This window comes from Xenopus laevis, chromosome 2S, assembly GCF_017654675.1.
Source record: "Xenopus laevis strain J_2021 chromosome 2S, Xenopus_laevis_v10.1, whole genome shotgun sequence".
Lineage (NCBI taxonomy): Eukaryota > Metazoa > Chordata > Amphibia > Anura > Pipidae > Xenopus > Xenopus laevis.
In genome coordinates, this window is record NC_054374.1 from 69007644 (window position 1) to 69151822 (window position 144179).

The 144179-nt window shown below is 38.9% G+C and overlaps 3 protein-coding genes across 5 annotated transcripts in view; all 3 read right to left on the reverse strand.

Annotated features, from left to right (window-relative positions):
• Window positions 1-7769: 7769 nt before the first annotated feature.
• Window positions 7770-21787, reverse strand: edn2.S (endothelin 2 S homeolog). The gene is made up of 5 exons (XM_018249465.2): window positions 21592-21787; window positions 18738-18885; window positions 13771-13890; window positions 10693-10794; window positions 7770-10046 (listed from the first exon to the last, which is right to left on the reverse strand). Exons 1-5 carry the CDS (start codon window positions 21632-21634, stop codon window positions 9950-9952), a joined length of 510 nt encoding a protein of 169 aa, XP_018104954.1. The 5' UTR covers window positions 21635-21787; the 3' UTR covers window positions 7770-9949.
• Window positions 21788-39662: 17875 nt separating this feature from the next.
• On the reverse strand, window positions 39663-118552 carry hivep3.S (HIVEP zinc finger 3 S homeolog). 2 transcript variants are annotated; one of them, XM_018249466.2, is made up of 8 exons: window positions 118283-118552; window positions 68465-68510; window positions 59141-64307; window positions 53899-54032; window positions 46045-46220; window positions 45499-45597; window positions 44496-45313; window positions 39663-43934 (listed from the first exon to the last, which is right to left on the reverse strand). In XM_018249466.2, exons 3-8 carry the CDS (start codon window positions 63875-63877, stop codon window positions 43473-43475), a joined length of 6426 nt encoding a protein of 2141 aa, XP_018104955.1. In that variant the 5' UTR covers window positions 63878-64307; window positions 68465-68510; window positions 118283-118552; the 3' UTR covers window positions 39663-43472. The 2 variants fall into 2 exon arrangements, with proteins under 2 accessions (XP_018104955.1, XP_041439862.1); XM_041583928.1 differs by lacking the exon at window positions 118283-118552 and adding an exon at window positions 104532-104721.
• Window positions 118553-129196: 10644 nt separating this feature from the next.
• Window positions 129197-144179, reverse strand: part of serinc2.S (serine incorporator 2 S homeolog) — a 24341-nt gene continuing 9358 nt past the window's right edge. Inside the window, exons 1-10 of one of the 2 annotated variants that reach the window (XM_018249469.2) lie at window positions 142700-142860; window positions 141368-141529; window positions 139466-139644; window positions 137326-137405; window positions 135536-135673; window positions 135067-135236; window positions 133529-133619; window positions 132069-132207; window positions 131333-131542; window positions 129197-130247 (exon numbers count right to left, since the gene is read on the reverse strand). In XM_018249469.2, the coding sequence (XP_018104958.1) occupies window positions 130109-130247; window positions 131333-131542; window positions 132069-132207; window positions 133529-133619; window positions 135067-135236; window positions 135536-135673; window positions 137326-137405; window positions 139466-139644; window positions 141368-141529; window positions 142700-142702 (1311 nt within the window). In that variant the 5' untranslated portion in view covers window positions 142703-142860 and the 3' untranslated portion in view covers window positions 129197-130108. Of the gene's footprint in view, window positions 130248-131332; window positions 131543-132068; window positions 132208-133528; window positions 133620-135066; window positions 135237-135535; window positions 135674-137325; window positions 137406-139465; window positions 139645-141367; window positions 141530-142699; window positions 142861-144179 lie in introns of those variants that run through there. The other variant, XM_018249470.2, reaches the window with a different exon arrangement.

Here is a 144179-nt window from a genome sequence, read left to right on the forward strand (position 1 = left end):
AGGGGCACCAGACAGGGTTGCCCCTTATCCCCACTGTTGTTTAACATAGCCATTGAACCTCTAGCAGAGACAATCAGGACTAACCCAGATGTTAGAGGCCTCAAAATTAACGATAGACAACACAAAATTTGCCTTTTTGCGGATGACGTGACCCTCTTTCTGACACAGTTTATGACGTCCCTGCCTAATCTTTATAGCATATTGACCAAATTTGGTAATCTCTCAGGATTGACTATTAATCCAGAAAAGACTGAGGCTCTTAATATAGGACTTCCTCATGATGTAACCAAATTGCTCACCCTTAACTTCTCATTTCAATGGCAGAAAACATCAGTCTCCTTTCAAGGCATCCATTTGACCAATTCCTATGATACATTATATAAAATAAACTATTCCAACATATATCGCAAACTAGGCAAGTGCCTAGAAGATTGGAGCAAATACCACATTTCATGGATAGGTCGCATTTGGGCTGTTAAGATGACACTATTCCCTAAATTATTGTATTCCTTTAGAGTGCTCCCCCTATCGCTTAACCTCCATGATTTAAAAAAATTTGAATCTAAGATTCTCAAATTTATATGGAACAATAAATTTCCCAGGGTAAATAGGAATATACTCTATAGATCCTTATCTAATGGTTGCTTAGGCCTACCCAACCTCAGATACTACCACAGTTATGTCAACTCCCGACTTTACACTGCACCTCGGACCCCCCACAGTGGGTTGCTATTGAGAATGCCTTTGCTGCCCCATATGATGCCTCATCATTCCTTTGGCTACCCAAGAAATTTCGACCTAAAACTGAGTCCTTGCTTAGCTTGTTCCCTACACTTATGGGATATAGTTTCCCGTAAACACCCATTCACTACCCCTCACACACCTGCTGCAACCCTATTGGGTAACCCAACTTTCCCAGCCGGATTGCAAAAAAACCTCTTTCACAGGTGGATACTAAATGGGCTGGTATCCGTAAAATCCCTAATAACCACCAGAGGTCCCTACTACTATCCAATATCTCTTAGATCATTAACTTCCAGATTCAGAGAGATTCAGAGCTTATCAGGTTTTGCATTTTATACATAAATGTTGGAATACCACCAAATCTCACAATATGTCCAGCTCGTTCTATGAACGTTGGGAACGTTGGTGTACTAAAGGTGTAGCCCCTGAAGGAGCCATTTCAATTCTATACTTACAATTTAACACACCAGCCAGCTTACTAGATTTACCGTATATTGCTAAATGGGAAATGGATATAGGGAAATCATTACCTGAACAGGATTGGTTACAGCTTTGGGACAATACAGGCAAAAGCTCTATCAACACAGTGATGTTGGAAGCGGGTTATAAGGTGTTATTTCGTTGTTATTTAACCATAGTAAGATTAGCTACATTTTATCCCGATTGTAACAATACGTGTTACAGGGGTTGTCCTGCGACAGGATCCATGTTCCATATTTGGTGGACGTGTCCCATAGCTGTGAGATTCAGGATACGGATTTATACCCTTATTTTCTCCGTGTTACATCTCAACTTAAAAAGAGACCCATACGTTGCCTTATTGGGAGCTGTGCCCCGTGACGTCCCCCGGAAACAGGTCCGCTTACTTAATCATAGTTTCTTGGCCGCCAGACAGGTTATTGCTAAGGCATGGAAGTCACCTTCTCTGCAATATAACATGGTAAAAATGAAACTAGATTGGATTCTCGTTAATGAAAAACTAACCAGTATCCACCTAAACAAGTACCAGACCTTTGTAGATATCTGGCAACCTTGGATAGATTACAGATTTCACGGTACCCTACCGGTCTCTACACTTTCCTTGCAAGAGCCTTAACTGACAACCCTTTTGACACGGGACCAATCATAATATCATAATATTTAACACCACAATCTGCTCATAATTGATATGGTTCATCTATATGGAAATTACCTAAAGTTGCTATGCTAGTATCTGATACTGTTCAAAGTCTCCATGTATATGCTGTAACCCGCATTTGATACACCTGACCATTCGACACGTGTCTATTTATTGGTCTAACTTACTTTATTTTCCTTTTTTTTTCTTTTCATTTCATTCTTATTTCTTTTTCGTTAACAACTGTCTTCGATTTATTTGTCTCTTGTTATATAATATATGCAATATAGTTTTGCTCTGTTTCAATACATAATGCTAGACAGACAACTGATCTATACAAATCTTTTCTTTTTTCTTTTTCTTTTTTAATTTGTATCATCTTCTCACTGAAATATACTTCCTGTATCTCCTTATATATGCATAGTGATGATGTCATTCATTTTGATATGTATGCCACACCATTTTTTCTTTCCTATGTCAATAAAAATATTGAAACAGAGAGTGATATGCTGAGACAATTTTCAATTGGTTTTCATTTTTTTATCATTTAAGGTTTTAACTTTAGTTATTTAGCTTTTTATTCAGTAGCTCTTCAATTTGCATTTTAAGCAATCTGATAGCTAGGGTTCAAATTACCCTAGTAACCATGCACTGATTTGAATAAGAGACTGGAATATGAATATGTGACTACCTTGAATTTTTACTCCATTTTCAATGGATTGCAAAATTTGAAAAAATAACGCTTTACATTTTCCATAGACAGCTCCCATTGTCTTTCACATAAACCCAGTAGGTTTAAAATGCTGGAGTTTCACATTTGAGCTTTTCTGTGCGTCATAAATATCATTTATACAAGCTTTTGAAAGCATGAATTCAGTTCTTTTAAAGCAAAAAGATTTTGATTTGCGGCAAAAATACATATTTGAGCATAGATAAATCACCACCCACCCCCCATTATTCCTACATTTTATTATAGACTTTTTGAATATGTATTGTATGTTTGGCACCTGCAACTGAGGCTAACTTAAAAAAAGTGCTGGTATTTATACACCCATGTCTGACCCACTTCTCTCTGATGTCACAAAAGGGGAGGCCATCACTGGAGGCTGAAACAGGGTATAGTTAGGTCACGGGTGAATGGGTGCATGGTGAAATTCAGTCCAACCCACTAGTAAACCCATGGATCCCACAAGCTTTGGACTCACGCGCACATCACTGTTGTGTGTAGTGATGGGCGAATTTGCGACGGCGGAAAATTCGTGAAACGGCGCCGGCATCTCGTTTTTTACGCCAGCGACGTTTTTCTTTGCCAGCAAATTTTCGCAGGCATTTTGCGAATTTATTCACTGGCGGCAAATCGCGCAAATTCGCCGCAAATTTTTTTCCTGCCGAATAAATTCGCCCATCACTAGTTGTGTGGTCTTGCAGTTTGCTTTAGTGGGCAACTAGTCATATACTGTACTAAGCTGGCCTCAATTATAATAATATAATAAGAATATATGATAAATATATGTATCACACATGAAATTGTATTCTTGTCACTAATCAGAACACATAAAAGCTACATACCCTTCATCCAGAATGTTCGGGACCTAGGGATTTCCCGAATAAGGGGTCTTTTCACATCTCCGACATTTAGCCTACTAAAAAATTTAAACATTAAATAACCCCTATAGGATTGTTTTGCCACCAATATGGATTAATGCATCAACTATAAGATACTGGTTTATTATTACAAAGATAAACAAAATCATTTTTTTAAAACTTTAATTATTTTCTTAAATGGAGTCTATGGCCTTCCTGTAATTCTGCACTTTCTGGATAACTGGTTTCTGTATAACAGACCCATACCTGCAGGACCCTTATCAGAAATTACGGAGGGTTTGGGGTGGAAATACAACATTTTCTGGGCCCCTTGGTCCCCACCGACCACAGTAAAAAGGCCACACAGACATCACCACTATAACAGTAAAAACACCCCCTCAAAAGTTATAAAAAGATGTTGGTCACCAGGGCCACCTCCTCAAGTTATAAAAAGTCATTGGGGGTCACGGGCCCCTACAAGTCAGAGCCCACTGGTGTTGAGTGGAAGGTCTTCTTCATTCTTCTCTTCTTCTGCTCCATTCCGCTACTTTGGTTTCTTTTAACTGGGTTTCCTCTTCTGTGGTTCTATTCAGAGGCTTTAGTGGATCCATTCGGCAGCTTTCGGTGCTTCTTCAGTGACTCAAGGGGGGCCTGGCTAATCTGGGAAGTGCAGGACAGATGGGCCCCCTTAAAGCTTAAAAGCCCCCAGTGCCCCACTGATGGCAACCCTGCTGTAAGGAATTTGCTTCCTCTTTTGGCAGATGCTGTTACTATCAAGCAGGTAGATTAACAAGGATAACAGGTGACTGGCAGGGGGATCCTGGGGCTGCTAACGCTTAGGTAGCAGCCCAGATGCCCCCCCTCCTGCTCCACGCTTAAAAGTCAGTGTCGGAGCGGGTCAAAGGGGGGCAGCATCCCTAATCCAATGAGCTGAATAGTGCTCTCTGCACTAGCAGCAGGGTCGGACGCCAGGAAAAAACTCGGTGGGCCCTGCCGACCTAGACCCGCTCCCTGCAACTCCCTAGAGCTGAATTTCCAAAATAAACCCAAGAATTTCAGCTCTTAAAGTTACAAGAGGCGACTTTTTGCTGCCCCTTTAACTGGCCACTCAATGTTGCCTGAGACCAGGTTCTCATGGCAGGAGCAGCCCTGGCGACTGGAGTTATCGGAATGTTAACTGCTGATTGGTTGTTCTGGGTTACAGCACTAATGAAACGTTGATGCTGTGTTAGTAAATGGAGCTTGGTTAGATTTACTTCGATCCTTTGATATAAACAGAGCACAAACGGTCTGTGCCATTGTCTAGTTGAGCAGTGCGCATGGTGAGATAATTTCAACATTTTGCAGGATGACTTTTCACATAATTGGAACTTACCTCATGTATCCCAAGAATGATGGATGAATTGCAGGGAGAGGTTATATGCAAAGATATATTATTATAGGGACTGAATGGTCCAACCCTCTACACTTTGCATATTTTTCTTATACTGCTGGCAGTTTGAGCCTGTTACCAGTTTCAAGGACACTCACATTCCCTTGATGTCTAGTACTGAGGTATGTCTGCTGCCTTAACCCTAAACATGCCAGAGGCTGTTTAGTATGTGATACAGTATGCATTTTAATGGCATGATATACTGTAATTACCTAGTTTCTATATTAGGCACCAAATAACAACAAAATTAAAAATAAAGTTGCTTCAAGGGCATGTAAAGGCAAAAAAATAAAATCCTATTTTTACTTGAATGAAAAAGAAATCTATCTCCAATATGCTTCAATTTGAAAAATGTGTACCATTTTTATTATAAACCTGATTGTATGCAGTGAATTTCCCCCTTTATTTTACTTGCTCTGACAGCTGCAGGTAGGAAACAGACAGTCCCTAACTGCTCTGCAGGGAAACAATCAAACAGCAGGTGGAGCCCTCCACCTTATGTCCCTGACCTTGAGCAGCTTTGTTTGTTTCCTTTCAGAGCAGCCGGCGGCCGTGTAGAGATTTGTATCCACAGAACCAGTGCAATGGGGGGGGGCGCATAAAACTGAGGTTTTACTGTTGAATTGGTGTAAACCATGTTAAAATGACAAACTCTGGGTTAAAGAGGTTTAAAGAACAGTAACACGCGTAACACGGATGGGGACAAACAGGCATTTTTAAGGAAATTTTAGAAAAATGACGGCATAAATTGCAGAGAAACGTCAGATCTAGAAAATGCACCGGTTTAAATGCATTAGAATAGGAAGAGGATGCAAAAAAAAGTGTAAGATGTAGGAACATGAAATTAAGCTTTGACTATAGCTAAAGTATAAAAAAAAAACCTAATCTAATAGGCCCCTGACTTTCATACAATAACATATACTGTAATTAGTAGTATAGTATTGTTGCTTTGCTTCCTCTACCAATGCCTCTACTTCTTATTGCTACTTATTTTAGTGATAGTCTATTAGGCACAATATCAAAATCTTTTTTTACTTACAGTCTTGTAAAAATCAAGAGGTTAGGGCCATGCTTACAAGTAAGTATAGTTTTGTGTACTGAGAATTTTGTTTTTTTTTTACAAAACATTAATGATATAGATGGGTAAGTTAAAAAAAAACTATATATACAATATTCAGTTATATCAAAGCAATTGGATTGAAGTAGCACACAATACAAAAGTAATAGTCCACATCTACAACATCTACAGTAATTACCACCAAAGGTCTGTATGATAGTAAAGAGAAAGTGAGATCTTATATAGACTGCTAATACTGCTCATGGTACTGTATACATATGTCAATATGTGGCCATACACGGGCAAACTTTTATCGTTCTGCGATGAACGATCGTATCGTTAAACGATCGTCTGACGATCGTTTTACCATACGATATGCCATCCACGGAGAACGATTATATGAACAGATATAATCGTATCGTTTGCCAAAAGAAAAGAACGATTATACATCAACGTACGATGCGATATAAACTTGTGGCGGAAGCAGGATGTACAGCATACAGGAAGTGATGTAAAACATTAGTCATCGGTGGATGTTTGAGAACATAGGCAAAAAAGTTTCCAATGCTGGTGAATAATTTGCTGAAAAAAATCTTGTGCATTTTTTTTTTTCCAAGTATGTTTATCACATAATGTTTTGCATGTGTTTCAAATGCAACCAAACTTTTATTCTTTTATTCTTTTAATAGTGTTGAATGCTATAAAAAAAATTGCTGCATAGTGTATGAACATAATATACTATAGCACGTTAAATAAATATTTTTTTTTTTTTAAAAAAAGTATTGGTCTTGCTTTTATTTCTATTACCTGTTGCATATGTTGCATACATATGGCTTTTAATACATAGAGATTTTTATGTGGTTTATAATGTTTATAATGTTTTTATGTCTGTGCTGTACAAGTGGCAGCCCCTCTTGTCTTGCCCACCATCTGTCTGGCTGCTGTGACTGCTTTGTGTAGTTGTGTATTGGTTGATATTGTTGTCCAGCACCTGTCTGGTTTTTGTGTATCTGATAAAATCAGTATCTATGAAGAGATTACCTGAGATTAAAGTTGCAAATGCATTTTTAACAATCAGACAGACTGTATACCCTGCACTTTCACACTTGTAGCAGTGTTTTCACCTCATCAGACAGTAGGAGTGGTGCCAGCATTGTGTCATTGTCTGTAGTATATAGCCAGTTTCTCCTTCCATGCCCCATGCAGACATATGGATTTATAAATAAACTTTCTTTCACATATGAGGTTATAGGATGATATTTCTGCAGTGAGCACCAATTTATTTTCTTTACATAGTTTCATATGGTTAATGAAGCTTTAAGCAAAGAACGTTCTGGTCCTTCTGTATATTTTCATTGGCTTGTGCTACAATCCTGACATGCGCAAAGAACGATCGTTCTACGACAAATGTCTGTATTTCACACTCACTGGCCGATTTTTTTCCTGAACGACTAAAATTTTTCAACTCATCCGATCAATTTTGCGAACAATAATGTTGAGACGATCATTCGTACACCATCAACTATCCAATAACTATCCAATATTATCGGAACTTTCTGAAATTGGTCGTTTGGAAGTAAAAAATCTGCCCGTGTATGGCCACCTTAAGGCAAAGTAACTATGTTTGCAATTGCCTAAACCTTTTGCCTACCAGTATATTTAAACATCAATGCTCAGTGTTTCATCCCACGCTACAATGTTTTACATAGAACAAGAATGTTCAGGGATAAAAGATACATAAATTTGCAGAAAAAGTGGAACAATATAACTGTAGAGTAAGTCCGGCCATAAAGGCCAATCAATTGTGAAATGAAAGAAAGCAAAAGGGTTTTGGCACTAAATGACATTTTATTGTATTATTTGGAGGCAATACACTGTTGTAAAGTTACACACTGGAAGCAAAAAAAATTTTCCCACAGTCAGGATACACAGTACGTATACAAACAAAATATCCTATTTGAAGATGACAATATATTATATTATGAATGTACAGAATACAAATGATAATATGCTTGATGAGAAAAAACAAAATCACAAATTATTTTATAAGCCCACATAAAGGCCTCATCTAATTCATCCATTATGAATATTATCCTTATATAATTATAACAGAAATATAAAATAATTATGTATCCAATGATTTAAAGGAGAATTCAATATTAGCATTAGTGAAAGAGGCTCATGGGTATATTCAAGTCATTTTTTAAACCTCTGTCACATGTTCATGTAAGGTATCTTACACATGTGCTTAATATGTATTCATTTAAACCAGCTCCCATGGTGAGAAACCACTAAGGTCACTTACTGTTGGGTAATGTGTGTAAGAGCTTCGTGGTACACAGCCTTATGTGTTTCTAGATCTCCATTTCAAAATTCAATCAAACTTATATAAACAAAAATTGAAACGACAAAAAAAAAATCAGATATTTAAATGTATGTCATGTCAGCATTCATGGCCATTGGACTTATTAGAGCCACATGGAGACATCTGTTCTAAACCATTGACTTGATATCTTATCAGAAACTCTACAGTTGATAGAGTGTTGCACTTAGCGAGTGATCTCTGCCCCCAGCAGCTGATGGTGATGCCACCCATGTCCAAAAAAATATATATTCCAAAACATTCTTTCAAAGTTAAAAAATTGACTCTTTATTCAGCGTAAATATTAAAAAGTAGGCATACAGACCAATTTATGCTCCGCCTTACGCGTTTTGTGCCCACCAGCACTTATTCATAGGCATTGCATCATGCCTACTTTTTAATATTTATGCTGAATAAAGAGTACATTTTTTAACTTTGAAAGAATGTTTTGGAATATATTTTTTTGGACTTGATGTATGTTCCCTTTTGAGCTGGGGGGCTATGTTTCAGTGTTTTTGGCCCTTTTTGACATACCTCTATAGATTGCAGCAGTTGGCTAGTAATTTTGGATGCCACCCATGTGTCAAAAACATTTATCTCCTCCAACAGTTTTTCTAACAATCACACTGCAATACCTATGATATTATTCCTCTTTTAGCAAATGATTATTGGGCACCTGATTGTAGACCTGATTCATAATGAAGTGGGAAAACCTTTGTTTCTGCATACTGTAGGTTAGTATTTTAGGAAGGCAATCATTTTAATGGCATCTCCTTTACTTCTACGCAGTATGGTGTCCCACCTGAGCATCACTAGTATTATCACATTTATAAAGCCTCAGCATATTCCATATGCTTTACAACAGAAGGGTGTGTGCATCTATCATACAAAGCAGACACAAACACTGCTCAATACAGGCATTGCTTCTCATTCTTTGCCAGCAATCTTCTCCATTTTTTACAAAGATATTTTGATCTTGCTTTAGTAACCAATCTATGATAGTAAATGTTCTAACAAAGAAATCTTGCCTTTGCAGACTTTAATCATCTACCTACTAGAACTAGATGATGCCATTGTTCCACTATTGGTGACCATTAGGCAAATGGCCGGGACTGCCGGCACAACTGAGCTGTTGTCGCTGTTTTCTGTAGCAGCACATCACATTTCCTTGAAAGAATTTTGCATCTTCACGGTTCCATACTAAAAAATATGTCTTTTTCCATTTTTGGGCAGACATTGTGATGTTTGACTTTTCAATATTATATTTGTATTTGTCTGTTTGCAGGAATCACATGCTTCCCCTTTATCCACTTCCTTTAATATGTCTCTCTTATTTTGTAAAAAATCCAATCACTTATCGACTCTTTTAATCCGAATGAAAAAGCTCAATATTCCTTATTTCATCAACTTTAGTAAAATGCACAAGTACCTGTAAACACTTGTGTCCTCCATGTCAAAGTCTTCAGGGTTGTGGAAACAAGTTGCTTCACCCTTGACAAGTATGGCTGAACAGCCGCTGGTTATGGAGTATAGCTCCATCTGGCAAACCAAAAAAACGGAAGAACCCTCCTTCCGAATATTTGGAACTCTTTAAGCCTCAATTATTTTAAGGCATTTTACTTCTCTACCTCTCACTGTCTCTGCTTTCATACTTTATCTCTTCTTCTTCCAACTCGTGGAGTCCGGAGACACTGAGAACCAAGGGATAGAGCCATGGCTGGTTTTCAGGTTGCTCAATGCTGAGATGTGTCTGTAAATGAAAAGAGTCAGTGAGTTCTTTCCAAATGTTAGCTTGCTTTGGATAAACCATGACTGCACATTCTCCCGCTATAATCCTAAAGTCCTTGAGATTCATGCCAAGGTAATTGAGTCTTGCAATTGTTTATATCTCTTATCTCAGTAATCTTTATAGAGCAATCTATGGCTTTCCGCCCTCCCTGTCCCTGTAAATAAGAGAGGTGTGGGAGGTAAAAGTTAAATCTAAGGGCAGGCCATGAGCATAAACAGAAGCAGACTGCCACTTACTCCATTTTAAAGGAATGATTTGCAAGTCTCCGCCCATAATGCCTTATGTATATGGCACGAGACAAGTAAATACCTTCTGTTTTCAGAAGGCTTTATGCTCCATTTGAACTGAAATTTTTTGGCCCTAAATACTGCTGAGAGATGGGAAAACAAGGACAGAACTAATGGGTCTGTGTCTCCTTTTGTCAATGGAATAGAATGGTGTTCAGAATATTTCAATATTACCCATCATATGCCTCCTGTATTGGAAGCAATTGTCTATTACAGCGTCTCTAGGAAGCAAGTTTATTCATTCTAAATTGAAAAAAAAAAAAACTTAATTGCTCTGTTGCCTGCTGTAAAAGGGATAAAGAAATCATTTAGAATCTTACCGCAAAGCATGTAAGAGGTTGACTTGCGATTTCTTCACTTTTCGGAAGGGTTTTTGTGGCAGATCCGTATTGACTGCTCTTGCTTTATTGTCAACAATGTCCCTAAAGTAAGATAAGGAAATTTAATGACATTTGTTCCAAGTGCAGAGTGGATAAGGACAAGGAGCAGACAGTGTGCAAAGCAAAGGTTTGAGCTCTGACTTTAATCAATCACTAATTTGTTCTATCCTTTAGGGTAAGGCCACACTAAGCGATAGCGCGGCGATTTGACTCGCGGCGACTTTTCGCCACGACTTTTAATCCGCAATCGCTGGCGAAACTTTGGCGCTGGCGTCTATGGGGAATCGCGCAAAATCGCCAGCGTAAAAACACACGCGGCGATCTTTTTTCTATTGTCGCTTGAAATCGCCTAGCGAGGCGATTTCGAGCGACAATAGAAAAAAGATCGCCGCGTGTGTTTTTACGCAGCGATTCCCCATAGACGCCAGCGCCAAAGTTTCGCCAGCGATTGCCGTTTAAAAGTCGCGGCGAAAAGTCGCCGCGAGTCAAATCGCCGCGCTATCGCTTAGTGTGGCCTTACCCTTAGAGTGCCAGGGGTGATAGCTTCCTTTAAGGAATGTGCCCCAGAGCATTGCAGGGGAACAGAAACAATCTCTCAAAGTTATGCAAAGGGTTAAGGTTATGGAATGTATATTTTTCATGTTTAATTGTTTTATTATGTCTGTTTTACTGGTGCAATACAAGATAGCAGGATGTATGTCCTTTCTTCCCTGACACCACCCAGCCATTAGAAGCCTGCAAGCCACAGTTCTTAATCGGGTGAAGAAGAAAGTCATGCGCCATATGCAGGCATCAAGATCAAGAATTGCTTGATCTGTTAACTGTTAATTCTGGCTCTGTTTTATTGCAATAAGTGTGACGTAAATAGCCAAGATATTGATTGCTTATTCATAGCCAGGGAGGTAAGGGTCAAACCTTCCAACCCGCAGTGGAATCTGCTGTAACGGATGGACTTCTACCTTAAGGCACAAAGAGAAACAACTATGGCACATGTTGTCTATGTGTAGCTGTGCGACCCAAAGGCAGTTTGCTTTGCTTTAATACCTGCACTCTACCTGCTAATTACTAAAACAGAAAAAAAAAAAAACTTGCCCATTGTGTTTAACATCCAGCCGAAAAAGCTACTTTATTGGATCATCTTTATTGGATATTTCACTTAAAAGGGCAATAAAAACAAACAGTGAAACTATTTACTTTTAAAGATTGCATCTGTTTATCCTACACCTGCAAATAAAAATGATTTTGGCAGCAAAAATTCTATTTTATGTGAAATCCTTTGAGCCTATAGGCGTGTATAGAACAAGAATGCCATCTGACCCCTGTTTATCTCCAATCAAGCAATAAAACAATTGCATTCTTAATAGCCTGTGGGCTTTATACCACTATTTGTACTATACCACCTCTTTAAAATCTCAAATGGAAAATGCTTAATTTGCCTTTTTTTTGATATTTAGCATTAATAAAAAATCTTGTGTTTCCATTACAGTTTGTTGTCTATTAGCTACTGGGGGTAATTTAATTTTGTTGAATTACTGGTCATTTAAATGGAACAATTTCTAAACACTAAGGGGCAAATTCACTAAGATTCGTAGTTGCGCCAGGCGTAACTTCGCCGCACTTCGCCGCACTTCGCCAGGCGTAGTTTCGCCAGCGCTTCGCAAATTCACTAAAATCCGAAGTTGCGCTCAGGGGTAGCGTAAGGTTGCGAAGTTGCGCTAGCGTTGCTTCGCTAAGTCAAGCAAAGTTACGCTAGCGAAGGCTAATTTGCATACGGCGCCAAATTCAAATTTCAATGGAGGAATACGTATCAGCACTACAAATGGCTAGAAAACCTTCAAATCATCAAATAAAAAAATTTATTTTGCCCTACACATGTGCCCACTGTCTAGGTAAGTTGCCATGAGTCAGGAAATGTAGGGGGGAAGGAGGGGAGCCCCAAAAAAATTTTCGATCTTTTTCAGCCTATCACCCATAATGTAGAAAATACGCCAGCGTTTTTTGGGACTTAGAAAAAATTTTGACTTTTTTTGAAGCAATCCCTATCTACTCTATTGCGCTTCGCCTGGTCTGAGGAGGCGAAGGAAGTCTAGCGTAAAAGGTAGCGTTCAGTACACTGCGCGCGTTAGTGAATTTGCGTAGTTACGTCGCTAGCGAAACTTCGCCAGGCGTAAGGGTGCGAAGTAACACTAGCGAAACTACGCCAGCGTTCGTTAGTGAATTTGCGCAGTAACGAAAATACCAAACGCTAGTGAAGTAGCGCTAGCGTTCGGCGCTTCGGCGCTTAGTGAATTTGCCCCTAAGGGGCACCTCTATCAATGTTCCAATATTGTTGACAGTGATTCCTGCCTTTTTGCACTAAAAGTCACCCACTTGAATTAGATTTTCTAAAACTTGAAGTGCAAAAGACTCAAATGTAAAAAAAAAAAAAAAAAATGCAGAATGGAATTTCACTGTGGTTGAATTTTTTCATATTTTTAGTTTTCGAGCTTTGAGTTTTTTTTCAGAAATAAGCTCACATTTGAGTTCAGTGCATTTCTGACTTTTTTTCGGTCACTTCATAATAAGCCTTTAAGTTAAACTGAAAGCTGAGAACATCTGATCCTCATAAGCTGAATTGCACCAGTGCACTTGCCCATGGCAATTGGAAAGCAGCACATCATTTCCACCAACTTAAACTTTTGATATCTCCCCCCCCCTTAAATTCTTGCAGATGACTATATAGGAAAGCTTCTGTACTATGACCTTTGTCACTATTTCTGATTAGCATTGATGAGTTACTTGTTACTTGTTCTAGTCGTGGGAATGGTATGTTAGCACAAGGAATGAATATTGAGAGAGCCTGATGTTATTATTAGCTAAGCTCATCAGTGAATACAGAAAGCTGCATAAATTCAATTCTTAGTAGAGTTGATCAGATAGATTCAACTGCCCCTATTTTCCTGTCTAGCCAAATACTAGTTTGTAAAAGAAATCTAGCCGAGATTATACATGTGGAAATGTAATAATGTGGACATTTACCTTGTTGTCTGGTGGCAAAAGGTCTTGCATACTCCATCTCCTTTATCCTCACATTGACAGCGGGGTGTTGTTCTCTTACGACGCCTTGGTGGGTTCCCTAGCCCATAAGGAAGGGTTTGTCTATGGAAACAGGTGAGCAAATGATCCAAATAAGATTACAGTTCACAACTATCCATCCAACTATCCAGTTTAAATCCATTAAATATCTTAAAGCATCGTCAGTAGTTCTGCTGGAAAGATTTGGTCCTATCTCACCTAGAGAAATCAAACAATAGTTGTAGTTTAAAGGGGTGGTTCACCTTTGTTTTAAGCAACTTTTGAATTGGTCTTCATTAATTATTTTTTATTGTTCTATATTATTTGCATTCTTCATAAAATTCTTTCCAGCTTTCAAATAGGGGTCACTGATCCTATCTAAAAAAACAAATGCTCTGTAAGGCTACAAATGTATTGTTATTGCTACTTTTTATTTCTTGTCTTTCTATTCAGGCCTCTCCCATTTATATAAGAAAATAAGTTGGTGGAGGGCACTCCCAATATTCACAATAGAAAAAAAACTTTTTTTAAGGTATATGAGGTGCAAATAACCCCAGGTAATCCCACAGTCAGTTACCCAAAACAGTATATAGAAATGGAGAGGGGTTGCACACTCAATAAGAGAAATAACACTTAGTAGACAAAGGTGGTATTAAACATTTTTATTTTATAGTAAATAGCAAAATAATTTTTTTTTTTTTACATCAGACAAGCTGGTATATCAAAAACAACAGTATTAGCAGAAATATATACATACCACCAAGTAACAAGATCAAGGCAAAAATAGGAGCAGATACACTTGCCAAAAATAAGACCACCACACCGCTTCGGCACTATAGCCTTTGTCAAGGGGAACTGTGATGTTTCACCAGGCTAATTAGACTCAAAAAATCTCAGTTTTCACATGCTGCCCGCACTTCCGCATTCGTGACGTCACGTACGAAGATGGATTTATAGACTTAACACCCTCTCCCCCAATGGGAATGAGGACAGAGAGCTGTCCCTTTTCTTTTGAGTAATCTGCAATACTTTGACTTCAGCTTGTGTTATTAATGGGTTTTTAATTAATTCTGATGTTTTTAAATAATACATTTAAGTGAATGTGAATGTAGTTGAATATTATATGTTGCAGATATTACAGATCACATAGGATCCTGATGGTGATCTCACAAAACAATTAATGTGGATACTAATTCTGTACGGCACTGGCACCTTTAATGAATTTCTCCAATGATAATGGTTGGCTTTACTAATTTACTATGGTAGAGATGGTTAATGATATCGGCATTTTTTGACACAGCCTCACTATATTGCACGGACACTTCACAGAAGGGAGACATGGGCATACGTTGCTACGGTGTTTCCTTGACACTATTTACAAGGCTGATGTTTCATTAACTTATTAGTAAATGTGTGATGACCATTGTATAAATGATTAGATGTATCTGGCCACTTATGATGCACTGAATTTTAGTACTGTCACTTTAAATGCATGTAATTGAATCTTTGCACTGATGGACTTTTCTGGGGTAACATATTCACTTTATGTCATTCCAATGAATGGGGATTTTTAGTAGAACACACTGTTACTTTAAAGATGATAATATATTAGTATGTCTCTTAATGAGTTTTAGTATTTTTATGCCGTGATTGTTTTTATATTGAGCACTACTAAGAGTAAAGACACAGGACTCCCGAGCCTATAGGTCTATGTGATTGATCCTTATGTACTGTATCATTATGTTTGCACATATATGTTCATATAAATACCCATAATTGTTTATAGATGTTGTTTATCTGTTGACAGAATCAGGTGACCAAATCTCCATATTGTGTTAAAAAGCGCTGCTCCCGGTAGTTAAAGACATGATATTATCCAGCACCCACTATTAGGACAGAGATGTTATAACTGAATGCCTTTGGGTACAGAGATTTGATGACCCTTATTTCACTGTATAATGTGCTGCTTGTGGTTGCTATGGTACAACGTACAATGATACTGGTTTCATCGCCTGCATAGGTAGGGAGCTGCGTAATTACGCTGGGCATTTACCCAGCGTAAAAACGCCAGCGTAATAATGCTGGCATACGTGATGTCACGAATGCGGAAGTGCAGGAAGCGCACGAAAACAGAGATTTTTTGAGTCTAATTGAATAAGGTATTTATACTTCAGATAGTTGGTCAGACATCAGAATTCCCTTTGACAAAGGCTTTAGTGCCGAAACGTTGGGGTGTTCTCATTTTTGGCAAGTGTATCTGCCCTCTGTGGTTTGTCTCTTTTTGCCTTGATCTTGTTACTTGGTGGTATGTATATATTTCTGTATTTGATACAGGTATAGGATCTGTTATCCAGAATGCTCGGGACCTGGGGCTTTCCAGATAAGGGGTCTTTCCGTAATTTGGATCTTCAAGTCTTAAGTCTACTAAAAAATAATGTAAACATTAAATAAGCCCAATACACTGGTTATGCTTCCATTAAGGATTAATTATATCTTAGTTTGGATCAAGTACAAGCTACTGTTTTATTATTACAGAGAAAAAGGAAATCTTTTTTTAAAAATTTGGATTATTTCATTATAATGGAGTCTATGGGAGACTATCTTTCTGTAATTTGGAGCTTTCTGGATAAGGGATCCCATACCTGAACCAGCTTGTCTGATGTAAGAAAAAAATGTATTATATATTTACTATATAAGAATTTTTTTTTAATACCACCTTTGTCTACTAAGTGTTATTTCTCTTATTGAGTGTGCAACCCCTCTCCATTTCTCTCCCAAATATATTCCAGTCTCTTATTCAAATCAATGCATGATTGCTAGGGTAATTAGGACCCTAGCAACCAGATGGCTGAAATTGCGAACTGGAGAGCTGCTGCATAAAAAGCTAAATAATCCACAAATAATGAAAAATGAAATCCAATTGCAAATTGTCTCAGACTATCACTCTCTACATCATACTAACAGTTCATTTAAAGGTGATATGTAAAGAACCGTGATATGGTTGACCTGCGGCTTTCAAAGTTAGAGTGGTAACAATTTACATTAGCCGGGAATTCTCTCAAGTAACAAGAGCTCATCTCTTGAAAGCTCGTCTTTAAAAACTGCCTATAATAAAATTGTTAGTTCATAATTTAAACATTAAACTACAACCACAACATATTACAACACTCAGCTTTTCCCCTAGAGAGGAGCATACATGCCCCTAAAGATATCCCTTGGGTGCTCTGCCTGGCTGCATAATCTGTAATGAAATTGAATCTGCCTGGTCTAGAGACTGAAAGCTCCAGAGACAGACACTCCTGGAAACAGCTGTTGAAACAGGTGCTCATTATCTGGCTATTGGCTGTGTCCTCAGTCTATTCAATAAATCTTCTATCAAATAGCTTGGTGATATAATGTTCCCTCGTCCAGGGTGCCGTGTGTAAAGGGCATATCCAATCAGAATCCATTTTTGCAAGAAAATGTAATTCCAAGCAATAAATATTCTTTATACATTTTCAATGTTGTTAAAGTTATTTGTATAGTAAATTGCTTGTAACTGAAAGCAGTGTTTTTCTTAGTATTTGTATCAATGTAGCAGAATCTCCCTTATTATCAGACCTGGAGGAGAACTGACTTCTGCTCCATTGTTTTAGAAAGAAATGCTTCGTTTTAACATAAATTACATTTTCCAGGGACAGTAAAAACTACTGAAAACTACTGAAAACTACTGAAAACTACTGAAAACTACTGAAAACTACTGAAAACTGTCATAAATGTACATATCTGATTATATGGAATATTATATTCTTTCCTTCGGTAAAAAAATGTTTTTTTTAGATGTCTATTAGGCTAATACAACATAGCCTGCTAAAAACCGCATTCCAAGCATGGACCTCTACTCTGGAATCAGCCCCTTATCTTACATGCATGTGGATCCATTGTGTTGGCCCAGTTGCAGGCACATGCAATTTTTTGAGTTTGAATGACGGCACCAAAATCCACTGTGCGTGCCTGAACCCAGCTTGAAGCAATGGATACAGGTGCAGGCAAGGTAAGGGGTTGATTCCAGAGTAGGGGATGAGCCTGTATTTTTCAGCCTTAAACTGGCAAATTCTAGTAATATAATTACCGGTATTTTTCCACCTTTTTATACAAGTTGCTGGGTACCAGGAAGGGCTTAAGATTGTATCGTATTCTTTAAAGGCAATATGTATTATTTAATATGTCTACATACCAAAGTAGGCGCCCAACCCTATTGTACACAATACATTTGTAGCAGCTAAAAGGTGCTTACATTTCTCTGACCTACTGTACATAGAGCAGGAATCATACTACTCAGCAACTGAAGGATCACTCAAATGTAAGTGGACTGTTGGATGGCACATAATTGCATCCCAGTCAGGACTTGCCTGTAATCAGACACATGGAATGAGTATAGAAGTAGATATTTCATTTTAGCTAAGGTGCTCTTGATAAGGAAAGTATGTGGGTCTATAGAGAACAGGAAGCGGCATTACACTGTTTTACAAGTGTCCTTTTAGATGTCAGATATGGGGAATCCTTATCAAAGGGTAAATAGACGTGTTGCAGTTGCCAGAGGGAAAGCTCCCCTTTGTATCCTTATGGCTATGGGCAGTCTTCCAAAACCTATGTATGCATATCCTTAACTATTTCATAGAGCATTTCTTTATAGATAGGACCTGCTGTGTGTCATTAACTCTGTAAAGGCAATGGCACAGAAGAAGATTTGTTGCTTTGTTTCCGCTCTACAAATCTCCTTACAATGCCTTTTGCCTTTATGCCGTTTAAAAACCTTGTTGGCTTAATCAAGGAAAAATGCCCATTGTTTCAGGATTAATGAATGTTAAGGCATTTTTAGGAGATTTGTTGCCCATGGGTACTGCAAATCTCATCATGTCTAGAGAGCACTTAAGTTCTAAGATACTCACCCTCCGGTGTTTACCCATATTATATCCAGGTGACAGAAGTACACACACTCCTTATCCATCCATGTATTGCAGGAACATCTCTTTGTCCTTGTGTGCAAGTTGAATTGTGGGAGAGATGGAGGTGCTGGGAAGGAAAGCACCCCTGTTACTGAACAAGGAAAAATACATTAATTAATATGGCTGGTAACTATTATTTATGAGGCATCACCATTGTGTATTAGGGTATTAGAGAGTGTTTAATAAAGCTGGCCATAGACGCAAACAAAGTCGCACGAAAAATCGTTTAGTACCATTTTCAGATCGTCCCAACATTTTTCTTACCATGGCAATTGGTTGTTTAGTCGATCAGACAGGTTAGAGGATTTCTCACTGCTAACAATAATATCTCTGCATGTATTGTCTATCTGATAATATCAGTGGGCGACTGTCACTACTATTTGTCAGACATAACCTTTGTACAATTGCTATCACTGCCAGAACATCATCTGATTTGTTCTTTTACTACTTTATTTAATCTGAATGGTTAGTAGCAGGTCGTGAGATAGGGCCGTATAATCATTCGTATGATAAGAGGCTAAAATCTGCACTTCTATTGCCAGCTTAAGGTAGGTATTGGATCCATTATCCAGAATTCTGTTGTGCAGAATTCTCAAACATTTTTAAAATGTAACTTCCCATCTAACAAACAATTCTTCACTTTTGATTGATGTGTTTCTTTCTCTGTTAGGGTAAGGGCACACCTGGCGATTTGGGGAGATTTAGTCGCCTGGCGACCAATTGCCTCTTCTTTGGGGCGACTAAGCTTCCCCTTGTCTTCCACCGGCTAAAATGAAAAATCGCCTGCGGCATGGCACACGCGGCACTTAGTTTTCCGAAGTCGTCCGAAGTTGCCTCACAAGGGGAAGCCGTTCGGGGAGATTAGTCGACCCAAAGAAGAGGCGATTAGTCGCCAGGCGACTGAATCTCCCCGAATTGCCAGGTGTGCCCTTACCCTTATAATGAAAAAGTACTTTGTACTTGATGGTAACTGTTGATAAGTAAATGTTGACAGCAAAACCATGCAGTCTGTTTGTTTTCATTACTAATTATTTTGTCATAGCCACAGGGAAGCTGTTTGTGTTATCCAAAGATCCCTTATCCAGAAGACCCCAAATTCTAAGAATTCTGAATAACAGATCCAATACCTTTGCAGAGCAGTTCAGGTGTCTGGGGATAAAATTCGCACTGCCTTAGTAGAATATTGCCATATAAGAACAACTACAAGTCATTCAATAATCTTCCTAATCTGTATTGAATTGGCATCATTATGCAGAGTATCCTATTTTGCCAATATTTTTGCATTTCTTACAATATATTCATTGCTAGTGTACACATAAGCACATATCTACAGAGCCACATATCTCCTTCCTTTCTCGAATGCTGAAGAAGCTGACAGGGCACATTAATTTATGGGCCTCAATTAATCACTAGTTCACCTTTAAAGCACACCTTCGCTCCAACAGGAATTACACAACAGCCGCCCTGACGCAAGCCAAGGAAAGCTTTATGTAAACAAATCATTTAGAGCACTGGGGTCCAATGCTTAAGATAGTCACATTATCCCGTATAGTAATTGCATCGCAATGGAAAGCTTTGACAGTGCCGGCACTGTCAGATAAACAAAAGAGAGTCAATAGCAACAGACTTTTAGAATCTAGAATCTCCTTCCTACACAATCAAACTGATAATTATCTCAAGATACAGTTTATCTGGGAACTAAAAGGATACGCAACTCCATGAGTGCCCAATCATGTACGTAAGGGACTATCTCTTAGGTTACCATTTAAGATGACTACGCTTGGTACTTCTTTTTGTCTGGAATCCCTCACCATTGAATGCTTTTAATGTTATTATATTATGACGTGATTCCCATATTGTATATTGCATCACTATTGAGTGCCTTCAATGTCATTATACCACAATGTGATCATATAACACAATCTTGTGATGCTGACACACACACACGCCAAATCAGCAATGCAATCATTTAGATCTCCAAAAACATTATTTTTGTTATTCCTCTGTTTATTAGACTTCACTTATGCAACACGATATGGCTGAAATTCAGAATATTTATAGAAAATGGTTCCCCAGCAGAACCGGTACATTATGCTAGGGAAGGTCCATGTTTATTTTATAGTCACTTCAATTGAGATCAGATGTTATAAAGATAATACACTCTGCATCATTCCAGTGTAACTTCAGGTTTATGGCACACATTGCATCCACCTCATTCTTTACACACTCCCATTTAGATATATTCAAAGGATTTTAGTAGGCTGTAAAGTGTATGCGATTTTTACCATTTTCAGTTTATAATTAGTTATAACCGCTGCTGAAAATGCTTAAAAGTATTTTAACAACAATATTGTATACCTGGTGCACATTGTCTCCATGAGTAACTTAAAGCAGCTAATTGAATAGTTCTTCTCAATACCCTAACTACACCAAGCCACAGACTCTAAAATCTCATTGGTTGGTGAGACTTACGGCTCTGGAGCATAAGATCCCTCTGTTGTAGCGAAGAATAGCACAGATATATTCATAGTGAATTTCATCATCATGACATCAGAGATGTATAGATAGACCTTTTCATTTACATTATTAGCCCCCCAATACAATACAGAGAGACCCTTTAATTCACATTAAGAGCTTCCCCTTCCCAAGCTGTGAAATATATGCAATTACTTTACCCACTTTTACACTTAGTAGTTTACTCTCTTCATTCCAGGCATCTGTGAAGCGTAAAAAGCAAGCCCTCAGTTACACATAAACCTGCATACTCATCAAAGAATATAATCATGGGAGAACGTACCTGCTATAGCAATGTAAGGCAGTATTAAAGCTGTTCCCTGCATCTTGTATGTTGAACAGGTGCTCAAGTGGCCTGAAACTTCCCTCGTCCTACTGTTTAAATAACAGCCCCCTCCCTCTCCTGTACCACACCCTTGTCTTCCAGGTAAGAGATATAGGTGCTGATTGGCTCCCTCCCAGCGACTACCTCTTGTTGGATAAGCCTGCAGACAAAAAGGATTGGGTGATGAGGATTATTTAACCCTCACACTGTAGGAAAGGGGGGAGGAGAATGTGTCTGGGAAAACAAGGTTGTCAAAGGAATCGGATTTTGTAAGGATTGAACAGAGGAGAAAAATGATTTAGCACAGTACACTGGTGAAGAATTGGTTTGCTACAATTCACTACAAATCACCCTGCATATTTCACTGTTGATTAAACATAATGTTATTTTCTAATGATTTGGAAATATATACCTTTTCAGTAGAACATCAAAGGAATTTATGGCTCACTCAATAATCTGAATAATCTGATACTAGATTTTATGGCAGAGGATGGACACAGAATATTAGGGATTGTTTACTAGTATTAGTAGGCACATCCGTAGATGTAAAAAATAGTACCCCAGTAACCTCAGACTTTGCATGTGACAGGGACAGCATGTGCATTTGAATAGGGCCATTTAGAAATTATTTTGCTCTAAAAGATAGAAGCGATTGCCGAAGCGATCTGAGTGCCATCGGGATGGCAATTGGAGGAGATTAGTCGCCCAAAGAAGAAACGATTTGTTGATGGGCGACTAATCTCCCGAAATAGCAGCGTGTGTCTCTTAATGGGGAACTAAAGCTTAACTAAAGAAGAAGGGTAAAAATGTTGTACATTATGTTTTGGGCTTCTGTACCAGCCCAAGGCAACCACAGCCCTTTAGCAGTAAAGATCTGTGTCTCCAAAGATGCCCAAGTAGCTCCCCATTTTCTTTTCTGCTGATTCACTGCACATGCTCTGTGCTGCTGTCATTGAGCTTAGGGACCAACTCACAATATAAAGTACCCATATTATTTAAATGTCACAATATTAGGCTAATTAGTAATGAATACAGTTAATTACTACATGGCAGCACAGAAACCAGTGAAACAAGCATCAAAATTCAATAATCAGCCCTGTAGCATCAGCTTATATTACAGACAAACCTCATTTTCTGCTGGATAATTTGTGACGATCCTTAAACTTAGCTTTTCAACAGCTGCTCAGAGCCCACTGAGCATGTGAGTGTCACAGATACTTTCCAAGATGGTGAATCCTTGTGACAATTTTGAGGTCCTGGATCATTGCTGCTATTGAGAAGCTGAAACTCTAGGCTGGTGCAATAAGTTCAGTATATAAAAAATGGCATTTTTAGCCATATTAATTTTTAGGGTTTACTTCCTTTAAAGGGGCCCTACAATAGTCATTTTTAATACACATAATTGTGTTTAGTAGTAGTATAGTAAGCCACACAGTGAGTTCTATGTTCATCTGAACATATTGGGCCCAGCTTGAGTTTTTTTTTTTATAGAAAACTAAATGTTATGTAGAGCAGATTTTAAAACCATTTTAGTGTTTTTAGGTGATAGACTGAGAGTCAGGTCTTTTTTGTGAACCTCCACAACATGCCCTGTAAAGCTACATACTAATGCAGATATCTGTAGTGATGTGCCATGTTGTGGTATCAATTATAAACAGTACATACAAGCAAAAAAACGAGGATAAACAGCCTTGTGGGGTTATTTCAGGGCCGCCATTAGAAATTACGGGGCCTGAACAGTAAAATTTTCTGGGCCCCCTGACCCCATCCTCCCCAGCCTGGCCCCCAAGCCCCACCCCAGATCCCGCCCACACCACAGTAAAAAGTCCATACATACATCAGCGGTGGTCAGGCCCCCCTACAGGTTAAAAAGAAACATTGGCACCAGGATCCCCCATAAGTTTTTAAACCCTTACAAGTTAAAAAAACATTGGTGGTCAGTGGCCCCATATAAAATTTAAAAAACATTGGTGCCAGGGGTTTAATTAGAAAAAACCATTGGGGGTTCAGTGGAACTTACTTTAGGTTCTTCTTCCTTGTCTTCCGTTGATGGCAGATTCTTCGTCTTTGTTCGACTCCTTTCCGCCTCTTGGGGTCTTTCTGCCGCTCCTAGTTTTTCCGCCACATCTTCCTTCATCACACCAGGCTTTTCGGAGAATGCAGCACGGCCAGGCTCCCCCTTTCACCTCATACTTTGCTGGGCCAGGGACAACTGTCCCCTCTGTGCCCCCCATGACGGCGGCCCTAGGTGATATAATAGAAGTTGCAAAGTTTCCACCAAGTCTAGTCACCTATAGCAAGCATTTACAGGTATTTCACAGGTCTGTAGTCACTCATAGCAACCAAACACAATCATTTACAGGTCTGTAAATGTAACACAGCTAATTGGTTGCCATACATTATTAGACCTGGTGTAAGTTTCTGCTTGCTATTTGTTTTGTTAATAGAGGATATTTAATAGCAACAAACGACTTTCCAATGTTTTTTCTTACTGGACTCATATAAGTCTGGGAATAAGCAGTGACATAATTAATAAGTGTGCTCTGGGCCCCCTTGCAAAAATGCACAACAATGTCAATCGCACCCCAACCCACCCACACCATTCCTCGTTCCAGTCTCCCACACTCCTGCATCCCCCTTCCCCGCATGCAAGGTAACAAGGTAAGAGATAGGCTGGGGAGAGGAGTATTCTTCACAGTCTGGGCTGTTCTCCGAGCCTGCTTCTTCTATTGCTTGTATGGGAATAAGCTTTGCGATCTAAGAATTGATTTAAATTCTTATACTCTTCCAAATCAATCTCTATTTTAGGAAGTAGAAAAGGGATAGTGAAAAACAACCATATAACCCATAGTAATAATTTATTTTCTAACTGGTCAGTTAATTCATTGCAATCTATAGGACCAAACAGAGCAATCCACTGAGCATGAACACCCCCATATATCTTTTAGCTTCCACTTTCCCTACTTAAGCTCTGTGTATATTTGTGGCACAAATACAGACATAAGAAAGGCTAAAGTTGGCCATAGATGCAAAGATCCGATCGTTCGAATCCTCGAACGATCGGACTTTCCCATCTCCAGACCTACCACTAACCTTTCAGATCAAATAAAGTAGTGAAAGAACAGATCAGCCTCTGACAGCAATCGTACGAAAGTAATGTCCGACAAAAGCTAGTGACAGTCTCCCTCTGAAAATCGTACAATCGGCAATACACGCAGAGATATTATCGGCAGCCGACAGAAATCTTTTAACCTGTCCGATTGACCAAACGACAGATCTGCATGGGGCGAAAAATGTTGGGACTCTCCGCAATCGAGGATTCGTACGATTGGATCTTTGCGTCTATCTCCAGCTGTAGAGTGTAGTCTATTTAATATCTACAAGCCCATCTACACAAGATAACACAAGCCTGTATGCTCCTCCCTGTTAACTGCCAGTAGGGGGAATTATGATAGAAGGCTCTGCACATGTGATCAGCCTGCCTGTCTTGAAATACCATAAAGATAAGATTAAAAATAAGATACAAATGTTGACTGATTCAGGGCATTCCTATGTAGGAAAGGTAGAAATGTACATTAGTGAGATTTCTCCACATAGGCTTTATCACAGGTTAGTATTCAGTGTCAGACTGGCCCACAGGGATACCAGGAAAACTCCCGGTGAGCCCAGGTGTCAGTGGGCCCTTCTACTTACCCAACTATTTGCCTTGTATTCCTATAAAACAGCAGTTGTCCCAAGAACAAAGAGAAGAAATTGAGGTAGAGACTGATGATAATATTTGAGAAAAAGTGATTAAAAGAATAAAGAAAGTGAATGACAAAAAAAGGAAAAATATTGTGGAGTGGGCCAGTAGCCAAAGGTTATCTGGTGGGCCCCAGGCATCCCAGTCCGACACTTTTAGTATTATTATTTACTGCCTTTGACATGGAAAAGAAACATATTACAGTATTGATTTTTTTATTTCTGCAAGCATCTAACCTTTCCAACGAAACAGAAATTATTGTTTCCTAGACAAGTTAGGAAACCATGAACCCCCTATCACCTGCCATGGGATAACGTAAGGTCAAATGATTCACAATGTAACCTACCCAGTAGCACGGGGGCTTAACAGCTTTACAGCACCCACTCAACCAAGCAATGTTTTACTCTGGGAATGTCAAAATATTGTTCTATTTCATTGCTGGTTATCAGTGGTCAGAAAGATGAACATTGTTTAGTCTAATGACGTTGATGTCCTGAAGAAGAAACTGAATGTAGTGCAGATCACCTGGTACAATATGCTAAAAGCAGAGCTGCAAAGTACAAGATAAAGTCACAGTTATCACTTTATTTAATATTTTCTACTTTACAAAATTAATGGAATTGCTGTTGTATATTCACCCATTGTCTTGTTCAGTTTTGTAGTTGGCATATTACATGTATACATTTGTAAAGGATTAAGTATCATTCTGTAATGTAAGCATCGTATTTAATTTATAAGTGTATTTATTATATCAATTTAAGGTGAATGCTTGCTTGTGTTTCTTATTTAGCTACATACCATTAACAGCAATATAACATGCACACACAAATCACCATCTATTTTTTTTAGCTCTCAGTGTATGAAAGGGATGCTACAGCATATAAAATCAACCATATTTTTTTGATTCTAAATGCTCTTTAAGCTAACACCTATCCACTGGGTTTTAACCATGCGACTGCCATTTACAGTCAGCAAATTAAAGGTTCTGTCTGTCACAGAGCTTACATTTTACAATCAAACATATGTCTGGGTGCTAGTGCTGGTAACTTGCTGGCATCAGAGCCTAGTGGTAGTACCATTGTGTGTGTGTGCTCCAGAAGTAATAGACCTGGGATAGGCGGTGATCCCTAATCCCTAATATGTATTAAAAAGTCCCCAATTTCTCTTTCATCTCCTGAACTGAAGCCAGAAAAAGATACAGTACAAAGTTTCTGAAACTTAATTAAATAAGTGGCTTTTTGGCAGAGAGCCCACAATACTAAGTATATACTCTGCACTTAGATACATTTGTAATCATTTAAGATAAACAAAGATACAATTGTAACTGACAAGAGTTTCTGAAACATAATTAAAAAAGAGGCAGCGAGCCAAGAATACTTAACACCTGCTCTTAAATACATTTATAACAATTTAAGATAGACAAAGAAACAATTGTAACACTTTAAGATAAACAGGTCTCTTGGGGAAACTGTGACACAACTTAAAGAGCAATTTCGCCTTTATTAGCCAAACTGTTATAACACATAAAACATGGCCCTAAAACTCTCAGAAATATGTTCAAACTATCATAAACTGACACATTTTGTAAAATGGACATAGTAATTAGGAGGTGTGGTCATAATATGGGAATAGCCAAAAAATTTCACTGCACTATGAGCCGCAAATGTTTTTGTCCCTCTTTACATTTTTCTAATATTGTATGAAAAAAGGGTTTAAGTTTAGACGAATAGTAATATTACCCAAAGTGCTGTTGTAAGACTTGAAACTTGAAACTTTGTGTTTCAAGCTGTGCTTTAGGAATGATCGTTATACTACTCATATTATTGAACATTATGGTGTTCTAAACAGATTAGTGCTCTCTGGATTGGTGGGTGGAGTAGGCCTTTGCATATTTGTGGTTAATTTTACCCCCAATGGTCACCTGTGTTGCTACTTGTCTGCGCCAGACATATAGTAAATCAGCCACCAAAAAACATACTGCGTGCATATGGAGAAATGTATCCATGCAGACCTTTCTTCAGATGCCGCAAAGTGGTTATGGCCCGCTAACTACTCTTCCCAAAATGCAGTAGGGCAGAGTAACAGTTGATGTGGTGCCTTGTTTCCACTAGTCATTAAAAAGCACACATATACAATCACACCCTGACCCCATTATTACTACTGTATAAAAAAATAAAGATGCACCAAAATCCACAGTTGTTTGAATACAAACCAGGAGGATTTGGCCAAACCCTAAGTGCTTGACCGAAGCGACTCCAAACCATAAAAAAATCATGTAACTTTAGACCACTGAAACTGACAATTTCATATGCTGAAAATTCATAATCAAATTAGGGTTTGACTTCGGTTCAGGAAAATCTTTTTTTGTGGACGCAGTACTAAGCCTTGAATTGTTGGTATACAGAGGAAGACCAGCTTTACTGAGAACCAATTGCTTTACAGTTTACATTTAATTAATTGATACAATTCTCAGCAGCATCAGAAGCCTGTCACCAATGAATGCAATAGAAATTCAGGTGCAGAATTGCTAGGAGCTAATATTAGGGCTGTTTATCAACTGATTATTATTAAACTTTAACAGGTTAAGAGAGTCATTTACCTGCTCCAGGGAAAATGAGGGGGGGGGCAATAAAAACGTTGATATTTAAAAAAAAAAGGGGGGGTAAAAAACTGAAAGGAATTGCAAAATATTAATTCAGACAAATTGTACCACTGTTTGATGACCTTAATTTTATTACTATATTACTTGATTAATTATTTCTTACTATTTGGTTGCATTCAGCTCCCTACAGCTCTTTTAATTTAAATGTAAAAAAGGAATCTTGTTGTTTAAGTAATACTCTAACCTTATTGTGGTCAGTCTTGGGAAGGTATGAGGTGCCGGTGAGCATGCAACAACATGCATAGTAGCTGTGGTGTTTATACAAATGGCCTGTAGATGTCACTGTGCCCAGACTTATACTGGGCATACTTTTTGACAGCTTAAAAGTGTAATTTAAAGTTACTGTTGTGTAATGGCTGCATGAAAGCCTTCTAATAAAGCATTGTTATACTCTACTCATCCTCGGCTACCCAAAACATAACAGTAGCCTGCCCTAAAAGTGGGCTTTACTGCCAAATGCCTAAGTAAGTCTTACATTTTTAGCACTGTTAAGCAGACAAGGTATGCTAGCCAACTAACTAGCCCAAGAGCTGAATGGGTGGATAACATACAAGGAGCAAGCACAGTTTGGCCATTTTTCTATTGTTTGCCAAGACAGTCCAAAAGAGCAGAACAGCAAGAATATTTCTTTCTTCTGATTCACCGTCACAGATACATTGCATCAGCAACTATAATTTTCAAACAGGCCTGATTTGACCAATATACATAAAACATGGATATGGGTCAGGGTCAGCAGGCAGCCCTACACTTACAGAAAATCATTCTAAATGAAGTCTTGTGCTGGAGACTGTGCCAGTGTAGGTGCTAGGTGCCCAATGGGGTGCAGCGTTGCACAGTTGCTAAAACTAGCTGTGTTTTCCATACAGTGTTAACAACTCACCAGCCCTCACCAGGCTACTAAATAGTGACTGTCTATGGCAACTTATAGCAGCCCCACTGGCTCAGATTGGCAGTCCGTGCTTATTGGCATAGTATAATTCATTACTGATTGCTCCACAGGGAACTTCTGCTCGGAGGAAAGGCTATGCTTTTCAGCTTGTGCCTGATAAAAATTAAAGTGTGAGGGGCAGACAAGCCCTGTTGTTGTTACAAGCTGCCATAGGGCACGCATCTTCTGCCATAGTCTAACACCACTTAAATTGCTGCACATCTTTAAAAAAAACTAGAGTAACAGCAGCGTGCTGAGTATACTAAAGGACAAAAAAAACATTGAAGTGAAATATTATCCTTAACTAAGGAGATACAATATATTCACATGTGAATTATTTACTTCAAAACAGCAGAATAATTTGCCCTATGTGAATCATTTACTGCAAAAGCAAAACACGAGAATGAATTCACTTGGATTCAACTTTGATTAAAACATTAATTAAGTCATTGATTAAGTCATAATGCAGTTTCATCTGTACAGAGTTGGCCTGGGTCTCCAAGGGCCCCCCAGAGAACCGGTCATCGAGGGTCCACACTTGCATCAATTCGATTTAGACAGGATTATATGTCTATTATAGAGATAAAGTGTAGCGAATAAAGGCCTGACGGGAAGTGTTCTTGGCTGAAGCCGACCAAGAGATTCTCTAGTACTTTGGCAGGAGAGATCAACCTCTTCTATTCAATAAGCTATTGTTTGTTATTTTATACATTCTCAATCCATGAGTAACATTATGCTCAGAAGCAAACTGTGCAGCCAGCAGAGGGCAGTCACTATACACAATCTAACTGGATGCTGGCTAATGAAAAAACAGCAGGAATCATAAAGCTGCCATTGTTAAGTTAGGCATGCATAAAAAAGATCTGCTTGTTTGGTAGATAATGGCCTATGTATACAAAAAAAAAACATTAACATCCTGATGCTGCCATTTGCACGACGGGATATTGGTTCCTGGCCAACTCCGCTCCTTTCAGAGCAATCGCTCGGTTGTACCCCCCACTACTACCCTGTTTCCCCCCCTGAATTCCTCTGGAGTGAATCCTCCCTCAGTATCTGAGGCACTATTCTGGCACTTGTAATGCAGTCTCAACCACTGTCACCTGCAGTACTCAACACTCCTCTGATGTGTCTGTACGTTACTCTAATTCTCACCACCGCACACCTGTTAGTTTACTCCTCTGCTTCCAGTGGTGCTGGTTCTCCGTGGACCAGGCAAGGTCCCTTATGCAAAGATACAGAAAAATACGGATCCGCACACACTTTATCATCAAGCAGATGGGGATTACCCCAAATTTATTGTACCACCAACAAGATCAACGTTTCGGGGGGGTTACCCACCCTTCATCAGGATCAAGGGTGGGTAACCCCCCCGAAACGTTGATCTTGTTGGTGGTACAATAAATTTGGGGTAATCCCCATCTGCTTGATGATAAAGTGTGTGCGGATCCGTATTTTTCTGTATCTGTACGTTACTCTCCCATTTTGGGGCAGATTTACTAAAGGGTGAAGTGACTAATGCTGGCGACAGTTCGCCAGCGTTACCAGTTTTATGCACTTCTCCGATTTACTAACGGGCGCAGGTGTAACTTCGCTAGTGCTCATTCGCACTCTATCGCCAGACAAATTTTCTCTCTGGCGAATGGGTGTTACTAAGCAAATTCACTAAGATGCGGATTTTACTGAACCTCTTTCACCAGACTTGCCTTCGCCAGCTCAGACCAGGACAAAAGTCCAAAAAACGCATTTTAGTAAAATAGCGCTGTCTGAGCGAATTTTCGCCTGAAGAATGGGTCGCGATGGCTGCGAAGCCGTTGATGGCAAATTTTCGCTGCTTAGTAATTTTACCCCTACTGTAAGCTCTACAGGGCAGGGACCTCCATCCTCTTGACTCTTAATCTTTATTGTAACTGTACTTTGTATTTATTACGGTAATGACCCCGTTTGTTCTATTAATTTATTGTTCTGCAGTACATTGCTACATACATACCGTATGTAGTGCGCTATATACATAAAATAGACATACATACATACAAAACTTGCCCAATCAATATCTGACGTGCGTCCTCATTTGCGCAAGGCATTGCCTGGCACTGTATGGGCTCATGGAACAGAGGGACTTTATTTTTTAAAAGTAAGTACAAATACATTGCTTTCATTGCCTTGACTGAATGATCCCCCTGATCCCCTTTCTCTTCTCCTTACCATAAAGTCTTTTGTCGTTTATGATCAACAGAGATATTTTCTGTTTTATGGGGACTGATCAGGATAGATCAGAATTATCAATGCAGTGATGTTCTAAAATCAAGATCTGCTGTTCTGTGGGTCTGAGCTACTCCTTGGGCAATTTTCAGTTATAGTCAATGTGAAACCACCCTGTGACCTCTGTAGTTTGATTTCAGCTATCAATAAAGGCTGTAGGTACTTCAACATGTATAAAACCTGCTAATCTCCTCCCTCACAGCAGAACAATATCTGTTTGTCTCACAATAACATCAGTCAAACATAAATATATAAGGAGGTCCTCAGAATTGTGAGATCTGGGTTTCATGAAAAGAAGGGAAGCAAGCTGTGTAAATACCATAAATGCATGACCCAGAAATGCCTCTATAATAAAACGGCAACATTGCAAAACTCAAGAAACACGGTTGCTTAGAGTCAAATCATAAAATAAATAGCAAGGATAAGTAACTATATGAACAGTAGATAAGCATAGATACAGTTTGTAGGGCAGATTGTATAAATTAACCCTATAAATGCAGCTAACATACATGGCAAGCATTTCTGGGTTTGAGTGAATAGTGCAGCAGTGTAAATCTTACTTTGCCCTTAATATACAGCCAGAAATCTAAATTCTATGACCAGTTACCATATACAGTAAGGTTAAAATTAAACACGCAGCTTTTAATGTTTTCCAAGGGCAGATAGTTTAGAAAGGACTGTTATAGACTGAGTCCCACTTTAATCACCAACTATAAGCGGTAAATGCAGCATTTTTTTACTTTTCTCTCAGGAACTATGGATTGTGGATTATTGTCAGCAGAGTCTGCCACCTACTGGCCAAGCATGAACAATTTTATTAGTGGTAGGACATGTGAAAAAAGGTTGTCCTTAGGATTTAACCCATAAGTGCCCACAAGGTATGCTGTAAAGGTGTAACGCTGATGACAGACACATCACAAAAGAGTACCCATTGCACTTAATGTATTGAGCAGGTGCTCAGTATAAGGCACCCCTTTAGTAATGGCATATATGCAGCCTTTTTAAGGTCTGTGAGACCATGCTGCAATGCCCCAACTGTGTGATTAAATTAGTTCCATAAAGACAAAGGGGAAGCTATTAACTCTCACCTTGCCTCATTTCAAGAACACTCCTGAATTTGTAATTAACCAATGAATATAGATACACAAATTTAGCAAGGTTAACATGTTGCACCTTATAAAGTAGCAAATGTTACCTCTAAAGCTGGCCATAGACGCAAAGATTCAATCTTACGAATCTTCGTTTTGTGCGATTTTTCGGTCTGTTTGGAGTGTCCTGACATTTTTTGTATCATGATGATCGGTTTGTTTAGTCGGTTAGAAGAATTCTGACGGCTACTGATAATTTCTCTGCATGTATTACCTATCTAACAATATCAATGAAAGACTGTCACCAGCTTTTGTCGGACATAACTTTCGTATGATTGCTGTCAGGGGCAGAACATTGTCTGATTTGTTGTTTTACTACTTTATTTAATTTGAATGGCTAGTGGCAGGTCAGAAGACTGCACCCCACGATTGTTCGTCCAATATTGAAGGTATATCTACATGTCTATGGCCAGCTTTAGGCTAGGGCCAGGCAATTGCTGATCCACAGGCCAAGAATCTGCTTTCCCGCTGCTCCTCCCTCCTGCTCTACCTGTACCCAGAAGCATTGTCTCCGCATGGGTGCAGGCTGATGCTGCAGATTCTGGCACAGAAACATGTATTTTGCATCAAAATCCATCTTGCTTGAACAAAAGAAGGGGAGCATCAGGGCAGCGAATTCTCTATCTGCGGAGAATCCTCAATTTTCTGGCCCTAACCTTAGATCGTTAGCTGTATGCAATTCATTCTTGGTACCTATGAGCCTGTGCCTGTGAATAGATGCACATATTAAACTCTATTTTGTGTGCAGGACAGGGACCTTCTTGCTCATTTTATTATTGTTCCAAATCTGTATTATAAATATATTGTAAGAAAACCGCAGAGCTTTCTTACAATATATAAATTGAAATCTATATAGATAGATTTGCATGTACAGTATGAAAATCAGTAGTGGAACTACCAGGGGTTGGGTGTGTGTGTGATAACACTTGTCAGGAATCCAGAGCAAAAATTATGTCCAGATGGGGGTGGCAGGGCCCTGGTGCACTAGTTATGTTACTGGTATGAATGTGTGAAGTTGGAAAATGCAGTGTGTGTTTGTATGTGAAGTATGATATAAGAAAGTGCAGAACACAAATGTATGTATGGTGTATGTATTTAAATGCGTTGGATATTAGTTATGTTTGAATGCAGATTTTTACAGCGTTTTCTTAAAAAGGATTTTACACATATCTGTCTCATTTTGTCGCCATGGCAACCAACTGCTAAATTAAGAAGGGTTTGCTGAAAGTGCACATTGGAAAGGAAGTGTTGTGACTACAAAGCTACACGTGCAATGTATCATATCCCACAGTGTGATATCTCTCCTACCTTCATTCTTTGATGCTATTAACTTGGGTTATCACTAGCTTCCATATTCTGACAACAGTAGGTTTCAATAAAGCAAAATGTACAGCCTATATACTGTATATCCTTTTTTGTCTCCTCCTATACTTCTGTTTCCTGTTTGGCCTCCAATGATCAAGTTATCTCTCTAATGAAAAGAAAAAAGAAAAACAATTTAGTAACATCATTTAAAACTTTTTACACAAAGGATGCTTTGTGGTTGAATCTGGGAAAAGCCACTCATGTTTTACTGCTTCTTTTCCAGCATGTTTTCTGTTCTCCACAAGGAGGCACTGCCTTATCACACATCATATAATATGATACATATTCAGGCTCAGCACACATTGTCATATTGCCATGGGACAAATTAGGAAATGATCAACTATTAAATGAAAATCTGAAGCTTTAGCAATTAGGGTCAAACAGTATCATTTATTTTGACAAATATAAACCCACATTCAGTGTATCAATCCGTAGATTCTGTCCTAAGCTTTAAATAAGTAAGAGTCAGTCTATTATTTTCACAATAGCAACCACCAGGGTAACACATGCAAAGGTATAACATCCTTGCAGCTAGTGGGTTTTATTGTGACAATCACACAACATCGAGGATGACCCCCCTCTCTCAGTGTGTGAATGTGTATCTAGGTATTAAAGGGGTGATTTACCTTTAAAAGAGAACCAATCCCCCTCTCCGAGGTACAAAAGCCTCCATCAACTGCCCTCCATTGGCTCCCTCAGGAGCCGGCAGGAACATGCTCAGTTGAAGCCAATTTCTCTGCACTTGCTCTGCCTTTTGAGCTCAGGTTTCCAAATAGGGTCACCTTTCTATTTAATACAATGTGCGGGGAGGAAGAGGTGATGGGGCCAATGGAGGGCAGTTAAGGGGGCTTTTGTACCAAGGCGGGTTTAGTTATCCTCTAAGTTACCTTTTAGTATGTTTTAGCATGTCCTTTTCATAGTAACTTTGTCATTGCTCTTCATTTTTTTTTTATATAATTTTTCTTCTGACCCTTTCCAGCTTTCAAATTGGGGGTCACTGATCCCAGCAGCCAAAAAAACAATTGCTCTGTGAGGCTACGATTATATTGTTACATTGTTGCAAAATAATCCTCCTGAGTATTCCATCTGATCTGTAAATTTGGCTGCATGTTCTTTGTCCCCTCGGAAACATAAAATTAAGTTTCTACTGTATTACAGCTCAAATTAAAATTTTGCATTGATTTCTAAACCAATAAAGCCCATACCGCAACATCGAAGCAGTGAATATAAAGGTGATGGCAGTGTGGCACACAGGGAGATTTGTCACCCACTAGAAATTTGTGGTTACCTACAAGCTACAACTCATCTGAACATACCTTAGCACTGGTGTCAATGTAAATTGCCGGAAGAACTGCCTGAAAATGCAGAGTCCAGTGGTTACACTATTCATGAGACTTGCCTCCGATACGTAGTGAAGTTTTCTCACGGGATACAAATCTCCTCATCTGCCATTACCTGACAAGACCACTTTGCACAAGAGGATCTACTAAGATAAGAATTATGTGGATTTAGATGTAAATTGCATCTTCTTTACCCACTGGTACACTAAACTACATGTAATAATAAAACAGTACCTTGTACTTGATCCAGTAGTGTCACTAGAGGGGGGGGCGGCCCTGGTGCATGACGCGCAGCCGGGCCCCGCCCCTTCCTACGGCCGCATTTGTCAGTGGCGCGGGCTGCCGGGGGGCCCTGAGGGGGTGCGGGCCCTGGCCCGCTCGCACCCCCTGCTCCCCCGGTAGTTCCGCCACTGACTTGATCCAAACTTAGATATAACTATTTTTTATTGAATGTATAACAAACTTATTGGGTTTAAGTAAAAGTTTTAATGATTTCTTACTAGATTTAAGGTAAGGAGATCCAAATTACAGAAAGACCCCTTATCCGGAAAACCCCAGGTCCTGAACATTCTGGATAACAGGTTCCATACATGTATAGTAATACAAATAGTAGGCAGCAGCACACATGAAACACACATTCTGGATACATTTACAATCATACTACAACAGACATTACACATGAAATTGAAATAAAGCAGAAGCAGCCATAGCAGCTGCTGGGGAGGGAGGCAGGAAGAAAATGTTAACACCTTAAAATAGAGAATTTATAGTACTGCTTTCCATCCTCTGCCCCCACTCTATTTTTCTATTCTTCTATTTATGTTAACCAAAATGATGCAACAAATAAAATCTTTCAAGAAAAAAAACTTGTAAAATGTAAATTTGCATTAAAAAATATACATATCTAAAAACAAATTAACATCAGCTTCCCTTTAAGTATTTTTGGAGTCAAAGGTATTCTGTTATGGGAAAATGTTTTTTCAAAATGCATCAGTTAATAGTGCTGCTTCAGCATAATAATTCTACACTATTATCCATTTTTCAAAAGAGCAAACATATTTTTTTATATTTAATTTTAAAATCTGACGTGTTCTTATTTTCCCAGGGCCCTTAGCCATGTGACCTGTGCTCTGATAAACTTGTCACTCTTTACTGTTATTTGTAGGTCGGGAGTCCATATGGCTATACATACACCTAGTGCCGGAGGGTACGAAACGCGTAAGGTGGGCCATGTGGGGTCAGTATGTACTAAAAACGTTTTAATGTGATTACCAATAAATGACTTGTTTTTACTTTAAAGAAGCCTTGGGACATTTCTTTTTGATATAATTTTTGCACTCTTTACTGCTACACTGCAAGTAGGAGTGACATCACCCCTCCCTCCCCCCAATAGTCCATGAGAAGAACAATGGTAAGGTAACCAGAAAACAGCTTCCTGACACCTGTATTGCTATAAATGCTCCCATGCTCACCTAGTGGTAGATATGGGAATAGCACACAATAGTAAAATACCCAATCTGACATGACTCCTCCAATTAAATTGAGTAGGAGAAACAACAGCTTATCTGAAAGCAGTTCCATCATGAAGTGGTGGCTCTTTCTAAACAACACAGTATTAGGCACAATCACCTGAGATGTCTGCCTACATACCAATATTACTGCTAAAAAAATACATTTGGTTGTTCAGGAATAACAATTTATATGGTAAAATGAATTACTTGTAATGTAAACAGTGTAATTTATAAATAAAAAGTACACCATAAAAATCGATAATCGCTTTAAGTATGTACCACTTATGCATAATATGATGACTATTTTCCAGGCATATTTGCTCCATGTTGATCGGGTTTGTTGCATAACACTTGTTCATCTAAGATTTCAAATAGTGCCACGGATTCTCAGTTGGATTGCGATCAAAGCTCTGAGCGTGCCATTGTCAAACATTCACATTCATTTTTTGTTCTTCATTGACTCTAGTGTTACCTATTTAAGATTGTTATGGGTTCACAATCCTTAAATGCTAACCTGTAACTGTGTCTAATTATGATGTTAAATTAGAATTTCCATTCTTGATGGTGCCCTGGCATAATAACACTATGGGGCAAATTTGTTGAAGTGTCAAATTAAAGCTCACTACTGAAAAAATCACCCACTTTCTATTCATGGCTAGCATATTTTTACAAGCGTATTTATCACGCAGTGAATTCTAACTTTCAGTAGAATTTTGAATGAAACTGCACACATGCACTTATTCAACCACCAAAGTATCAACATTGGTGGTATTCCCTCCCTTTATCAGGGCCCCCCTCCCCCGTAACGTTGATACTTTGGTGGTTGAATAAATGGAATAAGCTACAATCTCTGTGGATTCTAAATGGAATAAGCTCCCTAACTGCATATACTGTATGTACGTGTGTGATATATCTGCCACTTGTATGTTAGACTATATCATCTGTGTATTTATATAACAACCTACCTGTAGTACTCCAGAAGTTAAAAACAAGCGCGGATAAAGGATTTTCAAAAGAGATTAAATAAATATATATAAATTCATACCAACGTTTTGGCCTGCTTGTGGCCATGCAACCTTTGCCCAACAAGATTATTAGAAATAACCACATATATCACATGCAGCATAAGTAAAATAAACACATCACGATGTATTGGGAATGTAAAAATTTATTCCACATGCTCATTATTTTTCTTACTTTTTATTATTAAAAATTCTTCCAAAGCCATTGTCTTGGCTGGGGCAGATACAAAGAGAAATATTGTACAGGGAGCAAGATCGATACTCACTTAAAGGGTCATTTACAATAAATGAGGGGCGCTCATATCAAATACTGACACAAACACAACCTTCTACTTAAACCTCTCCAATGTATTCCTCTTTTTATTTTACATGACATTCTGTGCTTTACACTCCTTTTGCTAATTAACTAATAACACCCCAGACCCCACAATTATGCCCAACCCCCAGCTTGTATTTACAAGTTTACAGCACCGTATCCCGTGCACATAGGAATGTATTGCCATTTGACTTTAGGAATCAGGTTTAAAAAGGACAGGTAAGCTTTCCTATACGCTAACCCTTTCTGTGCAAAAGAAGTGTACAGACTGCGGCCACATACGGTAAGTGCAGATAGTAGAAAGGGCAGGTAAGGAAAGCGGTTAATGTTACGTGGGGAATGAAGTGTAGGAGATGAACATACAGTTTGAAAGCAATACACGATACATATAAAAAGTTGGTTTAAATAGTTATAGATGCAGTAAAATATGCAAAAGATGGAATAAGACATAATCTTTCATCAACACCAGATTATCTCCCTATAACTGGGCCCTGTTAAGCTTGAAAAAAACAGTTGCTCCTTTAGTGTAACAATTGCACCTCAACATCTGAACCCAGTATTAATGAAATGTATTCAGAGATAGGAATTTTCAAGAGCCCTTAATCTAGAAACAAGTAAGTAAGGGGTAACAACATATGATCGTGGAATGTAATTTAAAGTGCAATCTACATCCAAATGAAGAAAAGACACATCTTCCACATGCTAACTAATCACAGGAAGAGATTGTCTCCCAAGGGTTCCATATTAGCATGTATTAGACAGACGCTTTGCTGATAATATGTAAACAATCCATAAACATCACCGCAAGGCCAGGACATTTACAGACGGTTCATTTGTTTTTGCTGTTCCTCATCTAGATACAGCTGTAATTCTGGCCCACATCAGGTACCCTTGGACCCTCATTTCAGCCAGTAAATGACGTGGTAATAACAGGCTATTTCTGTAACTCACTGAGTTAATAAGAGTCTCAGCCAAAAAAAAAAAATTAAATACACATGCTGAAAGTGTACTGTTACAGTTGTAGAACCTTGGAAACCATTAACCCTGAATTTCCCAATGGTTGTGTTAATACGGCCCTTCTTGCTAGCAAACCTCTGTGCAGGGCCAAGACATTAAGTGGTGTCTGACAAAATGGGGGCTGCTACCCTTAACACTCCCCCACCCAGCAGTTATTCATTCTTTAATTGCTCTACAAAAGAAGTCTTAAACTTTGTATAAAATCTAGCTGCCCTTTTGCAAGTGATCCCAACATATATACTAGACTAGCAGTCAAAGCCTTATACAATTTCTTTATTCGCAAATGCTTTAGTGCTAAAGGAACAGCGGAGTTTACAGAAAATTTGACTAAAGTGAAAGTTGTGAACAATGGTGTTGGAAATAAGTGAAACAAAGCATATATACAATAGTGTGCGTCAATGGGACCTGGAGGCATTTGGCATGCTGTCTGCAAATATACAGTTATATGTTGATGAAGACTAGAATGGGATTCTGGCTATAACTTTAGTAGTCCCCAATCAGTAGCTTGTGAGCAACATGTGTCTCACCAACCGCTTGGATGTTGCTCCCAATGGCCTCAAAGCAGGTGCGAATTTTTGAATTCCAGGCTTGGAGGCAAGTTTTAGTTGCATAAAAAACAGTTGTACTGCCAAACAGAGTCTCCTGTAGGCTACCAGTCCATATAGGGGCTACCAATAGCCAATCACAGCCATTATTTTGACATCCCCGTGGACTTTTTCATGCTTGTGTTGCTCTCCAACTATTTTTTTACATTTAAATGTGGCTCACGTGTAGGTTGGGGACCCCTGCTTTAGAAGGAAAGAATAAGAATATATATGTACATGTCAATTGGTGTATGTATGTTTGTTTACTCTGTATTATAACATGTTTTTTATAAAACATAGGCACACAGATGAATGCCCATTAATGTTAGATAAAGATTTTCGATCCAAGAAATCCCACGGATTCAAACAAATTAAACAATATATGATCATAATTATAATCGCCAGTTACTCATCTTTAACAGGCTTAAAAAAACACACAGGTCAAGGGGGGAATTCACAAAGCCATGGCAACCAATCAGCCATTAGCACAAAACGGTCAACTCTACTTGGTTGTTATGGGTTACAACTCGGGAGAAATTTTACTTAAGTTCTGTGATCCCGACCCCCATGTCTCGCTAGTATTTAGAGAAAGATACATTTTAATATTTTTTCTCTTGTCAGTTTCCTTACAAATAATGCTACGAATGCCTCCATATTGTTTCATATAAACCAACATATGGGGGCATGAGGGTCTCAACTTTTAGAAGGATAAAAGACAATAAAAGTCTAAGACAATCTGAAATAGGTCTTAATATTTTCCCATAAAAACTGCTAAATAGTCTCCAACATATTTTTCTCAGCATGCTCGGAAAAATCAGACAATAAAGAAAAGATTATCCTGATAGCGTAAGGAAACCAAGCTGGTGAGATGAAATGTATATATAAATTGTAATAGTTTCACATTCTCAAAAACCAACTAAAAAGTCAGGAAGCATTTAAAAGCTCCTCAAACTTCATTTTAAACACAGCTAGAAAGGTTAAGTGCTTATATTGTCTAGTCACATTCAACATATAGTTTTCTTACAAAATAATACTATAGAACAAGTAATAATGGAGGCTGGAGATAAATGTGTGTCCCCCACACAAGGTGCAAATGCCCTTTTAGGAAGGGGCAATTCATGGCTTGGAGCTTTGTACTTTACAAGAACAAACTAGAGTGAAGCTGGAGATGACTGGTGAACTACATCAAATATTGGATTTTGGAATATTTAAATAGCCTGCCAATTTAATTAAACTTGAGCTGCTGTTTACCCTGCACACAGCCCATGCAGTAATATGGGTCTGTGATGTACTTTTCCTGCACATATATAAATATATAACAATCACCCAATATGCCACCATTAGTTGCTGTATATACTGTGCCTATTCTCATGTAATAAGTGAAGCATACCATTGCATAAACAGTTTGATTATACACCATGCCAGTGCAAAATATTATAAAGAAAGATCCACCAACCTCATATCTGGAGAAATACAAGCCTCACAATACTAAGTACTCAGTACACAGCTCCAGTGGGGCATTACAAAGTCCACTTTGTCACCACAAGTAAATAACCATCAAAAATTAAAGATTCATTATAAATAGAGTGCATTCCCCTATATATGATGGTTAAGTGCCTTTTAAAACTACCCACCTCATTGTTTTGGAATAAGGAAGCAAAACATGTAGACTTGTAATTAATGAACCCTGGGGGAAGGGAATATTTCCATGGCAAGGCCTAAATAAAATAAAAACAAAATGTAGCTTGTAGTTTATTCTGTTTGTTGGTTCAAAGCATCATGGCCAAATGGTTAAAAAGAAAACAAATTCTTACTTGTCAAAGAGAAGGAAATGACTAACTATGTCGATAGTACTAACTGAAATAAACGGTGCAATGAAATTTGGCAAGTACAAGTCTTAGCCCACAAGGACAAAAATCTCTTTATATTATATCGAGGAAAAATAGTGACTTAATTTCCTTTTTGTTTTATATTTGGCTTCACAAATTAAAGTTCAGAAATTAATTTTCCTGTTTATGTGAAAATGATGTGGCAGGAATCTTGAAAGGAATCTTCAGGATCTTGTAATTTTTCCCAATCCAAAATGGAAACATTTAATTAGTGCAAAGAAAACCATTTATGTATTCTGGATGTTGATTTCTGGTTGAATGCAACTGTTGATAGGATAATATTCATATTCATTAAACATGAGGGTTATGGAAATTATACAAGAGGGAGAGATGTTAAGCAAAAAGTTCAGTTAGTAGGAAGGATATGGAAATAGAGTGTAGATAAATAGGAAAAAGAGGAAATAAGGTGCAATGTGAAATTACATCTATCTATCTATATAAGTGCCATGACAAGAGATCATGCTCTACGTAGAACTAGGAAGGAGAATTATATTGTAAAAAGGGCAGTGAGCGCAAAGACAGCAGTTCATTAAATCTGAGAAAGATAACTAACAATAGCAGGCCAAAGCAGCTCACTCACATGTAATGACACCAGACCGGAATGTACCAAAACCCCGTTATTAACCACGACTGAGAGGTCTGAGGGTTAAAGCTACACTGATGTGCTCCCTGCTGCATAGCAATGCTGAATACGTACTTCATAGGTAATAATACTTGTGCCTGCTGTGTAATAAGAGGTGTTCATTTTGAAAGCCTCCTCATTATACAGCACAGAAAGTTCATTAATATACAGATACTCAACATCATTATACAATACAAAGTGTTATTACTGAAATAGACACAACGCAGCACAGAGTGCATATTTTCAGTAAGTAGATACTTAGTAACACTAAAAGCACAGCAGTGTCACTTTGAACCACATCAGAAGTGCTGGGTGTTTTAAAAATATTAACAATTCAAAATAAAGCCTTCTCCCCCCAAACCTTTTAAAGCAGGAAAAAAGACGTTACAGCATTACTTAAATAAATTCATAATATAAATATATTTCTGTACACCACGGCTGACGCCAATCCCAGCTCAATATATATAGATATATTTTTTTCTGATATATACGTTAGAAATAAAAATAATTAAAATAAAACACCTTACATTTTTCAGTGCACATCCTACCCAGATCTCAATATCACATTAAAGTAACAATGGGTGGGGCTTCCAAAGCTGGGTAGTCACACAATGTATTCCCACCTAATTGTTTTTTTTAAGAATGGGCGCATGATAAAAATATTTTACATTACTTCACAGCATTGAAAGTTTAGTTTTCCTTGTAGGATTATTGTGTTTTGCATTTTAAAAGCAAACTGGTTATAAAAGGCACAGATAAACTGCATATGAAAGAGGGAGTAGTGGACTAAGGGGAAAGAGACAGATAAATGGAATGGAATGAAGGTAGTCACTTTCTCCAAGCCAAGAATTTTGAAGACACAGAATTTCTCTGTGTTCCTAAAATAAATCATGTTGTAGATTAATAAAAATCCAGGATGCCTATTATACATCCTAAAATCAGTATCTTAAAAAGACTGGTAATCTGTACCATAAGTACCCTTACTTATCCTAAATTGATTCCTTTTTTGTACCTTGGATATGTATCCCATATCCTATAAGAAAGTCTCTCTTGTATCCTAGGCTGATCTTTTATCCACAAATCACCTTTATTCCAAACCTAGGAAATTTCCTTTATACTGAAAGGACTGCTAACCCATACCATAGGATTCTCAATTTATAATCCAAACACTGTGCAACCACAACCGCCTGCATATACTGGGATTCTTACCATGTATCCTAAACAGATCCTTTACCCACTTCACAAGCCTGTTATCCTATATCCTAGGATTCTTACTACCTATCCTTTACAGGATCCATACTCCATATCCTAGGATAATCGTGTTTCCTATAGGGTTTCGTTCTTGTATCCTGAAACAACCACCCTGTATCCTGAACATTCAAGATATTATATGGAGAGCTTTGAAGGAGTGTGTTCCCTATAGAAGGCGTCCAGTCATCCTTCTCCCACATGCTCCCCATGGCATGGGTCAGTGTCAAATAGGGACATATCAGGCTGAGGAGGGGTGGAATCTGATTGGCAGTAAGTGCTTGATGGAGAAATTGGCGGGGCTGTGCTGATGAGGTGTGTTGCCCTGTCTTTTTCCTTCTCTTTCCTGCTAGTCCTGATTTGTTCATCACTTTCTTCTTGGTGCTGCTGTTCAAATGGCACTGCTTCAAGGTCTGCAGGTTGTGGTTCAAAGAATGAGTGCCCCAACAGAGCTGGGTGAGGGCTAGGCCGTGCCTGCACCATTTGGATGCCTCCTATTGGTATCATTGTGTAAGGGGTTCTTTGCAGATGCTGAGAGTGCAGCGGTAGGTGGGTGAACCAGTTTTCTGAACTTCTTGGCGGGTAGTGAGGTGTAAGCTGTGAGTAGAGGGGTCTTGACATGACTGGGAAATTAGATGGTCCCAACTTCTGAAATAAAAAGTTTGAAAAACAGGCATAAATCACCATGACTTCTTAATCAATGTACATGAGGGAATGTTTATCAGTAACAGAAGAATTTGAAGACAAGGGGACCTGTTGGCTTGTTGACGCCTGCATTTTTAAAGGAAACAAGATTCAGAGGTGACATTTCCTTTCTGGATGTTCATGCTATAACCTTCTAGCTGTAGATGACAAATCCCAGCAGACCCTTGATATTTTTTGACTGGACTGATGCTGCTGCAATTCTGCTAGAAGCTAGGAGACTGTAGACTGGACAATCCTCTCTAATATCCTTATAAAGTTTAGATAGGGCACAATAGAACTAGCTGTTCCATCTATATTACAACTGTATAACTGACAAATATTTTATGTATTACATACTGTGAAGTGAGATGTTTGTTATCTACATAGACACTCTTTATGATTACATCTACAAGTATGAGTATGTACTTACCGTGTGATAATCATAGTATAGAATGCATTAGCTATAAAGAAAATGTTCTCCTTGTATGGAGAATGCCCCTTCAATCAACACAAGCCAAGTCTTACCTGTTTGTTGCATGCAGTCTCAGAAGTTCGATGAGGTAGAGCCATGGATGAAAAAAACCCTTGCTGAACTTTTATGTGTGTCTGAGTCTCTGACCTGCTTAGTTGCTGCTCATCCCTTCCAGGGGATGCATAACGAGGTGGTGAAGCCAGTCCAGGTCTTAGAGCTGAACACTGAAGACCTGTCAACTCTCTACTTGGGGAAATATGTCTCACTGGTGGAGAGGCCCCACGCTCAGGTGACATGTAGGTCCTTGGTGATAGATCTCGATGTGGAGATAGATGCCTAGGGGAAATACACTGCAGAGGAGAAACTTCTTTTGTTGATGCCAATCTCTGGCATGGTGACATGCCCCTGCGGGGTGAGGGACAACCAGTTGTTGAAAAGCATTTTGGTGAGGTTTCTCTCTTCTGCAAAAGGTGCCTCCTTGATGGACCTGGCCAACTGCACCCTGATGCTTCCTTGCCAGGAGACCATCGTCTACTAGACAAAGTATCTCGGGAAGCAGGCAAGTCAAAACTCCTTGCCAGAGTGTCCTTCTCAGGTGGCTCTACAGTGGGAAATAGATTAGGGGAGAACTGGTATGATGGTGAACTCCCAGCAGTCTCAGGATCTTGCGTAGGTTCATTAGGAGTGCCTCTTACTGTTGGTGAGGGATCAGGTTGTTTTTCTTCCTGGCTTTCCTCTTCATCTTCTTCCTCATCATCCTCTTCATCAGAATCTTCATCATCGTCATCATCATCATCATCAGAGTCCTCAAAGTCTGAGAACTGGTGCTCTTCAACCACATCACTATCCTGCCATCTCTCATCACTGGTCCCTGTGACATTAAAAAATACAATCTATATGATAAACAAACATACTACAGAAACCACTAACAATCTAAATGCTAAATGCTAACATGTACATTTGGTATAAAAGCTTTATAGCTATCATGCTTCTTATATCTCTGATACCTTGTAAACCTTTATTTTGTGAAACAATATTAAACACACAATATATTACCTTCCTCTGCATCCAGCTCTGCTAGTGATGGTGGCAGTAGTCCCAGTTCCTGGCACTTTTTACTATGTGCTTTGGATTTCATGTGTTTAGTCAGGTTGCCTGAAGAAGAATAACAATTATCAAAAAAAGTCGGACTTTTTGGTAAGAAATCACAACTTTATGAAGTGCGTGTGGAATTACTATGGAATCCTTTGGTTTGCGATGGCGTATTTCTCCTTTTGGAGATTTGTCAGAAACTCCCTATGCTGCCTTCCATTTACGGAAACTGCCTGTTACCACCCACAGAGGCAGATGTTGACAGCAAAACACATATGTGGTCGAAAATACACATGCCGCAATCATTAAAATAGGGTTGCCATGAGAAATTTATGCCGGTTGCTGCAGGCGGTTTCGGGAATTTCGCTGCCAAAGGAGGTGTGCCATTAGTGCTCAGAGATTGCAATATTGATAGAAATGTCCACCTCAACCCTTTGACACATGTAGCTCCCTGTCACTAAGTCTGTAATACTGTGTATTGCAAGTATTCAATAAAAGTATAGTTGTTACCTTTGGTTTTAAAAGCAAAGTTACAATGTTTGCAAACATAAGGTCGGAGGTCAGTGTGGGTACGAATATGTTTTTTTAGCATGCTTGGTTTCTTGCACCGAATCCCACACTCCTCACACACATATTTCCCTCGTCCGCGACCTCTTACATAGACATACTCCTCATTGGATTTGTACCTGGGACAGAAAATACATATATGAGAAATTAATGCACACATATTCTATACCAAATAATACCTCTGAATAACAAATTGTAAAAATGAATGTAACATTTAATGGTACACTGGCATACTGAACATTTTTTTAAGATACAGTGTGTACTAAAAAGGTCCAAAAGTTTTTGTTAAAGGAATTGTTCAGTATAAAAATAAAAACTGGATGAAGAAATGTGCAAAATAAAACAATTTCCAATATAGTTAGTTAGCCAAAGATGTAATGTATAAAGGCTGGAGTGACTGGGTGTGTAACATAACAGAACAGAACACTACTTCCTGCTTTGCAGCTTTTTTGGCTTCCACTGATCAGTGACTTGAGGGGGCACCACATGGGTCATAACTGTTTGCTTTTGAATCTGACCTGCATGCTAATGATCAATTGCAACCTCACTGAACAGTTATGTCCCATGTGGCCTCCCTTAAAGTCGCTGACTAACTCAGAGTTAGAGAGCTGCAAAGCAGGAAGTAGTGTTCTTGCTATTATGTTAGACATCCAGTCACTCCAGCCTTTATACATTACATTTTTGGCTAACTAACTATATTAGAAACCATTTTTTTTATTTTGTATAACCTATATACAATATAATCTATTTACCCAGTTTTTATTTTTAAACTGAACTGTTCCTTTAAAGGAGTTCTGCCAAAGGATATTACATGAATGGAATACAAGGAACTCCTCACAAAAATTGTTACATATAAATATTAGAAAACATTTTGTGTTGGAAATTGGACCTTCATGGACCTAAATTATAAAAATGGTTGCTTTTCGTTTCTCTTATCACTTAGTCTCTATTTTTAAACTCAACAGAAATGTAATGACCACTCTTATCATAGAGAACAAGTATAGAATGAGGGAGGGAATGAGAATGTGCAAAAAATACAAGTAAATATGTGTGGATCCATAAATTCATAACTTAACTGTACAATGAATAGGACTTTGGGCAGTGGAAAGGTGAAATGGCCTCCATAGAGAAAGCAGAGAAATCCATGTGATGGTAACACAAAAGTGGTTACAGAGGTAGATCAAGGACAGAGGCAGAGCAAATACCACACATTTTGTTCCTCATACTTTGAATTAGTTTAGGATGTTAAAAACAGCATTTTCTGTTCATGGTTAAGATAATGAATTTTACATGGCATAAGATACATGCATCTGCAGCAAGCTTTAGATTGACTATTATAGTGATATTCAGTAAGGGCAGTGCACATGTACGTGTGAAAAAGGGTAGCATAGCAACCAATCATTTACTTTGATTATTCTACCTGTACTAGTTACTATAGGTTACTACCCTTTTTCACATGTACATGTGCACTGCCCTTAATGCTGACTTTCCTTATACTATAGTACTCTATCCAAATTGTTAAATGGGTGGTGAGAAACAAACAAGTATGCTCCCAAAACAGGTACAAATCTAGCAAAAAAAGACACATGAACTAAGCAACTACAAAGGCAGGGGGGGCAGGAAGCAGGAGTGTAGATGGCACTATAAGGCCCCAATTAATAAGCAATTTGAATATATCTAGATAGAAAAGGTAATTTTACCAATATTTTGTGGCCTTATATTAAATTTGCTGTAGGCCCAGTGACATCTAGTTATACCACTGACTGAGCTCAAGGCATTGATCATGATCTGAATGAATGAATGAATGAAGTAATGCCTATACTTTATTAATGTAATTACTGATTGATTGACTCATGTTGTAACCATTTATATATTGATTGTTCAGGCATGGCTCATGACTGTTATAGGGCTGCTGAACCTCCGGGATGGCTTTAGATTATTTACCCAGTTTAAAAAAAAAAATACATAGAACATTTCGTATGGGATAGTTTACCCAATGAATTACATTTTAACCAAATATTTGTGAAAATAGAAGCAGATAGGATGAAGTAACATACAAAGGCTGCAAAGAAGCCACCCTCCAGTGAACAATTTAGCATGAAAATACCAGTATACTTGGTTTACTTTACAAAGCAACTTCTTTCAAACCAAGCATCATTTGGACATCGTACTATAAGACTACTCAGCATTATCGCCCTCAAAATCAGCCTGTATTCTACTGGCACAGTTTTCCAGATTTTAATGTTCTTATTTCCAGGTGCATGGTATATATATACAGTATACACAGGCTGCATCTGGAGGTTGTAGTAGATGGAAAGGCATTGGAACACACAGCAGGTACTCTCTGTCAATGACAGGCATCATGTGTGCATTATAAATCAGAATGAGGACAGAAAGGTAACCAGGAACACTGAAATATAGGAGACTGAAAAGCAATGCAGTGCAGTAGGTCTGCATAAATCAATATGAATAATTTACATCAGCACTGGCATGGAGACTGCTGGAGAACTAATTTGTAAGGCACCATCTGATTTGGTATTGTTATACAACTGGTAACAAAATAAATATAACGGCATTCCGACTAGTGAAAAATAAACCTGTCAACAGTTTACTTTTCAGAAGATGCAGCATTGGTAACAGGTCTAGTTCCATTTAACCATCTGGAAAATAACTTGGTTAAGGGTTAAAAGGTCTGCATGCCGGCGGTACACACAACATTAACATTTGTTAATAAGGAGAGGAACAATCAAGGTTACAATACCTATTTGCAGTACTAAAAAGAAGCAGCAGAGCTATACAAGAGAAATCCTGAAGGAAAATGGTGGTTGAACAGGGGAGCTGTAATCTTATAAGCTGTTGGCCATGAGAAGAGGCACAGCAGCCATATTTGCCAGAATATGAATAATTTGCCCTTGCTTACTTATTCAATTTGGCACCGAATCGTTATCTAACAGTGACTGGGCCACAGTGAAACTATATCTGCTACAGCACTGAAAGCTCTGACCCTGTGACTTAGTATGCATTGGGAAGCAAGTTATATATGAAAAAGTTTGGGAACCCCTCTCAGCCTGCATAATACTTTACTCTACTTTCAACAAAAAAGATAACAGTGGTATGTCTTTCATTTCCCATCTGAGTACTGGGGTGTTTTCTGAACAAAGATTTTTAGTGAAGCAGTATTCAGTTGTACGAAATAAATCAAATGTGAAAAACTGGCTGTGCAAAATTTGGGTACCCTAGTAATTTTGCTAATTTGAATGCATGTAACTGCTCAATACTGATTACTGGCAACACCAAATTGGTTGGATTAGCTCGGCAGGTGTGTACAATCATGAGAAAAGGTATTTAAGGTGGCCAATTGAAAGTTGTGCTTCTGTTTGAGTCTCCTCTGAAAAGCAACTCTCAAAATATCTGAAAACAAAGATTGCTCAGTATCATGGTTTAGAAAAAGGCTACAAAAAGCTATCTCAGAGGTTTAAACTGTCAGTTTCAACTGTAAGGAATATAATAAGGAAATGGAAGGCCACAGGCACAGTTGCTGTAAAACCCAGGTCTGGTAGGCCAAGAAAAATACAGGAGCAGCATATGTGGAGGATTATGAGAATAGTTACAGACAACCCAAAGATCACCTCCAAAGACCTGCAAGAACATCTTGCAGCAGATGGTCTATCTGTACATCGTTCTACAATTCAAAGCAATTTGCACAGAGAACATCTGTATGGCAGGGTGATGAGAAAGAAGCCCTTTCTGCACTCACGCCACAAACAGAGTCGCTTGTTGTATGTAAAAGCTCATTTAGACAAGCCACAGTCATTTTGGAACAAAGTGCTTTGGACTGATGAGACAAAAATTTAGTTATTTGGTCACAACAAAAAGCGTTTTGCATGGCGAAAGAACACCGCATTCCAATAAAAACACCTGCTACCTACTGTCAAATTTGGTAGAGGTTCCATCATGCTGTGGGGCTGTGTGGCTAGTTCCGGAACTGGGGCACTCGAGGGTCGGATGAATTCAACCCAATATCAACAAATTCTTCAGGATAATGGTCAAACATCAGTAACAGAGTTAATGTTACGCTGGGGTTGGATATTCCAACAAGACAATGACCCTAAACACACTTTGAAATCTACAAAGGCATTTATGCAGAGGGAGAAGTACAATATTCTGGAATAGCCGTCACAGTCCCTCGACTTGAATATCATGGAAAATCTATGGGATGATTTGAAGCAGGCTGTCCATTCTCGGCAGCCATCACATTTAACTGAACTGGAGAGATTTTGTATGGACAAATGGTCAAAAATACCGCCACCCGGAATCCAGACACTCATCAAAAGCTATAGGAGGCGTCTAGAGGCTGTTGCATTTGCAAAAGGAGGCTCAACTAAGTATTGATGTAATATCTCTGTTGGGGTGCCCAAATTTATACACCTGTCTAATTTTGTTATGATGCATATTGCACATTTTGAAAGCTCAGCCAATGATGAACAAAAATTCAAACTTTTTCATATGACTGTATCTACCACTCACCACCTTTTCACTTTGCCCCTTTCCTTCCTGTCCAGTTTTATGTTGTGGTCTCTAGATTAATGAAGATACCAGGCAGTAGGGATGTAGCGAACTGTTCTGCTGCGAACTAGTTCGCGCGAACTTCGACCGTTCGCGTCCGCCGAATGTTCGCGAACGTTTGGGAACGTTCGCATTTTGAGTTCGCGTTCGATTCGAATACAAGTCGTTCGACCATTCGAATTCCTTCGACCGCTAAAATCGAACGATTTCCATTCGTTCGAACGATTGTAAGCATTCGATTCAATGAAAAGCATTCGATCGCATGGCTTCGATCGTTCGATTCGAATGAAAATCCTTCGATCGTTCGAATCTAACGATTTTAGCGGGTGTTCGAAGTTCGCGAACGTTCGCATTTTTTGACGGTGTTCGCGAACGGCGTTCGCGAACACCAAATCGGCAGTTCGCTACATCCCTACCAGGCAGGGCATTTTAGTGTTATCAGTAAATAAAAGCCATAAAAGAGAACAAAGATGCAGTAAATTCCAATTATGTGTTATTTCTGATTTTTACATGACATGAAGCAGGATATTGAGCTGGAGTGTGGGGGTATGCCAAATCTTCTTTGCATAATAATGTCAGTCTGGGGTTGTCATTTACACCTGCTCACTTACATTAATAGCTTCTTTAACAAGGTTTTACCACCAAAGAGAAGATAAAAAGGGAGGAGTTTGGGGGTAAATGCCAGCCTTGTTAACATAACATTATCACCTTCAGGACACAGAGCAGACGAATATCTGGTAAGTGAGTACATTTGGGAGGGGGACTGGGTGGTGAGATCATTGCAGAATGCTCCAGCCTGAGTCTGCAACAGCATGATGTAAGATTTCAGAATGCAGTCAACTTCATTCATAAGAACAAAAAGGTGGGGAGTAAGACAAGGGACTGTGTAAGGACAGAAATACAATAAATAAAAAATAAATAAAGAATACGATGTGAGTGAAAGAAAGAAATGTAAGTAAAGAAAGGCAGATAAAAACAATACAGGCTACAAAATGGACATATTTCAAGTTTTAAGCTTATATTTAACAACAAAAGGATGGTATAAGAATGAAATTAATTTAAGATGAACTTGATGGAAATGTCTTTGTTCTGTGCTCTCAATAGAGTTGAACTAGCAGCCTATTCAGAGTGCAATATCTAAGGTAATGTTTCTTTTGCCTAATAAAAGAAAATGTAATTCTAACCAACTTTGCAATATACATTCATTACACATTTTCTATGGTATTTGTTATTTGTACTGTATTTGTACTGCCATCGAAAGCAGTGTCTGTCCCTTTCTATTCTCTGCCCTGGTGTCTCTGGCTCTTGAAACAAAAGCCAATGGATGGACAGACCTGTCTTGTTGGAGGACACTGGCTTTTGCAACATTGTTGAAAAAGTAACAACTAGGAGTTAAGCAAATACTGCTTTCAATAACAATTACATTTACAAATAACTTTTAAAGCACTGGCAATTTTTAATACATTCATATTGGAAAGATGCTTATAATTGCTTTCTTTTATTAGGCAGAAAATATCTTTTTTGGGTTGACGTCTTTTAACCCAGCATATTTTAACCCTTGATTCTGTATTGAGAATAACTCTTAGAGTTGTCCCGTAACATGTGCAGACACAAGGTTATAAGAAAAGAATAGAGAATCATCCACACATACAGCAAATACATATATTAGGACAAAGAATCATCTGTCTATAAAATAAGCTATACCCTCATGCTGAACTGCTAGAAAAACTATATGGTAGCTTGCGTACAGGTATGGGACCTGTTATCCAGAATGCTCGGGATCTGAGGTTTTCCAGATAAGGGATTTTTCCATCATTTGGATCTTCGTACCTCAAGTCTACCAGAAAATCCTATAAACATTAAACATTAAATAAAACCAATAGGTTGGTTCTGCTTCCAATAAGAATTAATTACAGTATATCTTAGTTTGGATCAGTACTGTTTTATTATTACAGAGAAAAGGGAAATCATTTTGAAAATTTTGGATTATTTCATTATAATGGAGTCCACTGGAGGCATCCTTTCTGTAATTCTGAGCTTTCTGGATAACAGGTTTCCAAATAACGGATTCCATACCTGTACTATGTAAAAGTCTTTACATAATGTATTTAGAGTGGTATTTCTGAAGCCCCTCTAATGATGTGGAGCTTCATAGGGCCCTAGTATACAGTAATTTCATCATAACCAGAATGGCAGGAAAAACAGCAAAATATTGTACTTTTCAAGTGTCAATGAAGATCATGGTCGTATTCTTTCAATTATGATGATGGCGAAATGTATATTTACACTTGTATCTCTATTTTGTAAATAATATTTACAGTTGTAATTTATTCATGATGACAGTATAAAACAGTACAATCCAAAGTCTGGTAATACTATGTGGCAGGCAATACATTTAATCGTATCTCTTAAATTTCACAATGGCTTCCCTTAACCCACATTTTCATAAAGGATAATGTAGAGAAACAAAATTTGGGGATTTGGCCAAACACTAAATTGCCACAAAAGACTCCACATTCTACCCAGTATATATCAAATTTGAATAAATGAAACAATTTTTATCTGTGAACAAAAGTATTGCCTTATGTTCATGGCTTAAAGGAGAAGGAAAGGTTAAAAAACTAAGTAAGCTTTATCAGAAAGGCCTATATAAACACACCAGTAAATCCTCAAAGTAATGCTGCTCAGAGTCCTCTGTCAAAAGAAACACTGCATTTCTTTTCATTTCTAGAGCTGTTTACTCAGGTATGAAAAAGCATTCTAAAGAATAAAAATAGCATTCTAGTTTGCACTGTGGCTAATCTATTGGCAATAAACTGCCTTGGTAGCTTTCCTTCTACTTTAAAGTGGACCTATCACCCAGACACAAAAATCTGTATAATAAAAGACCTTTTCAAATTAAACATGAAAACCAATTTCTATTTTTTATTAAAGCATTCATAGCTGTTGTAAGCTCATTTAAACATCTCAGCTGTCAATCAAATATTGTCTGCCCCTCATCTATGCCTTAGGCATAGAGGCGGGGCAGATAATTACTTTCACTTTCCATTCAGCACTTCCTAGATGTCACTGCTCTACACACATTCCTCTGTTCTCTTCACCATTTAACTGTGTAGCCAGTGCATGGGGATGGACATTGGGTCAAATTTGGTCAAATTTGAATCTTGAAAAAAGTGCTGGGACTCATACATCCCCACATAATATGGAATACCTTGCCTCCATTAAACTCACCCTCCTTCAAAGATCCGAATGCGTGCTGGTTCACTCCGCCTTACAGTTGGCCCTATATCCTCTGGCTTCCCCCTCTTGTCCTCCTCCTTTTCTACATTTGAAGTTTCCTTCTGTACACAAGGAGGTAGCTGAGCCTGTGCAGCCATAAATCATTGTTAGTGTAAAGATAAAGGCAAAATCATGTTGACGATAAAATACACACAAATATAATACATTTTGGAGTTTGCCCCAATAAACCCCTGACACTGAGGGGGTTTCATTATCTTGCTTAAGTATATAATAAGAAATGGAGATCTGTAAAAATGAAATCAAGGTCAGGGTTATTTACAATTCATAAAATTCTACTGAATTTCTACTTTTGGGTGGCCACTTCAAGTCAGACTGCCCAACTTTTTGATGCTATATGGAACATAACGTCAACCACATTGGATCATTGTGTGATAAAATAGCCTTCGCAACTTTTCTCGGAATCAAGGATGTATTTGTTTCCTTAGTTGACCCTTCCCACAAATGGTGACCACTCTGGGGCTTCCGGACTCTGGAACGGGGTTCCTCAGGGACACATTAATGTAGTAAGAATTTGGAGAAGATATTCCCACTCCTCAGCTTTTGCATTCTTTTAGGGGTGGATTGTAGGGACCACACAGCTGTGCTTGAAGATAATCCTGTGGTGTTACCACCTCACAACTCCACATATAGCTTCAGTGGGAATGACTATAAAATACTTATTAACTAAAGCTTTTTCTGGTTAAGGCCACAAACCCAAAATAGGACATCTAACCACTCTGGTTTATAACTCTCCAAATATGGACAGTGCAACTCTCTGTGGCTTGGATGTTACTTGGGGTCAACCCAAAAACAGCAGAATCAGTAAATATATATATCTCAAATGCAAAATAATCATTCCAATGAAAACACCCTAATGAAGCATAAACATCAACACCATAACTTTGAGGAAACATACAGTTTAAGTGTTAAAAATGATGGTTCTCATTTGACAAACAGGTGTTTGGATATACTGGTAGAACATACATGAATTCCCCCAATGCCGTGCATATTCTACATTGAATAGGCCTTAAAAAGGATAATAACAAAGGTATGCACGGCACAGTGAGACAAGGAGCCTTGGTTGGAAGAGCATTGATATCATACAGAGAATAGCATAGACCAGCCAGGTAATGCTTTAAATAACAATTGAAAGTGAATCTAACAACACTGAAAAAAGTGTAATTAAAGGGGAACTCCGGCTTCCAAACCAAAATTTGATAAAGAGGCCCATATAACACAGAAACTCCTAATATACCCATCACAGTTACCCTTCAAAAAATATGAATAAATGCCATTTTCAATGCTGAAATCCAGCTGGTTAACAGTTCTTCTCTTTCTGCATTTGAAGCAGGGAAGTAGGGACTAAACACTGATGTTATAAATTGTAACAACGTCTCCACAGCTTAAAGACAGCATGCAGAAACTACATAACCCACAATGCATTGAACTGTGATGTCCCTTTCCTTATTGAAATCACATGTGCAGGGAATTGTGGGCTTTGGAGGATACAGGCTAAGGACAGATGGCAGTTGATACAAAGTAACAGTAGTCAGCCAGCTCAGCAAAGTAGTCAGACGGATCAGCAGGAGAGCAGGGGGCTAGGCTTAGGGAACTGTCAGAAACCATTAAAAATCATGAAAAGTCTGCATATTTTTTAACTGATATATATTGCAAAGTTACTTGAAATTATGTTCACTTTTCAAAAAGCTTAAGTTATGTTTTTGTGGAGTTCCCCTTTAATATTCATTAATTGTTTAGAATTAAATTACCTTGATTATGAAATCAAGGTACTTTGGCAGCCCCAAGTATAAATGAGTTTCCTGAGTTTCCAAGATGCTAAAAACCTGTGGAAAACTTTGAAGACAATAGGTCTGCTGAGCCCCTAGGCTAGTAAGTAAGTTCTGTATATAAAATACAGAATTTGTAAGCTTTAGTTCTCCTAAATTTATACCATTTGGGAAATGCAAAAACATACCTCCCAACTGTCCCGTTTTGAGCGGGACAGCCCCGCTTTTGACAGCTCAACCTGCCAAATTTTGGCCCTCTTTCTGTTTCCTAAATGTTGGAAGGTATGCAAAAAGAGGTGAAACCCCCTCTTAACACCTAATGTTCCCAAGATCACCTAACTACCTACAGTATCACTCAATGGAAAGAATGCATGCTTCACAGCAGCCCATGATTTCAAGTAACCTATATTCACAGAACAAATATAAATGTTTTTAGCAAGGGTCCTGCCAATTACATAACATATAGTTTGCATTACAAGGACAACTAAAAGGTTCACTAGCATGTAAGGGTTTCACCGGTTCCATAGGTAGTTTTAAGCTCCAACATAAATTTATTTAGCAGTTTTCCACCCCTAAATTTCCTAATGTTATACATTCCTCAGCACACTGTTGACATACCATATCTAAATATTATTTGTTTATCTATATTATACAAATGTGTCCATTAATCCTTTAACCTGCATCAATACAATTAATAGTTTAGAATGATGAAAAAGCTAGTGCTACACTAACACATTTGTCCTGTCATGAACAGGTGGTATCTTGCTTTTCCCTCTAGCAAAAAAGGGAAAGTTGTGCTCACCACTAAATTTTAAACAATAAGGCAAGGGTGCAATGCTTTGACCACAAGATGCATCCAAAGGCACAAGGTCCTCTGCCCTCCCCTTTGTTTAAAGGAGAAGGAAAGCCCTTTTACACTTGGGGGTGCCAAAAGTTAGGCACCCCAAAGTGATCGCATTTACTTTCCTGACACCCAGGCCGGTGCTCCTATTAGCAGAAAACTGCACAGGCCCAGGATTCTGCGAATGTCTGCCAGCTTCTTCTCACGGCTGCGCATGAGCAGTAGAGTGAAAAGCCGATCTTTAATGAAAAAGCCATCTATTTTGTTCTACTGCGCATGCGTCTGCCCGGGAATTTGAAGAAAGAAGAAACAGGAAGATGATTGCTTCATGGTGCTCACTGGAAGAATCCCGCCGGTGCAGTTTTCTCCTGATAGGAGCACCGGCCCAGGTGTCAGGAAAGTAAATGCAATCACTTTGTGGAGCCTAAACTTTTGGCACCCCCAAGTAAAAATAACTTTCCTTCTCCTTTAAATGAGTGGGAAATTTTTGTAGCTTAATTCACAAAATGTCTCATTGTCCTTAATTGATGGGTTGCTTGCAGAGGATCTCTTGTCTTTGTATAAATTTCACTCTTCAATAGTTATAATTTAAAAGAACACAGAACACTTAATATGTCCATGTCCAGAGGAATTCCTGTCTTTGTATGAATTTTGTGGTCACAGCCTCATTGCATTCCCACCTAATCAGGGCCACCGACCAGGGATGACTTTGACATAGTAGGCCAGCCTAAATATACTGCAATACATGGACAAAAAAACCCTGTGGTTTTTTTTTTTTTGTTTTTTTTTACAGGGAGGGCATATTTAGTAGCTTAAAGGGATACTGTCATGGGAAAACATGTTTTTTTTTTTTAACGCATCAGTTAATGGTGCTGCTCCAGCAGACGTCTGCACTGAAATCCATTTTTCAAAAGAGCAAACAGATTTTGTGATATTCAATTTTGAAATCTGACATGGGGCTAAACATATTGTCAGTCTCCCAGCTGCCCCAGTCATGTGACTTGTGCTCTGATAAACTTCAGTCACTCTTTACTACTGCACCCCCCCCAGCAGCCTAACAACAGAACAATGGGAAGGTAACGAGATAGCAGCTCCCTGACACAAGATAACAGCTCTCGAAGATCTAAGAACAATAGTAAAAGCCATGTCCCACTTAGACTGATTAGGTTACATTAAAGGGATCCTGTCATCAGAAAACATGTTTTTTTCAAAATGCATCAGTTAAAGGAAAACTATACCCCCCAAACAATGTAGGTCTCTATAAAAAGATATTGCATAAAACAGCTCATATTTAAAATCCTGCTTCATGTAAATAAACCATTTTCATAATAATACACTTTTCTAGTAGTATGTGCCATTGGGTAATCATAAATAGAAAATTGCCATTTTAAAAAATAAGGGCCACCCCCTGGGATCGTAGGATTCACTGTACTCACAAACATACCAACAAACCATACATGTTAGGTCATATGAGCCAATTAACAGACAGAGTTGTTGTGTCTTTTGCTTCCACACTTCTTCCTGTTACAGTTGAAGTATTTCTGGTCAGGTGATCTTTGAGACAGCACACAGACCATCACGAAATGGTGGCTCAAGGCAAGAGATGTAAAAGGGCAATATTTACTTAAATATATATTCCAGTTTGGTAAGATTCTTTAATATGACACTTAATATAATATGAACTATCTGTTGCTTAAGTGTTCATTTTGCGGGTATAGTTTTCCTTTAATAGTGCTGCTCCAGCAGAATTCTGCACTGAAATCCATTTCTCAAAAGAGCAAACAGATTTTTTTATATTGAATTTTAAAATCTGACATGGGGCTAGACATTTTGTCAATTTCCCAGCTACCCCTGGTCATGTGACTTGTGCCTGCACTTTAGGAGAGAAATGCTTTCTGGCAGGCGGCTGTTTTTCCTTCTCAATGTAACTGAATGTGTCTCAGTGGGACATGGGTTTTTACTATTGAGTGCTGTTCTTAGATCTACCAGGCAGCTGTTATCTTGTGTTAGGGAGCTGCTATCTGGTTACCTTCCCATTGTTCTTTTGTTTGGCTGCTGGGGGGGGGGAAGGGAGGGGGGTGATATCACTCCAACTTGCAGTACAGCAGTAAAGAGTGATTGAAGTTTATCAGAGCACAAGTCACATGACTTGAGGCAGCTGGGAAACTGACAATATGTGTAGCCCCATGTCAGATTTCAAAATTGAATATAAAAAAATCTGTTTGCTCTTTTGAGAAATGGATTTCAGTGCAGAATTCTGCTGGAGCAGCGCTAATAACTGATGCGTTTTGGAAAAAACATGTTTTCCCATGACAGTATCCTTTTAATGCACAAAATGTCTCAGTAGCCTTAGTATATTGATAATGGATTGAGTGCAAAGGACCTCTCGTCTTTGTCTGTATAATTTTCCCTCCTTAATACTTACATTTTAATAGAACGCAGAACACTTTGTATGTCCATACAAAATTCAGTACTTGGTTTGGAACCACCACCCACTTAGTAGAAAACAATGCTTCATCAGTGTTACTGGACTATGTTATGGAATTACCAATGGAGAAATTCTTACCTCTGTCATTTTGGGTTTCCGGACTCTGGAGGGCACAAGCAATTCTGTGTCAGAGTGTGTGGTATCGGCTGTTGTATAGATCTCAGTGCTAGTCTTTTGCTTGGATTTTAGCAGGGATAGTGCTGCCCTTGTGGTTATGCCTGGAAGGTTGGGGTTGTACAGACTGATGCACCAGCTACCGTAAACAGAAGCCCTTCGGTCGGTTTGCTGGGCATGATTTGGCTTTACATAATTCAAGTAGCACCAACTAACATTAGTGGATGTGTGTAGAGTAGGAAATGTCTGCACCTTTTTAGTTTCTGTAACCTCTAATCCACCAGACACACAAAGGTTAACCGGTACCCTGGTGTATGAGGAAAAGGGTTCAACAAGTTCCTCAGGATGTTCTGCCTTTACAGTTATTTTACATGCATATAATTGCTCTTTATATTCCTCAGGTGACTTGGTATGGGATGAGCCTGCAAGAGGTGGAGTTGGACTTTTGCCTCTGTCTTTTGCCGATGAATCATCATGGATGACTTGAGAGGATGGTAACTGCTCAAGCCTGCCTTTTGCTAAGCTGACAACTGTATCAATGTTCACTGTTCTGCCCTCATCTTGTGTCTTCAAAATCTCACAATGTCCTTTCTTGTCTGGGACATTTTCCTCTTTCACTCTCTTCTGCTGCTGAGTCTCCATTGTAAGCTCCAAGCTGCCAGCAGGAGATAACATGCGTTTACTGCCACCAACAGATGAAGAGCTTAGATCTAATCCCAGTGCACTTTCAGAAGATGATGTAAATGGCCTATAGTGGCTAGTTTCCACCTTTGTATATGGCAAACGTAGATAAGGTGTTTGAAGCAGATTATCCTGATGTTGTGGTAAAATATGTGCCAAATTTGAGCCATGAGACCCTTCAGATTGGCTCTCAAACTTCTGTATAACTAACGCTGATGGACTGCAATGTGAATGGGTAACTAAGATTTGGGACAGAGTGGTATACATTGCTCTACCAATGGATGGCATATGTGTTTGTAGTCTCACGGGAACCACAAGAGAAACCACTGGATCTGAATGTACAGTGATCTCCTGAGAAGAAGGCTCTGAATTGAGTGGGCTGTGAGATGGACAATGTAGTGCCTCAGAGAAAAAATCTTTGTGTGGAGATACACCAATGGAAGGGGGAATGAATGATTTTATCTGTGAATAACGCCCTCCAATTTCTGTTGAAGTTGACAAAGAAAACTGGGGTTGTACTGGAATAAAAAAAGTTGGTGGAAATGGTGAGGATCCTGGATAAGGCAAGTGTACATAGGGAGGCAGTTGTCTGAAAGAGGTTTGTTCATTTAGTTGCTGTGGTATTTGAAAATGATCTGGGTGCAGAAGTGTGTGTTGCAGTGCCATAGGTGGTGTGTGAAAGACAGGTGGAGTAACTGCAGGAAGAGAAAACTGAGCAGAAAGAATATCAGTCATTGGCTGAGTTGGGAAAAGCTCTGAAGTTTGTTCAGGTAGTATTAAGGGATGTCTTAAAACAGGAAGCTGATGAAACAAACAGGCCTTCTCTTGTACTTCAGTAATGGGATGGACTGATTTAGGGGTTTGTTTTGGTTGAGGAGAATCACTCTGCAGATCCCTATGTGAGATGACAGAAGACTGATAGGAAATACTTTTAGCAATGGTATGGCTTGATGAAGAAGGCTGATCTGTCTCACTCCAGTCTCTGAGCATCAAATCGGGTTCATGTGCTACATGTTTACTAAGTGAAGTCTGACGGATGGAAAAACATTTTCTCCTTTCCTGAGCTGTAGGACTGGATGTTGAAGCTGGGAATGTTAAATTTCCATAATCAAAGGATTTGCTTCTGTTTTCTGATATCTGAGGGGTTTGAGACACATTAGGAGTCTGTTCTGATGCAGATCTTCTCATCTCTCTTGCATGATGATGATGCGAGGGCACAGTTAGCATATGATGACCCTGAGACTTAGAAGGTGACTCAGATGTTTGACATTGCATCTCGGCCTTAAAGCCCTCCTCCCTTTCAAAGGAAACTGAATGGCTTGAGGCATGGGAGACACTGCTTTCTTGGCTTGGACTTCTTGTAAGGGACATAGATTCAAAGCTAGAATCTCCAGAGGACTGGGTCATCTCTGCTAAGCGCAGTCTCTTTTTTTTTGGAGGAAGTTTCTCTGCAGGTAGCTGAGAAAGTGTTTGACTCCTTTGAGGCCACTGGAATTCTTCTGCTTTCCCCTGTTCTTTGAGAGGTGGTCCAAGATTTGTTTCTGATTTGTCTGGTTCCTCTGTTACTAAAATTTCTGGTACCTGAATGTTGTGCTGACGAACCAGTTTGGGCTGCAATGAGTGAGAAGTCGGTCTTGTAGAGCATAAAGATGTTTGTGCTGCTGGTTTATCTTCCTCTTCAAAACTGCTCAGTTGTTCCATAGATTCTGATCTCTCAAAGGAACTGGTATGCTGTATAACTGATATTTCTTTAGATAAGACTGCCTTTTCTTTACCCTCCAAAACTGGCATTCGGCACTGAATATCAGACACTGAGACTGGCTCACTATAATCAGTAGATGTCTTACCAGTATCCCTATGTATGTTTAAAGCTCTATCTGACATTGTGAAGGGGGATCCAGCTGCTACAGAAGTTGCCTGACTCTCAGGCATATCAAAAGATTGACTTTCTTCATCATCACCTGGACTCTTCACTATTCTTCTTTTCCTGAAAGTAGATTGCTCTAGTCCTGGACTGACCTTATAATGGAGCATATGAGGCCATTTTTCATGTTCTGTAAATCCTTTTCTTGTTTCCACAGAGCCTTGAGCATCAGCAACTTGTGGCTTTAAGGTATGCAGTTCTGAGCAATAGTATTTTTTATGAGTTTCATAGTTGCCCCTTTTCTTGTAACAAGCACCACAAATATTACATTCATATAAGCCCTTTGCTCTTCCAACTTTCCCTGACTTTTTAGAAAGCTCACTTTCTTTAACTTCCAGTTCATCTGATGGCTTGCATGGGGTATCTCTAATAACTGTGCCACATTCCTCTGAGGTGTAATCCATTCCCAAAGGCAGCTCAATTGCTGGTTGTCTCTTCAGAAGCCGTGGGTGTGAAGAGAAGACGTGGCTTTGGCTTGAGACTTCAGGTTCAACAATCCTGTCATCAAATGAGTAACTTGCTCTAAAAGGATGTGGAGAGCTTATAGTGCAGGCTGAGGAAGGCATTGAGTGGCTTCGGAGAAGAGGCACAGTCTCTGTGGCACTGTGGGATTGCTTATGTGATAAAAATGAGTGCTCACCTTTTATTTTCTCATGTAGGCATTTTGGATCAAACTGGAAAGGGTCTCGATACAAAGCAGCTTTTGGAGATTCTATACTGCTCCGTCTTGAGAGTGAGCTCCGTCTTGGTTTTACACTGTCAATCTCACTGGTATCCACCACAGCCTCATTAATAGTAATGAGCTTGGTGATGTGTTCAATTACCTGAGTCCTGGGCACTGATATTGGCCCTATACTTTGCTTTTCTTCGGTAGGTCCTTGTTTTAGAGCAGGCGTTGTCATTGTTGATCTTTGCCCAATTCTTCCACATTTTCCCAAAATTATTTCTGCATATGATTTAGCATTGGTGTTGGGTGGGCTAATCTGCTGTTCTGCACTTTCTGAACGTGAAAAATAACCTGATTCTGTGCTTCCCTTGCTCCCTGGGCTAAGAAACATCTGTTCTTCACTTGCCTTCTTTCTCTCGCTAAGCCTCAGGGCTAGCTTCTGTTTTATGGTATGGGTGTCTTCTGATTTCTGAAGGGGATCCATGGAGGGATCTCCAAATTGAGTTAGCTCCTCTGGTTTCATGGATACAGATGGATGTGATAATGAAGTAAGTTCATGGGTCAAAACTTGCTGGCCTCCTATAAAGGATGATTGACCATGCTTCTGTCTTGAAGATAGCTCAGATAGGCTTGCCATTGTGCTTGTCTCTTCCTCAGAATCTGTGCTTTCTCCTTCAGTAGGATCATCAATTTCTTCACCTCCTAGTTGCTCCATCTCTAAAGTGGGTGGATAAGTCTCTCCCCCAGTTTCTGAGGCCAGACCAGCTTTTATTCTGTGAGCATGAGATTTCCTATGTTTGTACAGATTGCTTTTTGTTTTGAAAGAAAACCCACATGGAATGCAGGGGTATGGACGCTCCCCTGTATGGGACCTGATATGTTTTTGGAGAACACTGGGCTTGGCACATGGCCGGCTGCAGTACTGGCAAATATATTTGCCTGGTTTTTGAGGCTTCTTTTCTTTTTTGTGGTGTTCTTCCCCTTGTTTAACAGAAACCTCAGTTGGTCGGTGAACATAAGTTTTTTGAGACGGGTCCTCTGTGGTACAGGTAATTCTGGCATGTAGGGCAGAAATTGAACTGGAGGGACTTGGATGTATTGGGTCTACAACTTGCCATGTTGACCCTTCAAGGCTATGTTCTGGTACAGCCCGGGGAGCCATAAATGCTGGTGATGTTGTCTGTGCCTTTGACAGCCGTTCACTATGCGGGCCTTTTGCTTTGCACGGTCTTCCTACCCGTCTGGGTATTCCTTCTCTTGGTATTTTCAAGGAGCTTGGGAAACTCTGTTGCACTACAACTCCTCCTTGGGGCTTAGAAGGTAAGCCTGCTGGAGATGATCGACCCTGCAATGCCTCCTCTTTGGACAACCTTTTCCTCACACCTTCCTCCAACTTCCTTGTACTCTTCTGGCTTTTCTCTGGCTCCATTACCTACAACAAAGGCTCCCAGTCCTAGGTTTGTAAAGTCCTGGGGGATAGCACGGACTAATAATCATTGTAAAAGTTGCTGTAAACTTGCATTGCACCTCCTGAAAGCAAAGCTTAAGAGCAGAAAATAGTTTTCTTATGATGTTTAATCACCATGTCTTTTGTGGAATGCAAAAAAATATATAAAAATTCAGAGTTTCAGTTTTTGTAATCCATAATCATTCATGTAAAATGCAGGACAAGCAGGTAGTTGTCTAGTACAAATTTAAGTTTTTTAAAAAATTTGAGTCTAGCCATGTTTAGCTCTCCATTCCTTTCCCAGACTTCTACATAGTCTTTGAATGTATCTGTTTATACAGTACTTGGTAACTGCACAGTGTTGACAGCAGCCATATAAATTAGTCTCTTCTCAAGTTTTGGTATTGCAGACCTAGAGGAAACATAAAATTATGAATATACTTAGAACACTATACTCTTTTTCTAACTTCTAATATATACACACACACACACACACACACACACACACACACACACAAAGGGGTTTAAACAAAGTAGTTTAAAAGTCAGAAATACTATGACTATAATATTATATACTTTTCACAAAATATTTACTTTTTTAAATTATTTACCTATTGTTCTGCCTATTTCCAGATTGCAATTAAAAATACCATTGCTACAATTTTATTGTGACTGTTAAGACTGTTACTTTTATTACTTCGATTTCAGAGACCCTCTCTTTTACTGGACTGTCATTCAACTCACTGCCTTCTTGCTTGGGTTAATTGAATTCTGGCAAGCGCAAAGCCACGGAAATTCCAAACTGGAAAAACTGTTGAATGAAAATCTAAATAATAAAAACATTTAAAAGTTAATTTCCCCCTTAAATTTTACACCACAAAGCTTTATGAAAATAGTACAGGTATGGGATTCGTTATATGGAAACCAGTTATTCAAAATGATTTCCCTTTTCTCGGTAATAATAACAGTACCCACTTCTCGTTTCACACGTCAGCTTAGGGTTGAATGTGGAGGGCTAATGGAGGAGTTGGCTATGGTCGCAGCTTGCTGGGTTGAAGACTATGGTGTATCATAGAGGGCTACAGGATGATTGGTGAGAAAAGGGCTATGGTTGACGGAAAAGGGAACTAAAGGAGCATGAAGAAAAAGGCTGAGGGAAGATGAAGAGGGGCTTTAGAGTGGATTGTGGAGGGAGGAGGCGGCTGAGGGCAGATCTTGCTGGGTTACGGGAAGATTGGGGTTGGGACACATCATGTACAGACGAGGGAGCTGAGGTCATGAGGTGGATCATGGAGGGCTGGGGAAAATCATGGAGGTCTAAGAGTGGATACAATAGAGGGATGTGGGCAGATTGTGGAGGGCTAAGGACTGATATAGGAGCAGGCTGAGGGCATGTTACCAGGCTCAAATGGAAGCACAGTGAAATTAAATGATTTAATTTAACACAATGGAAAATTATTTGAACTAGCATTTCTCAGTCAGTCCAGGAGGGGACATCTCACAACTTCTAGGATTATTTTGTAAAATGAGTTAGTTGGCTGTATTTTAATCAGTGATAGGGCTGAAACAGTTTTAGGATTTATAACTGCTAAAAATGAAAATCTGGCAACATACTGTGCCATTAAATGCTGAGAGCCAAATGTAGAATGAAATGCTTGTGCCACACTGAGCTTGTCATGAAATGGTGGGAGGACTCTCACTGTGGTTGTCATGGAATACAGGTACCACAGTGTGTCACGGAATGCATAGGGCCGCAAAAGGTCATAAAATGGTGGATGACACTGAGTCTGTGTAAAAACGCTAGTACTGTTTGTCTGCCTGATGCTGCTATTCCAAACAGAGAAAAAGGGTGTGAACGCAAAGTGGACATGACCAACATTTTTTGCACTACTGCTTCCTCTGTCTTTGTGTTTGATTTTAATATGTTAGAAGGTATGGCTAACATGTATACCTCCAGCATATGAAAATCATATGTTGATTTTCTCTATTGGTTGGTGTGAAGACACACAAATCAAGTTCAGTGTAAAAATGCATACTCGCGTGTTTATGTCCCAAATTAGATTTAGGCTAAAATTAGGTGATATGAAGCTGCAAGCTGAGACAGTAACACTTTACAGAAAATAGCAGGAGAATAACAGGAAAATATTATATTCACCTCTTAAAGTGGAACTGTCACTCAGACACAAAAAGCTGTATAATTAAAGTCCTTTTCAAATTAAATGTGAAATCCAATTTCTATTTTTTATGAAAGCATTCATAGCTGTAAAAAAATCTCAGCTGTCAATCAAATATTGTCTGCCCCTCCTCTATGCATTAGGCACAGAGGTTTGGCAGACAATTACTTTCACTTTCCATTCAGCACTTCCTAGATGTCACAGCTCTCCCCACATTCCCCCGTTCTCTCCACCATTTAATTGTGTAGCCAGTGCATGGGGATGGACATCAGCCCCCCATTCTGGTGCACAAACAAGATTCTGAGATGATGCAAGGCTTGTCTAAATAACAGTGTCCACAAAATGGCTCCTGCCTGCTTGCTATAATTATGAATTCCCAGACTGAAGGATTCACCTTTTAGTATGTTGTAGAATTGCCAATTCTAAGCAACTTTTCAATTTTGTATTTTTTATAGTTTTATAATTCTGGCCATTCATGTGAATATGGAAGTTCAGAGTAATGTATAAATGCAAACATGTTACTTACCCAAAATACTTTATGCCCCCTAATACAGCTGTCGTTTGAAAAATAATATATTGGAATGTAAAGAGAAATATATTTTGCCTTTAAATAGGGGTGGGAGGCAAACAGTTGTTCTAATAATTTTAATAAATTTTAAAACATTTTTAAAAGAATTTGTGTTTTATTTAAGCAGAAATTCTGATCTGTTATGGCAGGAAAGTGTTGTCTATATTAGCCATCATTGACAGTGAGCAGTAGAGGTAAATGCCAAGAAGTGCCCCTTTAATGCAGTAATGGTTTTATTAGGTCTTATAAATAATTCCTCCTTTTCACTAAAAATCACCTACTCTAATAACTGCAGAAAAGTCTATATGAGCAGGTAGGAAACAGGAACAAAAATGCTTCTGTCTTTCCTTTAGTAACTCTACCCATCTGTTTATTTGTGGTAAGGGTATAAGGTGAAATACAGTATTGTGTCCTAGACAAGAGGGACTAATATAATTCACATATCAAATTAAAGGATTGCTCCTTAAATCAGATGAATAACTCCCTCTAACCAGTGTATGAGGACGGGTGTGTGTTAGGAAATTACAAGGAATTAGAAGGGTTCCCTAAATCTCAACTTAAGCTGAGAGTCCCAGTAGGGCTGTAAAGTGGCCAACTAACAAGAAAGCTTCTCATCCCAATGCAGAAGTCCCTCCCAGAAATTCCTCCCACCTTCAATCTGAGAAACAGGGCTTCTCTGTTCATAAGAGCTCACAATCACAAGGACGGAAAATAACTATGTATATGTGGACATAGAACACTGCAATAGAGAAAACTATATGTAGATATTTATACATACATACATACATACATAAACATACAATTATTCAAAATTAAGAGAGGGAGAAAAGGCTGACATGTCTTGCATATAAGAACTAGAGAAGCAATACACAGGGAGAAATTGCCAGTTCCACAAGCTAATACCTCTATATACTGTACTTAGAGCTTTTGCTAAAATATAAAGAAATTGCAGGCAGTGATGTATAAAGAACACAGGGACAATATGAACTCCATACATATAGCCTATACTGTATGAAACTGACAGTAAAATTCACAGCAGTGATTTTGCCCCATCAAGAACTGAAGCCATATAACATAATGGAAATCCTACCCCAATACAAAACATTTAACTATACAGGGGCCTCAAATAACGCTGAAACTGTAAAACTGGTTTAATGTCCCAAAATATACATTTTTTAATACTGAGAGGGGAGTTCTACAACAAAAACAAAATATGTTTTAGACTGGATTAATTTATCTATGCACTAAGATGTTTATTTTTAACGTTTTACCCCTTTATACAGCACTGCAGAACATTGTACTGCTCGATCAATAGAAGTCAAAGGAGGAAAAATAGAGGCAGAGAAATCTTTATGGTGCATATATAATTCCTGTAATAACAAGATAAGAAAAGAAAGATAGGGTGCAGGAAATTATGCAGTAAGTAAAAATCATCTGAAATCAAACAAAAGTAAAATATATATAAATATAACTTGTGAATGAAAGCCTGGATATTGTGAAAAGAGCTGGCAATCGAATGATAGAGCAGAATGACACACACTGTTCCATCCCACAATTATCAAAAGGCATGACTCCCCAAGTGTGAATGAGTACCAGCATCCATAGTAGTAGTGTCCCTGAAGTTGTCCAGTCCTTTCTGACTCCCACTATATTCCTCCTGCAGCAGACGGAGGGGGTATCCTCAGACGCCCTCAACCTCTTTCCATAGGCTGAACTCTTAAGAGCACCTTCCTCTAAGGGCTATTCTTTATGAAGCGTCTGTCGGTGTAGTTTATTTGCAGTCACAATGAATGGGCCTTTCAGTATATGTAAATAGGTATATCTCACCTGCACCATGCTCGTGTCTGCTCTGCATTCAGTGTTTCTTCAGCGGCTAGAGGAAGGCATAAAAAAAACACACATTTATTTCAAAGCTCCTTATTTGGGCCATGATGTCAGGGGGGAAATTGCTAATCTGAGAGCCGCCCACATCTCTCCCCCCTCCCTTTCCCCTTTTCCTCTCCCGTCCTTTCTCTATCTCTTCCTCTCGTTTGCTCGCTTTCTTTTTCCATTCACTTTGGCTGCCCTTGAACAGTCCTAAAAAAATAGGGGAATCCTTGGCAGGAAGGAGGAAAATAAGAAATGAAGGAAGGGAGAAGTGAAATAAAATGTAGGAAAGGATAGAAAGATAAGACTAGTAAGCGGAGGGGGAGAGAGACGTGTCACTTCTGGGTCACTACAGCTACTCATCCTGCACAGACGCTCAAAGATATATTACCACTAACGCTTAAACTAAAAGGGAAACTGTCTGTGTACAGGAGATCTACAGTATAAAAAATACACACACACACACACAGCTTAAATGTACACATAATATGCATAGCAATACTGTTGCGCAGGTATTACAGAAATGTTTTACTTTGATCTTTTGATCATTTAATAAAAAGCCAGACACAAGTGCTAAAACAATAAGAGGAAGTGGTATGAATGCCAGACTGGGGTTGTGATGGATACACAGTAGATTGAAACATAAGCAGAAACGTATACATATACTATTACAAAGAAGCCCATTCTGAAACAGCTTATGTTACCTCTTTTAAGGGGCTGTTGACCTTTAATTTACTTTTTAGTATGACGTAGAGAGGGATATTCTGAGGCAATTTGCAATTGGTTTTAATTTTTTATTATTTGTGGTTATTTAGATTTTTATTCAGCAGCTTTCCAGTTTGCAATTTCAGCAATCTGGTTGCTAGGGTCCAACTTATCCTAGCAACCATGCACTGATATGAATAAGAGACTTTAATATGAATAGGGGAAGGCCTGAATAGAAAGATGAGGTTTAAGATGGGGTCAGTGACCGCCATTTGAAAGCTGGAAAGAATCAGAAGGAAATAGCAAAAAAACTATAAACATTTAATAATGAAGACGAATGGAAAAGTGTCTTAGAAACAGCCGTGCTATAACATACTAAAAATTAACTCAAAGGGGAACCACCCCTTTAACAACATAGTAAAAGATAACTTTTAACAACCTAAAGATCACTATTAATAGTGTCCTGTGGGTAAGCACATCTCACACCCCGAATGTGAGCTGACAGCTTGTGCCATCTCTCCCAATTGTGGTACATACTACACAGGAAGTTAATATGACAAAGCAAGAGACATATTCACTGCTTCCTGGTACATTAACCTTTACTTAGCTTCCATTGCTACAGTACTTCAATAAAGCTGCTGATTAACGAGAAAGTACACTTAATTTAGTTTTGACAATCATACAGACTGTTTTGTATTCTTTTACACATAAAACGACCTTGTGTGTATTCTTTCATATATAAGATTGGTCTGGTGATAAAACAATTTTTAAGCTAGCCACAGAAAAAGAAAGAGCTAGTTTATCTTTTTGTCCCTCTTTCTGTTTATAAAATGTTGGGATGTATGTATGACTTTTTTTCATGAGTAATGAGTAATATCCTTGAAGTAGGGTTGCCACATGTCTGGTTTTGACCCGGACAGCCCGGTATTTTGAGGGGCTGCCCGGGTCTATACTTCCTGCCCGGTTTTCCAAATAAGGAAAACCGGACGGGATTCCCTTGATTGACACAGCGATCGACCAATCGCTGATTGCCGCGTCATAGCCCCGCCCACTGACACCATGGGTCCACCCACTGACATCACAGACACGCCCACTGACGCCACAGACGCCCACTGACGTCACGGACCCGCCCCGGTCTCAGCCCAACATAAAGGTGGCAACTCTACCTTGAAGTGAGCACCAACCATTTGTTTTTTTTTTCGGTGTGCTAAAACCATTAATATGGATATAGTTTAAAAGTTCTTGAGATAACATGGGTGTGGTTAAAAAGGGGGAGTGGTTTACACTGGCTTCCAAAATTCCGGCCCTCAGTACCACAGAAGTTGGACAGCATTGTTTTAGAAGATCCATATAAATGATTTAATAGGGAGTGGCCTGGAGCTGAATGTGAACACAAAATCACCGGCACACAGGTAATGCAAGGAGGTTATACCTTGCTTAAGGTTTATTGCAGCATGCAACGTTTCGGGGTTACCCCCTTTATCAAGCATCTGGAGCTGAATGTGAGCACACGTCCTCAGGACTACAAAATACTGCAAAAAACAGCTAATTTCAACTAATGAATTAATACGTGGGAGTTCCCCTGGAAGGCTTTACCCCTAGAACACACCTTTAAATTAACTTTTAGTATGATGCCAACTGTGACATTCTGAGAAAATTTGCAATTATTTTTATTATAATTATAATGATTTGTAGTTTTGAGTTATTTCGCTTTTTATTCACGAAAAATCCAGAAAGAGGAGTGCAGAGTCAGGAGGAGCATCTAGCCCTGTCCTTAACACCTGCCTTTGGGAAGGTGATAAGGACAGGGAACTGATGCTTACCCCAAATATTGGCATTAGGCAATACTCAATTCAAAGGGCATGGCACAGGTTCCTGCTCTCCAAATAGTGTTGCTACCCTTTTCCGAGTTGCCGTCCGGGCGAGAGGGCGGTCCAATGATGGCTATGACGTGGCAATCACTGATTGGCTGATCGCAGTGCCACTCATTTTAAAGCCCTGTCCAAGTTTCCTAATTTGGAAATCCGGACAGGTAGTTTCTACTGGCCAGCCCTAACAAAAACCAGACAGGTGGTGATCCTCCAAAAAAGGGTCCATTGCAGTCTTTTGTTGCACTTTGTACACTGTATGGTACACTGCAAGTGATCCCTATTGAATACAAATTGTGGCACTAAATAAATATCTGTCAATGGATACCTAAATTCAAGCAGCTAACAGTGACATTTATGAATGAAGCCACAAGTGCAGTCACAAAAATGGACACAATTGCTGCGCCTATCAATGCCATTCATTAGAGGTACAGTACTTGTCCCTAAACATACTCCTCATATGCGGGCCACATTGATAGACACAACAGACTTGCACACAAAGTATCATGCACATTTAATTTTAAGGTCAAGGGCAAACATAACTGGGTACAAATGGGCCCAATGCAAATCCACTTTTTGCCACAATTAAGATAGGTAAACATTGTAAAAAAACATTGAGTCGTGTCCAATTGCATGACAAGATTTTATGGGTCAGATAATGCCTGACCCTCAAAATCTCCCATTTACTTAGCCATTAGTCTTTAAAAAGATCATTCTAATGAGAGCATTGCTACAATCATGTGAGCGAATTAATGCTGTGCTGTAACTGGATCCAGAACACAAATTTTTGGAAGCCTATAAGACAGAACATCACACTTTACAAAGCATGTTCAGTACACCTGAAACCTTTCTCAGTGGCTGATGGGTCCTAAGGGGAGTGAATTAAGGACAAGTAAAACCGCAAGGAGAAATATCAAGGAACATATTATAACTGACCACGCTCAGCAGTTCAGCAGGGCTACAAGTGAATGGGGCACTTTACTGCACATTAAAATGGCCTTATTTTGCATAAATATTAATAGATACTAACACAGTTACTATTATACTATGTCTCTCTATATCTGTGCTTGTAAAACTGCCAGTTGAAGAGTAAATGTAAAATGCTAAATGAGGAGCTACTAAAATAAATAGCATAATATGTTACAAATCAGAAGTTTTAAACTATGGGTTGAGACCCATAGTAGTAACAAATTGATACACTGTTCCTTTTAAAACTAAGAGCAAAGCAGATTCCCCAAAGAATCTGGACCCCAGCTAACAATAGATACATTACATGCAAGTTAACATGCGTATAAGTTGATTTGAGTGAACTCTTCAATGTCTATATTTTCCTACATGCTAAATCTAATTATACAGTGGTGTTCAGAGTAATAGCAGTCCAACATCTCACTAACCAATCACTGTTTTGTGCTGCTCAACTAAAATGATTTCAAATGCTTTAAAATGGCAACCAAACCTGAAAGACTGAAATTCGAATGTATAGAAAAATAGCCAGCATGACAAAGATTAGGAAGATTAAAGAAGGTCTAAAGTTACCTGTGAGTACTATTACAATTAGAAGATGCCTATGTGAAGCCAAAAAGCAAGAAGCACCCGCAAAATCCCATTGGTGAAAAATAGACTTGCTGAAGAAATTACAATTTGCCAGACACACAGTCTGTCCTATAGAGAAATGGTGTAACATTTTGTGGACTGATGATTCTAGGGGCTGCAGACAGTTTGTCAGATGACCCCCAAACACTGAATTAAAGTCACAGTACACTGTGAAGACAGTGAAGCATGGTGGCACAAGCATCATGATATGGGGATGTTTCTAACTGTCAATGACTATCTGACACCCAACTCCTGCAAGAAGACAGAATGAAGAGAAACAGATGCTGAGAGAGGAATAGTGAAGATAAATGGATTATTTCAGAAACAGCGCAGAATATTTAATTGATTGTATTTAGAAATTTTCTTATTTCAGTACAATGCAGCTTATATTAAATTTTCATTTTCGCAATAGTTCGCCTTTAAAGGAAAACTATATGCCCAAAATGAATACTTAAGCAACAGATAATTATTAAGAGGCATATTAAAGAATATTATCAAACTGGTATATATATTTAAGTAAATATTGCCCTTTTACATCTCTTGCCTTAAACCACCATTTCATGATGGCCTCTGTGCTCCCTCAGAGATCACCTGACCAGAAATACTACAGCTCTAAATGTAAGATGAAGAAGTGTGGAAGCAAAAGACAGAACTCTGCCTGTTAATTGGCTCATGTGACCTAACATGTATGGTTTGTTTGTTTGCACCGTGAATCCTAGGATCCCAGGGGCGGCCCTTATTTTTTAAAATGGCAATTTTATATTTATGATTACCCAATGGCACATACTAGTAAACATGTATGAAAATAGTTTATTTACATGAAGCAGGGTTTTACAGCTATTTTATGCAATATATTTTTATAGAGACCTACATTGTTCAGGGTGTTATAATTTTCCTTTAAGATGTTTTAAGTCCCGTGAGTGTCCCATTTATTTTTGATAAAAAAACATAACATTAATTTATTGTTCTACACTGTAAAAATTCATATATCTGTAATATTATTTTGTATAAGTAATTATGGTCAAATTACCACTCATCGAGGTGATAACTGTGCTACAAATTATATGCCTACTATTAATAGCCAATCAAACATACCCTTGACAGCTTATATATAATGAATGCATAAATATAAGTATTTATATGTATACGAGATGTATGAGTTTCATCCCTGTGTGTGTGTGTCTTTATGTGTGTCAATCTCTCATGGAGAGAGATCCACCTGTGTTCCAGTGTATATGCCTCCTTCAGTGGCTATGCACCCCCCCCCCAACAGGCCCAGACTTGCAATCTGTGGGTTCCAGCAAATGCCAGAGAGGCTGCTGTAAGATGCCCTAGACAAGTAACTATTTAGTGTGCTGTTTGGGCCTCTGTGTAACCAAAATGTCAGGGCCTATTTTGAATGCCAGTCCAGACCTACCCCCCAAGTATTTATATAAGGCAGGAGCATATGTTCCAAGATCCAGTCCTTCTACACACACACACAAAAGCACACACAGTCATATACATAATTGAACTGGTATATTGAGCTGATGGTTTATAACAATGTATTAAATACTACTGTCCCATCAATAAATTCCATATTGGTTTCTTGGACCTTGGCATTGTTAGGAGCCATGATAACTAATAATTTTGAGACACACTGCAATTCACATGCTGGTTGATATGTACAACCTTTGGGTCTTTATATACTTACATGTACAAAATGCTAAAAGACACAGACAAATTGATATCAACACCACACAGTTTTCATGTCTTTAAGAAGTGATCTTGACTTGATGAACCCAGAGGTAAGGAGTTAACAGTTGCATGAGGTACATGTTTACAAACAAACAGCGCTTTTCTCTCTTGTGCACCACATCCAGCCATGCTGTAGCTGGACCAACTCCAAGGCTGGTGTGGGGAGGTGGCTTAAATGTATTAAGGGGAAAAGATGCCTCATACAGCTGGAGGTCAGGGATATCATAAAAGATAAGTCAGTCTGTGAAGAGAGAGGGAGGAGAGGGAGTCTAACACTCTTAGTCTGCAAAGGAAACCTGAATGAGAAATACAACAATAGAGATGCAAGAAGTGTGTATTAGCTAATATTTTCCTGCTTTATAGTAGATCATTTAGAATAAGAACCACACTGATACAGAATAATGTTCTGTGTACTGGTCCAGATTATTTGGAAATGTTTGAAAGCTGATTTTCTCGGTTGCACAAGGTATCCACTTAATGGTAATGAACAAGTTAAATGGCATGCCGAGCATCTGTACACAGATACTGAATGCGCTGCACAGAGTATTTTAGCTGTGAAAATGAATATGTGACTTTAGAAAGAAAGGCAAATATTTATATACATCACTACCCTGTATATGATGGAACAAACAATATTTGCATTGCTAAAAAAGCAGAATTACATTTGGGAGACAAGGATTTCTATGGTACCTAGAGATTAATTCTACCAGAGAGATTCATTTTTTTCAGAGCAAGAATATCCAACAAAATATATGTGCGGTATTGCAATTTATTATAACAATATACCCTTTGGAACTATAGTAGGGCGGCTCCTTTAAAAATGTTTTTCTTTGAAAGGTTAGCTGAGGACACCTCTGGTATGTGTAAATACTGGCCCTTTAACAAGATGCAGCTCTCCCTGAGAGTTAGAGAAGATGCTAAATTGGAGAATCATTGTCATGTTGCCATGGCAACAGTGTCACGGAACTGATACTGCATCCTGTGGTCATGGCAACAAGATCCCACTTAACCCCCCATGTACTGAATGCTGGTAATGACAAGCTCTCAGGAAGGAGGTGACCAAGTGGAACAGCTATGATGTATTCATTGCTGCTGCACAATTATCAATCTGTTTTTAGCAAGCTGATACCATTTATTTCATTTAAAACACCATATTTCACTGTACTTCTTATGTTTCTTAAGGATACTATAGTATATTTGTTTTACAGAACACTGGCATAAACCATGTCAGAATTTTCTTTTATTCAAATATATTAAAATCTGTATTGCGTGGTATAAAGTAAAATCACATTTGCTTATATTTTTCAATTTCAGCTCCAGGCTACAACTTTATAGCCCCCTATTATTAGAAGTATGTACATAGTGTGTACAGAACCTTTTCTCTCTTTCTTAACTGCAGTAATATATATATGTTGAGTATGACGAGTATGAAATATATATACTGTATATGTATATTATAAACTGCTATAAGCTACAACTTAAGAGTTCCTACTGGGATGACGTAATGCAACTGTCTACAGTATGGCGGCCCCCATTGTAATATAACAGTCCAACTATGCAGAGAAATAATTTGTTATCCACTATGTCAACTGCATTTGAAAATACAGGTTAAAAACTAGAACATTTTAATAATAGACCTGATTCATCTACTTTCAGTCATAATTTGCATTTAACATGATACAGAGTTCAAAGTCCATTATAGGATGTGAAATCTTTTTTTAGACTGAAAAGGAAAACAACACGCAGGGCTTTCCAAACCTCACAGGTTTTGTTTTCAGCAAAAAATAAATTACAACTTTTCCCTTCGTTTTATGAATATAATTTTTAAGGTTTCAGATTCATCTGTGAAGATATGATACTATAGTATAAATATATGAATAAAATTATATATAAAGAGAACGACAGATAGTCAATTAGAATGAACTGAACATTGCCTCTATATCTAGCTATTTCTCTAACTACAGACTTATTTATAAATGATATATTCCCATGGGCAGCTAGATGTTCAGTCACCACGTTCCTTTTTTATAAAGCACTGCAGCTTTTTGTTTATGAATATAAACCAGTAAATCACAGAGACGTTAGTTTTAAAAGTGGTGTCTAATAAATGCATTAATACAGGTATGGGATCTGTTATCCGGAAACCTGTTATCCAGAAAGTCCATCTCTTGTAGACGCCATTTTAATCAATTAATCCAAACTAAGATATAATTAATCCTTATTGGAAGCGAAACCAGCCTATCGGGATTATTTAAAGAGATACTGTCATGGGAAAGCATGTTTTTTTCAAAACACATCAGTTAATAGTGCTGCTCCAGATGAATTCTGAACTGAAATCCATTTTTCAAAAGAGGACAGAGAACAGATTTTGTTATATTCCATTTTGAAATCTGACATGGAGCTAGACATATTGTCAGTTTCCCAGCTACCCCCAGTCATGTGACTTGTGGTCTGATAAACTTCAGTCACACTTTACTGCTGAACTGCAAGTTGGAGTGATATCACCACCTCCCTTTCTCCCCCCCGCCCCAGCAGCCTAACAACAGAACAATGGGAAGGTAATGAGATAGCAGCTCCCTAACACAAGATAACAGCTCCCTGGTAGATCTAAAAACAACACTCAATAGTAAAAACCAAGTCCCACTGAGACTGGTTCAGTTACATTAAGTAGGAGAAATAACAGCTTGCCAGAAAGTAGTTCCATCCTAAGTGCAGGCACAAGTCACATGACTGGGGCACCTGGGAAACTAACAATATGTCTAACCCGATGTCAGATTTCAAAATGTAATATTAAAAAAATTTGTTTGCTCCTTTGAGAAATGGATTTCAGTGCAGAAGTCTGCTGGAGCAGCACTATTAACTGAATTAAGGAATGACCATCTCCCATAGACTCCATTTTATCCAACTAATCCAAATGTTTAAAAATGATTTCCTTTTTCTCTGTAATAATAAAACAGTAGCTTGTACTTGATCCAAATGATTTTCTAGTAGACTTCAGGTATGAAGATCCAAATTACGGAAAGATCCAAGTCCTGAGCATTCTGAATAACAGGTCCAAACCTGTAATACCAAATATCAGTTGCTTTCTAAAGCACTGTAAACTCCCATACATTTTCATGCAAAGCAAATAAACTAGCTTGCCGTATGATGAATAGTTAAACAAAATAGGGAATGGTTACCGCAAAGGAAGATTTTATTTACAAATATCTCATATTATGGAATCAAAAAAAGAATGATGGTCCGTGGATACAAAAAATACAATTTGCCAGTAAACACATACAGCTGCTGCAAAGCCTTGAAAAGCTCCTTGCTTTTATGCTAAGACTTCTGCACAGATGAATGGGGGACGAAGGGTGACAGTCACTGGACAATCCCAGTACATCGTTGACAGGGGGAGGCGTCAGGCTTTAAAAAGACCTGCCAGATCCTCTGCTCACTCTACCAGGGACAATACATATTCTGTGTGTCCCCATGCACTGCCACCATCCAGTATCTCATACAAAGCTTAAACAGAGCATGCACACATACATTAAGCATGTAAACAACAAATTATAAATGTTAAGTAGAACTAACACCAAATGAATAATAAAATGTGCGCACTTGAATTTGCATCCCTTAGGCACAAAACCAAAGATTACAATCAAGCCCACATTATATATCTTTTTATATCACTTTAAAGACAAGTAGCATTAGCTGGAAAGCCCTTCCCAGAAAGCTATGAATTATGGGAAGGCTATATCTCATAGGCTTCATTGTAATCAGATAATTCTGATTCTTAAAGGGGAATTCCACACATACATAACTTAAACTTTTTTTTTTTTACTCAATGGTTTGGAACAGTTCCCTAAGCCTAACCCTTGCTGATCTGTCTGAATACATTGCTGAGCTGGCTGACTACTGTTACTTTGTATCAACAGCCATCTGTCCTTAGCCTGCATTCTCCAAAATCCACAATTCCCAGTACGTGTGATTTCAATAAGGAACGGAACATCACAATGCAATGAATTGTGGGTTATGTAGTTCCTGCTGTCTGTAAACTGTGGAGAAGTTGTTACAAATCAGTGTTTTAGTCCCTCCTTTCCTGCTAGGATTTCAAATGAAGAGAAGAACTGTTAAACAGCTGGATTTCAGCATAGAAAATGGCATTGATTCATACAGGTAACTATGATGGGTATATTGAGGTTTTCTGTGCTATGTGGGCCTCTTTATCAAATTTTGGTTTGGAAGCCGGAGTTCCCCTTTAAATATGATGTCTTTTTTTCTGTAGTACGTTGTATTTGATTCTAACTAAGATTTAATTAATGCTTATTGAAGGCAAAAATAATTCTATTGGGTTTATTTATTGTTTATGCAATAGCCTTAAATTATCGTGATTCAAATTAAAGAATGACCAGATCAGCACTGCATTTCCAGCATAGTGTAAAACGCCAATGCAATGCCGTTTTTTTCAGAACTCCACATTTTATATGTGTCGTCTCTTGTATGTCAATGAGATATGGGTTTTGCCTGACACAAAATGGAGTATTGCTTCCATGCAGTGGTGCGATTCTCAGTACTGTACAATTTAAACCAAGGAGGTCCCCCATAGGCTAAAACAGCAATTTGGCAGGTTTTAAAGGTCGAATGGTCAAAGTCGAATTTTTAAAAGAGACAGTACATGATAAATTTAGATTTTCTCATTTTTTCAAATTCTAATCGAATAAGGACTATTCCCTAGTCGAAGTACACAAAAAATAGCTCTAAATTCAATTTTTTGAATTTGAAAATTCACCTCGACCTTTGATAAATCTAAGTCTGCTAGAAAATCATATAAACATTAAATAAACCCAATAGTCTGGTGTTGCTTCCAATAAGGATTAATTATATCTTAGTTAGAATCAAGTACAAAATACTGTTTTATTATTACAGAGAAAAGGGAAATCATTTTCAAAAATGGGTGTTTTTTTGATATGTAGTCTATGGGAGACAGCTTTTCCATTATTTGTAGCTTTACGGATAACATATCCCATGCTTGTATTGAAAATCTTAAACTTTAGGCTAGTAAAATAAGTTCATTATTTAAAATTTGCCATTTTTAACCATATTCATTTTTACGGTTTAGTTCTCCTTTAAGTTAAACTGGTTTTAGTAGTTTTAAGGCAATGTGCTCTATATTAAAAAAAAGAACTCATAGATGTAAAACCTAAGCATTCTGCATAATAGATCTCTATACTTGTATGTATATTTGTAAAAACACTACTTTTCTAACTAATGTCAGTACAATCATAGTGAACAAGTCACAGAGTCATAGAGCAGTTTTGATTACGGAAGTATTTCCAGGCTTACTTTAGCCTTCAGTAGAGAGGAAGTATCTATATATAGCTAGATTTCCACCCCCGCATTGCACTCTTGTGCCCACGCACACCCTAACCCATGTCTATATTTAGCTGCCTGAGAAATAGCTCTACATGATAACATAGTTCTACGGATGTGGTAAGATGGGGAAGTTTAACGGTGCTGTAACATGACAATGACACAGACGTGGGATCAAGTGAAGTCATCATACACCCACCAGTCTTAACATAACAATACATATATTTTATTCCTTCCCACTAAACAGTGGGTGATGTCATAACAACTACTTGCATTCACCTACCTGTACCAGGCAGGACAAAATACAGTTTGGGGCCAATCATTAAGTTTGAGTGAAGGAATAGAAGAAAAAATGCTTCGAATTTCGAAGTGTTTTTTTGGCTACTTCGACCATCGAATGGGCTACTTGGACCTTCGACTATGACTTCGATTCGAACGATTCGAACTAAAAATCGTTCGACTATTCGACCATTTGATAGTCGAAGTACTGTCTCTTTAAGAAAAAACTTTGACCCCCTAGTTCGCCACCTAAAAGCTACCAAACTCGATGTTAGCCTATGGGGAAGGTTCCCATTGGCTTGGCTAACTTTTTTTGGTCGAAGGATAATCCTTCGATCGTTGGATTAAAATCCTTCGAATCGTTCGATTCGAAGGATTTAATCGTTCGATCTAATGATTATTCCTTTGATCGTTCGATCGAAGTATTTGCGCTAAATCCTTCGACTTTGATATTCGAAGTCGAAGGATTTTCATTCCCCAGTCGAATATCGAGGGTTAATTAACCCTCGATATTCGACCCTTGATGAATTTGCCCCTTAGAGGCCCATTTATTAAAGGTTGAATTTCGAATTCATGTGAATAATAAATTTGAATATACTCAAAATTCCATTCGGGGGGTTATTTAATAAAATGATCAAATATCTAAAACGCAAACTAATATTACCGACCCGAAAACTTGAATCGAATTTGGCTAAATTCCAATCGAGTTTTTTTCTCCGAAAAAAACTTGAATGTCAAGAAGGCTATTAACATCTTCAAACTGATCACTGCATCTCTGCCATTGACTTCTACATGAACTTGGCAGGTATTAGGTGGCAAATAGTCGAATTTCGAATCATTCCCAGTGTATAGGTTTGATAAATCTCGAAATTCAAATTCAAATCAAGTTTGGATAATTCACAATTAGAATTAGAGAGTTTTGACCACAAAAAAATTTGAAAAATCAAATTTACTATTCGACCCTTAATAAAGCTGCCCCTTAGGTTTGCCACCTCACCCCTTTAAAACCTAACACATATGGAATCCACAGCCTGCATGGCTAATTAGCAATTCATTTAGATGCATGCTGCAGACTGAACTGATTTATGTGCAGCCGTGCATCGAAATTGCTAATTAGCCATGCAAGCTGTGGATTCCATATGTGTTTGGTTTTAAAGGGGTGAGGTGGTAACCCTATGTACACTCCCAGTTCAATCATTCACTGCATTTTTATTTTAATCCTAATTACTTTTCATTTTTCACGGCATTCTTAGGGTAGGACTCCACGAGCGATTTTGTTGTGATCCGACACGCTGCGACAAAACGCATGCAAATTGTCAGATGCGACAAAAATAAGGCAAGAGATAGAATTGTTGCATGGTGTCGCAGCGTTGATCGGACGGATGCAGACGCTGCGACAAAATCACTTGTGGAGTCCTACCCTTATTCGGTGAGATTTTACACGTCTGCAATTAAAACAGCTATAGACTGTATTATATAGCACAGTGTTTTTCAACCTGTGTGCCGCGGCACACTGGTGTGCCGCAAACTAATGCTAGGTGTGCCGCTATCAATTTGAAGGCCGAAGTGCGCGGACCTTTCACGTGACGTCACGTGACCTGAGCGGGCAGAAGAGCCGTGCCTGGGTTGGCTGATCAGGGAGGTCGCTGGCTGCACTGCGCGCAGCTTCGATGTGAAGGCAGAAGGCAGAAGTGCACGGACTGACAGGTGAACGGCTAGTGCTGTTATCAAAATATTAAGGAAGCAGACCCTGCGGCTTAGCCATGCTGTAATAAGGAGAACCATATTTCTAGCTTTCTGGCTGCAATGCATGAGGCAGAAGGTTGTCAGTAAGAAAGTAGAAGGAAACATATATGAAAAGGCCAATTGAACTTTTACCTGATAAGATTTTCCAAAGCAGGGTAGCGCTGCCCTCTATTTAAGCTGGTAGGGGCAATAGCGTGGGTACCCGGCATAGCAAGCTTACCCTGGCCTTGAATGATGAATGTGAGAATTCTCTCACGAACACAGAGATTAAATTATTTTGTTATTGTGTTTTTTTGTAATAACAAAATAATAATAAGTGACCTGCTTCTCCCTTTGCACAGTTGCTAGCTGAAGCACCAGATCTAGTTAGTTAGATTTGAGATTTGATTATCAGTATTGTTTATTTATAAAACCCCAACGGTCTTGGCAGCAATTATAAAATATTTGGGGGAGTGTTATTACAAAAAAACACAATAACAAAATAATTTAATCTCTGTGTTCGTGAGAGAACTATTGCCCCAACCAGTTTAAATAGAGGGCAGCGCTACCCTGCTTTGGAAAATCTTATCAGGTAAAAAGACTGCAGATGATATAATAAAGTTCAATTGGCCTTTTCATATATGTTTCCTTCTACTTTCTTACTGACAACCTTCTGCCTCATGCATCAATGTTTAAAAAAAAGCTTACATTAACAATAGCACTTATATTGTTAATATAAGCTTTTTTTCACATTTTCAGCTGGTGGTGTGCCGCGGGATTTTTTCAATGAAAGAAATGTGCCTTGGCTCAAAAAAGGTTGAAAAACACTGATATAGCACATCTGTGCACAATGGATTTGTGTGTCAGGAAAGATGCATAAGTAACCTACATTTAGGTGCTACATTAGTTGCTACATTTCTGAGCAGTATTTTGGGAATATTTGCAACTATTATATCAATTCTAACAGCTGCTTTTAATGAAGCTCAGGGGGAAGATAAAAAATTTATCAAATAAATGTATCAATTTAGAACATATAGCAGCGATAGTGATGTGCGGGCTGGCCCTATACCCGAAGGATCCATGTGTTTACCCGCTGGTCGGGCAGGCTAGGGCCAATCTCGCACCCCCTTTTCGGGTTGGCGGCCACCTTGCATTGCCGGCTTCCTTTTTTTTTATAGATGTGCGACTAATCACATCAATTTTTGTATATTTTAAGTTTTAATATATTCTAAGCAACTTCTCACTTGGTTTTCATTATTAATTTTTTATAGTTATTTAATTATTTGCCTTCTTCTTCTGACTTTCCAGCTTTCCAGTGGGGGTCACTGACCTGATCTAAAAAACTGATGCTCTGTAAGGCTACTAGGGATGCACCCATTCCACTGTTTTGGATTCGTCTGAAACTCTGAAACCTTTGTGAAAGATTCGTCCGAATACCGAACCGAATCCTAATTTGCATAAGCAAATTAGGGGCGAGAAGGGGAAAACATTTTTTACTTCCTTGTTTTGTGAGAAAAAGTCACCCAATTTCCCTCCCTGCCCCAATTTGCATTTTCAAATTAGGATTCAGATTCGATTCAGCCGGGCAGAAGGATTCTGCCGAAACCTGCTGAAAAAGGCTGAATCCCGAACCGAATCCTGACCCTAACCCGCCCTCCCTCAGCGGCGCCCGCCAAATCGACTTCTGGGTTCCTTCATGATGTCACAGAAGAGGCGGGGCGACCAGGCGCGCAGCTATAAAGCCGGTATTTGAAGATGGCAAAGAGGAGTGCGAGGTTGGTCCAAACCCGCCAGCCTCGGGTAAACCCGCAAGTCCCGCTGGGTATCAGGCCGGCCCGCACATCACTAATATACAAGGGATTAGTATATGTTATAGTACAGATGGACCCTTGTGTCTCACCTGTACAAGTAAAAATAGTCAAAAATAATGAAAACACTAATAAAAATCACTTTTAAAACCAGTATTACCTAAGATGAGTTCCTGCTTATGAGTAAAGCTGGCCAAAGACGTGCAGATTTTATTCTCATGTATGAACGTTCAAGTAGTAAAAATAACAAATCAGACAATGTTTTGGCAACATATTGACAGACAGAAATTGTAAGAACAAATAGAAGTGACAGTCACCCATTGAAATCGTCAAATAGGCAATACTTGCAGAGTTATTATCGTTAGCCGACAGAAGTTTTCTTACCGATCAGCTAAACGACTGATACGCTATGATTTCGCTATGATACGAAAAATGTCGAGACGGTCCACACATGGTCCGAAAATCGTGCAAACCTTTGATTCATATGACTTTATCTTTGTGTCTATGGCCAGCTTAAGGCTGACTCTGCCTATACAGGGGCGGAACTACCCCCTCAGGGCCCCCCGGCAGTCCGCGCGCCGCTTTGCGGCGCATATTCCCGGCCAGTTCCGGGTGTACGGAGGGGGGCGGGGGGCCCGGCTGCGTGTCCTGCGCCAGGGCCCGCCCCCCTCTAGTTCCATTTCTGTGCCTATAGGATCTTCCACAAAGCATATGTCCACTGCCATTCACAAAATCCACTATATAGGGGTACTGTGGCATGCTGAATGCAGATTCCTACTGAAAATCAACCTGACAAAAAGTTGCCATAAGTTTTTTATAATTTGCATATGTCTTCTACTGAGAAGAGGCACTTGAGGGGTGATATGATAACAATGCATAAATGTATAAGGGGATCATATAAATAAATGCTTTATTTACCAGTAGGTCCTTCCAGCTGACACCAGGTCAACCATTCTGATTAGAAGAAAGGAGGTTCTGGCTAAATTTTCGGAAGGGGGTTTTTTTTTTTTTACAGTGAGAGCTGTGAAGATGTGGAATTCTCTCCCTGAAAATGTAGGAATTTTATCATTATTACTTTTTCTCTATAAAGCACCAACATATTCCATAGTGTCGTGCAGTAAAGCAGTGTATACATGAAATATCCGTATTACCTACAAATGCCAATATCTGTTTATTACTGTAAAAAACGAATTTTATACTTTGAGGTAACAGTCTGTGTGAATGTGCACACATGTGATGGCTGACACATTAGATAGCTTGAAAGTGATACTGACACTAAACATTTTCTTTTCAAAATATTAATCTACATCAAAAGTTAGCTATAGTTCATGTTGATCGTTTTTCGCTGATAGTTTTGTTGTAAATAATTGTTACTTACAGAGAATTTTTTTTTCTGTGGTCTACCAGGTACTTTAAAATGATCGACTGGTAGACTGCGATCAATGTCTTGGGCATCAATGAGTGATTTCCTTCCCCACTCCTAATTTGCATATGCAAATTAGGATTTGGATTCAGTTTGGCCGGGCAGAAGGATTCGGCCGAATCCGAATCCTGCTGAGAAACGATGAATCCTGGTCGAAACCCGAACCGAATCCTGGATTCAGTGCATCGTTACTGTTAATACCTGCGAGTGATGGAATGAATGCATTCTACAGGAGAATGACATTAAAGGAGAGCAGGGAGAACAGAGAAAAGAAAACAATTGCAGAAGAAAATGGACCAATGAGAGCAAGGGAAAGAGAATAGTGGGAAGCAAAGAGTGAAAAGAACAAGCAGAAAAGAGGAGTGAATATATGAAAAGGGGTATGGAAAGCATGAGGAGAGAAGAGTAGAGCAGGTAAATATGGCCACTACTACTACTGCTTGTATTCTGTAATACACTGTTATGTCTTCCTACATTAAACAACTAATTAAAATGTGATATGGCATGAATAGGGGCCCTAGGGTACATCCCAGATTTCCCATTCAAAAAAGAAATGCTAACTTTATTAAAATGTGTTTATTGTCTATTTAACAGCTATTTAAAAGTTGCTGTGATACAAACCAATACATTTAAAGGAGACATATAGGATAAACGAAACTCCCCTCATTTTGTAGGCAATAATGTATTCTATATGGCACTGGTTCTACTTTTGACTGTAAATTATTATTGTCTTCAAAAATGGCCCCTTTATTTGAACTCCCCATAGATGTTCTCTAGTCCTTGTTGTGTTGCAAATGAGGGGTGGGTGTGTCCTAATGATCCCTATCAGAAGCACAGAAGGGGATAGCCAATCACAGCCCTGCAGTCAGACAAGCAAAGACAGGCTTTAGTTCCCGATCGGGTCCTGCTAGCTGCTGATTGGTTCCTATCCTACAGTGCAGTGTGCTTAGTGCCCCTGCCTAGCCAGGGAATTCAGCGGGCAGAAAGTGGAACAAATGGGTGGGACTAGTAGGGTTTTTGCTAAAATTTTCAATGAAATAACCAGAATCACAACTTTGTAAAGCACATTCCTTCTATATCTAAAATATTTTAATGCACTGGCACATTCTTGCCTTTTACATAATATGTCTACTTTAATATAATCCTTATCCCCAACTATATTTTGTGAGCCAGATTTAACTTAAAATCAATTTACATTTTCAAAACATAAACATCTTTTAACTATGATAAAAAACTTGAAATATATACTATAGGCTAGGCTTTTATTTAGTTTCAGAGGGTTTTGCATATCAAAATTTTCCTACTTCCCATATGTGTATGTAAATTGCCAGGCACAGTTCTGGTGGGTGGGTTGTGTCCTGTTGAGTAAAAAGCAGAACTGGACCATAAAGTATAAATACAAACAGTCACACAGACTGTTAGCTCAAGATATAAAATGTGTTTCTTACAGTAATAAACATCTATTGGTATTTGTATGTAATTGTCATATTTCATGTATACACCCCTTTACTGTACAACGCTGTTGAATATGTTGGTGCTTTACACAAAAATGTATTAATGATAAACTTCCTACATTTTGAAATACTGAGGTATTTTTGCTACCTTGCTAAATAAGTATAACAATTGCCTATATTGCCATTGCTATTCTGCTATGTATGTTGCTTATAGAGGTTTGTTACTACAGGTATGGGATCCGTTATCCAAAAACCCATTATCCAGAATGTGCCGAATTACGCAAAGGCCATCTCCCATAAATTCCATTGTATCCAAATACAAATGATTTAGATTTTCTCTGTAATAATAAAACAGTACCTTGTACCTTGTACAAACTAAGATATAATTGATCCTTATTGGAAGCAAAACCAACCACTTGGATTTATTTAATATTTACATGATGTTTTAGCAGACTTAGAGCAAGAAGATCCAAATTATGGAAAGATCAATTTTCCGGAAGACCTCAGGTCCCAGGCATTCTGGATAACAGGTCCCATACTTGTACTACAAGAGAACACTACATATTGCAGTGCTTTATGTGTATATTTGCTTTATCCCATTTACAGATGGGCATATTTGGATCATTGAGCTGATTTATAGGCCCTTTAAAGGAACAGTTCAGTGTGAAAATAAAAACTGTGTAAATAAATAGGCTGTGCAAAATAAAAAATGTTTCTAATATAGTTAGTTAGCCAAAAATGTAATATATAAAGGCTGGAGTGAACAGATGTCTAATAAAACAGCCAGAATCCAACTTCCTGCCTTTCAGCTCTATAACTCTGAGTTAGTCAGCGACTTGAAGGGGGGCCACATGGTACATTTCTGTTCAGTTCACCTTCCAAACACTTTTTCCAATTCAGTTGTTTTTAGATTGTTCCCCAGAAATAAAGACTTTTTCCAATTACTTTCCATTATTTATTTTTTACTGTTTTTCCAAAATCTAAGTTTAAAGTTGAATGTTCGTGTCTCTGGTGTTTGAGTCTGGCAGCTCAGTAATTCAGGCACAGACTATGAACTGTTACAGTTTTGCAACATTTAGTTGATAAATTTCTCAGCAGCATCTCTGGAGAATTAGCAACTATTGTATCAATTCTAACAGCTGCCCTTAATGAAACCCAGAGATTCTGCTCAGCAGGGACAAAGATAAGAAATGTATCAACTAAATGTATCTATTTAGAACAGTTTACAGGGTCGGCGACCCCCCCCTCCCAGAGCTGCTTCAGAAGGTGAAAAATGACCCTTTACACTTCAATATTAGAAAAACAGTGACACATAGAAAATAGAAAGTAATTTGAAAAAGTCACTATTTCCGGTGATCTATCTGAAAACTAGTTGTTTGAAGGTGAACCACCCCTTTAAGAAGCAGTTTCAAGAGATGGCCTTGTGATCACTAAAAGTGGTAGAGAAACTCAAAAGGCAATACCTGTACATTTAAAAGAAAAATAACCTCTCCCTCCTGCCTAGGGTTGCCAACTGTCTGGTTTTGACCTGGACAGCCTGGTATTTTGAAGGGCTGCCCGGTTTTCCAAATAGAATCCCATTGTAAGGCTACAGAGCTTATCTGCATACCTCCCAACATCTTGGAAATATGAAAAGAGGGATAAAAAAGTTGGCGCGCGTAGCACAGCAAATTTTTTTGACCATGCCCATTTTTGTGGCTAGACCCCCTAATTACACGCGGCAAATCATTTTCCATAGTCGCCCGAAGTTGCCTACATGAGGCAACTTCGGGCGAGTATGGAAAACGCACCGCGGCGTGTTCATTAGCGCAGGCGACTTTTCATTATAGCCTATGGGAAACCACGCTGAGGCAGTTCAGGGAGATTGTCGCTCAGAAGATGAGGCAATTAGTCGCCAGGCGACAAAATATCCCAGAATCTCCTTTTGTGAACTAACCCTAAACTGTGAGTCTAACTTTTCCCAAGGGACCTGTTATCTTATCTTGTTATAATTACTTATTTGTTTATCTAGAAATTGTTACAAAAGTATCTTATCTGCTGCTGTGGCTGTTCTGGGCTCTCTGCCAAAAACCAATTAAGTTAGAAACTTTGTTTCTTTTTCTGGCTGTTCAGTGCTGAGAAAAATGGGACTTTCCAGTACAAATAAGGGACTGCAGGCTAAGCTGTCAAAAGAGGGACTGTCCCTCTAAAAACGAGACAGTTGGGCAGTATGCTTATCTGTCATCTGCTGTGTATTCTGGGCTTTTTTCAGCTTTGAATGGCTGCCGCCATGGCTACACAGCTGCTTGTTTATAGACAAGATTTTAGGGGCAGCTTGCCGCCCTGCTGCACTCTGAGATGCATAAACCGGTATGCGTAGTCCTCAGTGCTCCGCCGCTTGTGTGGGGGGGGGGGGTGGATGGCACTAGGACCCTGCGGCATTGGGGCATGCAACTCCGGCCCTGGGTCCATTCGAAGTGGCAGATTATCCTGGCTTGAGCATGTTCTTGATCAGCAATCAGTGCAAGGGAGACAGAACCAAAGTCATGTGGCCAGTCAATGCAGACGACAACAAAGCTACACAACTCTGCTTTTGGGAGAAACATGGCAGAAGCTATTGGGAATCAGAAACAGGGGCAGACCGGGAAATGACAGAAACGGCAGCTCTATTTTGCTTACCTTGTGAGTTTCAGGCCATTGGTGAAGATGAATGATTTTGAGCATCTAGGTTTATACCCAAATTGTACAATTTCAGAGCATTTATCAATTGTATAGATCCTTTGGCAATCAAGTATCATATTCGTGCATTTTAGTGCTTACATTTATGTACACATTTACATTTTGTGCATAGGAAATTCACAAATGCCTGCCTAATTAGTTAGTTAGTAATTAGACATTAAAAATGTCTCTTGAATTTCCACCCTCTTCAGTACTGTATGAGGTGATCCTAGGACATGAGAGAAGGAGGAGATTTTCAGTGTTGTTAGCTGGCACTGTAGAATTGTATGAGACACACACACACTGCACCTGCTCAGCCTCCCCTGCTGATTCCTTACTGCATCAGTAATGAAGCTGGCTGGAAGTCACACACTGGACTCCCACTCATTTATCGTGACTCTATTAAGACCAAATATATCAGCATAATAGCCTGGCCCAATCCATCTGCCCCTTTTCTATCGACTATAAAAAACCTAAGATTATATATTTCCCTTGTATTTATTTTGATATTCACAATGCCAACCATTTTGGCCGCTCCTTCACTTTAATACACCAGTTTTGTTCTTTCTTCATTCAATGTTTTCTATTTTTTTCAGTATATGTACAGGTATGGGATACATTATCTGGAAAATCGTTATCCAGAAAGATCTGAATTATGGAAAGCCCGTCTCCCATTTTATCCAAATAATGCAAATTTTTTAAAATGCTTTCCCTTTTCTCTGTAATAATAAAACAGTATCTTGTACTTGATCCCAACTATGATATAATTAATCCTTATTGGAAACAAAGCCACCCTATTGTATTGGGCTTATTTAATGTTTATATGATTTTCTACTAGACTTAAGAAATGAAGTTCCAAATTACAGAAAGATCCATTATCCAGAAAGCCCCAGGTCCTGAGCATTCTGGATAACAGTTCTAATACCTGTATTAATTATACAGTACAGAAGAATGTTTGGCTGAATGGGATATTTTTATTCAACTGGTCTTGTGTATGAAATGTCTTTTTGCACACATCTTGTAGAGCAGGAGACATATTAAGCTCAGTGTAATGCTCAGTGTAAATGTGTGCTGTGGCCCAGACATCCATATGATATCACTATGGTGTAAAACCTGGGGTTGCTGGAACACCAAAACTGTGAGGGGTTGTAGCAAGCATTACAGCAGCTTTGACAATAGAAGCTTGTTTGGCTTTCTGCATCCTTGAACACATAAGTGAGGACTGCTTGTAAGCTATCTAAAGAATCCAAGAGAAAAGTGGTGGCAATGACTGATAAATTGTGCAATGAAAACAACAGGGCAGTGCAACAGTGAAAGTAATACATGAAGAGTGGATGTGTGTCATAGGGTTCAGCATTAAAGAAAAGGATTTGAAGAGGAAAAGATCAGAGGTATGAAAAGTAATCAGAGGAAGTGCAGGCTAGAACTAAAAATCAAACTATTTGCTGCTTGGTTGCTACTGGTAACTGCACTAGCACAATTTACCACCTATGTTAGTAAATTAGCTCCACAAAATTAACCTTGGGTTGTGATATTAAGGGTTGAATATCATTTTGGTCACAGTTCATTCAAGTAAAGGAAATGATTACACACTTACATTTTAAAAACTTTAAATTTCTACAATGCTATTGCACAAAGGTTGTAATTTTAAAAATAGACGCATTACTAGTAGCATTCAAACAACAAGTTCTGATCAGTCTACTATGAGTCAAAAGATCAAAGCAACCAATCAGATCTTTGCTTTTATTTTATCTGTTCAAATCGCAAATTGCAGACTCGTTGCTATGGGCAACATCACCGGTGATGTTTGTCTCCAAGTTTAATAAATATACCCCTTGGTGTAGCCAGCTGATGCCTTCTTTTTAAATGGACACTGAAGAGAATACATAGAAAACACAATTTTAGATCCCCTAAATTTAAAGGGTTTGTTTTGTGGTGCCACCTATATATTTTTCATAATTCTTTTTGCTGATTTTACATTTTCCCAGATTGTACATCATATTTTTTTCTGGTCCCGTGAAAAATGTCAAATTTGAGGGTTCTACTGTATGCCTAATATATAAATTGTGTCATTATTAACAAAAATAAAACTTTCCAGATCACGATCATTTTACAATTATCACAAGTGCACTGTATATTCCTTCCGCACTGGGATTGGAAGGTTTTGAAAGCCTGAATCTGCATCCTAGCAGAAGCTGCCACTACAATCCTGCCCAATAAGGAAGGCATGGAGACAGTTAATATTTAAAAGAGATCTAAACCCCCCCAAAAAAACAGAAGTGGCATACACTTACTCAGAGTGGTCCTCTGAGCACTTTTTTTTAATTTTTAAGGCCTAGAGTATTAGAGACCTTTAGGGTCTGGCCACATGGGCAGATTCGTGGGAGACAAATCTCCTCTTCTCCCCGATCTGCCTTCTGCCGGCTAAAATGAAAATCGCCTGGGGACAGGCACACGGAGTGATTTTTTTGCCGAAGTTGACTGTAATTGCCTCATGAGGAAACTTCAGGCGACTTCGGAAAACGAATTGCTCCGAGTGCCTGCCCCCAGTCGATTTACATTTTAGCCGGCGTAAGGCAAGGGAAGGTAGACTGGGTAGATTAGTCGCCGGAAGGACTCCCCGAATCTTTAGGCTGATGGTACACCAGGAGATTAATTGTTAGCAATAAATATCTTCTTGTGCGAGCAACTAATCTCCTGTACATGCTTTCCCAATGGTGATAGGGCAGAGACACGCGGTCAGATTCGGAGAGATTAGTCCCCCGGCAACAAATCTTCTCTTCTTCGGTGCAGCTAATCTCCCCGAACTGCCTTACCGCCGGCTAGAATGAAGATCACCGGCGGGATGGAAATTGGAGCGATTTGTTTTCCGAAGATAACACGTTGTCTAATTCTGGGCAGTGTCATTCTGTGGCTACTAAAGCAAATAAAGTTCTGTCTTGCATAAAAAAGGGCATTAACTCAAGGGATGAAAACATAATTATGCCTCTTTATAGGTCCCTGGTAAGGCCTCATCTGGAGTATGCAGTTCAGTTTTGGACTCCAGTCCTTAAGAGGGATATAAATGAGCTGGAGAGAGTGCAGAGACGTGCAACTAAATTGGTTAGAGGGACGGAAGACTTAAATTATGAGGGTAGACTGTCAAGGTTGGGGTTGTTTTCTCTGGAAAAAAGGCGCTTGCGAGGGGACATGATTACACTTTACAAGTACATTAGAGGACATTATAGACAAATGGCAGGGGACCTTTTTACCCATAAAGTGGATCACCGTACCAGAGGCCACCCCTTTAGACTAGAAGAAAAGAACTTTCATTTGAAGCAACGTAGAGGGTTCTTCACAGTCAGGACAGTGAGGTTGTGGAATGCACTGCCGGGTGATGTTGTGATGGCTGATTCAGTTAATGCCTTTAAGAATGGCTTGGATGATTTTTTGGACAGACATAATATTAAAGGCTATTGTGATACTAAACTCTATAGTTAATATAGGTATGGGTATATAGAATTTTAATTAAAAGTAGGGAGGGGTGTGTGTATGGATGCTGGGTTTTCATTTGGAGGGGTTGAACTTGATGGACTTTGTCTTTTTTCAACCCAATTTAACTATGTAACTATGTAACTATGTAACTATGAAGTCACCCGAAGTTTCCTCGTGAAGCACCTTCACACGACTTTGAAAAATGAAGCGATTCGATTGCCATCCCGCCGGCGATTTTCATTATAGCCGGCCGGAAGGCAGTTCGGGGAGATTAGTCGTCCTGAAGAAGAGGAGATTTGTTGCCAGGTGACTAATCTCCCCGAATCTGACCCTGTTTCCCTGACATAAAGTGAATTCACTGGTGGTAAAACCAACGTACTGCCTTCCAAAGTCGCCTAAAGTTGCCTTGATAATACCGCAAAAGACTTTGGAAGACTGAAGCAACACATCACAGATGATTCACTTTATTGCCATTGGGAAAGCAGAGATGAATCGCTGTTGGTTAATCTCAATGTGGAACATTGCCCTGATTGCCTATTCTTTTTATATTCAGTCCACCCTCAGGTTGTCAGTTGAGCTGTAGTGTTTCAGCATGTAATGTTCATCACTGTATACACAAGTTGCATTATACAAATAAAATATACATGCATACATGAGCGCTACTAGGATAACCAGCTGTGTATATATCATTGCTCAATGAAATGAATAGGGTAAAAGAGTTCAAATCAATCCCTTAGCATAGCGTTCTCGAACCTTTTTCAGAGATCCAAATAATACCAAAAACTCACAAACTGGTTTAAAATGAATTATACATAAAAGGGGCATCAACAGGAATCCCCATAAGCAACATTTTTGGGTCCTGACCAACAAGATAAAAATCCCTGCCCTCATATAAACTGATTCCTGTGCTTGAACTCTGAACCTAACCAGCAAAAAAACAGCAGCACATACTTTCCAAAGAACAAAAGTACTAAACAAACCATTATTGATAAATACATCTTGGTCCTAATTAGGTTCAATGTATTGCCATTTATAAACAGTGAGCTATAGAAGTCACTGCAAAATATTTATGAGCATGATTCTTCCTTCCTCCCACCTCCCCAGCTCTGTCTGTCACATTCAGAGCATAATAACAGCAGTTCGCCAGCATCTGCTTTACTACACATGGAATCTCACACAAAGACAGAGGGAAGCCATGGAACAAAATCTCCCCCTCCAGCCATAGCGTGACAAACACAGTAAAAAATAACACAACCACTAATCTCAGTGGCAAAGTTTTTTTTATATGTATGTGACAGTAACAGAAAGGTTGAAGACATATTTCTAATATGGATGATTTTTCTGCAAATATTACAGCTATTAATACTAATAAAAATATATTTTTTCATCCACTGTAATGTTGATGATTAAACCAGGAACCATCAAATGATCAAAAATGGCAACCATCTTAGCTTTAGGTTTCCTAGAAAAGCGTAAACACTGAACTAACCAATTGGTTTGAATGACTCCCTAAATGAGCACATTCTCCTTACAGATTTTCATAATCTTTGCTTAATCCAGGAAGTCCAATCTCATAAAATCTCCAAATCATATGCAATACTCATCAACTTCAAACATAAAGGTATCCCCAAATTTACTAACAACTGGGCAACTGAAATGTTATAGACATTTTCCCTGGCAGACTGGGAGCAAATGTCTCGTATTGTCTCAAGCATCTTCACAAAAACTCAAGAAACCAATCGTAAAATCATTGCTAGATCATATTACTGCCTAGAGAACTACATCAGATGTTTCCTGGCATTTACCCAGTTTGCTGGAGATATAATGTAGAACAGGGCTACAATATGATGGTGTTGCAAGCACATTCAACCATTTTTGGACACAGGTCAGCAAATATATACAAAAAGCCACAAGCCAAGATTCACCTGCAAACCCAGTAATTATACTACAGGGATCTGTTATCTGGAAACTCGTTATCCAGAAAGCTCCAAATTATGGAAAGGCTGTCTCCTATAGACTCAATTTTATCAAAAAACTACACATTTTTAAAAATGATTTCCGTTTTCTCTGTAATAATAAAACAGTACCTTGTACTTGATCCAACTAAGGTATAATTAATCATTGGGAAGCAAAACCAGCCTATTGGGTTTATTTAATTTTTACATAATTTTCCTTTTTCTTAATAATAACAAAACAGTACTTTGTACTTGATCCTAACTAAGATATAATTAATCCTTATTGTAAGCAAAACCAACCTATTGGGTTTATTTAATGTTTACATGATTTTCTAGTAGACTTAAGGTATGAAGATCCAAATTACAGAAATATCCATTATACGGAAAACCCCAAGTCTTGATCATTCTGGATAACAGATCCTGTATATTCTATGATGTTGGGTCCAGTCAGCACAAACAACAAATCTCTTCTATTTCATATTCAAGCAGTCAGGGCTGTAAACCTAAAGCAATGGAGATCAACTCTAACCCATAATATAGCTGTGTGGTTTAGGGAAGTAGTTGGCATCATAACAATAAAATGTCTCACATTCACAATTAGTGACATCAACTTGTGAATTGTACAGCAATATGGGCTAGCTGGAACATATATGTAGAAAAAGGAAAATATTAAAATAACTAATCTGGGATTAGACAGGATATTTATGATATTGATATGGCTACCATGTGATTAAAGGAAAACTATACCCCCCAAACAATGTAGGTCTCTATAAAAAGATATTGCCTAAAACAGCTCATTTGTAAAAGCCTGCTTCATGTAAATAAACCATTTTCATAATAATATACTTTTCTTGTGCCATTGGGTAATCATAAATAGAAAACTGCCATTTTAAAAAATAAGGGCTACCCCCTGGGATCGTTCGATTCACTGTGCACACAAACATACCAACAAACCATACTTGTTAGGTCACGTGAGCCAATTAACAGACAGAGTTCTGTCTTTTGCTTCAACACTTCTTCCTGTTACAGTTGTAGTATTTCTCAGGAGATCTCTGAGAGAGCACAGAGACGAAATGGTGGCTCAAGGCCAGTGCCGGGCCAATAGGACCAGGAGCCCTAGGCGACCTGGCTCTTACTGACACAAACTACTAGGCACTATCTGCAGCCCTGTATTGTCTTCAGCTGGCCCCATTTACACAACTGGTAGGTGTTATCTGTGGAAAGCAGAAGGACGAGGATCAGAGGCATCACTTAAACAGGCCGTGGCGCGCATGTCCCTGGAGCGCATTGTTCACACGCATGCGCAGATCGCCGCAGGGGAGGAAGGGTGAGAGAGTGACGAAGGGGAGGGGAAGAGAGAGAGTTGATGGGGTCAAGGGGAGAGAGCGCCAGGAGGGGAGGAAGGGGAGAGCAGTGAACATGGGGTAGGCAGAAGACAGGTATCTGCACAGCGCCCCCTTTGGTTGCTCCCTAGGCAGGTGCCTCTTCTGCCTACCCCTAGTTCCGGCCCTGCTCAAGGCAAGATTAACTTAAATATATATATACCAGTTTCGTAAGATTCTTTAATATGCCACTTAATATGATGTAAACTATCTGTTGCTTAAGTGTTCATTTTGGGGGTATAGTTTTCCTTTAAAATAGGGTTCAGTTATTATTGTCTCTATATACCTATACTAACTTTGTTTTATGCAAATAAGATGTCATGTGTCTCCCACATCAATCTTGCCCATTATGGGACTATCTTTCTATACCTTTATTTTATTCAGGGCACCAGGGCCCGCCCCCCTCTAGTGACGCTACTGAATAGGTTATTTTATCTGATGTCAGTAATTTGCACCCAAAAACGAACTTGAAATACATAAAACTATCAGAGAAGAGATGGGCAGCACTCCAGGATAAAGTAAAAACGACAAAGAGCCGTGCGAGGCTCGAAACGTTGCTATGCTGCCCTGCTGTGTGTAAATAAAGGCAATTTTTACTTTATCCTGGAGTGTTGCCCATCTCTTCTCTGATTCCTGTGGTTCAGTGTGGAAGGACACTGCGGGAGGTGCACCCAAGCAATTGAGAAAATCAACCAGGTGTGTGCCCCTCAAACCCTCTTGGATACATCAAACTATCACCTAAACTCCTCCAATATCAGTCTGAAGCAGTGGAACATGAAGCACACCGTGCCCTTTTGGTCCATTGTGCAGCTCTCCAACTTGCTGGGGGTAATAAAATGTGCCAATGCCAGATAGTAAAAGATGCTTATCCATGTGGCATGGATGTCATTAGCTATCTGGAATGGAGGCACTTTTATACCAGCAGGAGGAAGAGCTATGCACTGACTAGAAAAGGTGATAGCTAATTGAATCTGCCCCCATATACACAATAAGTCAGCTTGTGGCTCTCCCTCCTGACAGTATAAAAGAAAGGCCATGCCAAAAAGCTAGCAGCATCAATGCAATGTGGATTGTGACAAATGTTGAGAAGAGCATGTTCTTTGGCGGTTGAAATGCCCTTACGTCTTTTCCTATAGTCTCAGCATAGAAAAAAAAGACTTAACAGTCAAAGGCTCAGTCAATATTACTCTGTTGCATAGTAGATAGACCAGTTAACCCTGGGGGTCTAGTAAAATCTTCCCTCCACAGAAACAAAGTTCTCATTGCCTAAGAAATGGGAAGTGTTGTTGTAGCAGGGGTTGAATAAGGCTGATGGCACATGTGGAATTAGTCGTCCACGTGCAATTAATCTGAAAATGCTTTCCCACTGGCAATAATGTAAAACACCAGTGAGAAAACAAACGAGTTGCTTCGGTTTTGCAAAGTAGCCCAAAGTTTCCTCACAGGGCAACTTCTGGCTACATTGGAAAACCAAATCGACACAAATGTTTCCCACCAACAATTTACATTATTGCCATTGGGAGCCATTTTCAGGAAATTAGAAGCGGCAAAACAGAGTACAGCAGATTATTTGTGGCCAACTAACATGCTTACCCTACCTGGTAGAAAGTCTCTATCCAATAGTTGATTGGATCCAATGCCCCAAGGAGGGCTGTATAGTGCTGGAAGTCTGGAATGGGTATTCTCAGGTAATGTCAATCTGCAGGTTGTGTGGCCTTTCTGTGAACTGATTAAGGGGAACCCTATAAGGTTAAAACAAGACTGACATTCATATAAATGTAACTGTATGTGCCAGTATTCCTAATAATGCAGGCATTACGCTTTCCCTAAGATACCCTAAGTCTCCCCCAGCCGCTCTTACCCCATATGGAATTGCACCGGCTGTTTGAGAAGAGAGAGGCTTCATGCATCTGCACTGGGCTGGGGGCTATGTGATGTTTTGATAGGCTGGAGTACAGATGTCAGATGACAGGCAGCTCCACCTATTCAAGCAACATTCCTTTGTCATATTGCTGGGATGGGGTGAGTGCATTTGGACTGGAGGCAGCTTAGGCAGTGCTGCACTATAAGAAATACTGACACATTATCTAGTCTAAATTATAGGAACTATAAATTGCAGCTGGTGCTTGCTTGGTCGCTTCTCCCCAAACCTTTTTACCCTTGAGTGCAACAAACTTCCTGCTTGAACCCTGATAATAAAGTGTCCCTCCTAACAGTATAAAAAGAACTAGCAGCATCAATGCAATGTGGATTGCGACAAATGTTGAGAAGAAGAAGGGCATATTGTTTGGCGATTGAAACATGCTTATATCTTTTTCTCTAGTCTAAGCATAAAAAAAAAGATCTAACAGTCAAGGGCTCAATCAATATTACCCAGCTGCATAGTAGATAGACCAGTTAACCCTGAGGGTCTGGCAAAACTTTCCTCCACTGAAACAAAATTCCGATGGTTTAGGAAGTGGGGAATGTTGTTGTAGCAGGGGCTGAGTAATGGAGATTATTCACCCACTACAAATCTGCTCTACCACAGTCGATTAATCTGAAAATACTTTCCACTGCCAATAATGTAAAACCCAGATGAGAAAACATACCTGTTGTTTCGGTTTTGCAAAGTAGCCCAAAGTTTCCTCTAAAGGCAACTTCAAGCTACATCGCAATACCGATACAACAAATTTCCTGTTTTAAACCTGATAATAAAGTGTGTTGTATCCTTGTTTTGAGTAAGTTTCCTATGCATCACACTTGGGGTGTGACATGGGTTAGCGGGTTGAACAATTTCATGCAGGGTCAGATTTGTCGCGAGGCCACAAAGGCCTGGTCCTAGGGCGGCAAAATTTTAGGGATGGCATGCCACCCAGCTGCATCCTAAAGTGCATGGGGAACACAGAGTCCCCTACTGCTATGGCGCTTGCACCCCAGGGGCGCCCAACCAATGAGGCGAGTTGAGACACTCGCCTCAGGCGGCAGCGCCCCCCTGGTTACCAGGGGCGGCAAAAATGCCGCTCCTGGTAACTAAGAGCCGAATTTCCGGTCTTCAACCCTGAAATTCGGCTCTTCTAGTGCAGAGAGCGCAATTGCGCTCTCTGCACTAGCGTCATGCAGCGCCCCGACCCCCTCCTGCGCAGAAAATGTGAGCGCCGTGAGGAGGGGTCAGGCGGCAATGGAAGGCATAAAGGCGCGGATCGGCGCTGTTGCACCCACTCGCTCACGTGGGGGGGAAGTGCATGTGGATAGCGGGCACTAAGACCCCGAGGCCTTGGGGCACCGGCACTGATTTCATGCTGGTAGAAGGGAGGCCACACTGAACCAGCGTATTCTTTTATTGCTTGATATGGGTTTCTGTACCTTAGTGCCTTTTATTTGAAATGGGGGCTAGTGTTTTGATCACTCCATCACAAGGCCAAGATATTAGGCCTTGTTCTCACCACTACTGTAAGAGCATATAAAAAACATGACTAAAGATAGACATGGAATTCGGTAGTTCAGATATATTGTAATGTGAACCATAACATATTAAAGAAACTGTTCAGTGTAAAAATAAAAACTGGGTAAATAGATAGGAAGTGCAAAATAAAAAATGTTTTCAATATAGTCAAAAATAAATCTATAAAGGCTGGAGTGACTGGTTGTCTATCATAATAGCCAGAACACGACTTCCTGATTTTTAGCTCTCTTGGTTTCCACTGATTGGTTACCAGGCAGTAACCAATCAGTGACTTGAGGGAGGACACATGGGGGCATAACAGTTTGCTTTTGAATCTGACCTTTATGCTAAAGATGTATTGCAAACTCACAGAACAGTTACGTCCTATGTGGCCTCCCTTAAATTCGCTGACTCACTCAGAGTTAGAGAGCTGAAAAGCAGGATGTAGTGTTCTGTTCTTTAATGTTAGACATCCAGCCACTGCAGCCTTTATACATTAAATTTCTGGCTAATTAACTATAATAGAATTTTTTTTTTATTTTGCACAGTCTATTTATCCAGTTTTTATTTTTTAACTGGGGCTTGTAACAGCAGTGATTCTGGCAGTCTATCCTGAGGAAAATCTGGTTCATGTTGACAGTGGGGCCACATAGAGCAGCAGTTAGGTAGGAAGAAATACTACTAACACACATAACAAATGCACATCTTAACTACACAGGCAACAACTATAGTAGCTGACAGAATGATAGAACCTGGGAATGAACAGTGGCATTAGAGATAGCAGGGAAAAGAGCAACGGTACCAAAGTGTTGTCTAATCCTGTGGTCTCTAAGTTGAATTTCACCAGCAGCTGAAGGGCTATACCTTTTACATTTACAGAATATTCCTACTTTATGTAAATAATTGGCTATACAAAGTATGTTTTGCCTTGGGCACTGCTACCAAGATGTCCCAGTTCTTAAAGGAAAACTATACCCCCCAAACAATGTAGGTCTCTATTAAAAGATACTGAGTAAAACAGCTCATGTGTAAAACCCTGCTTCATGTAAATTAACCATTATCATAATAATATACTTTTTTAGTAGTATGTGCCATTGGGTAATCAAAAATAGAAAATTGCCATTTTAAAAAATAAGGGCCGCCCCCTGAGATCGTAAGATTCACTGTGTACACTTACAAACCACATGTAAGGTCACATGAGCCAATTAACAGACAGAGTTCTGCCTTTTGCTTCCTCACTTCTTCCTGCTACAGTTAGTGTTGTAGTATTTCTGGTCAGGTGATCTCTGAGGCAGCACAGATAGAGTCACGAAATGGTGGTTCAAGGCAAGAGATGTAAAAGGGCAATATTTATGTAAATATATATTCCAGTTTGGTAAGATTCTTTAATATGTCATTCAATTTGATATAAACTATCTGTTGCTTAAGTATTCATTTTGGGGGTATAGTTTTCCTTTAAGGCTAAAGACACAAGCCTCCAATACTGCAGTGGTAAACCCAAAAGTTGCTCTGTTTGACTGGCATCAAACTGGAGCACAAGGAAAAAATAAGACCCTTTGCTTCATTACGTGACACATACATATGCTAAATGAAAACTGAACAAGGGAAAAATAGGTCAGCCTATTTTAGGATATCACCTAACATATAAATCACTGAGCATTTTCAATACAGCAAATCGTTTTCCTGACTTCTGCAAATGTAGTCTTTCGGTTTCCAATTTTTTTTAGCTTCCATTTCTAAGAGCAGCCTCCTAATGAGGTTTCCATTGGCTGCCATATTTTTGATCACACACACTGAGTTTACCTGGAAAATGCTTGAAGCTGCTGCTAATTGTAAGAGACTTGACTCTCTCTCTCTCTCTCTCTCTCTCTCTCTCTCTCTCTCTCTCAGTATCTCTTTCTCTCTCTCTCTATATATATGAACCGCACTCACAGGACTTTTGGTGCAAAAGAATATGGTGATTTATTACGACGTTTTAGCTCCTAAACTCGAGCCGTCTTCAGCAGGTGAACCCTAAGCATACATCTACACTTATTTCAATCCAATGTGGCGCCAAAATTAGAGAGTTACGTCATCAGAGAGAATGTATGTAAACAGTGGAGTGTATTATTTAACATTAAATAAACATCACAGTGAGTGATAATCAATTCACTGCATATCTGTGGTATAAATATCTAAAAGAACCAAATAGGTGCATGTGAACATCTGATAAGTGCCCGGTTGGCTCCTGTGAAAGCCAAATAGGTATCCAAATAGGCGATATTATGCGAGCCTACGGTCCGTGTGCAGAATCAGAAACAAGTGTAATTAAAATTCCTTACCCAGAGTAAGGGACAACAGCAACAGACTATCGCTCTAGTTATTGTCGCCCCTATAGCAGCAGACATACCCGTGCAGAATCACCATTGTCCCCCTTTTATTAAAATAATATACACATTTAGATTAACTCTGATAAATTTGACAGATAAACAGGACACGAAGTGGATTCTCCCAAAAAAACAATACATAAAGAGCAACTGCATGAATTGATATTAATTTCCTGTTTTTTTGATAGATACCATTTGTAACAAATATTTGAAACATGATATCTTTATTTAGATTAACTCTGATAAATTTGACATATAAACAGGACACGAAGTGGATTCTCCCAAAAAAACAATACATAAAGAGCAACTGCATGAATTGATATTGATTTCCTGTTTTATTGATAGATACCATTTGTCCGTGCACCGCTTTGCGACGCATATTCCCGGCCAGTTCCGGGTGTACGGAGGGGGGCGGGGGGCCCGGCTGCCTGTCCTGCGCCAGGGCCCGCCCCCCTCTAGTTACGTTTCTGCTGTTTACACTGCAAATAATTCACACTACCATGTAAAATTGCATTCCTAACCCAAGAAGTGTATTTCTTTTAGTTGTAATAGTGGTGTGTAGGCAGCCATCTCAGGTCATTTTGCCTGGTCATGTGCTTTCAGAAAGAGCCAGTGCTGTACTATGGACCTGCTTTCTGACTGGCTATTGTTTCTCCTACTCAATGTAACTGAAGGAGTTGCACTGGTACCTGAATTTTTACTATTGAGTGCTGTTTTATATCTACCAAGGAGCTATTATCTGGTTACCTTCCCATTGTTCAGCTGATGGGGAAGGACGGAAGGAAGGGGAGTCATCACTCCAACTTGCAGTGCAGCAGTAAAGAGTGACTAAAGTTTATCAGAGCACAAGACACATGAATAGGGACACCTGGGAAACTGACAATATGTCTAGTCCCATGTCAGATTTCAAAATTAAATATTGAAAAAATCTTTGCTCTTTTGAAAAACAGATTTCCATGCAGAAATCTGCTGGAGCAGCACTATTTGCTGATGCATTACAAAAAAAACATGTAGGATATCTACAAAACCAAGTAACTGTAATATGCATGATTGTATATATAATTATTATTAACATGTATTTTTGTGGCCCAACATATTTAACAGCGCTGTAATACTGTATGTAACACTGTTCTGACTTAAAAAGGGTGATCAACTGTTGGTCCGTGAACCAAAAGGAGCCTCAAAACCACAAAAATCCAATAACCTGTGCCACTGTACTGTTTTGTCTTCCACTACAATTAGTTTATAAAGCTTCCACTTTAGCATTGGCTCTTCACAGTTCACAGTTTCTAGACTACAGTATAACTAGTTATCTTTTACCTCTATAATATTCCACCTCTATACAACTTTGCTGGAGTCATTGATTTTGATTTTTGATTTTAATATTGATTGAAAAGATTGCAAGTCGTTAAATATTGTCCATGTCTTTTGAGTAAATTAATCTGATAAATAATGGTGTATACTACACTGTATTGGCTTTATTCTCTTCAGAGCTGTAATAAAGGCTCAATATAAAGGCTAAATACTGTTAATGTCTTTAGCTAAGCCTGCAAAAGTATGTCGCAATGAGGAAGAACTTTATACCAGGCAAGGCAACAGCAAATAAGTACAGGGTAAGACGAGGGAAAGGAGAGAAAATGTGGCCTATTGTAGAGGTAGGACAGGGAATAGTGGGAATGAGAGGTGGGGAGAAAAAAAAACAAGCGTATGGGACATATTTACTAACAAATTTACAAATTATTTACACGTTTCTTTTTGTTTCAGGAATCTCAAAAAATTTGTGTTTTTTCTGTATTAAAACTCAAAATATGTGAGATTTATTAAGTGTAAAAAACATAAAAAAACTCTAATACAAAAATGTGCCAGGTTATAGTTGTTGAGGTCCTATAGAAGTCAATTGGGGCTACGCAGATGCTATCGGACCATTTCTAATCAACTCTGACTTTTGAGGTTTCCTGATTTTTTTTTCACTAGAAATTGTCTTAAAAAATGACACTTTTAGAAGTTTTCTAGGTATTCATGCTTTTTATTGGATCTTCTAATAACTTTCATGGCATTCGTGGTTTTAGAGAAAATTATTGGGGGAAATTCACAAAAGTGGTGATATTGAGACAAAATAAAAGTATAGCTTTCCCATGTGTATGAGCTTCTCACTGATCAGCAAGATGGATGCTGGGAAGAGATCTATAATATATATTTTTTACTCAAAATGCTAACATTACCTCATTCATTTAGCAAAATAATACAAATGTGAGGTAAAAACATGTTTTTGTCACCTAGTTTATGTTGGCAACTACTTCTATATATAAAAATAATATATATTGTTTATAAACCTATTGCTATTAATTTCTGATTACACAGAAAACAGGGCTTGTACCCTGACAATAGGCTTCTGATCCTCATAAATATGTTAATTGACAATGGGAGCACCCAGGATAAGAGGCCACGCGACCTACAAACTGTACAGCCAAGCACAGGAGATATAAACAATCTTCAGGGCATATTCACCTGGCCCAATCTTACTGTGCCAGACATCAAGGCTGCAGGAGTGCCACCCATCCTATAGGCAACATAATACAGTAAGCACTAACACAAAATGCTGCACTAACAAGTCGCAGATTAAAGAGCTCCGCAGTAATATTGATCCTGAAGACCATTAAGTGGAGACCTCAATTTTCTGAAGACAACATTGCCGCTAAACATATGCCTAACATGGGAGACAACAGAGGGTCCACAAAAACGGTGGAAGTGACGCAGAAATTGGATCAGTTTATGCAATGACCTACCTAAGATGGCGGCGCACTTCCATCCCCACAGCCTGTAACGGGTGAGAACCCTTCAGAAGCAGCCTGATACTTGCAGCGATATCGACTTCAGACCAGGCGAAGTGCAATAGAGTAGATAGGACTTCCTCAAAATCTAGTTGAAAAATTTTGTACGTCCTAAAAAACACTGGCGTCTTTTCTTTTTATTAGGGTGATAGGCTGCAAAAGAGCATAAAAATGTTTTCTGGTAACCTGCTTCCCTCGTACATTTCCTAACATATGGCACATAAACTATACAGTGGGCTCATGTGGAGGGCATTATAACAACTCCATTTTATTTTATTAAGGTTTCCTGGGCTTGTGTAGTGTAATGTATTTGCTGCAACATATACGTCCATTCAACTTTAACTTCCCGCAGTATGCAAATTAGGCAATGCTAGCGCAACTTTGCCAGCCTTAGGCACCCTGGACGCAACTTCAGATATTAGAGAATTATCATTGTCCGGGCAAATCTACGCCAGGCGAAGTGTTGGGCTTTGAGTGAAGTTAGTAAATTTGCCCCATGGAGAGCAGTAGAAATGAATAACACACACACACTGTGTGTGGAAAAAATTTACGCGGAAAAAAATTGTTGCGCGTAAAATTTGTTGCGCGAAAAATTTGTTGCTCATAAAAATTGTCGCTCCAAAAATTTGAAAAAAAAATTGTCACACGAAAAAGTCGCCCATAAACTTCAATGTATTTTGGCTTATTGGGGGGTGTTTACATGATGAAGCTTAGTTTAAATTTTCATTTTCACAATAGTTCCCCTTTCAGTTCCATAGAAAAGAACGATAAAGGTAAACTTCCCCTTCAAGGCAAGGAGGGGTGCATATAATTCTCCTAAAGACATGACCCCAGCCAAACATTACAACACAAAAATAATAATAGTCAAATATTAAGCAATTCTGGAGGTGCTGGGAAGTCATGCAATTTACTAGAAATGAAAAAGAATTTTCATCTGAGAAATGCAGAAGCACAAAAAGAACAACAGACCATTTAGTATCTAAGGCAATAAACAAGGAGAGGCTACAAATTTTCAATAGTATAAGTAAATACAATGTACAGTTGGGAATCACTGTAAGTTTTTAATAGAATTTGCAAATATGTGAGCTAGACAGAGAGACATACTTAAACCATGAAGCAATCTTTAGTTTCTTTCCAAGTAGGTGGAGCCAGTCTGTGTTTTACTGTGACACATACAAAATGTTTGTAGCACACTACTTTCATGTTATTTAACTATTTTTGTTCCTGGATAAAGTGGTTTATAATGTTGTTGGTCAATTTGTTTTATGACTGACGTTTTGTGTTTTTTTTTTAACCTACCAAGGCTACATCTAAGGTGCTTTTTGCGTTTAAAGGCACTGTTCAAATAAAATGCTGGCATGCTACTGTCAGGATGAACACTGTAATTGCAGCTAAAGTTTTGTGTTGCTGCATACCTTAAAGAAAAACAATCAATAATAGAATCTTGCTGATACAATGAATTGATCTTCCCAACATCCCTCCTGGGCTCCTTACAGCTGCATCACAAGCAATTAAATGGCTATTGAACTCTTAAATAACTGTTAATTTAATTCCCCTTTCTCTTTCACCAGCAGAGCTTCATAGACTACAATCACAAAAGTTAAGCATCCCATAACCAACCATATGACATGCAGATACTCTAAAAACGATTCAATCAGTGCATTGGATTTAACAACTCTAACTTTAAAATCATTATTTGGTCACCGTAGCTATATACTGGGTTAATTTCTATCCCTAGTAATTTCCTAATTTAGCAGATGTTGGGATATTATGCAATTTCAACAGAAAACACCATAAAAAAAGCAAGAGAGAACAAGACCTTCCTGGCCATGACTCATTCTGTGCAATTCTCTCCAACATCTGTATTTCACTTCAGTTTGTCATAAAGGGGGTTCTAAACTTATAAAAACTAATTTAGGCCACTCCATCAGCAACCCCAACATTCTATGCACTGCCTGTATAATATGCTGTCCATAGGGTTGTTGACTATCTGACTTTCAGGGAGAGCTGTTGAGCAGACAGCCTGGTATTACCAATCTAAACTAAAAAAAATTAACTGCAAAAGTGCTCAGAGAAGCACTTAACATTGACTTAACATAATTTTTTGGTTAAACTTTAATGCAATATGCCAGAGAGGTTAGTTAATACTAACACTGTGGGATCCTAAAACAACTGCATCATCGTCAAAACAATATATATATATATATATATATATATATATAAATCAAACACCAGCACCAATGGTCTTTAAGTGGGTTATTTATTAATGTCCGAATGCCAAAAACTCGAAAAATTCAAGGTTTTTTTTTACTATAAAATCGAAAATTTTAGTGGAAAAAAAACCTAGAATTTCTTTTGAATTTATTAAACCCCGAGGGTGTTAAAAGTCCGAATAATAAAGTACTCCAACTCCAGTTCATGTAGAAGTCAATGGGAGAAGTCCTTAAGATATCCTGATCTGTGCTGGGTTTTGTGCAATAATTCAAAGATTTCATGGTTTTCGGGCAAAAATTCTTACGATTCAAAGTGTTTTTGGAAAAATGTATTGATAAATAAGGGGAAAAAAACCTGTGCGGATTTGGTCGGAGTCTTTATTGAATTTTGATAAATAACCGTATTAGTGTCAAAAAATCTATTATTAGTATTATTGCATAGTATGAACAACTGACTTTTCTGTCCCCATTTGGGACTTCTCTCTCTCCCTCCCTATCTCTCTCTCTCTCTATATATTAGTTTAACTAGTTATTCTGTGATACATTGTTCATTAGCATGTGTGTTTTTATACAGTTGTGAGATAAAGACCTGTTTCAAATTGCACCCTAAGCAGATAGACAGTCACCTTAAACCATAGTAAAAGTGAAAGCTGAATTCTAGAGCTTAACAAGATTTTTCAGAAATCCATACAAGCACAGGTGGTTCTGTTACTTGTGGTTCTATCTAAGCCACTGACAAATGCATTTGTGCTCATGTGAAAACAGGAAAACAGGATTCACAGCAGAATTTGATCTTATCTTCTCTGTGCATTTCTCCTGGCATGTCTACCCTTCTAGATAATCTACTTTAGTCCTAATACTTGAAATAAATCTTTTAAGTGCATTATATAAACCGACAAGAGCAGGTTGCATACAGTCTTACCTTAGGCGAGAGGGGTGAAATAAAAGATGTCCACAAAATACCTTTATTTTCCATAAAGAAAGTGTCATTCTAAGCAATTTCCAAATTACATCAAATATTTAAAAATACATTAAATAAACATGTTCAATGATTTTATAGTTATTTGCAATTGTAGCTGAAACTAAAAAACAATTTGGTCTGTCTCTATCAACTCACTCCTCTCTTTTACTTAACTTACTCATTCTATTGCAACAACACTGTATCTATAGTCAGATCTCCTTCAGCCAATGCTCCAGTTTCCACAATGACTTGCATGTTCTGTGATTAACAGATCTGCAAAGAAGAACAACAGAAGCCTGCAAGACATTGTGTCAACTAGAATCATAGCTGGAAGAGAGCTGATTTCTGATATATTATGTCTGTAGTCTAGCAAGCTGAGAAAGGAAACATAGGACAGCATGAAACTGCTTTCCATTGCAAATATATTTACAACTTCAAAATAATTTAAAATGTTTGATTAATATATTCATCAAAGATGCTTGGAATTACACTTTATATGTTTTATATTTAAAGGGGAACTCCACACAAACATAACTTAAGCTTTTTGAAAAGTAAACATAATTTCAAGCAACTTTGCAACATATATCAATTAAAAATTATACACGTTTTTCGTGATATTTAATGGTTTGGAACAGTTCCCTAAGCCTAGCCCCCTGCTCTCCTGCTGATCTGTCTGACTACTTTTCTGAGCTGGCTGACTACTGTTACTTTGTATCAGCAGCCATCTGTCCATAGCCTGCATCCTCCATACCCCACAATTCCCTGCACACAGGATTTCAATAAGGAACAGAACTTCATAGTGCAATGCATTGTGGGTTATGTAGTTCCTGCATGCTGTCTGTAAGCTGTGGAGAAGTTGTTAAAATTTATAAAATCAGTGTTTAGTCCCTCCTTCCCTGCCAGGATTTCAAATGATGCAGAAAGAGAAGAACTGCTGTATTACAGCATAGAAAATGGCATTTATTCATACTTTTTGAAAAAAACAATAACTTTTATTTGTATATTAGAGGTTTCTGTGTTATGTGGGCCTCTTTATCAAATTTTGGTTTGGAAGCTGGAGCCAAAAGGTTTTGGTTGGATACACCTCTAAATACATTTAGAGCAAAGAGCAAGTGGTACTTCTGTGTAAGCATAAAACTATAGATAGCATCCTACAAACATGACAGTATTAAAAATATTACACATTTACAAAATTCCTAACATTTCCAAAGCTCCATACAATAAGAAGGTGGACACACGAATATCAAATTCAGTGATAAAAAACAGAGTTAGTAAGCTGTAAATGGTTAAGTAAAGGGGAAGAAATGTCCAATATGTGTGTGTGTGTGTGTGTGTGTGTATATATATATATATATATATATATATATATATATATATATATATATATATATATATATATATATATATATATATATATATATATATTGCATACAAGAGCCATAAATAGCATGCAAAATGTAAAATTATAAACAGTGGAATCAGTTAAATATAGCGCTTCTTAGGTATGTCATTTATATTACATGACACTGAAAGTAACGAACTTTAGGAAATAACATACCACTTCCTTTAATATTATTTTCGAAGAACTAACTCAATTTCTGTGGATGTATGGCTACTACTAAATATAATCAGGTTAACTAAGCAGGTTAAAGGAGAAGGAAAGCTACCAAGGCAGTTTATTGCCAATAGATTAGCCAGTACAGTACAGCTAGAAAGCCATTTTAATTCATTAGAATGCTTTTTCATACCTGAGTAAACAGCTCTAGACACCATCTCTGTCTGTTTAGGATAGCAGCTGTCATATTGGCTTGCTGTGACATCACTTCCTGCCTGAGTCTCTACCTGCTTGCTCACAGCTCTGAGCTCAGATTACAGCAGGGAGAGGAGAATGGAGGGGGAGAGGAGCAAACTGAGCATGCTCAAGCCCTAGCCCTGGAGGTTTAAGCTGAAAACAAGTAGTCTGATACAGAAGCCCATATGTACACAATAGAAGGCAAGAAATGCTGTGTTTCTTATGACAGAGGACTCAGAGCAGCATTACTTTGAGGGTTTACTGGCATATTCATATAGACCTTTCTGATAAAGCTTACTTAGTTTTAACATTTCCTTCTCCTTTAAACAAGTTTTGTACAGTGATATGTTTCTAGGCTACTATTGTCTGTTTAATTACAAATTACTGCCACATCTATGGGGTGGCTGCTTAGAGTGATTTTGTACCAAATTTTCGTGATACAAAAATGCAGCACTTTAAAGTGTGACAAGAATGCACCATATGCATTTGCCAAAGGTAATTACCATCTCGACACTAACGTTATGATAATACTGCCGCTGTGTGAGAGAAAGGCAGGAGATAATCATCATCTCATGAACCTTTGAAAGTGCAAAAAAATGCTTCATCTGCTTAAAAAGTAGAGATGCATCAAACCCTCAACAAAATATATTGGCAAGTCCCAAACAGAATCTGGACCTTAATTCAAAATAGAGCAAAAACCTTTTAAAAACTGCATCTTCGAAAAAAAGTTTTAGTCTTCAGTTGACTATGTTACATGATGTAAATGGTTTGGATTTGGTTTGGCAGCAAGAGCAGCTGCTCCTGGTAACCAGCTAGAGCACCATGTAGATCAAAATGCACTTTGCACCATAGGCCTAACTGGCAAAGGTAAAACTGTGCAATATAGACTTTTGAATATGGAATGTTTTCAGGGCCAACCTGAACATATTATTGTGCTTTTATCTATATAGCGCCAGGAAATTCTGCCGTGCTATATATCAATATCCTTATATACAGTATATCTTAAATCTAAAGTGACATGTAAGCACCATAGTTCCAAGATACAAGTAAATGCACAAAATGCAATGTCATCGGAACATGATTTTGCACATGTGCACTGATTTTGAAAGGTAACCATTTGTACCTGTTGTTTCTGACAAAATAAATATGCTGGTTGATTCTGTCTGTCAGCTCTGTTGCCCCGTAACCAGATGCAGTTGTTGTGAAGTACAGAGTACAAAATTGTGCAAAGAAAATGTTGGGAAAATAGTATAGCAGTACAGCACGAGGCGTAAGAAAAAGGGAATGAACTTGCACAGAACAACTTAATAGGCAGAGAAAGAGTGAATAGGAGCAACTGCACATACCAAAGGTTATGAGAAGTGCCATGTACAGGGAATAAAGAAAATGTATGTAGCAAAGGTAGAGCAAGGGGTATAGCACATTGAGAATAGGGGGTGAGTTAATGGGACACTAGGAGATGGGGAGGAGCAAATTACACATGGGGGAGACTGAATAAGGAAGAAAAAGTTGGAAGCATAAACGGAGATTGGCAGAGACGGACCTCAGAGAGATATTGTCTTAGACAAGAGATGAAGTTAAGATAAACAGAAAGTAAGACAAAAGTAATAAAGGGAAAACAGAAGCAAGAGGAATTTGAGAGGAGATCAAATGAATACAAAATTAGTGATGGGCGAATTTGTGACGTTTCGATTTGTTTCCCGCGAAATTCGCGAAAGAGCGAAAAATTGGCGAAACTGCGGTTTTTACGCCGGCATCCGTTTTTTTTTGTCGCCGGTGTAAAATTTCCTCGTCAACGGGCGAATTTTTGCCAGCGAATTTCTGCGGGCGCTTTGCTAATTTATTCGCCGCCGGCGAATCTCGCAAATTCGCTGCGAATTCGCGCCTGGCGAATAAATTCGCCCATCACTATACAAAATTCTATATGCTTTTTAAAGCAAAGGTTAAAAGACAAGGCGGTCAAGGAGGCACAACTAACAGCTAAAACAATGTTTTTGCGTGACAACCGCTCATCAGCTTACTGACCAACATATGGTGGAACTTATCCAGAAATATGAGGCCCCAACTACTGAGATCTACCGGGCGATGCAACTATCACATTGTGCTGCACATTTCTGGAATAAAAATATGGTCTCTAGAACTTTTTTGGAAGCTATCTGCATGACCTCCCCGATGAGTAGACAGGTTTTATCAGTTATTTACAGCCATCTGAACCATGCTGTTGTACCGGGGGAAACTCCAAAAGACTTGGGGAAAACGTTCTCTCCGGAAACATGGCTCAAAAGCTACTTGAGAATTTTCAAGGGGAGCTATAATGTCACCATAGTAGAAACCTTGCTTAAACTCTTTCACAGAGCATACTATGTTCCAGAGCAACTTCATAGTATATATCCAACTGTCTCACCTCAATGCTTTAGGAACTGTTCAACTAGAGGGACGGTATGGCATACCTGGTGGTGCTATCCTACGGCACAAACCATATTGCAAAAGATATCTCAGGTATTATCTAAACTCTTCTATACCCCTATTGACCCATGTCCAGAAGTCATGCTCCTTGGACATAAGCTTGAAGGCAAGAATCAGATATGACACAACATATCTGTATGGCAGCAAGGATTCATATTGCGGCGCAGTGGAAATCACCTTGCCTCTCTTTCTTTAAAGTTTTGGAAAAGATAGAGTTCATACATTCTAATGAGCATTTGAAATACCAAATTGATAACCAGCTGGAGAAATATACAGAGATATGGGACACATGGATTCTTCATAGACAGACTTTTATACTCCTATGATTTGGAACAGAGCAATGGGCTGTGTTCATTTTACTAAAGAATATGTTGATCTGATATCTGAGGCCTATGGCAATAGTCTGCAGTTAAGGTGTGATTGACTGAATAATATACCTCGTACACACAGTGGATTGATTTTGTTTATTAATTGCTTTCTCCTTATTTCTTTCTTTTTCTTTTCTTTTCCCTTCTCTTTTTTCTTTCCTTTTTTGTATCTTTTCCCTTGTAAAGCAATGTACTGTATCATGCATTCATGTGTTGTGCATTACGATGTTATTGTAAACAATCATATGGGAAAAGTGAAAAATGGTTGAAATAAAAAGAAAGTTGACAAAAAACAATGTTTTTGCATACAAAACATTTTTCTTGCACAATTCTAAGCAAATTTGCATTTTACATTAACTAGCAGAGAACTGTTGCATAGGCCAATCTGAAATGTTTGGGGCCAACAGGTTTACTCATCGTAGGGGAGGGTTTAAAACTCTTTTAGCACATGGAAGGCGGGCAGCTGGTCAAACTCTATATACAGCCCTACCCACAACATTAACATTCTTAGATTCAATCTCCTTCTCTGGGCTGACATTTGAATATAATCGAGCTTGCCCCTTCATTGGTTTCTGCCTGGGAGAGGGCAAGTTAGAGTGGGGCAATTGTGGACCCAGGGCCACCATCAGGGGGGGCACAGGGGTACAAGTGTACCGGGCCTGAAGGGGGGGCCCAGCAGTGCTGAACTTTTCGAAAGAGCCGGGCCCCCCTGACAGTGCCGAAGCCATGCCGCCTCCTTCCAAACAGTGGGAAATGCGGAAGTGCCGAAAAAGCCGAACAGCCGAAGTTCTGAATCGGCAAAAAGACCCGAAGCCATGAAAATAGCCGAAGTCCTGAAGCGGCAAAAAAGAGCCAGAGTCACGAAAAGAGTCGAAATTGAAGTCCTGAAGCGCCAAAAAGACACGAAGTCACAGAAACAGATGAAATTTAAGTCCTGAAATGGCGAAAAGACCTGGAATCACCAAAACAGCCGAAATTGAAGTCCTAAACCGGCGAAAAAACACAAAGTTACGAAAGGAGGCGAAGTTAAAGTCCTGAAGCCATGAGTTCAATTCCTCTAAACACTAATGTGTGTTTTTTTAATTTTTTTTAATCCCCTGACCACCAATGTATTATTTCAATACTCTATAGGCCCCAATACTCTATGGGGCCCCAATTTTTTTTAACTTGTAAGGGGGGCCCTGGCACCAATGCTTTTTAAAAAAACTTTTATGGGGGGCCCTGCCGCCAATATTTTTTTAGCTTATAGGCGGGCCCTGGTCCCCAATAGCTTTTTATAACTTGTGTGTGGGGGGGTTACCTTTTTTAGCGCTGATGTCTGTGTGGTCTTTTAACTGTGATGTGGAGTTTGTGGGATCTGGGGCAGGGAAAGGGGCGAGGCACAGGGGGCCCCGAAAATTTTGTGGACCCCCACAGCTGTACCTTATGTATACCTTAGTATATTATAACTGAAAAATAAATACAATTTCTAGTAATAATGATGAAAAGATTTTCCTTTTGCTGCTTTAAGATATGCCATGAACCTTGCTGGGTGACAGGAAACCTTTAAGAGTAGATGAGAAGGTTTATGAAAAAAAGATAAAAGGTAATGCTTGAGACAAGACAGATTATTCAATTAATGAGCTGGGATCCTCACGTGTCCCTATCTGATATGGCTCTTAGCTCTTATATACTGTAAGCCACATGTTTCCCAGTTATTTATTAGTTACCCTAAATAACTATGGGGTGCCTTGTGGTAGGTCCAGAACTTAGCTTTACACAAATCATGTACAAGTCCATTCTATAGCGGCAACAAAGTCCCATCTATATTATAGTGTTCACCAAAATAAGCATTTTTGCAATTTGCAACAGATTGAATGGTTCCATCATATTTTTTAAAAGTTTTTTATTCATGCATTTGTGACATTGAGACAATAATGAAACATTACAACATGTTGTTTCCATCATATTTATAAGCAGAAATGCTTGCCCAATTATTGGTCATTTCTCTGGAGGAATTCAATGATTCAGAGTTTGGAAGTGGGAAATCAGTCATCATGTGCTACTGCACACGGTCTGTCTCTTCCTCACTTAAAGAAACTAGGAGCTAATAGAATTATATCTTAGAAAATAAGGGAGGGCAACTGGAAATGTAGAACTTAAAAGTGTTGCTGCTGACACTATTCCTACATTTCCGGTAATGAACCATGCATAATTCCTGAACATGTTAATCAGGTAGCACAGTGGCCCAGTGGGTAGCACTGCTGCAGCAGCGTTGGGGTAGGTTCAATACCATTGACTGATCAATGAATGATGTATAATCTCTGTAACACATTGTAGAATACGTTGGTACCATATAAACATGAATCTAGTCATGATGAGGAGGAAGCAAATGCGGACTGAGGAAGGTAGGTTAGAAATTGATCTTGGCATAGAAGTAGTACAAGGGCTGAAGAGATGGATGGACCAGAGAGGACCAGAAGTGAAATGTGTACATTACAAAAACTGGCACAAGCATTAAATTAATGTTTACTAAGACAGGAAGCTTGGCTGGTAAATGTGGAAGCTGAAGTTAATGGCATGGTATAAGAAACATGATGTCATTGTTGAAACATGTCTGAATGAGTCACATGACTGGGCAGTTACTATAAAGTTCTATTCCTTGTAGTTGCCAATGGTACATGCTACTAACTGGAGGGGGGTGCTGCAGGATTTAAAAATTTGCAAGTCATTTAGGTATTATAATAATCCTTGATGGAAATGAACCAGAGGAGAACGTGTGGATAATAAACTGAGCAGTAGCAAGCAATGCCAGTAAGCTACATGCAGGGCTGCCAAGTTATTGTCCTGTATTAAAAGGTAGAAGAGGGTCACTCTTATGATTGAGATTTTTAAGGGGCAGGACCGCCATCATGGGGGGGGGAGCATTGTCCCGAACCTGGAGGGTCTTCTGCCCAGATTCCCTTGGAAATCTATATCTAGCACACATGCCTCCAGTTTTACAGCTCTGATCTAATATGCCTTATTCCAAAAATTAAGAGGGACATTTCATGATTTTTCTTTGGGGTAATAGTACTACACTTACATGCAGCATTAGTGTTGGAAGAGAGGGGTCAGTAGGCATTTCAACCAGCAGGTCCCAAATCATGGCACTGGCTGGCACATTTCAAATTTTAAGCAGCTTTGAAAGCTCCACTCTCTAAGGAATATCCTTCCCCATACCAATTGTCCTAGTGAAACACCTGCCTGTTTGGTGTATCATGTATGCCTATTGATTTAAAATTGTACAATACCGTGTTGTAAAACATTTATGTCTCCAGCTACAGATTAACTGAAAATGCACAACCTAATAAACTAGCATCTAGGCAATTTGATGTCACATAAGTTGAAGTTTCTAGGGAAATTCAACTTAAGTGTCATATATGAGTCTAAATAACTCTTTAACTAAGAATACCAAAAAAAATCTGTGGGTTCTAACTAGATCCATTATTACAGTTGGCATCTTAGACAGTCCTTTTCCAAAAGTATTTCAGCATTAGCTGACAAACCTTCAAGAGAATGCTACTAATGTTGCTGAAGCAACCCTGAACTCCCAATGTGGATTGCTGGCCTAAGTTTAGTTATTCAGATAGGGCTAGCATGTGTACCCCCAGAACATTATTCCTCTAGAACCCCACATATCAGCGGCACATCGATGGGCCTAACAATCAATCATCTGCCCAATCCGAACCATATAAATGGCACAAAAAATTACCTTGGTCATCTGGGCTTATGAATACTGGAGCTTCCTACTCTTGGACATCTGCCAATTACAGGTGGCTGGAGAATGGAGACAAGTATGCTACCTGCAAATCCACTCCTTTCACAAAGTTCATTCATATACCATTAAAACTGTGTGAGAGCAAAAAGCAACACAATAAAAAGCACGCACAAGTAAACCCCTATTTAAACAAAAGTCTTAAAGGAGGTTGTTCACCTTCCAACACTTTTTTCAATTCAGTTGGTTTTAGTTTACCAGAAATAAAGACTTTTTCCAATTACTTTCTATTTTCTATATGTGACTGTTTTTCTAATATTGAAGTGTAAATTGTCATTTTCCACCTTCTAAAGCAGCTCTGGGAGGTGGGGCATCTGACCCTTTAAACTGTTCTAAATTGATACATTTAGCTGATACATTTCTTATCTTTGTCCCTGCTGAGCAGAATCCCAGGATTTCATTAAAGGCAGCTGTTAGAATTGATACAATAGTTGCTAATATTCCATGGATGCTGAAATGTATCAATGAAATGTTGCAAAATTGTAACAGTTTAGAGTCTGCGCCTGAAGCTGCTAGATTGAAGCACCAGTGACAAGGGCATTCAATTTTAAACACAGATTTTGGAAAAAAAAGTCTTCATTTCTGGGAAACAATCTGAAACAATTAAACTGAAATAAGTGTTTGTAAGGTGAACAACCCCTTTAAAGTACTGGTTGCAGGAAGCAATACTGTCACTCTTCCCAATCATGGCTGTCACCTGACACAATATATGATATTGAAACACTACGTGTCGCTTAGTTAGGTAGCATGAGACTTTTATTGAACCAACAAGTTTAGGAATGCAGTAATTGTCTGCTCTCTTACTGGGAAGGCATCCTATAATTCTGCAGGAGATGGAGCTACTGTATATCACACTACAAATGATATATGCCCCAAAGAGCATTGTTTTCATATAAGAGAGGACAAAGTATACTGTATTGTAAATATACGTAGAAGCAGGCCGGACTGGCAATCTGTGGGTTCTGGCAAATGCCAGAGGGGCTGCTATAAGGTCCCATAGAAAGTTTGTATTTATTGGGCTGGTGGGGGCTGTTTGGGCCTCTATGTGGGCTGATTGGGCCTCTGTCTACCTGAAATGCCAGAGCCTATTTTAATTCTCAGTCCGGACCTTGATAGAAGTGTACATTTCTGTTTCGGTCTAGCTTCAGTTTTTTATAATGTCTTTTCAAGGGGACACTAAACAGATCTATTTTATATTAGCCCCAAATGAATAGACTAGCTGAAATATTGATGAGTTATACTTTGTGGCTATAGAGTTGTTATTATTATGATGATCATACACATAAAGACCTGGGCCTCCAAAGCAGAGTGAAGGCAACAGTCTGAAATTGTAGTCTGACTTGACTCTGCAGCATGTACAGTACTTATTATGTTTGTGGATTTAGAAACATACCCTGGTACATGACTGCATTTGTTCAGCAGCTTTGGCACCATAATTGGGAAAAAAATCCTGTATAAAATGACTCCCAGTGAAGACAAAAGGGTGTAAGTGGGTCCACCTACCTCTAAAGGGCCCGGTCACTTCTAGAAACCTGAAAAGCAATACTTAGTTCTGTTCGGTATCTCAAAGGGGGGTCTCAAATGTCCTATTTGTACAGCTATGAGGAGAGCAATGCTACAGTAGATCTGCAGAGCAGTATCTATATACAGTCTGATGTGCAGAACAGTGCACTGCTAGGACTCTGTGCAAATCCCATTGCAATGAAACTGCAGAATGCATGCACCAAAAAAAAAAAAAAAAAAGTAAGCATGCATATACAGTACATATTTTTTTCATGAAAGTTGTTTTGCAACATGAGATACCCTCGTGAGAATGCCCTACATACACATTTGTTTTCATGAATTAGGATAACATGTACTGTTGCCTGTACAGCTTTGCACAATTATGTCCCCTCCACCTCACAGATGCCCTGCAATGTGGGAAGCTGCAACAAGTAATGTATGTATATATATATAGAAGCTGCTTCCAGAGAGATGCATTCAAATACAGTGGTTTATTAAACACCACCTGGGCATTTGCAGATAACATGCACAAACAAAAAGTAATCCAATTATATCAATAATAACACACTATATCTCTTCAAAGGCCCTGCTGTCAGGCCGCACTCACCACAGATGATGTCATATATTCACAACCTTGCGGGTCGGTGACGTCACGGCCCCAAAGCTGCACCCGCCGTTTCCCAGGCAGCTCCGGGCGGAGGAGCAGAGTTAACCAGGGATGTCATTCTGTCTCACATCCCAACTTCACACTTCAGTATGGGCCTCCGCAACCGCCGCGGAACACCCCTATGAGGGGAATTGGTACGTACCTCCCTCCTCTGCTGTCAGACAGAAACTGGACGCGCCCACTAAAGAAAGGAGTTTGGTTGCGTAAAGCCCCAGTCTGAAGAGAATGGTAGCGCCCGCCTCCTGCTGTCAATAGCTGAAGCTTGGACGCGCCCACTAAACAGGAGGGGCTGTAGCTTTGCGTTTCCTTGTTCCTCAACGCGGTGCTGTCAATGTTATCCCAGTGGCGGCTTATTTAATCTCATTCATGTGTACATATGTGGTGGGGAAATATTTACTCTGCTGTATATGTTATTTAGTGATGTGTTAGAAGCCAACTATTCAGGTAAAGGGGAACCAGAGTCTAGTATTTGACAGCGATATGGTATGTGTGGGCATGAGCCAGTGTCGGACTGTGACACAAGGGGCCCACCAAAAAACCTTAGACCAGGGGACACTCTCAGTACTATTATTCTTCCTCTACTCATTCAACCTCTATTCTCCTAGCCTCTATTCTTTACATACTATAATCTTTTATTCCATATATATAGCCCTTTTGTTCTTAAAGAAATAGGGAATGGCCATGAAATAGGCCAAATCTTTAGCTGCACAAGGCCCACCGGCAGTTTTCCTGGTATCCAAACAATTTAGGGAGGGGTGAAAGCGTAACGCCAGTCTGGAACTACAGAAGGAATATTCAGCATGTATGCCAAAACACGACTTAAGCTGGCCATAGACGCACAGATCCTATCGTACAAATCGAGGATCGTGTGTGGTGAGTGTCGACATCTTTCGTCTGGCGGAGATCGGTCGTTTGGTCGATCAGACAGGTTTGATTTTGATCCGACCGATCCCGTCAGAGCCCATTGCACATCGTAATCGGATTGTTCAGCCATACGGCCGAACGTTCAGATTACCCCCGATATAGCCATGTTCGTTAATGGCATATCGGGGAAAGATCCGCTCGTTTGGCGTCTAGGGCCACCTTAACATATAGACAAAAACTAGAATAAAAATGCATATACAAAAGTAGACTTATCTTTTATACTTATATAACGCCTGGGGTAGTTATCTACATTCAGAAAGTTATACAGGAGACATTTCAATAACTGATATCAAACACGGGCCCTGAGATGATTTCATATTCATAGGCAAGGGTCACAGATTTAAAAATAGGATCAGGAAAAATAGGGCCCTGCTTGAAAGAGCTTACAACCTAAAGGCAATTGTACATTTTTTCCATTCCAGTCATTGGATGCTTGTGATTTGGGTAGAGAATGAGGGATGGGTAGTTGTACTTGTTCTTACCAGAATTATTGTCCCACTGCACCCTGGAAGAAAAAAGGTAAAGTGACATAGTCATATCATTGGGTAAAAATGTTATCCCCAACCAAAGGTGTGTGCTAATAGAGCCTGCATTCCGGTTGGGGATAACAGTATGCCCATGCGCATAATGAAAATGTGCCACAAATGGCTCATTATCAGGCCCGGATTTGTGGCGAGGCCACATAGGCCCGGGCCTAGGGCGGCAAAATTTTAGGGGCGGCATGCCGCCCCGCCGCATCCAAGGAAGCGCTTGGTGCTCCAATACTGAATAGTGCACTCCCGTGCGCACAGGGGCCGGCGCTTTTAGACCATGCGTCTGGCGCTAGGACCGCGCAGTGAAGGGAGGGCGCACACAAGCGTCAGGGCACTGGCCTCGGGGCGCGGCTTTCAGAAATCCGGCCCTGCTCATTATGCGCATGCGTGTGACATAATATGGCTGCTCACGTTATGCGCATGCGAGTGACACAACATGGCTGCTTGTACTGGGAGCTCCTTCCCGGTGTGGGAAGCGTAACGCTGGCAGGGGGCATTTAAAAAAAATAAATAAATAGTTATCCCCAATGTGGGCTCTATTAGCATGCACCTTTGGTTGGGGATAAGATTTTTACCCAACAGGTTCCCTTTAATTACAGCTTTAATTTTACCACATTGAATATTGGCAGGCAAGTCAGAAGTGTGTGACACAGGTCAAAGGGACACTGAAATGTATCATCTACAGTTGTGTTCAGAATAATAGCAGTGTGTTATTCATTTACAGTAAGTAAAGAAAAGGGAATTTTAGGCTGTTCCAAAAATAACAGTGTCTGCATTCTTCTTTACAAACTTGAACAATCACTGTATAAACTGAAAAATGTTTCAAGATATAGCTCTTTTTTTTTTTTTTTTTGAATCACTGAACTAATATTTAGTTGTATAATCAGTGTTTCTGAGAACTGCTGCACATCTGTGTTGCATGGGATCAACCAACTTCTGGCACTTGCTACATTCCACAATTCTTCTGCATTTCTTGGTTTTTCCTCAGAAACAGCATTTTTGATGTCACCCGACAAGTTTTCTATTGGATTAAGGTCCAGGGATTGGGCTGGCCCCTCCATAACGTTAATCTTGTTGGTTTGGAACCAAGATGTTACTTGTTTTCTGGTGTGTTTGGGGTAGGGATGCACCGAATACGCTATTTTGGATTTGGCCGAACCCCCGAATCCTTTGCGAAAGATTTGGCCAAATACCAAACCGAATCCTAATTTGCATATGCAAATTAGGGATTGTAAGGGGAAAACATTTTTTACTTCCTTGTTTTGAGACAAAAAGTCATGCGATTACGCTCCACATCCCTAATTTACATATACAAATTAGGATTTGGATTTGGTTCGGCCTGGCAGAGGGATTCGGCCGAATCCGAATCCTGCTGAAAAAAGGCAGAATCCTGGATTTTGTGCATCCCTTGTTTGGGGTCATTGCCTTGTTGAAACACCCATTTCAAGAGCATTTCCCTGCATAAGTAACATGACCTTTTCAAGTATTTTGAAGTATTGAAACTGATCCATGATCCCTGTTATGAGATAAATAGGCCCAACACTATAGTGTGAGAAACATCCCCATATCATGATGCTTGTGCCACCATGCCTCACTGTCTTCACACCGTACTGTGGCTTGAATTCAGTGTTTGGGGTTGTCTGGCAACGGTCTTTGCCATTTTGGCTATTCATCTATCCATTGGAATGTTAGTTTTCTGTTTTCTTCTGCCTTTCAGGTTTGGTTGCCATTTTAAAGCATTTGAGATCATTTTAGCTGAGCAGCCTATCATTTTTTGCACTATTTTATGTTTTTCCGTCTCCAATCAACTTTTTAATCAAAGTACGCTGTTCTTCTGAACAATGTCTGGAACAATATTTGCTTCTTTCCTCAAATAAGGGCTGACATTGACACTTGTTTTTTCACAGAATGAATGACCTCACTAATTGAATGCCACACTGCTATTATTTGGAACAGGCTATTATTATTTTGAACACTGCTATTATTTGCAACAAGCCTTAGTTAATTATTCAATTACACAGAATCACAGTTGATTTTCTATTACTCTACACCTACAAGTAAATTATTTGCCATGTAAATATATAATGTCTGCCAAAATCAGTAATTGATCAGGTTAGTGATACCAGACTGCTATTATTTTGAACATATACTGCACTCAACTGCTAAAGGTAAGCAGGTAATGTTCAACGCGCTAACAAAGGAGAAGAACTGGTACATTGTATAACCATTGAGGGTACCAAAATGTTAGGCACCCCCATCCTCCACTAATGATAATCGCTTTCCTGATACCTTGACCCAGTGCTCCTGTTTTGTGAAAAACACACCAACCCGGGGTTCTACTGCACAACTTCTTCTTTCTAAATCTTCTCTCTGTTCCAGGCAGCTGTTCACTTTACTGATCATGTGCACCTGGCCTGGGGGCTATAGAGAAGAATGAAGAAGTGAAAGTTTGCGTTGGTGATCCTTCAGCAGTACCCCAGCCAGTAGCAACCTCCTGTGATTATACTGGCTCTTAAACAGCAGAAAACGTTGTATGTGTCCCGTGATTTCTGATGGTGGCCCTGCTTACAGTTGACTAAGGTCCAGCTCACATGTTCAAAAGCTGGCATCCTATGATAATGCCACATTTAAAGTCACTAAATTCTTCAGTATGTATTTTAGTATTGCCAATGTTAGGTTCAGATTACTTGGATTTAAGACTGTTGTTTAAATAGGCAATTGCACTAATTAGAAGAGGTATCTAGATATTATTGACCATACAGTATTTATATATTGTATGTTTTGTAAAAAAGAAAAACAATTAGTCTTGCACTCGTATACTTTATGAAATTAATTCCATCTCTGCTGGTCTCCCTATCTTCTGTTTCTGTTTCTCGCACTCAATCTACTTCCTCTTTTACTATTTTTGCTTTCCTGGTTTCATTTTCCATTCTGTATCCCTGCCTCCTCTACTCCATTAATGGTATCCTATAGTACTTTTCTTAGTTACCCATCACTTTGTCCTCCTCTTTCTCCACCTCTCGCTACTCTTTACAATACCCCAGGGTCCCTAAATTAATGATACACTTCTGACCTGTGTGGGGCTTGAACATCCTATTAATATAAATCATAAACTATTCCCTCCAGTCAGCATCTTTGCTTTCCTGTCACTCACTATGAGCCACTTCACTCAAGAGGAATTTAAGAGCAACTTGTAAGACATAATGAAGGATGTGACAGGCAAGCACTAAAACCAACAATAATAAATTTTGTGGCTTGTATAATTAGCAACCACAATCCACCTAAATCAGTGCCAGCCAAATTGATATGAATGAGTGGCTTTCGACTATATTTTCCAGTTGCTGAATTTCATAAATACTTGATGGAAACCTTTTAATAAATGTTGTGAGCCATTTTAAAAAGTCACAATTTTATCTCCTGTGCTTCACTGCTGAAATTGAATTATAAACTCCAAAAGTAGGCAGTATCTGACAATTCCATATTAGACATCCAATTTAGAATTGCTGCCCTTTAAAACCAAGAAAGCCAGTTCACTCACTTTGCAGAGAATATCATACTCTTTATTAGGCAGATACTAGGGGGCAGAATGTCTACCTTTAATTTTAATCAAAACTAGTTTACCTTCTGGAATGGTCTCTATAAAGTGTGATAAATTATTATTAATCATTGTTTAATTATCTGAAAGGCCATCCTAGAATTACCTCTCTCTGAACTAACCTGCAGTAACCATTCATTTCTTCATGAATATTCAGTTCCAGTTGTGGTTTTGCTGCCACCTAATGGTTACAAGTCATCCATGCAGCCTATGTATTTAGTATACACTAGCTTTCAATGTAAATAGGTTGCACTTCTGTACCCTCTGGTGGTTAAAAGGAAAAAAAAAATACAATATTTTAATTGCCGTTCTTTATATATTTCCTACACGTTATGGAGCACTTTCCAGAAAGCAATAATAAGGCTTACAGATATGCAGGTATAGGACCAGTTATTCAGAATGGTCGGGACCTGGGGCATGCTGGAATATTTCAGTAATTTGGATCTTCATACCTTAAGTCTACTAGAAAATAATGTAAATATAAAATAAACCCAATTGGCTGGTTCTGCTTCCCATAAAGATTGATTATATTTTAGTTTGGATCATGTATAACAGGAGTGCCCATACTGATGCAAGGCCTACCTAATCGAGCTCTATCATTAGCTAAAGAACAATACTCTTCTCTTCTTTAATCTCCATTCTGTCCTCTAAACCGCAGTGACTGTTTGCCACATTTAACTCACTCCTTTGCCCCCCTCCACCCATTGATGTAACTGCCCAAGATCTTGCACATTTCTTTAATGAGAAAATCAATCTCATTAAGCTGAGCATACCATCTGACAATCTCAGACTAACGTGCAGTCCACTCACATCCACTTTGCACTCCTTCATCCCTGCAACATTAGAAGAAGTTAGCAAACTTCTAGCCTGCTCAAAACCCACAACCTGCTCCCTTGACCCCATACCCTCTCGCCTCCTCTATCCAATCTCTGATACACTCTCTCCTGCACTTACCCACCTATTTAATCTTACACTCTCTACTGGTACTTTTCCATCCTTATACAAACAAGCACTAATCACTCCTATCCTCAAAAAACCTTCCCTTGATCCCAGCTCTCCCACTAACTATCGACTGGTCTCCCTTCTTCAAATCGCATCCAAATTACTAGAAAGGCTTGCTTACAAATGTCTGATCCAGCATCTCACTCACAACTCCCTTCTCGACCCCCTGCAATATGGCTTCCACCCAACGCACTCAACTGAAACTGCACTCACTAAAGCAACCAATGATCTTCTACTGGCAAAGTCTAAATGTCACTATTCCATACTCCTTCTTATCCTTCTAGATCTCTCTGAAGCCTTTGACACAGTTGACCTCCTAGACATTCTATACTCAGCTGGCATTCGTGACAATGTTCTTTCATGGTTTACATCTTATCTGTCTGACCGTTCCTTTAGAGTTGCCTTCTCTAAATCTACTTCTACTACGTTCCCTCTCTCTGTCGGAGTTCCTCAAGGCTCTGTTCTAGGCCCTCTGCTGTTCCCGCTCTATAAAACTTCACTAGGAATACTTATTCAGTCTTTTGGACTTCAGTAACACCTTTATGCTGATGACCCAACTCTACTTGTCTATACCCGATCTTTCTAATTCTGTCCTTTCGCAAGTTACAGACTGTCTCTCTGCTGTCTCCTCCTGGATGTCACAGCACCACCTGAAACTGAACCTTTCAAAAACAGAACTCAATATATTTCCTCCAAAATCTTCCCCTGTCCCTCAGTTATCACTCACACCACCTTTCATTCCACCATACAGGCACGCTGCCTAGGAGTTATCCTAGACTCGCATCTGTCTTTTTCACCACACATTCAAACACTTCAAATATTCTCGTATTCAACTGCGCAACATTGCGTGAATACGACCATATTTCATTTGAGAATCAACTAAAACACTGATTCAGTCTCTCATCATCTCCCGCCTTGATTACTGCAACCAACTCCTCGCAGGTATTCCAACAAGTCACCTTTCACAACTCCAATTTGTTCTAAATGTGGCCGCTAGACTCATTCATCTATCTCATCACTCAACATCAGCTGCTCCCATATGTATGTACCTTCACTGGCTCCCAATCTCCTCTAGAATCAAATTCAAATTACTAACACTCACTTTCAAGGCCCTTAATGAAGCCCCTCCCTATATTTCATCTCTGATCTCCATATACTATCTTTCACGCAACCTTCGCTCTGCTTCTGATCTTCTCCTCTAATCACTTTCTCCTATTCTCGTCTACAAGACTTCTCTCTGGGCTTCTGATTTTCTCTGGAACTCTCTGCCTCGAACTGTCAGACTTTCTCCTTCTTTCCAAACTTTCAAGCGCTCCTTAAAGACCCACCTGTTTAAAGAAGCTTATTAAATGTACCTTAATTAATCAATCATTGCTGTATGAAAAATACAAATCACAAAATTGTTTCTAAAATCCTAATGTCTCAATTGTACCCTAACCTTTACTTTGTTAACTCTAATTATAAGGCCCTCTAATCCTATTGTACTCTGTAACCCTTGTTTGTTATCCACCATTTATTCAGTTTGTTATAACTAAGGTAAAGCACTGCGTATCTTGGTGCTATATAAATAAATAAATAAATGATGATGATGATAGTAATGTTGTCCCATTATGATCTACATTCATAAAATATTGCATTACTTAAATATTGATTGATAAAAAAATGCATATTGTTATATTTAAACATATATTTCTTATGTAACCTTAACATAATAAATATCTGAATAAAAAGCATGAAACAGGAGGGTGATTTAGACTGTTTGTTGACAGTGTCTTGAGATCTACTGATGGTCTACTATTAGACCCAAATCTACCTTTTGGACACCCCTGTTGTATAAGGTACAATTTTATTTATACAGAAAAAAGGGAAATCATTGTTAAAAGTTTGGATTATTTGAATAAAATGGAGTCTATGGGAGACAGTCTTTCTGTAATTTGGAGCTTTCCAGATAACGGGTTTCCCATACCTGTATATGTATAGGCAAGAGGTCCTGCATGTTTTCACAAGAGATGTTACAGGTACTCCTTTTCTTAGTTACTCAGACTAAAAGCATATTAGCATATTGCCCTTGAAAGCAAGGAAAGATATACCAAAGTAAAATCAATATTGTATGATAGGTAAGCACTAAAAACAATCAGCTAGCTGGTACAGGGCCGCCATCAGGGGGGCACAGCTGTACTGGGCAAGGCAGTTTATTAAGCTTGAAGGTGGGCCCGGCAGTGCTAGACTTCCAGGCCGGGCCCCCGTTAAGTCGCGAAAGAGAGAATGGACCCAAAGTTGATGAAAAGGATCCGAAAGGAACCAAAGCCGCAAAAAAGACCCGAAGCTGAAAATCGAGCCGAAGAAGAGGAGAAGTAGCCGAATGGAGCCAAACAAGAGGAGAATGAAGAAGACCTTTAAAGGTAAGTTCCAATGAATACCAATGGTCTTTTTTTTTTGTTTCAACCCCTGACCACCACCACTTTACTTGAGTGAAGTGGCTCATAGTGAGTGATAGGAAAGCAAAGATGCTGACCGGAGGGAATGGTTTATAGTAATAGCATCTTCAAGCCCCACATAGTTCTACAGGCCAGAAGTGTATCATTAATTTAGGGACCCTGGGGTATTGTAAAGAGTAGCGAAAGGTGGAGAAAAAAAGAGGACAAAGTGATGGGTAACGAAAAAAAGTACTATAGGATACCATTAATGGAGTAGAGGAGGCTGGGGAGGCAGGGATACAGAATGGAAAATGAAACCAGGAAAGCAAAAATAGTAAAAGAGGAAGTAGATTGGGTGTGAGAAACAGAAATCTTAAAAGAACTGAGGATATTGCTAAATTGGTAAATTAGATTAAATATTTATATTATAAATGCTAGCTATATACTAAATAGTAGTGTATTTAGAGGACAGTATAGGCAGAAAGATCAAACCAGAGGCCCCCACCCCTTTGAAATTGAGTAACCAAACTTTCATTTGAAGCAGCGAAAACAGTGAGGGCATTGAAGTTACGACGGTAGACGTCATTAATGCCTTTAAGACTGGCTTGGATTATTTATTGGACAAGTTATTAGTAGTACTATTTGTTGCTAAAGTAATTGGAGAATATAAAGACTGCATGTGAAAGGATGGCCAAGGGGAACCCTATAACCTTGCACTTTTCACAAAATAATCATCCAATAAGCTCACTAAGAGCTATGTTCATAGAATAAGTGGCTAATACCAATAGAGGGGGTGGTAGCCCACAAAAATTATTATGTAGGCTTATTGGATACAAAAGATTGGATGCAGTGCAAACCAGGGGTCTTAATACTTCAAAAATGTTTTTTTTAATACCATATATCAATGTTTTATCTGTTGGAAAGTTTTTAAGGGGTTAATCAGGGACCTGCTCTATATGGGTTGATCCTTGAGGGAATACTGAACATGGTTGGTATATGTTTGTCCAGAGGAAGACATGATAAATGTTTGATATTTAACCCAGAGTACGTCCATGTATATTTTGTTGTAATTGGACTATTTCGGGAAATGTCGTGGAGATTTGGAGATCTGACTTGCACCTGGTAAATTAAAATAAAGGAGTGCATGGCAAATTTGTTATTTTTTGTCATTAGAGAATGTTAAATGTACTTGCATAGTAATATAACACATTCCTACATAATACTGTCCAAGCCTCATATTTAACCTGAACCGGTACTATGAGTAATATTTATGTACATACCTTTTATAATTATTATTATCATGTATTGAGAGCACCAACATATTTCGCAGGGCTGTAAGTGGATCCTCCATGGCAGCAACAGTGCACTAACTACTCTGACTACTATTTGCTATAAACTGGCCATCTTAGTCTAGTGAAACATATCAGCAGGTATTTCAACCTCCACAACAATGCCCTAGCCTGGCTTTAAGAGTAATGTGCTAATAGTTTATTGTGTCTCACAGTCCATCTCTCCTTGTCTCTACCTCTTTCATCCAAGTTCATTGATAGTTTCATTAATTTAGCTTTTTTCCCTTTTTGGTTGTCAAAATTACTATTGACTGTTGCCATTGCAGAGATGGTGCTACCTCACCTGCAGCCATCATTTCCATGTTAGAGATAACAATAGTTTATTCAGTAACTGCAAATAAGTTTGTTAGCTGCAAAGAGCTATCATAATGGAAACCTTGGCAGGGGAAATTATATGCAAATAAATAAAGCTGTCTGCACAAAATAACTTCAAGACATGTGCTTTACTGAACAGTTATATAAACCTGGTCAATTGGTATATTACTTACAGGCCTGGCAATCTGTACATTCAGGCAAATGCCAGAGGAGCTGCTGTAGGATGCCATATTTATGGGGCTTCTGTCCGCTGGTCTTAGAATGAGAGTTTCTTTTAACATCCTTAATACTAAATTGTGTGCAAGAGCAATACATACTTCACAGGGGCCTAATGTTACAATCTGAGAATATACAACCCATGTCAACAAAAACTGTATCAATGGCATAACAAGGACCAAGTTAGAGAAGAGAATAGCATTGGCAACAGATATAGCATGACAAAACCATATGGGAGATATTATAATATGTATTAAATAGTATGTCAATTAAATTCATGCTTAATAACAAATAATGTATACTTTCCCCCCTTGATTATTGCATTCTGTTTATTTTGTTTTGATAATAAAGTTTTTAAGGAGATGACAGCCATGAGCAAGGCTGATTGTTGAGATGAAAGCAGAAGGAGAATGTCATTCCGATAGATGCCTTTCCCAGACTGCTACTGTTTCTATGTATCGTATGTACAGCACTGAGGAAGATGAGTGTTAAATACAAACATGCTATTTGTAAACTGGTTTATTTATAATGCAACAATCAATAAAATAGTATAAAAAATAGTGTACAAGAGTAGAGTGCTCCAGTCTGCTGTAGGTTAATAAGGCACACAAAGTATTAATATTCTAGATAAGTAAGAACATATAATACTCATGTAATAGCTTAAAAGAGAGACTGTGGATTTGTTTACCTTCCTAAAAAAAGTGCAATTTCATGCCTGGAATAAGAAAATGATTAGAGAAAAGAGGATTTGTAAAAATATTATGTACTTTGAATACAAATAATCTCATAATATTGCAGCATGAATATTTTTTTATGTTTCCAATAAACAGAGATTCTTGCAGCCTTGTTTATAAAGTGGGGCAAATTACAAAGAGCAAAGCACCCTCTTGCATTTTGCACAGTGCTCAGGTGTTGTGCCCTGGGTCACACTTGGGCTTCTCCTGGAATGTCCCCTAACTTGCTTGTCTAAATGAGCTCTGGGGACATAAGGCACTGAGGATGTACAATCTGCCATGTGCATGTATTATGAGCCCTTCATTTGATAATTCTATTTACAATCCAAGCACAATCACAAAGAGTAGACAGCTTGTATTTCACTATGTTATAACTGTATGTAGTTTTCACAATAAATTATTTAAAAGGACCTTAGGAAATGTCATACAGACTTTTTAATCAATGCCGCAAATGACCTTTATGTGACAAACTGGCACTAGCTGTTGAACTGGGAAACATTTGGTGCATGGCACTACATAACATGATATATATATACATTGTTGTAGGATATTCTAGCACATGTTTACCTACAATATAAAAGGACATTTAACTAGGCCCTATTTCTTTATGGCAAGCAGGCACTGGTTAAAAAAATTATGGCGGTGTTGGGAAAGTCACAAGACAGTTTAAGAACATCCAATTTAGCCAAAGTCCCGGTCAGAGAGGATAACCGGAGCAACCAATGTCCAAACATAGAGTAGGAGTCCTGCCCAGCTAGAAGAGATCTTCACCCAAACAGCTGACCAAGGGCTGGTCAAATAACTTCCATTGTCGCCAGGTCTGTTTAAAAAAAAAATGCTGTTACTTTGTACTATACAAGATAATATCATTGTTGCTACAAAATGAGCATACACTTCAAAGTTAGATACAAATAATAATACATGTAATGATCTCTTTGTTGGCTAGATGACCACAAGATGTCCAAGTGGTGCGCCCTATAAAGTTTTCCTAATTAGATCATCATGGGGGACCAATGAATGCCATCAGCCATAGACCACTTGCACATATATCAGCATATATGCAGTAAAGTAAGTCATATAATGGAGTTTTTGATCAAAGCTAAAACTCAGAATTGAATGGTCATTAGCACTTAAGAGTAATGAGGAATTATTTATTCATCAACATGCAGTGGGCGAAGTACATTTGCGGTGGCGCTAGTCAGCATGTTTTTTTTACCCACAATGCACTTTTCCCACAAAGCAGCCATAAGACATAAGTCTGTTGTTTGCACCCAGAAAAAATGTTAGATTGAAGGACTATGTTTAACAAACAGAGGTATTTAATAATCTATTTAAGATTCACTACATATTTTTCTTTTCAGAATGAATGTTCGCCATTAGGGATTTCTTGCAAGACCGATAACTTTACAGGTATAGGTATGGGGTCCATTATCAGGAAACCTGTTATCCAGAAAGCTCTGAATTATGGAAAGGCCGTCTCCCATAGACTCCATTATAATCAAATAATACATATTTTTTTAAATCATTTCCTTTTTCTCTGTAATGATAAAACAGTACCTTGTATTTGATCCAAACTAAAATATAATTAATCCTTGTTGGAAACAAAACTAGCCTATTGGGTTTATTCTAGTTTAAATGATTTTCTAGTAGAGTTAAGGTATGAAGATCCAAATTACGGAAAGATCCGTTATCCCAAAAACCCCGGGTCTCAAGCATTCTGGATAACAGGTCTCATGCCTGTATTTGTTTATTATTATTATTATTACTTGTATATTGTGGAATAAACTTTATAGCTCTTCAACATAATTATATGCTGGTTCTGACCAATGTCCAATGGTTTCATAGTGCATATGCTGCTCACTTTTTTTTTATATTTAACTTATATTGAAGTTAGGGTATACTTACAAATACCAGTTGGTTAGTGTCATCATGATGTAGAGAGAAGCAATCACAAGACAAAAATGGAAGAAACTGTAACTGTAGGAGACAGAGTCTTCTTCGTTATCATATGCTCGGTTTTCTCCTCCGCTTTCCACAATGGGGCCACTTGTATCTCCAGAGCTGTCCTCTGTCAGCATCAGCTTGTTTACCTGTTGGTTATTGGAGGAGCGAAGGCTGCACAAAAAATTAAGAGACATGAAAAACAGAGAAACCATGGAGTCTATGTTTTAAAGCACATTTGAGGTACTGTCGTTCTTTATGTAGGGTAGCTCAATTAATCAGTCGGGTGTTGCTGACTCATTGCTGGGGTATTAACGAAGACATTGTTTGGTTATTCATATCACATGCCTGTGAATCATTCACACCTCATATCTGCACTCCAAAATTCACCCTACATTATAAACTGGCATATGAAGAGGACACTTCAGTTTATTCTTCTTGTACCACTGTATGGCATTACCAATAACTGAATGACCTGCATTTGATTTCCACATCCCTTTACTTTCATCAAATTATTTTATAACCTCAAGGTAATAAAATATTCTTATTCTTTTTCAAAATATTGAAAATTAAAAATCTGTACTGTAATCAGGGCATAAATACTGTCCATTTTAAATGTATATGTCCAGGGTACTCACTACCAGTCCTTCACTAATCCCTGTGAAACACATCCATGGATATCTGATACTGATGTCCTCACCTTATGAACAACGTACAGATGATGTAGATAGCTAAACCCACAATGCTGGGGGCATCCCACCACTGGGCAGGAACAGAAGAGGAAGAAGCAGTGGTGGTGTTTGAGGCAATGGCAAGTAATGTCGGATTACAATTTTTGTCTGTAAAACAAAAAAGGAACAAAATTAATCTGCATTTTAATGTTTGAAAGGTTATAATGTGGTGAGGGCATATCACCCAAACACGCTAAAGGAGGCATCTCCAGGCTGACCTCAGCTTCAGCTCCTGTTTGTGAGCACACACAGGCTGATCGGATTCAATCAATGGTGCAGGGGCACTGAGTAGAACTGCTTCTCTCAGCCTGCAACAATACACAGGCTGACAGCAGCCAGAGCCTTCAGCCAGTGTACCCATTGCCTAATACCATTCATTTTCCCATAATTTATAAGAGTATAAAGATATATATCTACTGAAAAGGTTATTGAACCTTGTGCTGTCTCTTTCTGATTGTAGAGGCATGCGCTTTCCCATCAACAGTAGCAAGAGCCTGTTGTAGGTCCCGTGATGACATTTTAGGGTTTTTGGAGACTTCTTTTAGCATCTGCTCTCAGTGTGAACTTGTTAGACAGCAGTTCTTACCTGAAGTGTCCCTGTCTTTAAAATCCTGATCCTCTGCTAAACCTGCCTACCATTGCTAATTCCCCCCAAAATTGCATGTAGAGGCAACCAGCTTGTCACAATATAAATATATATGTATCATTTGTAGGATCTTGAACAAAACTGGCTTAGAAGAAATTTTCCTTTATGCACAATATAGAGGCAGTTTTAGGTCCAACCATCACTACGAGAAAACTCAGCTAAACCCCTTACAGACTTGAAAAATCCCCCTAATACAGTTTATTTTTTATCCTATTCCTAAAACGGAGAGGTCTAGTACATTTCTTGCACAAGTGAGAACATTTTACCTCTGATAGATGACCATCAACTATTTTTGTAGCCCTGACCTAGAAAATTCCCAGCCATATTGCTGTACTGTTCCAATTCATTGGGTTCACTTTTTCAGTGAGACCAGAAAAGAGTTGACATTTGACAAATCTCCTCTTCTGTGAGTGACTAATCTCCTTTAAATGCTTTCGCACTAGTGATAAAAGTAATTGGCAGTGGTAAAACATATGTGACGCTTCTTTTTCTGAAGTTGCCTAAAGAATGCTCACACTTCTACTTACCATCATCATAATTCTACTCACTTGCCTCGAAAGTTGCCTCAAGAGTACTTACACTTCTACCTCATTATCACATTTCTACTCATCTCACATTGCTTCCCATATGGAAGCAATGTGAGATGTGTAGAAGTGTGATGACTATCCCACAAGTGCAACAATTTAAAAATGTGCATGTGGCCTTGCCCTTAAGCCCACTACTCTCCATCAAAATTCCAAAAATACCACATGCTCCCATAGGCGGAACATATTTGTGCCTTACTTGGAACATTGGCCATAGCAGACCAGGTGACAAACACTGTATACAATGTAATAACGGATGCTTGCAGCAATCCAGAATGGGGTTGAGCCTCCTGCAAAAAAAATGGTAGAAAGATTTAATGGCAACAAGTGCATTTTATTTGAGAGCGTAAAATAAAGAATAGAAAAATAATAATAATAGAATAATGTGGGACAAGCCCATTTGCTAAATATAAAAAGAAGGTTAAGTGTCTTTAAAAGAAAGCTGCTTGCGAAACAATGTTATACTTCTCTAGCAGCAAATTAATAATGTTTTTTAAAGATATAATCTACATACTCTGATTATGATTGAGAATATAAAAGTAGGTAAATTAAAATCAAATTATTTTTATGCTAAAGCTTCTATTTTTTAGGAATGCACCAAATCCATAATTTTTCTAATATCAGCCATCTATTGAATTGAATCTCAATCCTAATTTGCATATTAAAATTTGAAGACAAAAACAAAATCCTGCATCATCTGAAAAATTTGGTAGCGGCTAGTGCAACTTGAACTTATAGTAATATACAGTAAGTTCAAGTTTGTTCAGCTAAGCACAAAGCATTTGGCTGATCCAGAATTCTGTATAAAAGATTCAACTGAATCCCATACAATTAATGTAGTGTCACCCTATAAGAAATGCTTAGAGGGTCTTAGGGCTATTCCACACGGGGAGATAGCGATGCGTTTGCGGCGACAAAGCGCCGCGACCGGCGCAGGCGACAGTTTTGTATGGGCGCCTATGTAAAAACGCCTGTGCTAACCACACGAGGCGATGCGCTTTTCAACAGTCGCCTGAAAAAGCCTCGCCAGGCTTTTTCAGGCGACTGTTTAAAAGCGCATCGCCTCGTGTGGTTAGCACAGGCGTTTTTACATAGGCGCCCATACAAAACTGTCGCCTGCGCCGGTCGCGGCGACTGTCGCGGCGCTTTGTCGCCGCGACCGCAAACGCGTCGCTATCTCCCCGTGTGGACTAGCCCTTAAAGAATGTCACCCCCCCAAAAAAAACAATTATATGCAACTTTCCAATATGAATTTATTATAAATTCTTAGGTCTTTAAAAGTTATTTGTTAATGTAATTGCTATTGAAAGCAACATTTGCTGAAAGGAAAACTTGTGTTACATTGTTTCAAAAACCAGAGCCACAGGGCAGAGAATAGAAAGGGACAGACACTGCTTTCAATAGCAATACAGATAACTTAAAACCCATAGAAAATGTGTAATGAGTGTATATTGCAAAGATGTTTAGAATTTTGTTTTCTTTTATTAGGCAAAATTATATGTTGTGCTTTAAATACAATTATCTAAAGTACATAGTGTAAAATGGAAATATTGCTTTCTGTAAAGGAGAGATACAGTGGAGTAATTACAATACAACAGACCCAGTGGTTTTGGGGGATATTCCCACAGGAGACTTCTGTATGCCCCTTGACCTTAAACTAACATTTTCTGTTCTCTACCTGTACTGCTTTAAGAATTTCACAGATGAAAACACCTCGAATTAACTGGAATGTCTCACCTGGACCTTTGGCAGAATGGAAATGATAGAAATGATCACACAAAAAATTAAATTAAGACTGATGAAGACTTTGTTGTGGACACATTCACTTGAGCTGGTGTAATAGATATACAAGAACACAATGGCTGTGATGGAAGCAGCATAGAGCAGGACTGTGCATATAACAAGTGCTGGGGAAACAACAAAAAATAAATAGCAATTACTGCTATGGCAGACAAATTCTATCTATCCTTTCAAGAAAAAGCAGTATCTAAAGTTTAAGGACAAGAAATTTTACGGTTGTGTAACAAGAGTGCAGCAGGCCCCTTGCCAAAAAAAAAAAACTTCTCCCACCTGCAACCCTCTTCCTCGCCACAACCCCCCTGCTATAGAGGAATCCGATCCAGTTGCCCCAGCCTCCCTGCCACTTGCAGGTCTGCTATAGTTACCCATTCTCTTATGCCTTCTGCTTTCATTTGTCCCATCATACCTCCATACCAGCACTTGCTGTTCCCATTCTCTGCATGCTGCAACCAAGACTGACTCCATGCATGAGCAAGGTCAATGATGAGAATGAGCTGGATCAAAATGAATAGGAAACCACCAACCATGCCAAAGTAATACCACACTACAAAAAAAATAAAAAGTGTTTTAGTAGAAAGAATAATCTTTGAATTAACTTTTTGTAAAATGTCCTATTCTTAGCATCTTTTCAGTTGGTCTTATTTTTAAATAATTTAATTATCTGCCTTCATATTGTGGCTTTTTCCAGACAGCAATTTAAAATGCTATCTGGCTGTTCAGGGTCATAATTACCAGCAGTAAGACTGCAATGTTCTTGATGCTTGTTACCTATCTTTTTATTCAGCTCTCTTCTATTCATACTGCAATCTCTCATGCAATCCACTGCCTAGTTGCTAGGGTAAATTAAACCCTAGCAACCAGATAGTTGTTGAAGAGCTGCTAAACAATTACATGTTGTGTCACTGTATCACTATTTAAGTTTAAAGTTTTATTGCCACCATCTTGTGTTTCCAAGGGGCAGCTCAGGAAGAGTGGGTTGTGGACTCTTTGGGGCAAATTCACTAAGCGCCGAAGCGCCTAACGCTAGCGTCAATTCGCTAGCGTTGGGCATTTTCGTTACTTCGCAAATTCACTAACGAACGATGGCGTAAATTCGCTAGTGTTACTTCGCACCCTTACGCCTGGCGAATTTTCGCTACAGACGTAACTACGCAAATTCACTAATGCGTGCATTGTACTGAACGCTACCTTTTACGCTAGACTTCCTTCGCCACCTCAGACCAGGCGAAGCACAATAGAGTAGATAGGGATTGCTTCAAAAAAAAGTTCAAATTTTTTCTAAGTCCCAAAAAACGCTGGCGTTTTTTCTATATTATGGGTGATAGGCTGAAAAAGATCGAAAATTATTTTGGGGCTCCCTTCCTTCCCCCCTACATTTCCTAACTCATGGCAACTTAATTATACAGTGGGCACATGTGTAGGGCAAAAAAAAAATTTTATTTGATGTTTTGAAGGTTCCCCCGGCATTTGTAGTGATTCTACGTATTCCTCCATTGAAATTTGAATTTGGCACCGTATGCAAACTAACCATCGCTAGCGTAACTTTGCGAATCAACGCTAGCGCAACTTCGCAACCTTACGCTACCCCTGTGCGCAATTTTGGATTTTAGTGAATTTGCGGAGCGCTGGCGAAACTACGCCTGGCGAAGTGTGGCGAAGTTACGCCTGGCGCAACTACGAATCTTAGTGAATTTGCCCCTTTAAATTTGATATAACAGCAGTTCAGGACCATTGAACATGCACCCTTTAATTTAGATTTGCAAAAATAATTCATACATTATTTGTGCCATTCCTCTGATGCTCCTGAGAAAAGTATCAAGTAATATGTATGTGAGTTCTTAAACCTAACTTTTTTCTAGGTGCAACCAATAAAAACCAATGAGTCTCTGACAGATTCACTTGTGCTAACTTGCGGATTCCAGCAGGAGTCATCAGCTTACAATGGACTACTTGCAAACAGTGTGGTTTAGCAGTATGCAGTAAGATTAGAACACAAACTATTAACCTTAAAGATTATAAACCTTAAAAAAATTAAATAAAGAGTATTTGTCCAAGAATTATTATGCATCCTCAAGAAATGTGGTGTATGCATATATCAATGATGGGTCTCCTTTATAAAAAAGCAGGTATGAAATCAGATTTCAAAACAGGATAGCCCCTACAGGAAAAAAAACAAAAAAAAAAAAAACAGCTTACCTATGGTGAATGTTCCACTAGGAATATAGAATGCTCCGACTGTTATGCCAACTAATATCAAGAACTTAAAAAACCAAAACCTGAAAATAAAAACCAAAATGTAAAAAGTTTCTAACATCAGGTATACTATTATGATCAATATCATAATTATTTATGGGTACATATAAAACAAATGTAACACCTATTTGGGCCACTCTGGGTTAATTCACCAGCTAGAACACTAGAGCATGACTTACACCCAGGGCAGGGCCTTCGCTAAGTGGAAGTGTTCCCTCTATGGTGTAGTGCAACTACATCCCCCCAGGCTACTGTGCACACAAAAACAACTTGGGCACCAGGAGGTTCTTAACAATCAGGAACGGTTTATTATGCCAAAAAGGGCAAATGACCACAGGTTTCAGTACTCACGCAGGAGCTTGAGGAAAACAGCATATTGAGAGTTCAAACAGATCAAAGGCAGGCTCACACAGAGAGTACACAGGCAATTGCAGTACAACCTTTCCCTCCTGGACGTTGTCAGGAAAGCAGCTTCTACCCTACAGTCCCTCTTCACTGAGGTCCCTGACTGGAGGCAACACACAGAGCCTCTGGGAAGCTACTCCCTTTCTGCAAATCCTTGTTGGAGCTTCAGCTGCTCTTTCTCTCTATCCTATCTGCCTTTCTCTCCTAGAGAGACTATGACAAGTCTGCCCTAGTATATCTGTTCCTCATTCACGGGGTTTCCTGGTCCCCGACTTGGACACATGCCTTCTTCTGGGCCTATTGCACTCAGTCCCCCTGAGCACATCCAGCTGGAATCACATCCAGAGGCAAAAGAGGAAGAGGCCACTCCCTGCACACACTATATAGGAGTGAGTCAGAGCAGTGTCATCAAATCTCTCAGCCTATCACTGTAAAGGTTATTCTGTAACAGGGATTCTACCCAATAACCCAAGGAAATGGTGAAAAGATTAACTCTATAGGGCCTGTATCCCTATAGGGCCCTACACAAAATTTCACACCTCTCCCTCATGTCCCCGCCAGCATCCAGTTCCTATTCCGGTGCAGAGCTGGAGCACATGAATGAGCACACTGAGCGAGTGGCCCAGGGCCCAGGACACTAGCTCAATATGTGTGCAATATAGAATTTGGGTGATTTGCACATATCAGGGGTGACCTTTAAAATGTATTTTTCATTTTTAGACTCTGGACTACTATTTTTAGACTCTGGATACTATTTTGTGGGGGAGGAATTCCATACCTGGTCTTCTATTGTGTTAGAACTTAGGGGCATGGATAGGGTACCAAACTGTTCCCTGAAAGCATGTCTTAACTGCAAGTATCGATATTGCATTAGTTGGGGTGGGACCATGTATTGCTGTAATTGGTTTAGCGTTGGGAAAGTGCCGTCCATTTGCAATTGTTCCAGATGTTTTATATTCCTTTGTGGCCAATACACAAAGTCTGGGAGTTTCGCCCATATTCAATTTTAGGGTTTATTTATGATATTTTACATAGACAGAACAGAGCAACCATTTCTAACGTGTGAATAAAATGCTTTCTCCAGTGGTAGAACACATCAGCCAGAAGCTGTGGCAAATTTCATTTTTCAAATAAATTCATTGTATACAGAAATAGTAATAAGCAGGCCCGAAATTGTGGCAAGGCCACCAAGGCTCGGGCCTAGGACAGAATGAATTAAGGGGCTGCAAGCCACCCAGCCACACTGGTGGTTAGCTTGATTCTGCTAGGCGCTTAGTGCTCTGGTATGGAAAGCATCAACAATTTATCAAATAACAATTAAACATTAAACATACTTCCAAGTGGTTTTAGGCACAGTTATAGGGTCCGTTATCCAGAAAACCATTATCCAGAAAGCTCAGAAAGGATGTCTTGCATAGACTCCATTATATACTAAAATTTTAAAAAATTATTTTATTTTTCTCTGTAATAATAAAACAGCACCTTGTACTTGATCCAAACTAAGATATAATAAACCAGCCTCTTGAATTTATTTAATGTTTACCTGATTTTATAGTAGACTTAAGGTATGAATATCCAAATTATGGAAAGATCCATTATCCGGAAAACCCCAGGTCCCGAGCATTCTGGATAACAGGCCCCATACCATAAGCCCTTTATGAATAACATTTGTACACACCCATTCTGCACTGCTGCTCTTGGGTCCCAACTGCTCTTCACACAGATCATTAAAATGACAAAAAGAAAGAAAAATGCAGCCAGAGCAAAGCACATGCGGTACACAGCCTGGTGTCCCACCATGACATCACAGTGTAAGGAGCCAGATATGCTTGTAGAAGAGGTGCATAATAACGGAACCTGGGAGGGTGAGAAGAAAAAAAGAGAAACTGTTTTATGAATCTTTAAAGCTGAAATTGCATCACAATTATGAAGGTAATGTAAAAACACAGCATTAGGAGTAAAAAACGTCATAAACGACCCCTTTATTTATTCATTTGCAACCTTTTGTAATAAGTCAACAGTCAGCATCTGCTTGGAAGTTTATTTGCCCTTGAAATCGTTAATCTAATACAAACCAGTGCAAACTGCCTCAGATTCTACATGTAAAGGAGAAGGAAACCCTGTAGAAAAAAAAACCCATACGGTAAACTGACCGGGAGAGCGGCAATCTCCGTCATTTTCGGTGCATGCGCAGTTGTTGAAAACCGGAAAATTGCTCCAACCGCACATGCGCCGACATACCGATCTCCGAGGATTACCGAGGACCCGAAAGATGGATGCCGCGAAGTCCGCTGCCAGAATCTGCGACGAGGGGTAAGTATAAAGTATGGGGCATTTCCCCCGGGGAATTTATCCATACATTGATCTGGTGTGGGAAGAGACTCGATAAAATAGTGAAATAATCTGAATTGTACAAATTTTTCGGATTCTATGCCCGAAACCACAACATCTTCGGATTATCCGGACAAGTGGAGATTAGGACATCACATCCAGAGGCAAAAGAGGAAATGTAAACAGGATATCTGCCATTGACGTCTACATGAACTCAGCAGGTCTGAGTTGGAGTACTTTTTTATTCTGACTTTTAATACCATCAGGGTTAAATTGTGTGTTTTCCTTTTAAAAGTCAGACCAGAAAAAAACCCAGACTTTAATAAATAACCCCCTTACGGTACATGTAGGCGTTACCTCTACTACATTGAGATATTCAATCCTCCAATTTACTTAATTTACAAACTTGCTTGTTTTTTGCATACTTGGAATGTTAACCTTAAAATGAATCTGGTTGCATCGTCTAACTGACCTTAGCATCTGGGTTTGAATAACACAACAGAACAGGTGAGAGAATAAACAAAAAGACAGGTGACTGATAAGCCGTTTTAACCATTCATATTTATACTTAATAATAATAATAATAATAATGATAATAATAAAAGGTTATACACTTTATACAGCGCATTTGTCCTAGAGTCATAATAATATGGAATAATAAAGAAGGGATTCCATTTAAAGTAGAACACTGGTTTTAATCAAGGTGGATATAATGGCCTAAACTTTTGTAAGTACCCACTTCTCTGCAGTGTGAATCACTCTTTGTTAGTTTAAAGGACAACCTAATCTAATAGGTGTGGAAGAACTCATGAGCTTCCTATTAGTTTAAAATATTTTATTTGATTTTCATATTAAACAAATGAAATCAAAATGACAACAAATGTTAAGCAGATGAAGATGAGCTTCCTATTAATAGAGTGTCATCACAAAAGGGATGTGCCATAAAGTCTAAACAATACTACACTATATTTTTTATTTTTGTATAGTCTACCCCGGAGTTCCTTGGCGCGCTGGTTCGCATTGGATTTTCTTGAAGATCCCAAAGTTGTGCTGTTGCCAGTAGAAAACTGGACTTTTCTTTCAATTTCTAACTTGTACTAGACAGTTAAAACTTATTTCTAATCTGCATTTGTACATTTAGCACCTATGTGCCTTCAGATTTTCAGCTATAGGAACATTCATTCCACTCTGAACCTCAGATTAATAAACCATTGTAGTCATAAGGAGAGAAGGGAGTTTATGCATTTACCTTTTTAAGCCCAGCTTCCACTCCTGGTATTATCATGATGCAAGCCACAAGAGTTCCAAGCAGTAGAAAGAATGAGAAGGTCAGTCGGGTGATAGTAGAGTTTTTCGTTGATGGGCAACAGCCACAGAGAAGGCATGGTGCGGTACCGCAGAGACAGGAAGCCTTAAATAGAAAAAAAATGAAAAGATTGAGACAACCGACTCATAGGAGTGATACGGAAAGTTCAGACCTACAAAACAAGAGCAAAGTAATGGCATTGTTACTGCCAAGTGCAACACAATCTTCTAGGTGCTAGCACTAGGATATGAATGCTGATGTCTGCAACGGCCTGCATGAAAGCTGATAGACTAAACCACTAATAACTTTTCTTATCATGCGGCTTGCAGGATCAATGGTCTTATTCCATGGCAGCTACTAGATACATTTCAGATGACTTTTCTCTCAGCAAAGGTGAACCATATGACAAAGCATGAAGAGTGTGTGTGCTGTAATCCATATGAAGAAACTCATTTAACTGAAACTACCAAATAGTGCTGTGCTGGATTTATGTTGCGATCAAAAAGAAGGTAGTCTGAAACAAAGCAAATTAAACTAAATAAATATCTAACAAAATAAAAAAAGGCTTCCCAACAGAGAGTTAAGAGGATATACAACAGAATTAATTATATTACCTGCAATTATATTTACCTGTAATGAACAATAAAGGCCAGTAAGAGGAGAGCAATGATGGCATTGAATTTTATGCTGCATAGCCACAATTAAATTGTGTATTTAGCAATGATAGAGATACAAAAACGGTTGGTGTGGTCCTGCAGCTGATTATGATTGTATAGCTGACTGTAGATGTCCATATCCTTGTTTATATCCTTCTGCTATTACTTGGTGCCATGTAAAATGCACTATGCTTACTATACAAATAAGTAGTATACATAAATACAAATAAGTACACCAATCCCACTGTACCAGCATGGAAGCAGAATCAAAAGGAAGTAAATCTTTTGTCACGCATCTATAGTGAAAGCTTTAAACAGCCATGAAGTAATTAAGGAGCTAGCACACGGGCAGATTCGGGGAGATTGAGTTGCCTGGCGACTAATCGCCTCTTCTGCGGGGCGACAATCTCCCTGAACTGCCTTCCCCCTGCTATAATGAGAAAATGCCAGCGCCAATGCACTCGCGGCGCTTCGAATCGTCGCAAGTGCATTGGTGCTTTCTCATTATAGCAGGCGGAAGGCGGTTCGAGGAAATTGGTGTAGATTTTTAAACTGTGGAGTGTGGAGAATAAACCTCAATAGACAGTATTTTTCAGAAACTGTGCCATCCTTTTCTCACCATGGTTGCATCCTAGGCAGGTGCGTATGAGGTCTACAAAAGGAGGTGGTGTTTTCTTTACAGAAGTTTGGGAGGTACAGGCATTGCTAGGCCTAATTGGACAAGATAATTCCAGTATAAAATGTTCCAGTTTGGTTTGTATACATCTGGAAGTCACTGTATTAGTGACAATGAGCATAGTGGCTTGTACATAATGAGAGCTTTACTCACGCAATTATAATAAGCTGCAACAAGGAATCAGCAAAACACTACAAATTGCAACCAAACCTGCAGTTTCCTGGCCATTAGGAACTTACAGTATATTTACTGGACTGGCCAAGGGAAAATGTAAGCAAATTGTGTATACAAATTATGTCTCAGCAGAAGTGCATCCAAATAGAGTTCTGAAATGGGACATTAGTACAAGTGCCAACAACCTACAGAGATTACAAGGACATCAACAGAGAGTGCACACATCAACAGAATGCAGCAAAAAAAAATTTTTTAAAAAAAAAGTAAAATAAAACAAAAAAACCGTGTCCTTCAATAGTTTCCCTTGACTTGCAACTGTTCTCCGATTGATGGACTGATACCAAAATGTCCCATGACTAGCTTTTTTACACGTCTCTTATAGTGTAGGATTCCAGCAAGCCATGTTTTAATATCGGACAACAATGTAGCCTTAAAGGGGTTGTTCACCTTTGAGACAACTTTTAGTATGATGTAGAGCGTGATATTTCGAAACAATTTGCAATTGGTTTTCATTTTTTATTATTTGTGTTGCTTTTAGCAGCTCTTCAATTTGCATTTTAAACAAACTGGTAGCTACGGTCCAAATTCCCCTAGCAACCATTCATTGATATGAATAAGAGATTGGAATATAAATAGGAGAGGCCTGAATAGAAAGATGAGTAATAAAAAATTAGCAATAACAATAAATTTGTAGCCTTACAGAGCATTTGTTTTTTTTAGAAGGGGTCAGTGACACCCATTTGAAAGCTGCAAAGAGTAAGAAGAAAAAGGCAAATAACTATAAAAAATAAATAATGAAAACCAATTGAAAAGTTGCTTAGAAATGGGCATTCTATAACATACTAAAAGTTCCTTTAAAGGTGAACCACCACTTTAAGCGACATGCCATGTGACTGGACCATTCAACTTTTTCAGTCTTATAAGCATGCTATACTTTTCAAAAATAACCATTAATAAGTAATTCAATTTCCTCATGTATTCAATTATTTGCATAAAAACATTATGGCACAACTCAGATAGATTGGTCAGGACAGCAACCACAAATTTTGCAAAACAGATTAAAGGGGTAGTTCACCTTCGTAATAGATTTTTAATACAATGTAGACAGTTATATTCTGAAACTGTTTGCACAGTTCATATTTTTATTTTCTATCATTTTCAGTTTTTTGGGTTTTTTTGCTTTGTGTTCAACAGCTCTCCAGTTTAGAAATGTTTTAGTGGGTTATCAGGTTGGATGCATTTTACACTA

What these genes read in the sequence shown, in the direction of transcription:
- edn2.S (XM_018249465.2), bottom strand. Translation starts at nt 21,634, where the DNA reads ATGCAGGGAACAGCTTTAATACTGCCTTACATTGCTATAGCAG. An exon ending in GCCTTACATTGCTATAGCAG is followed by an intron (nt 18,886 to 21,591) that starts GTACGTTCTCCC and finishes TTCCTTGTTCAG; the next exon opens with TAACAGGGGTGCTTTCCTTC. An exon ending in ATATGGGTAAACACCGGAGG is followed by an intron (nt 13,891 to 18,737) that starts GTGAGTATCTTA and finishes CTGTTTCCATAG; the next exon opens with ACAAACCCTTCCTTATGGGC.
- hivep3.S (XM_018249466.2), bottom strand. Translation starts at nt 63,877, where the DNA reads ATGGAGCCAGAGAAAAGCCAGAAGAGTACAAGGAAGTTGGAGGAAGGT. An exon ending in CTTTGCTTTTAAAACCAAAG is followed by an intron (nt 45,598 to 46,044) that starts GTAACAACTATA and finishes ATTCTTCTTCAG; the next exon opens with GCAACCTGACTAAACACATG. An exon ending in AGAGCTGGATGCAGAGGAAG is followed by an intron (nt 45,314 to 45,498) that starts GTAATATATTGT and finishes TTAATGTCACAG; the next exon opens with GGACCAGTGATGAGAGATGG.